The sequence below is a fragment of the Silurus meridionalis genome, chromosome 20 (genome assembly GCF_014805685.1).
Source record: "Silurus meridionalis isolate SWU-2019-XX chromosome 20, ASM1480568v1, whole genome shotgun sequence".
NCBI classification, from domain to species: Eukaryota; Metazoa; Chordata; class Actinopteri; order Siluriformes; family Siluridae; genus Silurus; species Silurus meridionalis.
The window spans coordinates 3,644,474-3,784,932 of NC_060903.1; the positions used below are offsets into that span (position 1 = coordinate 3,644,474).

At 36.8% G+C, this 140,459-nt stretch overlaps 15 protein-coding genes, 1 long non-coding RNA gene and 1 other non-coding gene across 28 annotated transcripts; 4 read left to right on the forward strand and 13 right to left on the reverse strand.

Annotated features, from left to right (window-relative positions):
* Positions 1–340: 340 nt before the first annotated feature.
* LOC124402847 lies at positions 341–958 on the reverse strand. The gene is made up of 3 exons (XR_006928800.1): positions 922–958; positions 724–783; positions 341–615 (listed from the first exon to the last, which is right to left on the reverse strand). It is a non-coding gene; the product is annotated as an uncharacterized LOC124402847 (long non-coding RNA).
* Positions 959–3,066: 2,108 nt separating this feature from the next.
* On the reverse strand, positions 3,067–6,408 carry LOC124403377 (polymeric immunoglobulin receptor-like). Its single transcript, XM_046877096.1, has 3 exons — positions 6,393–6,408; positions 3,508–3,816; positions 3,067–3,410 (listed from the first exon to the last, which is right to left on the reverse strand). The coding sequence occupies exons 1-3, from the start codon at positions 6,406–6,408 to the stop codon at positions 3,067–3,069; spliced, it is 669 nt and encodes a 222-aa protein (XP_046733052.1).
* Positions 6,409–6,709: 301 nt separating this feature from the next.
* Positions 6,710–8,910, reverse strand: LOC124402846 (CMRF35-like molecule 3). The gene is made up of 6 exons (XM_046876153.1): positions 8,776–8,910; positions 8,278–8,610; positions 7,875–8,183; positions 7,755–7,803; positions 6,909–6,931; positions 6,710–6,823 (listed from the first exon to the last, which is right to left on the reverse strand). The coding sequence occupies exons 1-6, from the start codon at positions 8,813–8,815 to the stop codon at positions 6,780–6,782; spliced, it is 798 nt and encodes a 265-aa protein (XP_046732109.1). The 5' UTR covers positions 8,816–8,910; the 3' UTR covers positions 6,710–6,779.
* A 714-nt stretch (positions 8,911–9,624) lies between these two features.
* On the reverse strand, positions 9,625–18,813 carry LOC124402845 (CMRF35-like molecule 3). 4 transcript variants are annotated; one of them, XM_046876150.1, is made up of 8 exons: positions 18,718–18,813; positions 18,320–18,550; positions 13,014–13,346; positions 12,611–12,919; positions 12,491–12,539; positions 11,643–11,665; positions 11,518–11,554; positions 9,625–10,005 (listed from the first exon to the last, which is right to left on the reverse strand). In XM_046876150.1, the coding sequence occupies exons 1-8, from the start codon at positions 18,749–18,751 to the stop codon at positions 9,972–9,974; spliced, it is 1,050 nt and encodes a 349-aa protein (XP_046732106.1). In that variant the 5' UTR covers positions 18,752–18,813; the 3' UTR covers positions 9,625–9,971. The 4 variants fall into 4 exon arrangements, with proteins under 4 accessions (XP_046732106.1, XP_046732105.1, XP_046732108.1 ...); XM_046876149.1 differs by having other exon boundaries at positions 11,518–11,557; XM_046876152.1 differs by lacking the exons at positions 18,320–18,550; positions 18,718–18,813 and adding an exon at positions 13,507–13,742 and having other exon boundaries at positions 11,518–11,557.
* A 627-nt stretch (positions 18,814–19,440) lies between these two features.
* LOC124402844 (polymeric immunoglobulin receptor-like) lies at positions 19,441–25,129 on the reverse strand. Of its 2 annotated transcripts, XM_046876147.1 has the most exons (18): positions 25,089–25,129; positions 24,598–24,924; positions 24,193–24,501; positions 24,068–24,116; positions 23,773–23,795; positions 23,645–23,681; positions 23,399–23,421; positions 23,272–23,311; positions 22,950–22,972; positions 22,825–22,864; positions 21,526–21,623; positions 21,361–21,390; positions 21,199–21,254; positions 21,020–21,100; positions 20,731–20,784; positions 20,489–20,557; positions 20,285–20,344; positions 19,441–20,176 (listed from the first exon to the last, which is right to left on the reverse strand). In XM_046876147.1, exons 1-17 carry the CDS (start codon positions 25,123–25,125, stop codon positions 20,288–20,290), a joined length of 1,353 nt encoding a protein of 450 aa, XP_046732103.1. In that variant the 5' UTR covers positions 25,126–25,129; the 3' UTR covers positions 19,441–20,176; positions 20,285–20,287. The 2 variants fall into 2 exon arrangements, with proteins under 2 accessions (XP_046732103.1, XP_046732104.1); XM_046876148.1 differs by lacking the exon at positions 21,361–21,390.
* A 6,594-nt stretch (positions 25,130–31,723) lies between these two features.
* LOC124403286 (polymeric immunoglobulin receptor-like) lies at positions 31,724–53,827 on the reverse strand. 4 transcript variants are annotated; one of them, XR_006928872.1, is made up of 9 exons: positions 53,739–53,827; positions 53,236–53,565; positions 52,830–53,138; positions 52,437–52,485; positions 52,066–52,088; positions 43,561–43,597; positions 43,291–43,313; positions 41,802–43,213; positions 31,724–31,869 (listed from the first exon to the last, which is right to left on the reverse strand). XR_006928872.1 is itself a non-coding variant. In XM_046876960.1 (9 exons), exons 1-8 carry the CDS (start codon positions 53,773–53,775, stop codon positions 43,170–43,172), a joined length of 852 nt encoding a protein of 283 aa, XP_046732916.1. In that variant the 5' UTR covers positions 53,776–53,827; the 3' UTR covers positions 41,443–41,740; positions 43,145–43,169. The 4 variants fall into 4 exon arrangements, 2 of the variants coding, with proteins under 2 accessions (XP_046732916.1, XP_046732915.1); XM_046876960.1 differs by lacking the exon at positions 31,724–31,869 and adding an exon at positions 41,443–41,740 and having other exon boundaries at positions 43,145–43,213; XM_046876959.1 differs by lacking the exon at positions 31,724–31,869 and having other exon boundaries at positions 41,443–43,213.
* Positions 36,209–41,061, reverse strand: LOC124403378 (polymeric immunoglobulin receptor-like). Its single transcript, XM_046877097.1, has 6 exons — positions 41,047–41,061; positions 40,320–40,671; positions 39,915–40,223; positions 38,984–39,023; positions 36,592–36,649; positions 36,209–36,265 (listed from the first exon to the last, which is right to left on the reverse strand). The coding sequence occupies exons 1-6, from the start codon at positions 41,059–41,061 to the stop codon at positions 36,209–36,211; spliced, it is 831 nt and encodes a 276-aa protein (XP_046733053.1).
* Positions 44,551–45,592, reverse strand: LOC124403287 (polymeric immunoglobulin receptor-like). The gene is made up of 3 exons (XM_046876961.1): positions 45,467–45,592; positions 44,960–45,289; positions 44,551–44,863 (listed from the first exon to the last, which is right to left on the reverse strand). The coding sequence occupies exons 1-3, from the start codon at positions 45,501–45,503 to the stop codon at positions 44,556–44,558; spliced, it is 675 nt and encodes a 224-aa protein (XP_046732917.1). The 5' UTR covers positions 45,504–45,592; the 3' UTR covers positions 44,551–44,555.
* A 2,483-nt stretch (positions 53,828–56,310) lies between the features above and the next one.
* Positions 56,311–57,636, forward strand: LOC124403379 (CMRF35-like molecule 6). Its single transcript, XM_046877098.1, has 4 exons — positions 56,311–56,401; positions 56,945–57,274; positions 57,366–57,506; positions 57,584–57,636. The coding sequence occupies exons 1-4, from the start codon at positions 56,311–56,313 to the stop codon at positions 57,634–57,636; spliced, it is 615 nt and encodes a 204-aa protein (XP_046733054.1).
* A 3,295-nt stretch (positions 57,637–60,931) lies between these two features.
* LOC124403285 (CMRF35-like molecule 1) lies at positions 60,932–65,919 on the reverse strand. The gene is made up of 12 exons (XM_046876958.1): positions 64,343–65,919; positions 63,861–64,190; positions 63,455–63,763; positions 63,329–63,377; positions 63,054–63,076; positions 62,930–62,969; positions 62,614–62,714; positions 62,178–62,233; positions 61,705–61,758; positions 61,270–61,338; positions 61,067–61,126; positions 60,932–60,981 (listed from the first exon to the last, which is right to left on the reverse strand). The coding sequence occupies exons 1-11, from the start codon at positions 64,377–64,379 to the stop codon at positions 61,070–61,072; spliced, it is 1,125 nt and encodes a 374-aa protein (XP_046732914.1). The 5' UTR covers positions 64,380–65,919; the 3' UTR covers positions 60,932–60,981; positions 61,067–61,069.
* A 3,084-nt stretch (positions 65,920–69,003) lies between these two features.
* On the reverse strand, positions 69,004–75,610 carry LOC124403284 (CMRF35-like molecule 1). The gene is given in 13 exon segments (XM_046876956.1): positions 69,004–70,200; positions 70,506–70,559; positions 71,399–71,470; positions 71,604–71,657; positions 72,016–72,062; positions 72,586–72,686; positions 73,244–73,280; positions 73,361–73,383; positions 74,345–74,393; positions 74,471–74,761; positions 74,764–74,778; positions 74,876–75,220; positions 75,376–75,610. Coding segments are annotated over 13 exon segments (1,191 nt in total). The 5' UTR covers positions 75,413–75,610; the 3' UTR covers positions 69,004–70,134.
* Positions 75,611–79,422: 3,812 nt separating this feature from the next.
* pigr (polymeric immunoglobulin receptor) lies at positions 79,423–89,194 on the reverse strand. Of its 4 annotated transcripts, none has more exons than XM_046876456.1 (8): positions 89,042–89,194; positions 86,782–87,111; positions 84,575–84,656; positions 84,185–84,408; positions 82,816–82,876; positions 81,891–81,985; positions 80,906–80,955; positions 79,423–80,453 (listed from the first exon to the last, which is right to left on the reverse strand). In XM_046876456.1, exons 1-8 carry the CDS (start codon positions 89,085–89,087, stop codon positions 80,412–80,414), a joined length of 930 nt encoding a protein of 309 aa, XP_046732412.1. In that variant the 5' UTR covers positions 89,088–89,194; the 3' UTR covers positions 79,423–80,411. The 4 variants fall into 4 exon arrangements, with proteins under 4 accessions (XP_046732412.1, XP_046732413.1, XP_046732409.1 ...); XM_046876457.1 differs by lacking the exon at positions 80,906–80,955 and adding an exon at positions 87,627–87,722 and having other exon boundaries at positions 89,042–89,161; XM_046876454.1 differs by lacking the exon at positions 79,423–80,453 and adding an exon at positions 80,553–80,822.
* On the forward strand, positions 87,212–87,293 carry trnal-uaa. The gene has a single exon. It is a non-coding gene; the product is annotated as a tRNA-Leu (tRNA).
* Positions 89,195–89,759: 565 nt separating the features above from the next.
* On the reverse strand, positions 89,760–92,140 carry LOC124402969 (dolichyl-diphosphooligosaccharide--protein glycosyltransferase subunit dad1-like). Its single transcript, XM_046876458.1, has 3 exons — positions 91,711–92,140; positions 91,376–91,544; positions 89,760–89,939 (listed from the first exon to the last, which is right to left on the reverse strand). Exons 1-2 carry the CDS (start codon positions 91,919–91,921, stop codon positions 91,414–91,416), a joined length of 342 nt encoding a protein of 113 aa, XP_046732414.1. The 5' UTR covers positions 91,922–92,140; the 3' UTR covers positions 89,760–89,939; positions 91,376–91,413.
* Positions 92,141–92,431: 291 nt separating this feature from the next.
* Positions 92,432–99,419, forward strand: abhd4 (abhydrolase domain containing 4, N-acyl phospholipase B). Its single transcript, XM_046876452.1, has 8 exons — positions 92,432–92,630; positions 94,166–94,254; positions 94,393–94,497; positions 94,687–94,975; positions 95,432–95,616; positions 95,714–95,825; positions 97,821–98,007; positions 98,158–99,419. Exons 1-8 carry the CDS (start codon positions 92,608–92,610, stop codon positions 98,245–98,247), a joined length of 1,080 nt encoding a protein of 359 aa, XP_046732408.1. The 5' UTR covers positions 92,432–92,607; the 3' UTR covers positions 98,248–99,419.
* A 1,453-nt stretch (positions 99,420–100,872) lies between these two features.
* tgm1l1 (transglutaminase 1 like 1) lies at positions 100,873–121,080 on the reverse strand. 2 transcript variants are annotated; one of them, XM_046876383.1, is made up of 14 exons: positions 120,925–121,080; positions 112,955–113,241; positions 112,551–112,742; positions 110,051–110,302; positions 108,377–108,495; positions 107,503–107,610; positions 106,719–106,896; positions 105,786–105,924; positions 105,148–105,340; positions 104,756–104,909; positions 103,624–103,908; positions 102,795–102,955; positions 102,540–102,676; positions 100,873–101,581 (listed from the first exon to the last, which is right to left on the reverse strand). In XM_046876383.1, the coding sequence occupies exons 2-14, from the start codon at positions 113,238–113,240 to the stop codon at positions 101,443–101,445; spliced, it is 2,343 nt and encodes a 780-aa protein (XP_046732339.1). In that variant the 5' UTR covers position 113,241; positions 120,925–121,080; the 3' UTR covers positions 100,873–101,442. The 2 variants fall into 2 exon arrangements, with proteins under 2 accessions (XP_046732339.1, XP_046732338.1); XM_046876382.1 differs by lacking the exon at positions 120,925–121,080 and adding an exon at positions 113,353–114,262.
* A 2,844-nt stretch (positions 121,081–123,924) lies between these two features.
* On the forward strand, positions 123,925–130,125 carry LOC124402936 (nucleolar protein 9). Its single transcript, XM_046876384.1, has 12 exons — positions 123,925–124,033; positions 124,951–125,267; positions 125,428–125,664; positions 125,743–125,964; positions 126,232–126,339; positions 126,492–126,633; positions 126,948–127,140; positions 127,233–127,373; positions 127,538–127,657; positions 128,046–128,255; positions 128,341–128,446; positions 129,491–130,125. The coding sequence occupies exons 2-12, from the start codon at positions 125,051–125,053 to the stop codon at positions 129,643–129,645; spliced, it is 1,851 nt and encodes a 616-aa protein (XP_046732340.1). The 5' UTR covers positions 123,925–124,033; positions 124,951–125,050; the 3' UTR covers positions 129,646–130,125.
* The last annotated feature ends 10,334 nt before the right edge of the window (positions 130,126–140,459 follow it).

Genomic DNA, 140,459 nt, shown 5'->3' on the forward strand with positions numbered 1-140,459 from the left:
GGTGGAAACTGGAGAGCAACCCTTGTTTTTTCTCTTGAACCTGCATAATTTTCCATACTTCATCTTTGTCAAAGGATCATACGTGTACCATTTTCCTTTTCTTCTTTTCCCTTCACTTTTTTCTCCCCCTGGATTTTACTACATCTGTGAACACGAGCTATATACTGTTCCCTTTATCTTGGAGTTACATATCTGCATTTTTTCTTGATTTTTTTCTTAATTTTTCATTGCAACAGAATAGACACTGAACTGCACTACGTTTCTGATTATTAATCCAAGTTATTTATATTTAAGGACAATTAATTGGAAGAAACGTTTATTTGGTGTGTCTTTGGGTATTTTAAGTGAAGTTTAATGTCACCATAATGTTTCATTTTGATCTTTTGCCCCTTGTTGAAATTTGTTTTGTAAGGAAAGAATACAGAGGTTATTGAGTTAAATAATTGAAATCTTGTTGTGAACTGTATACTGAGTATGAAAAGGCAAGATAATTAATAGTGGAGAGCTAAAATAAATAAACAAACAAAAAAAAAAACAATAACAACGTAAAGAACCCAGTAGAGATCCCTGAGGCACCACCCACAGTTTCCTTCCAGCCAAACAGTACATCAGTCACTAAAGAGAAAAAATACAGGTGCTGAGTGAAAGGTTTGTAATTTTACTCTACATACTGTATTTGAGTGGGTTAAGATTATATACATATATTATTTGCTTATCACACACCTCTTACTGGCAAACTACACTGCTGTAGATGGTCTCACCTTCAACGACTATTGGAGACACCTAGAACAGGATATGAATAAACACTGATAAGAGTCTTAATATTAAACCAGTTTGGAAACTGTTGATTATGGATTTATACGTTTAGATTTATAGCTGAGATTCTACTGGAATCAAATTCATTTAAGAGAATTTACTCACAGTTTCCTTTTTGGAAACATTTTTTACAGAACTGTAGATCACGTCATCGTTATCTTTCAATGCTGAAGACTGGATTTGAGAAAATACATGATTAAATCTTCAGTAATAATAAATACATGATTATTCATGTTAATTTATTTAATAATAATAATAATAATAATAATAATAATAATAATAATATGAAAAGTAATGTTGAATTGGTTTAGTGGATTGCTGATCACACATCAAACACAATACTAACTGTGTGAACAGTGGTTTCATTGCTCCCCCCTCTGGTCCTGATTTGAGTCTCTGGAAGTTAGAAAGAAGTAAGAAATAAATACATTTAAAGAAGAGTCACGTTTATTACACTGCGTTGGGGGGATATGGTGTTGATTATTCTGTTTGACTCCTGCCTAATTTATCTAATTACCCTTTGATCAGTCCTCTGATTTTGGAAGCACTGTATTGTGTCTGACTCTCTGTCTATTTCAAAATAATATAGTAGAACATCAACCAACATGAAAACAAATGACACACCACCAGAGACACTTACTGAATTTCCTTCTTAGCAGACAGATGATGATGACCAGAATCACGAGGAGCAAAAGAAAGGCCACTAGAGAACAGTAGATCTGGGTCTCCATACTATAGACACACATTTGTTGGCACAAATTGGTTGAATCAATTACATTGCAAAATATTTATTCAATGAATTCATCAAAACTTCATTTATCTGGAACCAAGTCAATCTACTGGCATGTTTCTGAGAGGTTAAGGATCATAAACTGACAGTAACCAGACCTCAGGTTTAACCTGCTGACCCTGAAGCTGTGAGGCTCTAGTGCTACCTGCTAGCGCCACCATGTGGTTAAATGTGCTTAGCAATTGCAAAAAAGTAGAGCCATCATTTTAAACAAAGGGATTCCAGAGTAATTTATAGTTAATGATATATGTGTAACTGTAAAAGCCTCAATTCCTTTAAGGCACTAAAAAAAGAATAAATAAATAAATAAATAAATAAATAAATAAATGAATGAATAAATAAATAAATAAAAGGTATGGAATAAGTTTCATTAAATTCTCTCTTAGGAAAAATACAGGTCAATTGAGGATTTTAAAATTTGGACACTGGGTTCAAAACCTTGTAAATGATCTTCTAATTAGGCTCAAGTTTGACCAGATGATGGCGCTAAAGCTTTGTCAGCACTTGGTCTAAATTTGTTCTGAATGTTTTTTAGACACTCACGTGGTTTTATCACTGTTATCTGTAGTCTCAGATTCTGCTGTAGGTGAGAAATTATTACAATTAGAAATGTGTTAAGAGAAACAGTTACACTAAACTTCTGAGAAATGTAGAAATGATATTACCTGCACTGGGCTTCAAGACAGATCTATTTAAAACATAAAAGTTAAAGTACTGTAAGAAATTATGGCTTGACTACATGAAATATTTGACTTCATATTATACATAAAATTCTGGTCAATCCAATCCCTTATAGATAGAAAATTGAGAGTGCATGTTTTAATGAATCTAAAAGCCTGCATGAGATATGAAAAAGTTTCTACTAGCAAAAAAGTATACTATTTAATGATATGGTATCATTGCTGCTAGATACTGCAGTTTCAGATCCTGATGTATGTGAGAATTTGATATTAAATCAGAAATGTGTTAAGAATAACAGTTTGCATGAATTTTATATATACATACATATGTATATATATACTGGAATTGTGCTTCAGTTCAGATCTGCACAAAACATAAAGGAAAAAGTCAGTAAGTAAAGCCTCATTAGTTACAGTGTTTTCCTTCACACTTACATACGCACATAAGCTGGTAATTACTACAATTACACAATCAGGCAAAAGACCTGGGATTGTAATGTATAGGTGTTCCTAATAAAGTGGTCATTAAGCTTTTATGACATTAGACATTAGTACTAGCAAGATAATATCTCATATACTGTTCAAAAGATTTAGTAACATGGTGTTACACATTGAGCAGACATTCTTCTTTGAATAAGTTAATAAATATAGTAAATCTGTAAATCTGTGTAAATATAATAGATCTTTCCTACTTACGTGTGTGTAGTGACATGCTGAGTGTTTGTAGTTACTGCTGAAGTCACAACTAAGAAAAAAAATTGTGTGAGTTTTATCTCATCATTAGTTAAAGTATGGATCAGTGTTTGTGATGATACCTGGAGGTGGATCACGGACACTGATGTGAACAGGAACCTCCAGATCTCCTGCACTGCACCAGTACCAGCCAACAACAGTCTTCTTCAGTCCACTCATCTGCACACTGAATGAACTTTTCCCATCATCACTGATGATTATTGCTGAATTCTGGGATGTGTCAGTCCTTGTCACTGAGTTGCAGCTTCTGTCTCTGAATCTGCACCACTTCTTCTGTGTTTTCTGATACGCAGCGCTGTAGAGACACTGAACTGTGACGCTGCCTCCTTCATCACCACTCACACTGCTCTCCCTCACAGACAGATCAGGATCTGAACATAAATATATAGTCAGTTATGTATTATTAATATTTATCAACATAAGAACACAATTAAATTTACTAATTTTTTGCAGATTGTAACTTAATACCTGCTTTCACTGTGATAGAAAGTTGTTCTGTGACATCATGTGCAGGTCCTTCTATCTCTACAGCACACCAGTATGATCCAGTGTTTCCTGTCTGGAGATCTTTCATAGTCACAGTAAAGAGACTCTCAGCTGGATTATCAGTTACTGTCACGTTCCCCTGTGTCTCGTTGGCATACGCCTGAATTGTGCAGAAATTGTATGCTGCAGCAGCATCATAGCACCAGTATTTCCTATGATGTAAATATTTCCTATCATAAGGACATGGGATGGTAACAGATGCTCCAGTTTGAAGACTTAACAGTCTGGATGCTGAGTGAGAAATGACAACATCTGCAATTAGAACAGAAAAACACTACTGTTACTCAGTGACAATTACATATTTGATATTACTGATCTTTGTTACATGACTTCAGTACTTTAGTCTTTTATAGTATTAATGGTTTATTCGGTATATTAATGTAACATAGGATTGAAGAGTGCATTAAAAATGTACTTACTTGAAATGAATAGAAAAATAAGGATTAAAACGCAGCTCATGTTAGAATCGTTCTGATGTTGAAAATACTAAAAGGGTCTTTGTTTTTGTGTCCTGCTTCTCTGTGATCTTGTTGGTTTGACTGTAGAAACTCGAGCAGTTCCTCTTCCTGCTGCCCATACTATATGATCTAAAACCACAGCGTGCCTTAAGTTAGTGACTTTTTATGTCTTATTAATTTTAGTAGAATGAAAAACAAAAACTGATTATTTAAAACGACCCAGAGGTTAGAAGGTTTATATTGTAGTGCTTTCGAGTTTTATTTCTATTTTTTTATTCATTTACGTCACTTTAAGGTTTGCATGACACTCAGAGCCGAAAATATCTCATTTACACACACATTTTTACATTGTTTATAAATAACTCTTCTGTCTTCCTAATGTGGTGCAATTTGTGGCTCTGTGAAAGACTGTGTTCGATTTTATTTTTTTTTCTTTTCGCTTTGTGACCTCTAATAACCAGTAGACACTTCGGCCTTCAAATATAACTTTCATGAACTTCCCTTTCTCTACAGCATTCTCTCTAGCACACACATCCTAAAAATTATTATTATTTATACATATAATTATTATATACATATATTTAGGTTTTGACTGTGTTTCTTCCTTATAACATCTCAGGGAGTTTTTCAGTGCCCCGTTCACCACTGGCTTAATAATAAGAGATAAACTTATAGGAATTCATTTATGATGCCAAAATGTGTAGTTGCTTTCTATTTAAATCCATGAAGCTGCTTTGGGACAATGTCTATTGGTAAATGTGCTATAGAAATACAGTTGAACTGAATTTTTTGTAATTCTGTAACATCTTAGAATATCTCATGTAATTATTAAACATGTCAGAAAAACAGAAACATGTTGGAGAACAACACAATCTTTATTACAGTTAATAAAACAATAGTATACACATGTAGCACTCAATGGTTAAAAATCATTTAATAGCCTAAAAAAATGCTCTTTATGCTGTTTAACAGAAAAATCACCACTGACTAAGAATGTACATTATGTGATAGATAGATAGATAGATAGATAGATAGATAGATAGATAGATAGATAGATAGATAGATAGATAGATAGATAGATAGATAGATAGATAGATAGATAGATAGATAGATAGATAGATAGATAGATAGATAGATAGATAGATAAAAATGATCACGTTGAATGTTCCAGCTTCTTAAATCTGCAGTTCCACCAAGATCACATTCTTCAGTCGTGTGCAATGCAGAACTGCACTGAATCTCTTAAACAAAAAAAACACAGCAGGTAACAATCACAATGTATTTTACAGCATATGCTCAAGTGTCTCACTTTTTCACTTACAGATTTTGTGCAGTTCCATAACAATGTTGATGGCTTTGTATACTATACATATTTAAATAAAATAAATATGTGGAATAAACATATGTAAAGGGAACATTGAATTAACATATTATCAGACATAACATTAAAACCACTGACAGGTGAAGTGAATAATATTATCTCTTTACAGTGGCACCTTTCAAGATGGAAGGTATAATATGCAACGAGTGAATCAGTTCTTGAAGTTCTCAACTTTGAGAAAAAGGCCAAATTGTGGGTTCTAGATGACTTGGTCAGATCATCTCCAATACATTATGTGTTACTTGGTGTTCCTGGTACAGTATGTACTAATTAGCTACTGTAGCACAAATTGCTGAAAAAGTTCATGGAAAAAACAGACAGTGTTCAGCCAGAGTTCATAAACTCACTCTTGTCTACTGCCAAAAGCTCATACAGTGGGCACTGAGCAATAGAGCTACACCACTGATCAATCGAAGAAATTGTCCCGGTCTGATGAATCCTGATGTTTATTACATTGTGTGGACAGCGAGATGCATGTGTGCTGCTTGCCTGGGACAGAAAGCAGCCCTGTGTAATGTCTTCTAGATAAACTCTGATATGGATATTATGATGAAATCTACAGTACCACCCACCTAAACACTGTTTAAGAAGAACTACACTCTCTCATGACTATTGTATTTCTTAATTGCAATTGGTTTCTTTCAGCAGGATAACATGTCCTTCACACAGCACAAAATGATCAATAATGGTTCATCAGATGATGATGACAGGAATCACCAGTAGCAGAAGAGAGGCCTCCAGAGAACAGTAGATCTGGGTCTCTATACTATAGACACACATTTTTGGCACAAACTGGCTGAATAAATTACAGTGCATAGGATTTATTCAGTGGATTCATCAAAGATTCATTTATCTGGAACCAATTCAATATATCGCCATGTTCCTGAGAGGTTAAGGATCATGAACAGACAGTAACCATACCTCAGGTTTAACCTGCCGACCCTGAAGCTGTGAGGCTCTAGTGCTACCTGCTAGCGCCACCATGTGGTTTAAAGCACTTAGCAATTGCAATAAAGTAGAGCCATAATTTTAAACAAAGGGATTCCAGAGTAATTTATAGTTGCACATATAATGTGTAACTGTAAGAGTCTCCATTCCTTTAGGGCACTAAAGGAATATAAAATCTAAAAAAAACCAAAAAACAACAACAACAAAAAAACTAAAAAAAAAAAAATGGAATACATTTCATTGAATTCCATCTTATTAATAATACAGGTAACACTGACTTTCAAAATGTTGACACATGGTTCAAAACCTCATAAATGAACTTCTAATTAGGCTCAAGTTTGACCAGATGATGGCGCTAAAGCTTTGTCAGCACTTGGCCTAAATTTGTTCTGAATGTTTTTTGACACTCACGTGGTTTCATCACTGTTAGAATCTGTAGTCTCAGATGCTGCTGTAGGTGAGAAATTATTACAATTAGAAATGTGTTAAGAGAAACAGTTACACTAAACTTCTCAGAAATGTAGAAATGATATTACCTGCACTGGGCTTCAAGACAGATCTATTTAAAACATAAAAGTTAAAGTACTGTAAGAAATTATGGCTTGACTACTTCAAATATTTGACTTCATATTATACATAAGATTTTGGTAAATCCAATCCTTTATAGATAGAAAATTGAGAAAAAGACAGCCTTTAAAAAGCTCAACATCCAGTTCAGTGCTCTGATTCATGAACTGGAGAAGTAACTCAGACACACTTGTTTGTCTCTCAGCATTGTGTGAATGTAAATTACAGATGCATGTAAAAGTGCATGTTTTAATGAATCTACAGGCCTGCATAAGACATGAAAAAGTTTCTACTAGCAAAAAAGTATCCTGTGTAATAACATGGTATCATTGCTGCTAGATACTGCAGTTTCAGATCCTGATGTATGTGAGAATTTGATTTTTAATCAGAAATGTGTTAAAAACAGTTTGCATGAATTTTCCTGAATATATATATCTGATGTTATTGGAATTGTGCTTCAGATCAGATCTGAACAAAACATAAAATAAAATGTAAGTAAGTAAATCCTCATTAGTTACAGTGTTTTCCTTCACACATACACATACATAAACTGGTAATTACTGCAATTACACAATCAGGCAAAAGACCTGGGATTGTAATGTACAGGTGTTCCTAATAAAGTGGTCAGTAAGATTTTATGACAAGAGACATTAGTACTAGCATGATAATATCTCATGTACTGTTTAAAAGATTCAGTAACATGGTGTTACACGTTGAGCAATTAAACATTCTTCTTTGAATAAGTTAATAAATATAGAAAAACTAAATCTGAAGAGAAAAACAGTGTGTAAATAAAATGGATCTTTCCTACTTACGTGTGTGTAGTGACATGCTGAGTGATTGTAGTTACTGCTGAAGTTACAACTAAGAAAAAAAAATAGTGTGATTTTTATCTTATCATTAGTTAAAGTAGGGATCAGTGTTTGTGAGGATACCTGGAGGTGGATCACGGACACTGATGTGAACAGGAACCTCCAGATCTCCTGCACTGCACCAGTACCAGCCACCATCACTCTTCTTCAGTCCACTCATCTGCACACTGAATGAACTTTTCCCATCATCACTGATGTTCACTGCTGAATTCTGGGATGTGTTAGGCCTCGTCACTGAGATGCAGCGTCTGTCTCTGAATCTGCACCACTGCTTCTGTGTTTTCTGATATGCAGCGCTGTAGAGACACTGAACTGTGACGCTGCCTCCTTCATCACCACTCACACTGCTCTCCCTCACAGACAGATCAGGATCTAAACACAAATATATAGTCAGTTATGTATTATTAATATTTAATAGCATTACACTGCAAAATTCAGTGATTATTTGTAGATTGAAACTTAATACCTGCTTTCACTGTGATAGAAAGTTGTTCTGTAACATCTGGCCCGAATATTCCTTCTATCTCTACAGCACACCAGTATGTTCCAGTGTTTCCTGTCTGGAGATCTTTCATAGTCACAGTAAAGAGACTCTCAGCTGGATTATTAGTTACTGTCACTTTCCCCTGTGTATCGTTGGCATACGCCTGAATTGTGCAGTAATTGTATGCTGCAGCAGCATCATAGCACCAGTATTTCTTATGATGTAAATATTTCCTATCATAAGGACATGGGATGGTAACAGATGCTCCAGTTTGAAGACTTAACTTTCTGTCTGCTGACTGAGAAATGACAACATCTGCAATCAGAACAGAAAAACACTACTGTTACTCAGTGACAATTACATATTTGATATTACTGATCTTTGTTACATGACTTCAGTACTTAATCTTTTGTAGTATCAATGGTTTATTCAGTATATTACTGTAACATAGGATAGAAAAGTGCATAAAAATGTACTTACTTGAAATGAATAGAAAAATAAGGATTAAAATGCAGCTCATGTTAGAATTGTTCTGATGTTGAAAATACTAAAAGGGGTCTTTGTTTTTGTGTCCTGCTTCTCTGTGATCTTGTTGGTTTGACTGTAGAAACTCGAGCATTTCCTCTTCCTGCTGCCCGTACTATATGATCTAAAACCACAGTGTGCCTTAAGTTAGTGACTTTTTATATCTTATTAATTTTAGTAGAATGAAAAACAAAAACTGATTATTTAAAACGACCCAGAGGTTAGAAGGTTTACATCGTAGTGCTTTCGAGTTTTATTTCTATTTTTTATTCATTTACGTCACTTTAAGGTTTGCATGACACTCAGAGCCGAAAATATCTCATTTACACACACATTTTTACATTGTTTATAAATAACTCTTCTGTCTTCCTAATGTGGTGCAATTTGTGGCTCTGTGAAAGACTGTGTTCGATTTTATTTTTTTTAATATATAACTTTCATGAACTTCCCTTTCTCTACAGCATTCTCTCTAGCACACACAACATAAAAAGTATTATTATTTATACATATAATTATTATATACATATATTTAGGTTTTGACTGTGTCTCTTCCTTATAACATCTCAGGGAGTTTTTCAGTGCCCCGTTCACCACTGGCTTAATAATAAGAGATAAACTTATAGGAATTCATTTATGATGCCAAAATGTGTAGTTGCTTTCTATTTTATTCTGTGAAGCTGCTTTGGGACAATGTCTATTGTTAAAATGTGCTATAGAAATACATTTGAACTGAACTGATTTAATTCTGTAACATCTTAGAATATCTCATGTAGTTATTAAACATGTCAGAAAAACAGAAACATGTTGAAGAATAACACAATCTTTATTACAGTTAATAAAACAATAGTATACAAATGTAGCACTTAGTGGTTAAAAATCATCTAATAGCCTGAAAATGCTCTTTATGCTGTTTAACAGAAAAATCCACCATTGGCTGAGAACGTAAATTATGTGATTAGATAGATAGATAGATAGATAGATAGATAGATAGATAGATAGATAGATAGATAGATAGATCGATAGATAGATAGATAGATAGATAGATAGATAGATAGATAGATAGATAGATAGATAGATAGATAGATAGATAAAAATGAACACGTTGAATGTTCCAGCTTCTTAAATCTGCAGTTCCACCAAGATCACATTCTTCAGTCGTGTGCAATGCAGAACTGCAATGAATCTCTAAAACATAAAAAAAAAACACAGCAGGTAACAATCACAATGTATTTTACAGCATATGCTCAAGTGTCTCACTTTTTCACTTCCAGATTTTGTGCAGTTTCATAACAATGTTGATGGCTTTGTATACTATACATATTTAAATAAAATAAATATGTGGAATAAACAAAAGGGAACATTGAATTAACATATTATCAGACATAACATTAATACCACTGACAGGTGAAGTGAATAATATTATCTCTTTACATTGGCACCTTTCAAGATGGAAGGTATAATATGCAACGAGTGAATCAGTTCTTGAAGTTCTCAACTTTGAGAAAAAGGCCAAATTGTGGGTTCTAGATGACTTGGTCAGATCATCTCCAATACATTATGTGTTACTTGGTGTTCCTGGTACAGTATGTACTAATTAGCTACTGTAGCACACATTGCTGGAAAAGATCATGCTGGCTATGATGGAAAGAACAGACAGTGTTCAGCCAGAGTTCATAAACTCACACTTGTCTACTGCCAAAAGCTCATACAGTGGGCACTGAGCAGTAGAACTACACCACTGATCAATCGAAGAAATTGTCCCGGTCTGATGAATCCTGATGTTTATTACATTGTGTGGACAGCGAGATGCATGTGTGCTGCTTGCCTGGGAAAGAAAGCAGCCCTGTGTAATGTTCTTCTAGGTCAACTCTGATATGGATATTATGATGAAACCTACAGTACCACCCACCTAAACACTGTTTAAGAAGAACTACACTCTCTCATGACTATTGTATTTCTTAATTGCAATTGGTTTCTTTCAGCAGGATAACATGTCCTTCACACAGCACACAATGATCAATAATGGTTCATCAGATGATGATGACAGGAATCACCAGTAGCAGAAGAGAGGCCTCCAGAGAACAGTAGATCTGGGTCTCTATACTATAGACACACATTTTTGGCACAAACTGGCTGAATAAATTACAGTGCATAGGATTAATTCAGTGGATTCATCAAAGATTCATTTATCTGGAACCAATTCAATATATCGCCATGTTCCTGAGAGGTTAAGGATCATGAACAGACAGTAACCATACCTCAGGTTTAACCTGCCGACCCTGAAGCTGTGAGGCTCTAGTGCTACCTGCTAAGCGCCACCATGTGGTTTAAAGCACTTAGCAATTGCAATAAAGTAGAGCCATAATTTTAAACAAAGGGATTCCAGAGTAATTTATAGTTGCACATATAATGTGTAACTGTAAGAGTCTCCATTCCTTTAGGGCACTAAAGGAATATAAAATCTAAAAAAAACCAAAAAACAACAACAACAAAAAAACTAAAAAAAAAAAAATGGAATACATTTCATTGAATTCCATCTTATTAATAATACAGGTAAAACTGACTTTCAAAATGTGGACACATGGTTCAAAACCTCATAAATGAACTTCTAATTAGGCTCAAGTTTGACCAGATGATGGCGCTAAAGCTTTGTCAGCACTTGGCCTAAATTTGTTCTGAATGTTTTTTGACACTCACGTGGTTTCATCACTGTTAGAATCTGTAGTCTCAGATGCTGCTGTAGGTGAGAAATTATTACAATTAGAAATGTGTTAAGAGAAACAGTTACACTAAACTTCTCAGAAATGTAGAAATGATATTACCTGCACTGGGCTTCAAGACAGATCTATTTAAAACATAAAATTTAATGTACTGTAAGAAATTATGGCTTGACTACTTCAAATATTTGACTTCATATTATACATAAGATTTTGGTAAATCCAATCCTTTATAGATAGAAAATTGAGAAAAAGACAGCCTTTAAAAAGCTCAACATCCAGTTCAGTGCTCTGATTCATGAACTGGAGAAGTAACTCAGACACACTTGTTTGTCTCTCAGCATTGTGTGAATGTGTAAATTACAGATGCATGTAAAAGTGCATGTTTTAATGAATCTACTGGCCTGCATAAGATATGAAAAGGTTTCTACTAGCAAAAAAGTATCCTGTGTAATAACATGGTATCATTGCTGCTAGATACTGCAGTTTCAGATCCTGATGTATGTGAGAATTTGATTTTTAATCAGAAATGTGTTAAAAACAGTTTGCATGAATTTTCCTGAATATATATATCTGATGTTATTGGAATTGTGCTTCAGATCAGATCTGAACAAAACATAAAATAAAATGTAAGTAAGTAAATCCTCATTAGTTACAGTGTTTTCCTTCACACATACACATACATAAACTGGTAATTACTGCAATTACACAATCAGGCAAAAGACCTGGGATTGTAATGTACAGGTGTTCCTAATAAAGTGGTCAGTAAGATTTTATGACAAGAGACATTAGTACTAGCAAGATAATATCTCATGTACTGTTTAAAAGATTCAGTAACATGGTGTTACACGTTGAGCAATTAAACATTCTTCTTTGAATAAGTTAATAAATATAGAAAAACTAAATCTGAAGAGAAAAACAGTGTGTAAATAAAATGGATCTTTCCTACTTACGTGTGTGTAGTGACATGCTGAGTGTTTGTAGTCACTGCTGAAGTCACAACTAAGAAAAAAAAATAGTGTGATTTTTATCTTATCATTAGTTAAAGTAGGGATCAGTGTTTGTGAGGATACCTGGAGGTGGATCACGGACACTGATGTGAACAGGAACCTCCAGATCTCCTGCACTGCACCAGTACCAGCCACCATCACTCTTCTTCAGTCCACTCATCTGCACACTGAATGAACTTTTCCCATCATCACTGATGTTCACTGCTGAATTCTGGGATATGTCAGTCCTCGTCACTGAGTTGCAGCTTCTGTCTCTGAATCTGCACCACTGCTTCTGTGTGTTCTGATACGCAGCGCTGTAGAGACACTGAACTGTGACGCTGCCTCCTTCATCACCACTCACACTGCTCTCCTTCACAGACAGATCAGGAGCTGAACACAAATATATAGTCAATTATGTATTATTAATATTTATCAGCATAACACTGCAAAATTCACGAATTATTTGCAGATTGTAACTTAATACCTGCTTTTACTGTGATAGAAAGTTGTTCTGTAACATCTGGCCCGAATATTCCTTCTATCTCTACAGCACACCAGTATGATCCAGTGTTTCCTGTCTGGAGATCTTTCATAGTCACAGTAAAGAGACTCTCAGATGGATTATCAGTTACTGTCACTTTCCCCTGTGTCTCGTTGGCATACGCCTGAATTGTGCAGTAATTGTATGCTGAATCAGCATCATAGCACCAGTATTTCCTATGATGTAAATATTCCCTATCATAAGGACATGGGATGGTAACAGATGCTCCAGTTTGAAGACTTAACTGTCTGTATGCTGACTGAGAAATGACAACATCTGCAATCAGAACAGAAAAACACTACTGTTACTCAGTAACAATAAAATATTTGATATTACTGATCTTTGACTTCAGTACTTTACTTTTTTGTAGTATCAATGGTTTATTCTGTATATTACTGTAACATAGGATAGAAGAGTGCATTAAAAATGTACTTACTTGGAATGAAAAGAAAAATAAAAACGCAGCTCATGTTTGTTCTCAATTGTTCTAAGGTTGAAAATACTAAAAGGGTTTTTTGTTTTTGTGTCCTGCTTCTCTGTGATCTTGTTATTTTGGCAGTAGAAACTCGAGCAGTTCCTCTTCCTGCTACTCATACTATATGATCTAAAACCACAGTGTGCCTTAAGTTAGTGACTTTTTATTTCTTATTAGTTTGGGTAAAGTGAAAAACAAAAGCTGATGATTGAAAATGACCCAGAGGTTAGAAGGTTTACATCATAGAGCTTTCGAGTTTTATTTGTATTTTTATTCATTCATGTCACTTTTTGATTTGCATGACACTCAGAGCCAAAAATATCTAATTTACTCAGAGATTTTTACATTGTTTATAAATAACTCTCCTGACTTCCTAATGTGACGCAATTTGTGGCTCTGTGAATGACTGTGTTCCACTTTCTTTTCTTTTTTTTTTTTTCATTTATATAAACTCCAATAACCAGCAGACACTTTAGCCTTCAAATATATCTTTCATGAACTTCTCTTTCTCTACAGCATTCACTTTAACACACACATCTTAAAATTACTATTATTTATAAACACATGTAGCACTCAATTGTTAAAAATAGTCTAATGGCCTAAACAAATGCTCTTTATTCTGTGTAACAGAAAAATCACCATTGACTGAGAATGTAAATTATGTGATAGATAGTGGTTTAAGATGTTAGCTTTCTGATTTGAAGGTCATACGCTTAAATCCTAGAAACACAAAGTTGCACATTCCGAGCCCTTAAGCAACCTCAACTGTTCAGTTGTATAAATGAGATAATTGAAAGTTGCTCTGGATAAGGAAGACTGACAAATTCTGTAAGTATTCGTCCTTCACTTACACTGCAGTGCTAAGTGAAGGAGGAGTGCAGGGGTAAGTCTGTGACAGGCAGAGTTTCCAGATGCAGTGATTCTTTATTGCTAGTGATCTCCTTGCATGATTTAATTGAATAAAAATCAAAAACTGTGAGGATCACATCTGGACATTGGTGGCGTCATAGCAAATTCCCTGAGTGATTCAAATATTTTCTAAGCCTCTGAATCTTTCAAAACATCTTTTTACTAAGCATAGTAACAAATTAAAACATATGGTTTTGATTATTTGAGGTTTTGATTATTTGAGGTTTTGATTATTTGAGGTTTTGATTATTTGAGGTTTTGATTATTTGAGGTTTTGATTATTTGAGGTTTTGATTATTTGAGGTTTTGATTATTTGAAAGTGGGTTTTTTGGGTGGAATTTTACATTCAGTGGAGGACATGTCATCCAGAGGGTCACAGACCTGTCTGAGCAAACTTGCGAGCAACCTTCTTTTTGACGGGCGTATAGTAGCATTCGGGTCTTGCATGTAAACCTGGAGATCACAGACACAGAACTATACATTGGCTGAGTTATTGTTAGATGTGGTCCTGTTAGATTTAATACCATATGTGCTCTTTGTAGGTTATTGCTGACTATAGACCTTCTGCTTATGCACAATTTTTCTAGCTTGCCTCTAAATATTTAATAAAAGAAAAAAGCACCAGAGCAGATATAATTTGGCACTGATTTTAACTTCAGTGTGTTTTGGCACTGCCACAAAAATCAGCTGTACCTTTATTGCTTACTTTCTCAGACATCTACCCCATTTGCCCAGCATGTTGTTATAATCTTAAACAATAACATTTATTTATTCAGTTGGACACTTAGCTGTTTGTTTGATGTTTTTGTTTTACTTTCACAATTACATCTAAGATGTTTAGAGGTCTATGTCAATTTTTGCCTGTTTTGGCCATTTCAAACAAGTATTTTTTATTAGTCAATCAGCATATATAAGTTGATGATGCACAAAATCCTGTTGATGAATGACCAGAAATGTGATGACAACAAAATGCCCCATTGATCTTCATTGAAATCTGTGGTCCTGCTGGTGTTTATAAATAACTCTCCTGACTTCCTAATGTGACGCAATTTGTGGCTCTGTGAATGACTGTGTTCCACTTTCTTTTCTTTTGTTTTTTTTCATTTATATAAACTCCAATAACCAGCAGACACTTCGGCCTTCAAATATATCTTTCATGAACTTCTCTTTCTCTACAGCATTCACTTTAACACACACATCTTAAAAATTACTATTATTTATAAACACATGTAGCACTCAATTGTTAAAAATAGTCTAATGGCCTAAACAAATGCTCTTTATGCTGTGTGACAGAAAAATCACCATTGACTGAGAATGTAAATTATGTGATAGACAGTGGTTTAAGATGTTAGCTTTCTGATTAGAAGGTCATACGCTTAAATCCTAGAAACACAAAGTTGCACATTCCGAGCCCTTAAGCAACCTCAACTGTTCAGTTGTATAAATGAGATAATTGAAAGTTGCTCTGGATAAGGAAGACTGCCGAATTCTGTAAGTATTCGTCCTTCACTTACACTGCAGTGCTAAGTGAAGCAGGAGTGCAGGGGGTAAGTCTGTGACAGGCAGAGTTTCCAGATCCATTGTTTGGTCTGTGGATCTTATTGTTAGTTCCTGACTTTTTGTCTATTTAGCTTTTAGATTCAGCCTGCTGATTTTGTTCCTTTTGCCTTTGGGCCTTATCAAAAACTCTGTGTTTAACCTGCATTTGCTTAATTCAGCACTTTACATTACAATTGGATTGTATAATTATTCATGCAGCTATTTAATCAAAAGTAACTCAAGTACTTCCTCTTACTGATAGCATTTCAGTGTTGTTTAAAACCACAGTGTGCAGTGATAAACCAGTATATAAGTGATATACCAGTTAAAGTGATGGAATGTCTGATATGCTGTCACGAGGACAATAAGAGTTTTATTGGGTTTACTTGATTCATTGTGTTGTGGTGTAATTTGTTACAGCTATACATATTTTAACATCTTTTAAATAAAATTTCAAAACTGAATCTTTGGTCTATAATACAATTGAAGTTTGATTTTCTTTACCAAAGTGTCAGGTGTCTTTAAAAGATGTGCTATAAGATGATTAACACATTTCTGTATGTAGCTCTTTCTTTACTGTACTTACAGTCACAAAATGTCTTTTACCCACATCTTGCAATTCTATCACACTGTGGTGCTTAAAGGTTAAGTTTCCTGAATTTTCTGTGTTTACATCCAGTTATTGCTGCACAAGGGGCTCACACCAGATACTGAAAGCAAAGGTTTCAGAAATTTTTGCCCCCTCGGGTATGTAATATTATATATTAATTTTTTTTTACAAAAAATGGCCAAGTATTATTATTTGTGTCTCATTTCTTTGATTTGGCTCACTTTATCTACTCTTAGGATTTGAGTAAAAAAAAAAAAAAAAGCTTTTTGTGTCATAATTAGGCAGAAATACAGAAATTTCTAAACGCTTAACACATTTTCAAGCACCACTTTAGACATTTAGCAGGTCAGGAAAACAGAAAAAAATATAGGAGAATAACATAAGCTTTATTATAGTTAACAACAGTATAGGAATATGTAAAAAAAAATTTAACTTTCTCAATGGTCACTAACTTAATATTCCATAAGAAGTTATATAAGAATCACATTTGTTTAAAAAAAGCAAATTAACATAGATTGGGAGAGATAGAGATGGAAAGAATGTGGTTAATTGACTTGTAAGAGGGCATCAGGATACTGTGCTCTATCAGATATATAAGGAATAATACACATAACAGTGCTGTTTTTAGGAAAAAATAAATAAATACGTTGAATGTGCCTGTTCTTAAATTCTCAGTGCCTCCAAAATCACATCTTTCAGTTGTGTGCAATGCAGAACTGCACATCATTTCTGAAACATAAACACACCAAAAAACAATCAAATTGTAAATTGCATTAGTATGTGAAAAGCATTTATGATGTTATGCAGTTTCCCTATCAGAAAGGGTTCCACATTAATATTTTGTAGGACGTTAAGAACCTTTAATTATGCAGTAAACTTGTTTCTTATGTTATTATATATTACAATGGTCAGAAGATTTACAACATGAGAAATTTAGACTAGCAAGACATCTCATGAACTGATCAAACGATTTAATAACAGAGAGTAGCATTTGGCGCATGTTCTTTGAATAAATGAATAAATATAGAAACTGTAAATCTGCAGAGGAAAACAGCGTGTCTAAATAAAATGGATCTTTCCTTACGTGTGTGTAGTGACATGGTAAGTGTTTGTAGTCACTTCTGTTGTCACAACTAAGAAAAAGAAAAATAATCAGTGTGAGTTTTATCTCATCATTAGTTAAAGTAGGAATCAGTGTTTGTGATGATACCTGGAGGTGGATCACGGACACTGATGTGAACAGGAACCTCCAGATCTCCTGCACTGCACCAGTACCAGCCACCATCACTCTTCTTCAGTCCACTCATCTGCACACTGAATGAACTTTTCCCATCATCACTGATGTGCACTGCTGATTTATGGGATGTGTCAGTCCTCCTCACTGAGTTGCAGCTTCTGTCTCTGAATCTGCACCACTTCTTCTGTGTTGTCTGATACGCAGCGCTGTAGAGACACTGAACTGTGATGCTGCCTCCTTCATCACCACTCACTCTGCTCTCCCTCACAGACAGATCAGGATCTAAACACAAATATATAGTCAATTATGCACTGTATTATTAATCTTTATCAACATAAGAACAAAATTCACGAATTTTTTGCAGATTGTAACTTAATACCTGCTTTCACTGTGATATAAAGTTCTTCTGTAACATCTGGGGTTTTTCCTTCTATCTCTACAGAACACCGGTACCATCCAGTGTTTCCTGTCTGGAGATCTTTCATAGTCACAGTAAAGAGACTCTCAGATGGATTATCAGTTACTGTCACTTTCCCATTCGTCCCATTTGCATACGCCTGAATTATAAAGTAACTAAGTGTTAAATCAGCACGATAACACCAGTATTTCTTATGATGTATATATTTCCTATCATAAGGACACGGGATGGTCACAGATGCTCCAGTTTGAAGATGTAAATGTCTGGATGCTGACTGAGAAATGACAACATCTGCAATCAGAACAGAAAAACACTACTGTTACTCAGTGACAATAAAATATTTGATATTACTGATCTTTGTTACATGACTTTAGTACTTTAGTCTTTTGTAGTATCAATGGTTTATTCTGTATATGAATGTAACATAGGATAGAAGAGTGCATTAAAAATGTACTTACTTGAAATGAAAAGAAAAATGAAAACGCAGCTCATGTTTGTTCTCAATTGTTCTTATGTTGAAATTACTAGGACGGTTTTTTGTTTTTGTTTCCTGCTTCTCTGTGATCTTGTTGGTTTAGCTGAAGAAACTCGAGCAGTTCCTCTTCCTGCTGGCAACACTATATTATCTAAAACCACAGTGTGCCCTAAGTTAGTGACTTTTTTTTGCCCTTAAATTTTAATAGAGTGAAAAACAAAAGCTGATGATTAGAAAAGTAGACCCAGAGGTTAGAAGGTTTACATCGTAGAGCTTTCAAGTTTTATTTCCATTTTTTATTCATGTCACTTTTTGATTTGCATGACACTCAGAGCAAAAAATATCTCATTTGACAATCGACATTTTTACATTGTTCATAAATAACTCTCCTGACTTCTTAATGTGACGCCATTTGTGGCTTTGTGAAAGACTGTGTTCAATTTTTTTTGTTGTTGTTGTTTTTAACTCCAATAACCAGCAGACACTTCGGCCTTCAAATAAAATTTTCATGAACTCGACTTCCCTTTCTCTACAGCATTCTCTCTAGCACACACAACATTGAATTATTATTATTTATTATTTATATATATACATCTTAGAATATCTCATGTAGGTATTAAGCATGTCAGAAAAACAGAAACATGTTGGAGAATACCACAATGTTTATTACAGTTAATAAAACAATAGCATACACATGTAGCACTCAGTGGTTAATTTTTTTAATGGCCTAAAAAATGCTCTTCATGCTGTGTAACAGAAAAATCACCACTGGCTGAGAATGTAAATTATCTGACGGACGAACGGACGGACAGACAGACAGTTAGATAGACAGACAGTTTAGATAGATAGATAGATAGATAGATAGATAGATAGATAGATAGATAGATAGATAGATAGATAGATAGATAGATAGATAGATAGATAGATAGATAGATAGATAGATCGCTCAGTGGTAAGATGTTAGCTTTCTGATTTGAAGGTCATAAGTTAAAATCCTAGAAACACAAAGTTGCACATTCTGAGCCATTAAGCACCCTCAACTGTTCAGTTGTTAAAATGAGATAATTGAAAGTTGCTCTGGATAAGGAAGACTGCCGAATTCTGTAATGTATGTATCTTAATGTTGTGGATCATCCACTAGACACATTAATTCATCAGATTACAGTACATAATTCAACATTGTGCTGTAATCTTTATTTGTTAATAATATTCATTAGACACATTCATTTCAATCCTTGCATTTATACACAAATGTAATTAATATATAGGAACATATATAGTAATATATAGGATGCTAGATTATGGAATTGTTATTAGCAGTGAATTGGTCTTTTCTGAATAACTGAGCGTCATGCGACTATGATGTACGATGAACATGAACCCAGTAGAGATCCCTGAGGCACCACCCACAGTTTCCTTCCAGCCAAACAGTACATCAGTCTCTAAAGAGAATAAATACAGTTGCTGAGTGAAAGGTTTGTAATTTTACTCTACATACAGTATTTGAGTGGGTTAAGATTATATACATATATTATTTATCTATCACACACCTTTTACTGGCAAACTACACTGCTGTAGATGGTCTCACCCTCAACAACATTTGTAGACACCTAAAACAGGATATAAATAAAGAATAATAAGAGTCACAATATTAAACCAGTCCCTGGCAGTGAAGTGTTTATTATAGATTTATACATTTAGATTTATAGCTGAGATTCTACTGGAATCAACTTTATTTAAAAGAATTCACTCACAGTTTTACTTTTGGAAGCAATTTTTACAGAACTGTAGGTCACGTCATCGTTATCTTTTAATGCTGAAGACTGTGGACATAAGAAAATACATTAATAAATCTTCAGTAATAATGAATACATGTTTATTTATATGAATGTATTAAATAATAATAATAATAATAATAATAATAATAATAATAATAATAATAATAACAATCATTTGCAAATCAATGTTGAATTGGACTATTGAATTGCTGTGTTACCTCTGGCTTAGTCACAGTGCTGTATATAATGGGGTCTTCAGCTGTAAATGTTGGCTGTTTCACACACACACACACACACACACACACACACACACACACACACACACACACACACACACACCACATTGTATGATATTAATATTTACGTAATGTGTAACTGTAATCCAAACCTGCGTAGACATAAGAACATTTTTGGGCTCTTTATTACATACACACTGCAGTTAAATAATTACACTGAACATTATAATACACAAACAACCGTGCTGCATGCTTTATAATGAAGCCAAACCTGCTCCAAGCTCTTTTCTTTTGATGTATTTTTTCTTGACTTTTTCTTAACAATTAAACTGTATGTTTCCTCACACTCTGCCTGAAAAAAAAAATCATGACGATGGTAATGATGATGGCGATGGTGATGATGACAGGTCAATAAAAATGCTGAAGACACTAAAATATGTTATTACTTACTGCATGAACAGTGGTGTCACTGATCCTCTCTCTGGTTTTGATTTGATTCTCTGATTCTGGCAGTAGAGAAGAAAGAAAAAAACTTAATACATTTACTCTCGATCTCTTTACTCTTATAATAATAATAATAATAATAATAATAAAAATAATAATAATAATAACCTCTGTGCCACCAGAAGGCACCCTCACCTGCTACACAAAGCACAGGGTAACATACACTGACTGTAAAGTCTAGACATTTGCACACCAACTAACATGATCCTACTGCTGCGAACCCAAAAAAAAAAAAAGAAAAACACAAAAGGATGACAGACCAGAGACACTTACTGCATTTCTTTCTTTTTAGGCAGATGCTGATGACCAGGATCACCAGTAACAATAAAAAGGCCACCAAAGAACCATAGATCAGGGCCTCTACATTCTCACTATAGACACACAATAGTTAGCACAAACTGGCTGAATTAATTGCAGTGCAAAATAATCATTCATTCAATCAATAATTCATTCATCAGCAGCAGCAAAATGATGCTACTGGCATGTCCCAGGTCAGGAAACAGGAAAAGACATCAGGGTCCCTGAAGCTGTGCTACCCTAGCACAGGGGTGGGCACATTGTTTTGGCTCAAGGTTTTATTTAATTTCAATAGGAACAGTGTTGCTGTTGACACTTTTTTTGGCAGCATATCAAAGAATTAGTAAGAGAATTTCTAGAATCAGGTCCTGTGGGCTGAGGAGACTAAGAAAAACATGTTTGGCTCAGATGGTGTGCAGCATGTGTGGTGATGCCCTACTGAGGAGTACCTAGAAAGCTGTGTCTGGCCTACAGTCAAGCATGGTGGTGGTAGCATCATGGTCTGGGGCTGCATGAGTGCTGCTGGTACTGGGGAGCTGCAGTTTATTGAGTGAAAAATGGATTCCAACATGTACTGTGACATTCTGAAGCAGAATATGATGCCCTCTCTTCAGAAACTGGACCGAACAGCAGTTTTTCATAACAATAATGAGCCCAAACACACCACCAAAATATGACAACTGCCTTGCTGAGGATGCTGAAAGTGAGGGTGATGGAGTATGTCTCCAGACCTGAACCCTATTGAGCGTTAAGTGTCTAACATCCAGCAGCTCTGTGATGTCATTATGGAGGAGTGGATCCCAGCAACAACTTGTGTTTCTCTGGTGAAGTCCATGCCCAGGAGAATTAGGGCAGTGCTAGATAACAATGGTGCTCACTCAAAATATTGACATTTTGGACACATTTTTGACATGTTATATATAATTATTAGTAGATGCGCTATAGTTTGATTATTTAGAAAGTGACTGATAATTTGTGACAATATTTTATGTTCATATTGATTTAAACAGTTTCTTAAGCATGTTCTTTTAGCACCACTGCTGCTACGTGAAAATGAGGTACAGGGTAAGTGGAAAAAAGGGAATAAAACTTTTGTCAGTGACTAGAATTTTGGAAGGTACAGGTAAACCTGCCTTTTAAAATGGTAAAAGTTAAAAGTTCCCAAAGTTATAACTATAAATGTACTATACATTAGATTTAAATCTGACTAAATAACAGCTCCAAAGCTTTGGCAGCACTGGTCTACATTTGTTCAGAATGTTTTTGGACACTCACGTAGTTTTATGGCCGTTAGAAACTGCAGTCTGAGTTGCTGCTGTGGGTGAGAAATAGTTAAAATTAGAAATGTGTTTAAAGGAACAGTAACACTCATTTTCACAGAAATGTACAACTTAAATTACCTGTGCTGGACATCGAGACAGATCTGTTTAAAACATAAAAGATAATAAAGTCATTTTGGCCGTGACTAATTGAAATATTTGATTCCATACACACAGTGTACATAAGAGCCAGGTAATTCCAATCCCTTGTGTTTTTCAGTCGACTTTTTTCACGTTACTTTTATCAAATGAGACAGAAGAACTAACAAGATGTTATTTTATGTACTTGTCACTTCATCCTGCACTGATTAGTGAAATTTAGCGCTTGAACTTTTTGCTAAACGATCATGTGTAATGATCACATGATTACTTAAAGCAAAAGATCAAGTGTGTTTACACTCACATGGTTTTATCGCTGTTATGCATTGGCGCGTTAGATGGCACTGTAAGTGAGACATTTTTCAAAAATGAAAACATGTTAAGAATAACATTCCGCACTAACTTTCCTAAATATGTATATCTGATGTTACCTAAATTGTACTTCGAGACAGATCTGTTCAAAACATAAAAATAAATGTCAAAGTAAAGCGTCATTTTCTTAAAACCCATTCAAAAGATCATCGTGATTACAATCCCTTTATTTAGCTGTGTAATTGCAGTAATAAACAGGTGAACAGGTTTTTCTATAAAGTAATATCAATAATAGAAAATAGAAAATCTACACATCATAATCCAAACATGTTCTTCAAGTTCTTCAAAAAGTGTTTTGCACGTACGTGGTTTCATCACTGCTGGAAGCTGCAGTTTGAGATGCTGTGATGGGTGAGAAATGATTTAAAATTAGAAACGTGTTAAGAAAACAGTTAAGAAGAAGCACTAGTAAGACATATTCATCTGATTCTACCTGAGTGTTGCTTTGAGGCAGTTCTGTTCAAAACATGAAAGAAAAAGTGGGTATGTACAGTCTGGAAAATTCACAAGAATTTTCATGATACATAAAGATAATGGATTAAGAAGCAGGTGTACAGGTGTTCCTAATAATTTTGACATAAGAAAAAGAACTAGCAAAATGATATCTCATGTATGGGTCCAAAGATTCAGTAAAACTGTGTTGCACATTGATTACATACATATTGAAACTCTGTAAATCTGCAGAGGAAAACAGCATGTCTAAAAAAAAAAACCTCTTTCCTACTTACGTGTGTGTAGTGACATGGTGAGTGTTTGTAGTCACTCCTGTAGTTACAACTACACACAGAAAAATAATCAGTGTGAGTTTTATCTCATCATTAGTTAAAGTAGGGATCAGTGTTTGTGATGATACCTGGAGGTGGATCATGGACACTGATGTGAACAGGAACCTTCAGATCTCCTGCACTGCACCAGTACCAGCCACCATCACTCTTCTTCAGTCCACTCATCTGCACACTGAATAAACTTTTCCCATCATCACTGATGTTCACTGCTGAATTCTGGGATGTGTCAGGCCTCGTCACTGAGTTGCAGCTTCTGTCTCTGAATCTGCACCACTTCTTCTGTGTGTTCTGATACGCAGCACTGTAGAGACACTGAACTGTGACGCTGCCTCCTTCATCACCACTCACACTGCTCTCCCTCACAGACAGATCAGGAGCTGAACATAAATATATAATCATTTATGTATAATTAAGCTTACCAACATAAGAACACAATTAAATTCACTAATTGTTTGCAGATTGTAACTTAATACCTGCTTTCACTGTGATAGAAAGTTGTTCTATAACATCATGTGTTATTCCTTCTATCTCTACAACACACCAGTATGATCCAGTGTTTCCTGTCTGGAGATCTTTCATAGTCACAGTAAAGAGACTCTCAGCTGGATTATCAGTTACTGTCACTTTCCCCTGTGTATCGTTGGCATACGCCTGAATTGTGCAGTAATTGTATGCTGCAGCAGCATGATAGCACCAGTATTTCTTATGATGTATATATTTCCTATCATAAGGACATGGGATGGTAACAGATGCTCCAGTTTGAAGACTTAACTTTCTGTATGCTGAGTGAGAAATGACATCTGCAATCAGAACAGAAAAACACTAGTATTACTCAGTGACAATAAAATAGTCAATAATATAAGATATTACTGATATGTGATACTTCAGGCTTTTGATGTATTATTGGTTTATTCTGTACATAAATGTAAAATAGGAAAGAAGAGTGCATCTGAAATGTACTTACTTGAAATGAACAGAATAAAAATGAAAACGCAGCTCATGTTAGAATTGTTCTGAGGTTTCTTGCGTCCTGCTACTCTGTGAAATTGTTCATGTGTCTATAAAAGCTCAAGCAGTTCCTCTTCCTGCTACCTACTGTATACTATCAGGGATGGGCAGTGTTTATGACACATGTATTTCAAATATGTATTTAAAATTTAAAATACATACTACATACTTTGTAGCAAAATACTTTAGTGTTTTGTATTTTTGTATGTTTAAAATACTGTAAAAGAGAGAGGCTGAGCGAGAGTGTTGAACGTTAGAGGGGGACGTGACTGGGGGTTCTCTGACACCATGACTGAATTCACACATGCACACACACACATTTCACATACGCATGGATATCACACGTACGTCAAGCAAACGCCATGTGAAACAGTAAAACTCACATATAGTTTTTATATAGTGCATTTCTGGTCACACACGCTAACTATTTATATTTCTATATCTAGAAGTGGCCACTGCTGCTTTCAAACATGGCTACTACGGACTACACTTCCCTTTTTCTACATCTCGCGCTCTCTCTCTCTCTCTCTCTCTCTCTCTCTCTCTCTCTCTCTCTCTCTCTCTCGCTCTCTCTCTCTCTCTCACACACACACACACGTACACACACGTACACACACGTACACACACACAACATAAAATGATTTTCATTTATTAATTTCAATGCTCAATGTTACTAATTTTTAAACAAATGTGAAATTATTTGTTTTTGACCAGATTTGCTCAATTTTTCACATATTAATAATCTCTGTGAGTTCTTTATAACAAAGATGTGGTATAGATCACTAACATGTCATTATGTACTGCTGAAGGAAAACAAACAATCATAATATGGGTATTAATATGATATGAAGTCTCACATTCACTGTAAGGTTTTGTGTAGGAAATGTTATTATTATTATTATTATTATTATTATTATTATTATCATATTATTATTATCATTAATTTATGCAGCATTAAACAATTTAACATTCATTCAACAATTTCTTTTTTTAATTATAAATGTGTCCATAAACTAAAGTTTTTTGGTGACTATTAATTATTAGTGGTGAATTAACAGTGAATACACACCGCTGATGTTTAATGATTATTAAAGGTAAAACTTTTATGAGGAATAAATAAACTGAATGCTATTCAAGTTAGCCATTCATCAGACATGTGAATGTAAGTCCATGAATATACACATATGAGAGAACTATAAAAATACATAGATTTGCTAGGCATTGGAATTGCACTTATTGCTTGCAAACAGCAACAATTAGTTTTTTCTTACATCTATATTCATGTTGTGTAGGTTCCTGGTGAATACAGATGTTGTACTGAAGGGCTGGACTGCTGTATATCATGTGAATGGCCATGATGACATTATGTGTAGATAAAAATGTTTTGCATTAGCTTTAGCAGTTAGCAAGAAACTGGTCTTAATTCATTGACTTAGGGTCACATGCAGACTTTCTGACAAGCAGACCTCAAGTGGTCAGAATTGGAAATGGAAGTAGTTCTCCTCCACTTTGACTCTGAGAACTGTTCACCTTATTTTAGCCTTTATTCCTTCCATCCTTCATTCATTCACTCCCTTTGATATATGCAGACTTATCAGGATTCTCCTTTTTTTTTCTCTTTTTAAGAGAAATTCTTAAAGCTGGACATAAAATGGTGAAGAATCTATAGCGATAGAATCAATCCCAGCCACAAACTGTTTAACCTCCTTTCATCAAGAAAGAGATACAGGAACATAAGCACCACAACCAGCAGGTTCAGAGCCAGCTTTTTTCCAGCCACCATCACCCTACTAAACTCCGTTACTACACCGGCACTACACCTTTAGAACACTGTATAAACACTGTGTATAACCTCTGTACAGCTGTACATACGATGTACACATTGCATATTGTAAATGAATAGACCCCTCAATCTCTACACACTATGCCTTACATACATCTGCACTTATATTTTATTTATGTGTGTGTATCTATATACCTTACATACTGTACATTCTGCCTAATATTTCACATATGCATGTACATATACTTAGTGTACTATTATTTAGCTTTTTGCACGTTTTTTTGACTGCCTAAGCCTTATACGCTTTTACTTGTTGTACCTTTACAACAGTGTCTGCACATTTTTCACTGCCATAGTGTAACGGCTCCTGTAGGTTTTCTTCTGATTAAAAGAATGACGCTTCAACTGATGTCGTAACGTTTAATCTTTTCACATAACGTCATAACACCGTAATAAACTGAAACAAACAAAATAACATATAGATACATACAGTATTTCTGTTTTTACCACTGTTTAACATGTTGTTTCCTACTGAACCAATATCAATACACAAGTATATTATTACAAATTAACAGATGAAATCTAACAATTAAACCACATACCGTGTGCGCTTTCCAATCCGAAATACAGGAGACATCAAAATATATTTATATAGGCATTCACTTTTCACAAACACTTTTTACTATAGGATGCGTGCATTTCTTTGTGGATCGGAAAACTAAAATGGCTAGCTAGATCATGTGACAAATTCAACCAATGATGAATGTAAATCTCCTGAAGGTGTCACTATTACACAGTTTTATAACACAATTTCCAAAAAAAACATTTACATTTACATTTACATTTGCGGCATTTAGCAGACGCCCTTATCCAGAGCGACGTACAAACGTGCTTTAAATCTCTAGTAGTGAATAAATCTACACTGGTATGCAAGAATACAAACTCAATATAAATATAACTCGAATTCTACAAACTTGGAAAGTGCTAATTTAGGTATTTCAGGAAGAGGTAGGTCTTCAGTCGTCGCTTAAAGATAATCAGGGACTCTGCTGTACGGACATCTAGGGGAAGTTCATTCCACCACTTTGGTGCCAGAACAGAGAAGAGCCTTGAATTGTACTTACCTCTCATTCTGAGAGAAGGTGGTACCAGTCGAGCAGTGCTGGAGGATCTCAGACAGCGTGGTGCAGTGCGAGATGTGATGAGGTCACTGAGGTAAGATGGTGCTGGTCCATTTTGGCCTTGTAGGCAAGCATCAGTGTTTTGAATCTGATACGTGCAGCTACTGGAAGCCAGTGAAGGAGCGCAGCAGTGGGGTGGTGTGGGAAAACTTGGGCTGATTGAACACAAGTCGTGCAGCTGCGTTTTGGATCATTTGCAGTGGACGAATAGCGTTCAGGGGAAGACCTGCCAGCAGAGAGTTGCAGTAGTCCAGTCTTGAAATGACAAGAGACTGAACAAGCAACTGGGCAGCCTGTATGGACAGAAATGGTCGAATCCTTCGGATGTTATAGAGAAGAAATCGACAAGAACGAGCAACATTAGCGATATGTGGGAAAAAGACAGTTCATTGTCCATAGTTACCCCAAGGTTACGAGCAGTGGCTGAAGGGAGAGCAGAGAGTCATGAAGTGTTATTTGTAGATCTTGACCTGGAGATGAATCACCTGGGATGACCAGCAGTTCTGTTTTGCTGGGGTTGAGTTTAAGTTGGTGAGCCCTCATCCATAAAGATATGTCTGACAAGCATGCTGAGATCCGAGCGGAAGCTGTGGTATCTGATGGAGGAAAGAAAAGATGAGTTGAGTGTCATCTGCATAGCAGTGATAAGAAAACCCATGTGAGGATATGACTTCACCAATGGAGTGGGTATAGAGGGAGAAAAGGAGGGGACCAAGTACTGAGCCTTGTGGGACACCAGTGGTGAGTCTGCATGGGGCAGATGTGGATCCTCCATGTTACCTGGTATGAGCGACCTTCCAGGTAGGAAGCAAACCATTCCCATGCTGTTCCGCAGATACCAAGGCTCTTGAGGGTTGACAAAAGTGTCTTGTGGTTGACTGTGTCAAATGCTGCTGAAAGGTCCAGAAAGATAAGTACAGATGACAGCTTGGCTGACCGAGCAGCATGTAGTTTCTCAGAAACAGCCAATAGGGCCGTCTCTGTGGAATGTGCCGCTTTGAACCCAGACTGGTTCGGATCGTGGAGGTTGTTCTGTGAGAGATAGACAGACAGTTGGTTAAAAACAGTGCGTTCAGAGATTTAGAAAGAAAGGAAAGGAGTGATACCGGTCTGTAGTTGTTGATGTCTGATGGATCCAGAGCGGTTTCTTCAAGATAGGAATGACCCTTGCTTGCTTGAAGGTAGTTGGTACATAGCCAGATGTTAATGACCCATTGATGATTGTGGAGATGAAGGGCAGGAGATCTTGCGTGATGGTCTGGGCGTAGTTGAAGGGATTGGATCTAGAGGACAGGTGGTGGGATTGCAGGATCGGATGACTTGCAGTATCTCATCTTCTGTTAAGGTTGAGAAGCTTGATAGAGACGTAGTGGATTGTTGGCTGTGTTGTGTAATCATAGTTGGAGAGGAAGTGAAGGTCTGGCAGATTTTCCTAATCTTCTCATCATAGAAGGAGGCAAAGTCATTAGCAGTCAGGAGGATGGAGCAGGTGCAGCAGGGGTTTAGTAGAGAAGAGAAGATGTTGTGAAGCTTACGAGGATCTTGTGCAGAGGCCTCAAGCTTTTCCTTGTAGAAGGCAGTTTTGGCAGAAGTCACCTCCAAAGAAAATTTGGTCAGGAGTTCTCGTCGATTACTGCGCAAAACTTCTGACAGCCACGGTGTGGGACAAGAAGTCTTCTTGGGTCTTGTAGTCAAGGGACAAAGGAGGTCCATGGTTGAGGAAAGAGATGAGAGGAAGGAGTCCGTAGCAACGTCTAAGGGTAGAGAGGAAAAGGAGACGGGTCAGGAAGAGATGAAAGAGTACATGAAGTTACAGAGGAGGGAGATAGAGTGAAGGTTAGGACGGATAAGAGAGACATGTAAATTATTTTTAGGTTGAATAGGAAGAGTGATTAAAAGGAAACCAGGTGATGATCAGAGATTGGAAGTGGAGTGGCAGTCATGTCTGTAGCTGGAGTAGGACGGGTGAAAACCAGGTCCAGGACATTTCCTCCCTTGTGTGTTGGAGGGCAGCTGTTAAATGTCAAGGAGAAGGTATTCAGAAAAGGCAAGAGGCAAGATGACTGAAGTTTGTCGGATGGGAGGTTGAAGTCACCAAGAACTGTCAGCGGGGTGCCGTCAGAGGGGAAAGTACTGAGGAGCGTGTCCATCTCTTCTAGGAAGTCCCCAAGGGGACCAGGAGGCGGTAGATGACAATGATGAAAAGGTTGATTGGAGAGGTAACTGAAACTGCATGAAATTCAAAAGAAGAGATGGTTAAATGAGACAAAGGGAGAGGTGTGAAACACCATCTCCGTGATAAAAGTAGACCTGTACCACCACCTCTACCAGTTTCTCTTGGTGAATGAGAGAAAGCATAGGCAGAAGACAGAGCAGCTGGTGTAGCAGTGTTCTGTGGGGATATCCAGGTCTCTGTAAGTGCCAGAAAGTCGAATGTGTAGTGGGAAGCCAAGCCTGTGATGAAGTCAGCTTTCCTTACAGCAGACTGACAATTCCAGAGCCCACCTACCACCGCTGTTTGAGATTGAGACAACAGGGAAGGGTAGATGAGGTTACTGACGATGTGACATCTGTTCTGTGGATAGGAACGTCTGTGTCTGTAAGAGATGACTACATCTCTTACAGATGAGGTATAATGTACAAAACATTTGTACATTATACCTCATTTGTGAACTAAATATTTTTCCACAATTTAAATTACTGACATACTTTAAAATAATTACAACCTTTTCTAAGACAGCTACACATAGCCTTATAACTATTTACTTGAACTTTTAAACAGTGTCTGGGCATTTTATTTCTTCATATTGATTTACTGTACATGCGTAGCACCCCCTTTGAAAAAAATAACTGAAATCAATCGCTTTCTGTAACCATGAATGAATTTCTTACTTCTCTCTGCTGGAATTTTGGACCACTCTTCTTTTGCAAACTGCTCCGAATCATTTAGATTTGAAGGATGCCTTCTCCCAACCGCTGTTTTGAGATCTCTCCACAGGTGTTCTATTGGATTTAGATCTGAGCTCATTGCTGGCCACTTCAGACCTCTCCAGCGCTAATGTAAAAATATAATAAATAATGTCCCATTCAACTTGGACAATTCTCTCTATTAACCACTAGAGGGCAATTTGCCCTGTTCTTGTCTGCAACACATCATGTGTTTGGGCCCAACAGGAAAATCCTATTCAGGGTATTTTATGTTTATAACAGTTTTAAAACAACCCCCTGATGTGTTTTTAATGCTTTCTTAACTGTACTTATTGCCACAAAATGTCGTTTTACATCTGTTTTCTCACATATATAGACATTTGGTAAGTCAGAGAAGCTGAAACATGTAGGAGACTAACACAAGTTTTATTATAGTTAACAACACAAAATAATATTTATTCAACTTCATTCAACATTAACACATGGTTTAGAAAAGGAACGCTCTTTTGCTTTATGACAGAGAATCACCACTGACAGAGAAAGTAAATTATGTACTAGATAGATACTGTGCTCAATCAGATACAATATACAGGAATAACACGTTTTTTTTATAATTAAGTAAATTAAATGTGTCAGCTTCTTAAATTCTCAGTTCCACCAAGATCACATTCTTCAATGTTCTGCAATGCAAAACTGCTCTGAACCTCTGAAAAATAAAAACACCAGGGATCAGTCACAGTGTAAATTACATTAGCATGTGCTAAAACTTTCATTCACTTCATGACACTATGCAGTTTTCCTATCAGAAAGAGCTCCACATACACGTTGTGTAGGATGTTTAGAACCTTAATTATGCAGTAAACTCTTTACAAACTGTCCACAATTTAATTTATACTTATTTCTTAATGTTACTAAGTTTATGTTAAGAATCTAATGTATTTTTGTCAAGGCTGATATAAAAGCAGACTGTAGCAGATTCAGTGCTGGCAGTGAGGAGGGCAGCAATGTAGCAAGGGTCCTTCATAGGCTACACATGTAAGGTTATGATCATGATTACAAAGAGAAAACATTGCTATCAGTGCTGTGTAAAAAAAAAAAACAACAACTAATATTTACAAGGAAACTCAAAAGACCTCACTTGTGTGAAAGAAAGAAAATTCTCACTTCTGCAGTACATTTCATGTATCATAGACAACAGGAAGCAGTTTGATTTTAATTTAAAGCTTGAAGTAATTATGTTGATGGAATAATTTATTTGTATAGGGTGCAGGTGCTTCACAATGCAAGTTCTAAAAGTACTTTTATGTAATAGAACCAGTGTAAATCACAGTGAACCATGGACTAAAACACCGACACCAGAGTAAATGTAGATTGCTACGTTAAATTTCTGGTGAACATTATTATAAAATAGGAGATTAGTAGTAAATGTCTCTTTCCTGTAGATATGCTACTCGTTAATTTCATGTGTGTTTATATTACCATGTCTGACATGAGAAAGTTTTACTAGCAAGTAATTACATTGTGTGTTAAACTTAAATACCAAAGTGTTTTGAAACATGCTAAATAGATGGTTACACATTCGTGCATGTGCTGAAATCATGCAATCATGGCTCAGGCTGTAACGTGGCTTTTGTGGGCAGCCACATCAGCCTTGGCCACAAATGTTTCTTTTGAGGGCACCCCACATCAGCATTGGACTGTAACGTGGCTTTTGAGGGCCACCCAGGCACATCATCACTGATGCTCCTCAGGCTGTACCTCTTGCAGACTCTCAAAATCAATCTTGCACTGCTTTTAAAAAATCCCCCTGGTTGAAAAGCTCCATCATACTGAGCTGGGGATAGTAAAAACATCCACTGCGGGAAACTGACAGTGTCCAATTTGGAATAAAAATCATCTTGTTCTTACCCACTGCATCCATGCTATTGGTGAAGTAATTTGTCACGTATTTTTGTGTGCTGAAAACATGGAACAATTACGCAAAACAGCTGTGAAACATGCACAAGAGATGTAACATGAGGAGCAGTAAAATAAAATATGTAAATAAAACGTGGAGACAGGATGAGAACAAAAATAATACACACGGACCAGACCAAAATAAAAGCACATGGAACATAAAAACGGAAGTGAGGAAACCTTAGAAATGTGATTGGGACACGCTTTCATCTGTGTCAGAGATCCCATAAGAATTTTCATAATGTGAGCACCACAATTACCATCCTATAAAGTGCTAAGAACACCACCATAGTGGGAGTGTTCAACATGTTTTCAATAGATAAAAATTGTGTTTTTGCACTCACGTGGTTTCATCACTGCTAGAAACTGCAACCCCTGATGCTGCTGTAGGTTAGAAATAATTGAAAATTAGAAACATGTGTGAAAAGCAGCAGCTGCAATTATTTTCATGAATATGTGCATTTGATGCTACCTGAATTGTACATTGAGGCAGATCTGTTTAAAATATAAAGAAAAAAGTCAGAAAGCTTCAATACCAAAAATGTTTGTTTCATATATATATATATATATATATATATATATATATATATATATATATATATATATATATATATATATTTAAGTTCATGTTAATCACTTTCCCCTGGTTGTATAATTTTATGAATAAACATGTGTACAGGTGTTCCTAATAAAGTGGTCAGTCAGCACTGTATTGTATTGTGTAATTGTATTGTCTCATGTACAAATCAAAAGCTTTAATAACAGGGTGATGCACATTGATCGCACATTCTTCTTTGAATACATCAATAAATATAGAAAATCGGTAAACAACATGTTTAAATTAAATAGATCTTACGTGTGTGTAGTGACTTGGTGAGTGATTGTAGTCACTGCTGTAGTCACAACTAAGAGAAAGAAAAATAACCAGTGTTCCAGTTTTATCTCATCATTAGTTAAAGTAGGGATCAGTGTTTGTGATGATACCTGGAGGTGGATCACGGACACTGATGTGAACAGGAACCTCCAGATCTCCTGCACTGCACCAGTACCAGCCACCATCACTCTTCTTCAGTCCACTCATCTGCACACTGAATGACGAAGTATTTCTTATGATGTAAATATTTCCTATCATAAGGACATGGGATGGTAACAGATGCTCCAGTTTGAAGACTTAACCGTCTGTATGCTGACTGAGAAATGACAACATCTGCAATCAGAACAGAAAAACACTACTGTTACTCAGTGACAATAAACTATTTAATAATATTGATATTGAAAGATATTACTGATCCTGATACATTACTTGACATATACTGTAAATGGTTAAATCTCTATATAAATGTAAAATAGAAAATAAGAGTGCATGAGAAATGTACTTACTTGATATGAACAGAATAAAAATAAAAACGCAGCTCATGTTAGAATTATTGTAATGAAAAATCGTGAGGTTGTCTTGCCTTTCTCTTCTGTAGACACTCAAGAAGTTCCTCTTTCTGTTTCCTACCCATACTATATAATCTAAAACCATATCATGCAAAAATAGCGAATTTGTGTTTTATTAATTTCAGTGGAGTAAAAAAAGAGAAGCTGATGAAGGAAGCTGCTTTAACAGGAACAGGCATCAGTCCACGCCTTGACATGTGGTACACAAATTACAGCTTATTTATTTATTTATTTATTTATTCATTCATTTAGTTATTCTATTGCTTTTCTAACCTGAAGTTTGCACCACACTGTCAGAGCTATAAATACATTCATATGGTCACTGCAATTTTATACTATTTACAAATAACTTGACAACTTTTGCTTTGAGAATGTTGATGGAGAAGTATAGAGAAGGACAGAAGAAGCTGCATTGTGTTGTTATAAATCTAGAGAAAGCGTACGACAGGGTGCAGAGAGGAGTTATGGTATTGTATGAGGAAGTCTAGTGTGGCAGAAAAGTATGTGAGGGTGGTGCAGGACCGTGTATGAGGACAGTGTGACAACAGTGAAGTGTGCAATAGGAATGACAGACTGGTTTAAGGTGAAGGTTGAACTGCATCTAGGATCGGCTCTGAGCCCTTTACTGTTTGCAGTGGTGATAGACAGGTTGATGGACGAGGTCAGACAGGAGTCTCCATGGACTATGATGTTTGCGGATTCTATTGTGATTTGTGGTGAGAGTAGGGAACAGGTGGAGAAGAGCCTGGAAAAGTGGAAGTACACGCTGGAGAGAGGGTAATGAAAGTCAGTAGGAGTAAGAGAGAGTTAATGTGTGTGAATGAGAGGAGGGCAGCGGAGTGGTGCGGTTGCAGGGAGAAGAGGTGGAGAAGGTGGAGGAGTTCAGGTACCTGGGGTCAACAGTGCAAAGTAATGGGAGTGTGTTAGAAGTGAAGAAAAGTGTGATAGCAGGAGTGATTTGCGAAAGAAGAAAAAGAAGTCAAAGGAAATATGTAAGATCATAACATACATGTTTATTGTAATCAACAATGTCAGTGACATTTTCCTTCATTCAATGTTAATATATTATTAAGAACATTAAAAGCACAGATGCTGTTTCACTCAGAATCTGCACTGATCTAGAGATTCAGATGTATTAGTCTGAGATAGATAGATAGATAGATAGATAGATAGATAGATAGATAGATAGATAGATAGATAGATAGATAGATAGATAGATAGATAGATAGATAGATAGATAGATAGATGGGTTAGGGTTAGGGTTAGGGATGAATCAACATTGTGCTGTAATCATCATTGACCATAATACAAAATATAAAAAAAACAAACATAATAAAGTAAAAAAAGTTACATAAGAAAAGAATGTGTCCATAAACGTAATATTTCTGGTAATTAGTACTTAAAAACAATAATTTGTAATACACACTGCTAATGCACACACACAAACACAATCACAATACAAAATAATAAACTATTATTATAAGTAAAATATTAAATGGGGGACAAAAAAGGCAGAATTCTTCATTAATATTCATTATACATAATTAATTCCAATCCTTGCATTTATACACAAATGTGATTAATATATAGGAACACAGATAAGCTAGATGGTGGAATTGTTATTACCCACAGCACCACACACAGTTTCTTTCCAGCCAATCAGTACATCAGTCTCTAAAAGGAATAAATACATTAGCTGTGTGAAAGGACTGTAATTTTACTCTTCATTCTGTATTTGAGTGGGTTACAGTTATATACATAAATTATTTATCTATCACACACCTTTTACTGCCAAACTGTGTTGCAGTAGATGTCTTCACCTTCAACAACATCTGGAGACACCTAGAACAGGATATGAATAAAGACTTAATATTAAACATAGTTCCTGGAAGATTAATGAGGAAAGTGTTCATGATAGATTTAGATTTAGAGCTGGAATTCTACTGGAATCAACTTCATTTAAAATAATAATATATAAATTAATATAATTTCATAATTTACTCAAAGGTTTATTTCTGGATGTAGTTTTTACAGAGCTGTAGGTCTGTTCATTGTTATCTTTTAAAGCTAAAGACTGGATGTGAGAAAATGCTTTAGTAAATATTCACTAATAATTAATACATGTTTGTTATTGTTATTATGATTATTATTAATAATAATAATAATAAAATTAATAATAATAATAATAATAATAATAATAATAATAATAATAATAATAATAATTTACTAATTAATGTTCAGTTGGACCATTGAATTGCTGTGTTACCTTTATCTTTTTCACAGTGCTGTATATAACGTGCTCTTCAGCTGAAAAATGGGCTGTTTCACACACACACACACACACACACACACACACACACACACACACACACACACACACACACACACACAAACCACATTACTGTTTAATGTTTACATATTACTATTTATGCAATATGTAACTGTAATCCTAACCTGCGTAACCAAAATAAGATTTTTATTAAATAGAAACTGCAGTTGTAAAAAAATTCAATATTATAATACACAAACAACTGTGCTACTTGCTTTACAATAAGCCAAACCTGCTCCAAGTTCCTTTCATTTGGTGCCTTTTTTCTTGACTTAACAACTGAGCTGTATGTTTCCTCACACACTGCCTGAAAAACAAAATCATGAAGATATGAGATGAGAAATTGTAATGATGATGATGAGGATGCTGATGGTGATGATGACAGGTCATTAAAAATGATAAAAGTTCTTAAAGACACTAAAATAATACGTTAACAGGATTTTGGACTACATCACTGAAGTACTAACTGCATGAACAGGGGTGTCGCTGCTCCTCTCTGTGGTCTGGATTTGATCCTTTGATTCTGGAAATAAGGATAAAAACGTATGTATTTAAAAATGTATGTTAATTACTCCTAGTCAAAATCAGCTTAGATCAGTCAAATCAGTTCATTTACATTATAATAATAATAATAATTAAATAAAACATAATAATAATAATTAGAGTTACTATAATGTTCTCTACAGGCTTCACAAAATACATGGTAACATACACTGACTGTAAACTCTAGACATTAGAACACCAACTAACATGATCCTACTGCTGCAAACGCAACAAAATAAAACACAAAACAAATAAAACCCCAGGAACACGTACTGCATGTTTTTCTTTTTAGGCAGATGCTGATGACCAGGATCACCAGTACCAAAAGAAAGGCCACCAGAGAACCATAGATCAGAGCCTCCACCATCTTACTATAGACAAACAATGATTAGCACACACTGGCTGGGGGGGGCGGGGGGGGTTAAATATATATATAAAGTGGAACCCCGATACTCGCAACCTTGACACTCACAGCCTCGATCGTTCATAACTTTTCATTTGGAACTGGACTAATAATAACTCAGAATAAATCTGATAGCTCGAACGTTTGGAGTAACATTTCAAAACAGAGTTTTAGTAATAAATTACATAAAACATAGCTATTTTATTATTGTATTATTCATTTGAAGTAGAAAATAAAACATTTATGACAAGTAATTCACAATTTTTGTTGAGTTTAAAGTACAGTACATGTACAATTCCCCTTGAAAAATAAACCATCAAAGGGAGAGAGTCAAAACCTCGCGATTTTTTGTTATATATGGTCATAGAAAGTAACCCCCATGAGTATCAAGATCGCACTGTATATATATATATATACATACGTATATATATATATATATATATATATATATATATATATATATATATATAAAAATACATTTAACGTGTCAGTGACTCTTGGGAAATACAGGTAAGCCTTTGCTCTTAATATTTAAGCACACTTTCCCAAAGTTATAACTATGAATGAACTATAAATTTGATTTAACTTTGTCTAAATAACGGCTCTACAGCATTGGCAACACTGCTCTTAATTTTTTCAGAATGTTTTCAGACACTCACGTGTGTTTTTGGCTGCTAGAATCTGCAGTTTTAGTTGCTGCTGTTGATGAGAAATAATTTAAATCAGAAACGTGTTTAGAGGAAGAGTTGCACTGCATTTTCTCAGAAATGTACAATTTATATTACCTGCATTTGGCTTCGAGACAGAACTGTTTAAAACATAAAAGATAAAGTCAGAAAGTCAGAGCTTGACTACTTAAAATATTTGACTTTATACATATATTTAGGATCCTGGTGATTCCGATCTCTTGTCATTTTCTGATTCCCAGTAAATGTGTTCACTTTTTATTAAAGGAGACAAAATAACTAGCAAGATGTTATCTCATGTACATGAACATTCTTATCAGTGCCCTGTTTAGTGAAATGGGGAAATAACTGAGACACAACATTTGTCTCGAGGCCTCAGTGTTTTTCCTTTCATAGGGGTCTCCCTTGGACCCCTAATAATAATGGAGAATAATGCCATCATCCAGCCCATGTGTATGTGTGCATGTGTAAAGTATGGATACATTTCTGAGTGAATATTGTAATGAATTTACAGACCTACAGAAGCTCTTCTGCCAATGTATCATGTGTAATAGTTGCATGTTCACTTACTGTGAAAGATTAGGTGTGTTTACACTCACATGGTTTCATCGCTGCTAAACACCGCAGTGTCAGATGCTGCTAGATGTGAGAACATTTTCAAAAATGAGAAGCGTTTTGAGAACAACAGTTTCCTAAGTATGTACATCTGATTCTACCTGAATTGTGCTTCGAGACAGATCTGTTCAAAACATAAAAGAAAGTAAAGCCTCATTACTTACAGTGTTTTCCTTCATACATATTCATAAGATTATGGTGATTACAATCCCTTTATTTATCTGTGTAATTGCAGTAATAAACAGGTGAACAGGTTTTTCTTATAAAAAAGTGATCTGAATAAATTAATAAATATAGAAAATCTGTAAAACAGCAGAGCATCTCATTGTCTAAAGAGTTCAACATGTTCTTCAATAAGTGTTTTGCACTCACGTGGTTTCATCACTGCTGGAAACTGCAGTTTGAGATGCTGTGATGGGTGAGAAATGATTTAAAATTAGAAACGTGTTAAGAAGAACAGTTAAGAAGAACAGTTAAGAAGAACAGCACTACTAAGACATGTTCATCTGATTCTACCTGAATTGTGCTTCGAGACAGATCTGTTCAACACATGAAAGAAAAGGTCAGAATGTACAGCTGAAACAAATATCTAGTGTGATTTTTATCTGATTATCGGCCTACAGAGAGGTGGTGTTTCATCAACAACCTCACCATCAATGCCATGAAGAATATCTATCTATCTATCTATCTATCTATCTATCTATCTATCTATCTATCTATCTATCTATCTATCTATCTATCTATCTATCTATCTATCTGTCTGTCTGTCTGTCTGTCTGTCGGTCTATCTATCTATCTATCTATCTATCTATCTATCTATCTATCTATCTATCTATCTATCTATCTATCTATCTATCTATCTATCTATCTATCTATCATTAGTTAAAGTAGGGATCAGTGTGTGTGTGATGATACCTGGAGGTGGATCACGGACACTGATGTGAAAAGGAACTTCCAGATCTCCTGCACTGCACCAGTACCAGCCAACAAAAGTCTTCTTCAGTCCATTTATCTGTACATTTAATGAACTTTTCCCATCATCACTGATGATTATTGCTGAATTCTGGGATGTGTCAGGCCTCGTCACTGAGTTGCAGTGTCTGTCTCTGAATCTGCACCACTTCTTCTGTGTTTTCTGATACGCAGCGCTGTAGAGACACTGAACTGTGACGCTGCCTCCTTCATCACCACTCACACTGCTCTCCCTCACAGACAGATCAGGATCTGAACAAAAATTATAGTCAGTTATGTATTATTAATCTTTATCAACATAAGAACACTGCTTAATTCAGTAAGTATTTGCTGATTGTAACTTAATACCTGCTTTCACTGTGATATAAAGGTATTCTGTAACATCATGTGCAGGTCCTTCTATCTCTACAGCACACCAGTATGATCCAGTGTTTCCTGTCTGAAGATCTTTCATAGTCACAGTAAAGAGACTCTCAGCTGGATTATCAGTCACTGTCACTTTCCCCTGTGTATCGTTGGCATACGCCTGAATTGTGCAGGAAGTGTAGAGTGAATTATAATGATAGCACCAGTATTTCTTATGATGTAAATATTTCCTATCATAAGGACATGGGATGGTAACAGATGCTCCAGTTTGTAGACTTAACTGTCTGTCTGCTGACTGAGAAATGACAACATCTGCAATCAGAACAGAAAAACACTACTGTTACTCAGTGACAATTACATATTTAATAATATATCACTGATCCATGATACATTACTTCAGAACTTTATGCGTTTGATATATCAGTAGTTTATTCTGTATATAAATCTACAATAGGATAGAAGAGTGCATGAGAAATGTACTTACCTGAGATGATCAGAATAAAAATGATAAAGCAGTTCATGTTAGAATTGTTCTGAGGTTGAAAAATTTGTAGAAGTTATTTTGCGTCCTGCTTCTCTGTGAACTTGTTACTGTGTCGGTAGAAGCTCAAGCAGTTCCTCTTCCTGCAACCCACACTATATGGTCTAAAACTACTGCGTGATATCAGTTACTGAAATGTGTTTACAGTGTTAATGTAAATGTGTTTACAGTGTCGGAACGCATCATAGAGTTGTCACTCTTCTCGACTTACGACCTGATTGACTTACGACCGTTTTTTTGGTCCCTGTCTACTCCGTAATTTAGGGTCTACCTGTATATACGAATCTAAAAATATAATAAATAATTTCCCATTCAACTTAGACAATATTCTCTATTACCACTAGAGGGCAATGTGCCCTGTTCTTGTCCGCACCACTTGCTGTGTTTGGGCCCAACAAAAAAATCATATTCAGAGTATTTTATGTTTATAAAAGTTTTATAACAGTTCCTTAACTGTACTTATTAGCACAAACTGTTGTTTTACATCTGTTTTCTCACATATATATACATTTGGTAAGTCAGAGAAGCTGAAACATGTAGGAGACTAACAAGTTTTAATATAGTTAACACAAAATAATATTTATTTAACTTCATTCAACATTAACACATGGTTTAGAAAAGGAACGCTCTTCTGTTTTATGACAGAGAATCACCACTGACAGAGAAAATAAATAATGTGCTTGATAGATAGGAATACTGTGCTCTATCAGATACAATATACAGGAATAACACACATTATCATGTTGTTGTTTTTGTTTTGGTTTTTTTTATTAAGAAATTTTAAGGTGTCAGCTTCTTAAATTCTCAGTGCCACCAAGATCACATCCTTCAATGTTCTGCAATGCAAAACTGCTCTGAATTTCTGAAACATAAACACACCAGGGATCAGTCACAGTGTAAATTCCATTAGCATGTGCTAAAACCTTAATTATGCAGTAAACTCTTTACAAACTGTCCACAATTTAATTTATACTTATTTCTTAATGTTACTAAGTTTATGTTAAGAATCTAATGTATTTTTGTCAAGGCTGATATAAAAGCAGACTGTAGCAGATTCAGTGCTGCAGTGAGGAGGGCAGCAATGTAGCAAGAACCATTCATAGGCTACACATGTAAGGTTATGATCATGATTACAAGGTGAAGACATTGCTATCAGTGCTGTGTAAATAGATAAAATAAATAAATACAAAGAAACAGGAAAGACCTCACTTGTCCTGAAAGAAAGAAAATTCTCATTTCTGTAGTACATTTCATGTAGTCCATTCTCTGTAGGTCAAATGATCACACTGGGCGCAAGTGCGGCGACAGGCTCTCAGGGGACATTTTGCTAGAAGGAGGCCATAGCACTGGTCCCTAGCTTGGTTGGTTTGTGGGACGAGGCCTCCTACTCCAGCATGGCAACAACAGACTTTTCATTTGGAACTGGACTAAAAGTAACTCAGGAAATATCTTATAGCTCGAAAGTTCGGAGTTACATGTTTAGTAGTTTTTAGTAATAAATTACATAAAGAAAATGTTGAAACTATTTTATTATTGTATTATTCATTTAAAGTAGTAAATAAAACATTCATGACAAGTAATTCACCATTTTTGTTGAGTTTACAGTACAGTACATGTACAATTCACCTTGAAAAAGTGTCAAGAGTCAAAATTTTTTCTTTTATATGGTCATAGAACATAACCCCCCGAGTATCGAGGTTGCACTGTGTGTATTTTATATATATATATATATATATATATAGGTGAGAAATAATTTAAATTAGAAACGTGTTTAGAGGAAGAGTTGCACTAGTTTTCTCAGAAATGTACAATTTATATTACTTGTATTTGGCTTCGAGACAGAACTGTTTAAAACATCAAAGATAAAGTCAGAAAGTCAGAGCTTGACTACTTGAAATATTTGACTTTATACATATATTTAAGATCCTGGTGAATCTGATCTCTTGTTCACTTTTATCAAAGGAGACAAAATAACCTGCAAGATGTTATCTCATGTACATAAACATTCTTATCAGTGCCCTGTTTAGTGAAATGGGGAAATAACTGAGACACAACATTTGTCTCGAGGCCTCAGTGTTCTTCTTTTTTTTAGCGGTCTTGCTTGGACCCCTAATAATAATGGAGAATAGTGCCATCATCCAGCCCATGTGTATGTGTGCATGTGTAAAGTATGGATACATTTCTGAGTGAATATTGTAATGAATTTACAGACCTACAGAAGCTCTTCTGCCAAAGTATCATGTATAATAGCTGCATGTTCACTTACTGTGAAAGATTAGGTGTGTTTACACTCACATGGTTTCATCGCTGCTAAACACCGCAGTGTCAGATGCTGCTAGATGTGAGAACATTTTTAAAAATGAGAAGCGTTTTGAGAACAACAGTTTCCTAAGTATGTACATCTGATTCTACCTGAATTGTGCTTCGAGACAGATCTGTTCAAAACAAAAAGAAAGTAAAGCCTCATTACTTACAGTGTTTTCCTTCATACATATTCATAAGATTATGGTGATAACAATCCCTTTATTTATCTGTGTAATTGCAGTAATAAACAGGTGAACAGGTTTTTCTTATAAAAAAGTGATCTGAATAAATTAATAAATATAGAAAATCTGTAAAACAGCAGAGCATCTCATTGTCTAAAGAGTTCAACATGTTCTTTAATAAGTGTTTTGCACTCACGTGGTTTCATCACTGCTGGAAACTGCAGTTTGAGATGCTGTGATGGGTGAGAAATGATTTAAAATTAGAAACGTGTTAAGAAGAACAGTTGAGAAGAACAGTTAAGAAGAACAGCACTACTAAGAAATACACATCTGATTCTACCTGAATTGTGCTTCGAGACAGATCTGTTCAACACATGAAAGAAAAGGTCAGAATGTACAGCCTGAACAATTATAATGATTTTCATCATAAATATGCATAAAATCTCAGTGATTACAATCTTCCTGTCCTTCACCTGATTGTATTAAGAAGCAGGTGATTTTGAGGAGGTGTAGGAGGAATAGATGAGAAAGTCTTTTTTAAAGTGAAAAATTAATATTATAATATAATTCCTTGTGTACTGATTCAAAGATTCACTAACAGGGTGTTGCACATTGAGCACACATTCTTCTTTATATAAATGAATAAACATAAAAAATCTGTAAATATGCAGAGGAAAACAGAATGTAAATAAAATGGATACTTACGTGTGTGTAGTGACATGGTGAGTGGTTGTAGACACTACTGTAGTCACAACTAAGAGAAAGAAAAATAACTAGTGTGATTTTTATCTGATTAATCAGCCTACAGAGAGGTGGTGTTTCATCAACAACCTCACCCTCAATGCCATGAAGACTAAAGAGCTCATCTATCTATCTATCTATCTATCTATCTATCTATCTATCTATCTATCTATCTATCTATCTATCTATCTATCTATCTATCTATCCATCCATCCATCCATCCATCCATCCATCCATCCATCCATCCATCCATCCATCCATCCATCCATCCATCCATCCATCCATCTATCTATCTATCTATCTATCTATCTATCTATCTATCTATCTATCTATCTATCTATCTATCTATCTATATATATATATATATATATATATATATATATATATATATATATATATATATATATATATATATATATATATATATATATATCTATCTCAGGGTTAGGGTTAGGGTTGATCATGAACACTGATGTGAACAGGAACCTCCAGCTCTCCTGCACTGCACCAGTACCAGCCACCATCACTCTTCTTCAGTCCTCTCATCTGCACACTGAATAAACTTTTCCCATCATCACTGATGTTCACTGCTAAATTATGGGATGTGTCAGGCCTCGTCACTGAGTTGCAGCTTCTGTCTCTAAATCTGCACCACTGCTTCTGTGTGTTCTGATACGCAGCGCTGTAGAGACACTGAACTGTGACGCTGCCTCCTTCATCACCACTCACACTGCTCTCCCTCACAGACAGATCAGGATCTGAACACAAATATATAGTCAGTTATGTATAATTAATCTTACCAACATAAGAACACAATTAAATTCACTAATTATTTGCTGATTGTAACTTAATACCTGCTTTCACTGTGATATAAAGTTGTTCTGTAACATCATGTGTTATTTCTGCTATCTCTACAGCACACCAGTATGATCCAGTGTTTCCTGTCTGGAGATCTTTTATAGTCACAGTAAAGAGACTCTCAGATGGATTATCAGTTACTGTCACTTTCCCCTGTGTATCGTTGGCATACGCCCGAATTGTGCAGTAATTGTATGCTGAAGCAGCATCATAGCACCAGTATTTCTTATGATGTAAATATTTCCTATCATAAGGACATGGGATGGTAACAGATGCTCCAGTTTGAAGACTTAACTTTCTGTATGCTGACTGAGAAATGACAACATCTGCAATCAGAACAGAAAAACAATACTGTTACTTAATGACAATAAACTATTTAATAATATAAGATATTACTGATCCATGATACATTACTTCAGATCTTCATGCGTTTGATATGTCAGTAGTTTATTCTGTATATAAATCAACAATAGGATAGAAGAGTGCATGAGAAATGTACTTACTTGAAATGAACAGAATAAAAATGATAAAGTAGCTCATGTTAGAATTGTTCTGATGTTAAAGAATTGAGATGGTGTCTTGTGTCCTGCTTCTCTGTGAACTTGTTACTGCGTCTGTAGAAACTCAAGCAGTTCCTCTTCCTGCAACCCACACTATATGGTCTAAAACCACAGTGTGTCTTAAGTTAGTGACTGTTTTTTATATTTCCATTCCAGTAAAAAAAGTGTAAAAGACAAAGAAACAAGTTTTTTAGCTGCTATAACTGGAACAAACGTCATTCAATGTCTTCCAATGCAGACTAATGGTATAGACAGTAGAGTTTTTACTAGTTTTATTCAATTCATTTCACTTTAAATGTTTGCACCACACTGTCAGAGCTAGAAATCCATTTTACCTTTTTTTTTTATTTTTATAAATAACGTCTGACTTCATATCATATATATCAAATCTGTGTATGAGAGCTGTATATAGGAAAAACATCACATGTTGCTGTGTAAAGTCCACCCTGGTGAACCACTCTGTAAAAAACACTGTTAAACTCTAAACACTGAAATATGTCTGTATCTTTTAGACATAAATGAAAGGACTGTTTTTACTTATTTAGATGTGCATTTTAAGCATTAGAAATACTTTCTAATTACTGGTAAAATTTTCTTAATGATTTATATTTTTTTATTTATAAATGGGGAAAAAAATATTGCTTAGTAAATTGTTGCCAACTTATAATTCATCCTAATATATCTCATATAAATGTAGTAGTAGTTCTCTCTGAAAACTGAATGCTGAATCAGCACTTTAGCAGCAGTACGTGCACCAATATTACTTAAGTTACGTATATTTCCTATAATAATGATGGGATGGTGACAGATGTTCCAGTTTAAAGACCTAAATCTCTAAATGCTGACTTAGAAGGGTCTCAAAATGTCAAATAACAAATAAGAGCAGCTCTTAGGTTTCTGCAGAGTTTTAAAAAGTCTAAAAATGTTTAAAATGTTAAAATCTAAAGGACTCAGGTCTTAAAAAATCTTAAATTCGCTGTTCTCGGTCTTAATTCATTTTTAATAGGTTTACATTTTCCAAAGGCAATGTAATAATACCTCTAATACTCATTGAAAGGCTCCTGCGGTACTTTAGAATTTAGCTGTATTGTTTTTTTGCTGTTTCCAAGGTGTATTAGTTTTTTCTGTTTTTTTGTTTTTTTGCTAGCTCAAATATAATTTCATCTACATTGCAACTACAAATGAGACCAACATGTAGCAGCCAATCAGCTTTCTGTTTTAGCACAAATCTCTGTTGGATTGTACCACAGATGTAAAATAGATTTAAATTTAGTTTACAGGAAAGTTCAAGTTTAGCGATATTTTATTTTAGGTCTTGGTAAATGCCAGTTGCTAACACTGTATTTGTATGTTTGTGGTGTGATATAGGTCTAAAATTTAATTCATAATTGTCTTAAAAAGGTTTTAAACTTGACTTGGTGAAACTTGTTGCTTCTCTGTGAAGTTGTTATTGTGTCTGCTGAAGTTGAAGTTTTGTCTTCCTGCCAACCTTACAATGTTTTTATACCACAGTATACAGTAATTTAGTGACAGAAAGTAAATTGATCAAATATCTGAATAAAAAACACCATGACAATAACAATATTTAGTAATTGGCAAGATGTGAAAGTGACTTCCTGTGTAATTTACACCCTAAATTTTACTGCCTTCACTTGTTGTAATGTGGTGTGTTTTTATTATCCTATTCTTTATTATAGCAGCAGATCTCTGTAAAAAATTGTGCTATAAGATGAAATATTTCTGTTTGTAGCCCTTTCTTACCTGTACTCATGGTCACAAAATGTTGTTCACACAGACATCATGCAATTTTGTTACACTTGATAAATCACACACTATTCTCGAGTAAAATATTCGGTTAATAATTATCCATTTAACATCGACAATTCTCCACATTAACCACCAGAGGGCACCATCGCTCATATCTCTGTATTTTGCTCCGTTGTTTTCTGTTATCACTTACTGTGTTTGGGCAATACAAAAAAACAATCATATTCAGGTTACTTTACGTTTTAACAGTTCTGTAAAAGTGCACCTGATTGCTGCACTGATCATCCATTTATCTCATCTTTCTCTAAAAAACAAGGAGGTGGAGCTGGAGGTAGCAGAGCTGAAGATGTTGAGGTTTTCGTTGGGAGTGATGAGGATGGACAGGAATAGAAATGAGTTTATTAGAGGGACAGCACATGTAGGACGTTTTGGAGACAAGTTGAGGGAGGCAAGATTGAGATAGTTTGGGCATGTGCAGAGGAGGGACATGGGGTATATCGGTAGGAGAATGCTGAGGATGGAGCCACCAGGGAGGAGGAAAAGAGGAAGACAAAGGAGGAGGTTTATGGATGTGGAGAGAGAAGACATGCAGGTAGCTGGTTTAAAAGAGGCAGATGTAGAGGACAGGGGGGTATGGAGACGGATGATCCTCTGTGGCGACCCCTAATGGGAGCAGCCGAAACAAGACGAAAAAAGACAAAGAAAAACATGTAGAATTATTACATACATGTTTATTGTAATCAACAATCTCAGTGACATTTTCCTTCATTCAATGTTAATATATTATTAAGAACATTAAAGCAGATGATAGATAGATAGATAGATAGATAGATAGATAGATAGATAGATAGATAGATAGATAGATAGATAGATAGATAGATAGATAGATAGATAGAGGTCATAAGTTAAAATTCCAGAACCAGAAAGTTGCACAATCTGAGCCGTTAAACACCATCAACTGTTCAGTTTAAAAATGCAATAATTAAAAGCTCTGTATAAGGGAGAAATTCTATAAATGTAGCCATAATATCTGTATCTTAATGTTGTGGATCATTCACTACACATTTAGTCGATCAGATTACATAACTAAACATTGTGCTGTAATATTGATTTGTGTATCATTGACCATAATACAAAATACTTTATAATACTTTATAAAAAAACAATAATAAAGTAAAAAAAATGTGTCCATAAATATCCATAAATGTTGTAATACACACTACTAATGCACACAGACAGACACAGTCACAATACAAAATATAAACTATTATTATAAGTAAAATATTAAATTGGGACAAAAAAGGCAGAATTCTTCATTAATATTCATTAGACACATTAATTCCAATCCTTGCATTTATACACAAATGTGAGTAATATATAGGAACACAGATAAGCTAGATGGTGGAATTGTTATTACCCACAGCACCACACACAGTTTCTTTCCAGCCAATCAGTACATAAGTCTCTAAAAGGAATAAATACATTAGCTGTGTGAAAGGACTGTAATTTTACTCTTCATTCTGTATTTGAGTGGGTTACAGTTATATACATATATTATTTATCTATCACACACCTTTTACTGCCAAACTGTGTTGCAGTAGATGTCTTCACCTTCAACAACATCTGGAGACACCTAGAACAGGATATGAATAAAGACTTAATATTAAACATAGTTCCTGGAAGATTAATGAGGAAAGTGTTCATGATAGATTTAGATTTAAAGCTGGAATTCTACTGGAATCAACTTCATTTAAAAAAATTTACTTAAAGGTTTATTTCTGGATGTAGTTTTTACAGAGCTGTACGTCTGGTCATTGTTATGTTTTGATGCTGAAGACTGTGGACATAAGAAAATACATTAATAAATCTTCAGTAATAATGAATACATGTTTATTTATATGAATGTATTAAATAATAATAATAATAACAATCATTTGCAAATCAATGTTGAATTGGACTATTGAATTGCTGTGTTACCTTTATCTTTTTCACAGTGCTGTATATAACGTGCTCTTCAGCTGAAAAAGTGGGCTGTTTCACACACACACACACACACACACACACACACACACACACACACACACACACACACACACACACACAAACCACATTACTGATATTACTGTTTATGCAATATGTAACTGTAATCCTAACCTGCATAACCAAAATAAGATTTTTGGCTTTTTATTAAATAGAAACTGCAGTTGTAAAAAAAAATTCAACATTACAATATTATAATACACAAATAACTGTGCTACCTGCTTTACAATAAGCCAAACCTGCTCCAAGTTCCTTTCATTTGGTGCCTTTTTTCTTGACTTAACAACTGAGCTGTATGTTTCCTCACACACTGCCTGAAAAACAAAATCATGAAGATATGAGATGAGAAATTGTAATAATGATGATGAGGATGCTGATGGTGATGATGACAGGTCATTAAAAATGATTAAAAGTTCTTGAAGACACTGAAATAATACGTTAACAGGATTTTGGACTACATCACTGAAGTACTAACTGCATGAACAGGGGTGTCGCTGCTCCTCTCTCTGGTCTGGATTTGATCCTCTGCTTCTGGAAATAAAGATAATAATGTAGGTTAATCACTCCTAGTCAAAATCAGCTTAGATCAGTCAAATCAGTTCATTTACATAATAATAATAATAATAATAATAATAATAATAATAATAATAATAATAATAATAATAATAATAATAATAATAATAATAATAACCTCTGTGCCACCAGATGGCACCCTCAACCAAAAGTTTAGAGACATTGCATCAGTCGTTACTCTAATGTTCTCTACAGGCTTCACAAAGCACATGATAACATACACTGACTGTAAACTCTAGACATTAGAACATGATCCTACTGCTGCAAATGCAACAAAATAAAAGACAAAACAAATAAAACCCCAGGAACACGTACTGCATTTCTTTCTTATTAGGCAGATGCTGATGACCAGGATCACCAGTACCAAAAAAAAGGCCACCAGAGAACCATAGATCAAGGCCTCCACCATCTTACTATAGACAAACAATGATTAGCACACACTGGCTGAATTTATTACAGTGCAAAATATTCATTCATTCATTCATTCATTCATTTAATCAATAATTCATTCATCAGCAGAAGATAAATGATCCTACTGGCATCAGGTAGCACATTTTTTTGCCTTAAGGGTCACACTGGGCTTTACACTGGGAATTGATGGGGTGGTTAAATATATATACAGTGGAACCTCGATACTCGCAAGCTTGACACTCACAACCTCGATCGTTCATGACTTTTTATTTGGAACTGGACTAATAATAACTTGGGAAAAATCTGATAGCTCGAACGTTTGGAGTAACATTTCAAAACAGAGTTTTAGTAATAAATTACATAAAACATAGCTATTTTATTATTGTATTATTCATTTGAAGTAGTAAATAAAACATTTATGACAAGTAATTCACACATTTTTGTTGAGTTTACAGTACAATACATGTACAATTTAACGTGTCAGTGACTCTTGGGAAATACAGGTAAGCCTGGCTCTTAATATTTAAGCACACTTTCCCAAAGTTATAACTATGAATGAACTATAAATCTGATTTAACTTGGTCTAAATAACGGCTCTACAGCATTGGCAACACTGCTCTTAATATTTTCAGAATGTTTTTAGACACTCACGTGTGTTTTTGGCTGCTAGAATCTGCAGTTTTATTTGCTGCTGTTGATGAGAAATAATCTAAATTAGAAACGTGTTTAGGGGAAGAGTTGCACTAGTTTTCTTAGAAATGTACAATTTATATTACCTGCATTTGGCTTCGAGACAGAACTGTTTAAAACATAAAAGATAAAGTCAGAAAGTCAGAGCTTGACTACTTAAAATATTTGACTTTATACATATATTTAAGATCCTGATGAATCCGATCTCTTGTCATTTTCTGATTCTAAGTAAGTGTTTACTCTTATTAAAGGAGACAAAATAACTAGCAAGATGTTATCTCATGTACATGAACATTCTTATCAGTGCCCTGTTTAGTGAAATGGGGAAATAACTGAGACACAACATTTGTCTCGAGGCCTCAGTGTTCTTCTTTTCTTAGGGGTCTCCCTTGGACCCCTAATAATAATGGAGAATAATGCCATCATCCAGCCCATGTGTATGTGTGCATGTGTAAAGTATGGATACATTTCTGAGTGAATATTGTAATGAATTTACAGACCTACAGAAGCTCTTCTGCCAATGTATCATGTATAATACTTGCATGTTCACTAACTGTGAAAGATTAGGTGTGTTTACACTCACATGGTTTCATCGCTGCTAAACACCGCAGTGTCAGATGCTGCTAGATGTGAGAACATTTTCAAAAATGAGAAACGTTTTGAGAACAACAGTTTGTGCTAAGTTTCCTAAATATGTACATCTGATTCTACCTGAATTGTGCTTCGAGACAGATCTGTTCAAAACATAAAAGAAAGTAAAGCCTCATTACTTACAGTGTTTTCCTTCATACATATTCATAAGATTATGGTGATTACACTCCCTTTATTTATTGGTGTAATTGCAGTAATAAACAGGTGAACAGGTTTTTCTTAAAACAGCAGAGCATCTCATTGTCTAAAGAGTTCAACATGTTCTTCAATAAGTGTTTTGCACTCACGTGGTTTCAACACTGCTGGAAACTGCAGTTTGAGGTGCTGTGATGGGTGAGAAATGATTTAAAATTAGAAACATGTGAAGAATAGTTAAGAAGAACATGAATGACGCAAAGAACTGATTCTACCTGAATTGTGCTTCGAGACAGATCTGTTCAACACATGAAAGAAAAGGTCAGAATGTACAGCCTGAACAGTTACAATGATTTTCATCATAAATATGCATAAGATCTTGGTGATTACAATCTTCCTGTCCTTCACCTGATTGCATTAAGAAGCAGGTTATATTAAGGAGGTGTAGGAGGAATAAATGAGAAAGTAAGCTCTTTTTCCGCCATGTAAAATAAATATTGTAATATAATTCCTTGTGTACTGATTCAAAGATTCAGTAACAGGGTGTTGCACATTGAGCACACATTCTTCTTTATCTAAATTAATAAACATAGAAAATCTGTAAATATGCAGAGGAAAACAGAATGTAAATAAAATGGATACTTACGTGTGTGTAGTGACATGGTGAGTGGTTGTAGACACTACTGTAGTCACAACTAAGAGAAAGAAAAATAACTAGTGTGATTTTTATCTGATTAATCAGCCTACAGAGAGGTGGTGTTTCATCAACAACCTCACCCTCAATGCCATGAAGACTAAACAGCTCATCTATCTATCTATCTATCTATCTATCTATCTATCTATCTATCTATCTATCTATCTATCTATCTATCTATCTATCTATCTATCTATCTATCCATCCATCCATCCATCCATCCATCCATCCATCCATCCATCCATCCATCAATCCATCTCTCTCTCTCTCTCTCTCTCTCTCTCTCTCTCTCTCTCTCTCTCTCTCATCATTAGTTAAAGTAGGGATCAGTGTTTGTGATGATACCTGGAGGTGGATCACGGACACTGATGTGAACAGGAACCTCCAGATCTCCTGCACTGCACCAGTACCAGCCATCATCACTCTTCTTCAGTCCACTCATCTGCACACTGAATGAACTTTTCCCATCATCACTGATGATTATTGCTGAATTCTGGGATGTGTCAGGCCTCGTCACTGAGTTGCAGCTTCTGTCTCTAAATTTGCACCACTTCTTCTGTGTTTTCTGATACGCAGCGCTGTAGAGACACTGAACTGTGATGCTGCCTCCTTCATCACCACTCACTCTGCTCTCCCTCACAGACAGATCAGGAGCTGAACACAAATATATAGTCAGTTATGTATAATTGATCTTTACCAACATAAGAACACAATTAACTTCACTAATTATTTGCAGATTGTAACTTAATACCTGCTTTCACTGTGATATAAAGGTATTCTGTAACATCATACGTCGGTCCTGCTATCTCTACAGCACACCAGTAGCCTCCGGTGTTTCCTGTCTGGAGATCTTTCATAGTCACAGTAAAGAGACTCTCAGATGGATTATCAGTTACTGTCACTTTCCCCTGTGTCTCGTTGGCATACGCCTGAATTTTGCAGGAATTGTATGCTGAAACAGCATGAAAGCACCAGTATTTCTTATGATGTAAATATTTCCTATCATAAGGACATGGGATGGTAACAGATGCTCCAGTTTGAAGACTTAACTTTCTGTATGCTGACTGAGAAATGACAACATCTGCAATCAGAACAGAAAAACACTACTGTTACTCAGTGACAAATATTTAATAATATAAGATATTAATGATCCATGATACATTACTTCAGTACTTCATGTGTTTGATATGTCAGTAGTTTATTCTGTATATAAATCTACAATAGGATAGAAGAGTGCATGAGAAATGTACTTACCTGAGATGATCAGAATAAAAATGATAAAGCAGTTCATGTTAGAATTGTTCTGAGGTTGAAAAAATTGTAGAAGTTTTTTGCGTCCTGCTTCTCTGTGAACTTGTTACTGTGTCGGTAGAAGCTCAAGCAGTTCCTCTTCCTGCAACCCACGCTATATGGTCTAAAACTACTGCGTGATATCAGTTACTGAAATGTGTTTACAGTGTTAATGAAAATGTGTTTACAGTGTCGGAACGCATCATAGAGTTGTCACTCTTCTCGACTTACGACCTGATTACTTATGACCGTTTTTTTGTCTCTATCTACGCTGTAATTTAGGGTCTACCTGTATATACGAATCTAAAAATATAATAAATAATGTCCTATTCAACTTGGACAATATTCTCTATTACCACTAGAGGGCAATGTGCCCTGTTCTTGTCCGCACCACTTGCTGTGTTTGGGCCCAACATGAACATCATATTATGTATGATGAGTATTTTATGTTTATAACAGTTTTATAACAGTTTCTTAACTGTACTTATTGTCACAAAAATGTTGTTTTACATCAGTTTTCTCACATATATAGACATTTGGTAAGTCAGAGAAGCTGAAACATGTAGGAGACTAACACAAGTTTTATTATAGTTAACAACACAAAATAATATTTATTTAACTTCGTTCAACATTAACACATGGTTTAGAAAAGGAACGCTCTTTTGCTTTATGACAGAGAATCACCACTGACAGAGAAAGTAAATGATGTGCTTGATAGATAGGAATACTGTGCTCTATCAGATACAATATACAGGATTATTAACACACATTATCTTTTTTTTGTTTTTTTTTGTTTTTATTGTTTTTTTTATTAAGAAATTTTAATGTGTCAGCTTCTTAAATTTTCAGTACCACCAAGATCACATCCTTCAATGTTCTGCAATGCAAAACAGCTCTAAATTTCTGAAACATAAACACACCAGGGATCAGTCACAGTGTAAATTACATTAGCATGTGCTAAAACTTTCATTCACTTTATGACACTATGCAGTTTTCCTATCAGAAAGAGTTCCACATACACGTTGTGTAGGATATTTGTTACTTGTACTTTTCTGGTGCACATTTAAAAATAAAATAAAATAAATAAATAGAAAAAAAAAAAAATATATATATATATATATATATATATATATATATATATATATATATATATATATATATACATGATTTCAGTATTTAATGTCTCTTTTATGTAAATGTGCTACTCATTGATTTCAGGTGTGTTTATATAAGCATGTCTGACATGAGAAATTAGTAATTACTGTCTGTAATTGTAGTGTTTGGTTAGCATGCTAGCAGATTGTCACGTATTTGTGCGAGAGCTGAAAGCATGCAGTAGCATAAAACACTGGGTTAAGGTTAGGTCATGAGAAATCAACAATACGAGGGCAAATCCATGATCGAGAAACATGAAACCGAAAATAAATCCAAAAAATTGGGAAACCATAAGCAAGGCTCGAGGACAAGAGAAAAACTTTTTGTAATTGTCAGAATCCAGAAATTTTTTTTCTCTGTGATTCATGTTTTTCCCCACCAGATGTCGCCATTTTGGTTCTGTGTCCCTCATTAACTCCCATTGTTTCCACCTGAGTCTTCTCAGCTCTATAAGTTCCCCTTTTTGTGTGACTGTCTCTTGTTTGTTTGATGAAGTTTTGTGGTGTCTGTTGGCCCAAACCCAAACTCAAACCCAAACCCAAACCCCAACCCAAAACACCAACCACAGGTATTTCCTCAAGCTGCCTGGCTTAAGTCTTTGTTTTTGTGAGTTTGTTTTTCCGTAGCCTTTTCTCACAAGACTTTATTTTGCCATTTGTCTAAGAAATTGTTTAAGACATTTTTTTTTTAGTTCGCAAAGAGATTTGGATTTTCTCTTTTGAATTGCGGATATTTTTTTATTTTTTTTTTAGCTCTACATTTTGTTGGAGTTTGTGTGTGTGGGGGTGTGGGTGTGGGGGTGTGTGTGTCCAACCACCCACTTTGGCCAGAATCTTCCCCTTACTGTTTTCTCTCTGTTCTGCAGCATCTTCTGTGTTTACCTGCCCAGTGATGTGTTGCAAGCAGTGTTTATGTTTCAGAAATTCAGAGCAGTTTTGCATTGCAGAACATTGAAGGATGTGATCTTGGTGGCACTGAAAATTTAAGAAGCTGACACATTAAAATTTCTTATTTAAAAACAAAAACAAAAACAACAACATGATAATGTGTGTTAATAATCCTGTATATTGTATCTGATAGAGCACAGTATTCCTATCTATCAAGCACATCATTTACTTTCTCTGTCAGTGGTGATTCTCTGTCATAAAGCAAAAGAGCGTTCCTTTTCTAAACCATGTGTTAATGTTGAATGAAGTTAAATAAATATTATTTTGTGTTGTTAACTATAATAAAACTTGTGTTAGTCTCCTACATGTTTTAGCTTCTCTGACTTACTAAATGTTTATATATGTGAGAAAACTGATGTAAAACAACATTTTGTGACAATAAGTACAGTTAAGAAACTGTTATAAAACTGTTATAAACATAAAATACTCTAAATATGATGTTTATGTTGGGCCCAAACACAGCAAGTGGTGCGGACAAGAAGAGGGCACATTGCCCTCTAGTGGCAATAGAGAATATTGTCCAAGGTGAATGAGACATTATATATTATATTTTTAGATTAGTATATACAGGTAGACCCTAAATTACGGAGTAGATAGGGACCAAAAAAAAAGTCGTAAGTCGATCAGGTCGTAAGTCGAGAAGAGTGACAACTCTATGATGCGTTCCGACACTGTAAACACATTTACATTAACACTGTAAACACATTTCACTAACTGATATCACACAGTAGTTTTAGACCATATAGTGTGGGTTGCAGGAAGAGGAACTGCTTGAGCTTCTACCAACACAGTAACAAGTTCACAGAGAAGCAGGACGCAAAAAAACTTCTACAATTTTTTAACATCAGAACAATTCTAACATGAACTGCTTTATCATTTTTATTCTGTTCATCTCAAGTAAGTACATTTCTCATGCACTTTTCTATCCTATTGTAGATTTATATACAGAATAAACTACTGATATATCAAACGCATATAGTATCATGTATCATGGATCATTAATATCTTATATGATTAAATAGTTTATTGTCATTGAGTAACAGTAGTGTTTTTCTGTTCTGATTGCAGATGTTGTCATTTCTCAGTCAGCATACAGAAAGTTAAGTCTTCAAACTGGAGCATCTGTTACCATCCCATGTCTTTATGATAGGAAATATTTACATCATAAGAAATACTGGTGCTATCATGCTGTTTCATCATACAATTCCTGCAAAATTCAGGCGTATGCCAACGATACACAGGGGAAAGTAACAGTAACTGATAATCCATCTGAGAGTCTCTTTACTGTGACTATGAAAGATCTCCAGACAGGAAACACTGGAGGTTACTGGTGTGTTGAAGAGATAGCAGGACCGACGTATGATGTTTCAGAATACCTTTATATCACAGTGAAAGCAGGTATTAAGTTACAATCTGCAAATAATTAGTAAATTAAACAGTGTTCTTATGTTGGTAAAGATCAATAATACATAACTGACTATATATTCAGCAATAATCATCAGTGATGATGGGAAAAGGTCATTCAGTGTACAGATGAGTGGACTGAAGAAGAGTGATGGTGGCTGGTACTGGTGCAGTGCAGGAGATCTGGAGGTTCCTGTTCACATCAGTGTCCATGATCCACCTCCAGGTATCATCACACACACTGATCCCTACTTTAACTAATGATGAGATAAAACTCACACTATTTTATTTATTTTTCCTTAGTTGTGACTACAGCAGTAACTACAACCACTAATGATGTCACTACGTACACGTAAGCTCTATTTTATACACATGCTGTTTTGCTCTGTAGATTTACAGATTTGTTATATTTATTCATTTATTTAAAGAAGAATGTGTGGTCAATGTGCTTTTGATCAGTACATGAGATATCTTGCTAGTTTTCCTTTCTCATATCATAAGAACTTACTGACCACTTTAATTGGAACTCCCATACACTTGTTTACACAATCAGGTAAACTACAAGGGATTGTAATCAACATAATCTCATGTATATGTTAGAAAAAAAAACATTGTAAACAGTCAAGCATTACTTTCTGACATTTTTTTTTATTATAAACAGATCTGTCTCAAATCACAATTCAGGTAACATTAGATATTTATATCTTACATAATTAGTGCAACTGTTCCTCTTAACACTGTTCTTATTATAACTATTTCTCACTTAAGCAGCATCTGAGACTACAGTTGTTAGCAGTGATGAAACCATGTAAGTGTCTAAAGAACATTCTGATCACATTTAAGCTGTGTGCTGCCAAAGCTTTTCATCATCATCTGATCAGCTTTGGTTTTCAATTTTAAGTTATTTTGGCACTGCATTCCTGTGATTGCTTAGGCCTCAATTGATTGACTGTGGTTGATTTTTCTTTTCTTCTGCTTTGCTGAGTTGTATGCATTTCAGCGCTTGTGTTTTCTTGTTGTCAGTTTTCATGGTTGTCTTACATTGGAAGATTTTACATACTTCTGGTCTGAGGACCCAACAAAAGCATGCCATTTGGATGATTTATCTACTGATGAGGAATGAAATATTGATTAAATGAATGAATGAATTAATATTATGCACTGTAACAGATTAAGCCAGTGTGTGCTAACGCATGTGTGTCTATAGTGAGAAGGGCCACTGGTACCTGATTGCCTTTCTTGTGCTACTGGTGATGCTGGTCGTCATCATCGGCTGCCTGTTAAAAAAGAATAGACGTAAGTATCCCTCGTGTGTTTTGATTTTTTTTGCGTTTGCAGCAGCAGGATCATTTTAGTTGGTGTCCTACTATATTATTTGATATGGATAGGACAAAGGGTCAAACACAATACAGTGTTTACAAAATCATAAAACAGATCTAAAGTGTTTGAGATAAATCAGGCAGGGGTCAAACATGATAAACACTATATCCAAATTCAAAAAGAAAACAGGAAAACAGACAGAAATCTCAAGTGTCACAATTGTCATGGCTAGACTCTCAGTGTATGTGACCAAGTGCTTAATGTAGCCTGTAGAGAGAACATGAGAGTAACAACAAGAAAAAATATCTAGAGTTTAGGTAACGTGGTTATCTGTTCTTTTCTACTTTCTAACATTCAGAAGCTGAGAATCAGATCAGGACCAGAGGGGAGAGCAGTAACACCACTGTTCCCACAGTTAGAACTGAATTCAATGTGTGGCGTAATGCAACACATCACCACATTCAGAATTGTTGTTAAAGAAAAAGGCGTGTTTGCACTACTGTGGTTTTATCACTGCTAGACTCTACAGCCTCTGTTGTGGCTGAGAAATTATTTATAATTAGAAACATGTGAAGAACCGCAGCTTCACTCATGTGAATATGTACATCTGATACTACCAGGATTATGTTTCACAGCAGATCTGTTTAAAACATAACAGAAAAAGGCAGAAAGTTAGAAGCTTGAATACTTCAATATTAATTTTTTTAATCTCATATTTTTGAAAAAAAAAGTTTCTTATGAAAATATAAGAAAAAATTAGTGTTTTTCATCTCTCTTTGTTAAAATAGGAATCAGTGTGATACATGGAGGTGGATCACAGACACTGAAGTGTAAATGCAGCTCGTGTTGGAATTGTTTGTAGATTTTCTCGCATTCTGCTTTTCTGTGAACTTGTTACTGTGTCAAAACCCAAGCAGTTGCTCTTCCTGTTACCTTTACCACCTTTAGATGTTCTAGTTTACTTCATTCCAATCGCTGTAAGACTCCAGTTCCCAGTTTTGATTTGAAATAGTGTAAGAGACCCAAATATTCTTATACTTTACAGGTTCTGAGAGACCAAAAGATCAATTCAGTGTATCCTGATTGGTCTCTCTTTTTGCTAACAAGACCAATCAGTTTTTTTCTATGCGACAGGCTTTAGAGTACCAAGACACAAAGAAAATACAAAACGCATTTGACCTCAGACCACACTACAGTTTATCTCTGCTTGTAACATGGGATTTTCATCCTAAATGATGAGGGTAAACTCCCTATAGGCATGCTAAAACCTTAAAACATTTATATAATATAGTTTATAAATTGTTTATTATAAGTAAAACATTAAAGAGGGACAAAACAATATGTATTAAAATATTCATTAGACATTTCAATTTCAATCCTTGCATTTACACACAGAGGTGATTAATATATAAATATACATGATACACTATATTGCCAAAAGTCTGTGGACACTCAGTCATACGTGTGGTATGTGCTTTTTAAACATCACATTCCACATTTAGTCCCAATTTACTCTTATTTCCTCCACTCTTCTGGGAAGATGTTCCAGTAGATTTTGGAGTCCGCTTGTGGAGGTTTGTGCTCATTCAGGCACGAGGGTGTTAGTAAAGTCAGGTACTGATGTAGGGTGAGGAGGCCTGGGGTACAGTCAGTGTTCACTTTTATACAAAGGATTATCAGTAGGGTTGAGGTCAGAGCTCTAAAACAGGCTGCTCAAAATCTTCCACTCCAACCTATGTAAAGCATGTCTTCATGGAGCTGGCTTTGTACACAGAGGCATTGTGAAGCAGGAACAGGTTTCAGTCTCCTAGTTTAAATAAAGGGTAAATTTAATGGTACTACATCCAAAGACGACATATATACGATTATGTTCCTCAAACTTTGTTGTAACTGTTTGATCAAGAACCACATATGGCTGGAAAAGTCAGATGTCCCAATGCTTTTGTCCATATAGTGTGTTAGATGCTGGAATTCTTATTAGCAGTTAACTGGCCTTTCTTAATAATTGAGGGTCATGTGACTGGTGTATGATGAACATACACCCAGTAGAGATCCCTGAGGCATCACACACAGTTTCCTTCCAACAGAGTACATCAGTTTCTAAAGGGAATAAATAATTGCTGTGTGAAAGGTTTTTAATATCACCCTACATATTGTAATTGAGTGGATGTCCCTGGTGGTCTAGTGGTTAGAACGCGGCACTCTCAACGCTGCGGCCCGGGTTCGATCCCCGGTCAGGAAACCAACCCCAGTCATTAGGGTTGCACAAGCCTTAGTGCCGGTCCCAAGCCCGGATAAATGGGGAGGGTTGCATTAGGAAGGGCATCCGGCGTAAAAACATGTGCCAAATCAAAGATGCGGATGGTCCACTGTGGTGACCCCTAATGGGAGAAGCCAAAAGAAAGTTTTAGTTTATTGTAATTGAGTGGATTATGGTTATATATATATATATATTATTTATCACACCTTTTACTGGAAAACTATGCTGCTGTAGATGGTTTCACCTTCAACAACATTTGGAGACACCTAGAACAGGATGTAAATAAAGACTAATAAGAGTCTCAATATGTAACCAGTTCCTTGCAGATTATTGAGGAAAGTGTTTATTATGGATTTATACATAGCTGAGATTTTACTGGAAATAACTTTATTTAAAGAAGTTTACTTACAGTTTTATTCTTGGAAGCAATTTTTACAGAGCTGTAGGTCACGTCATCGTTATCTTTTAATGCTGAAGACTGTGGATGTGAGAAAATGCTTTATTAAATCTACAGTAACAATTAATACATGTTTATTAAAAATATTAATTTGAGAACAATAATAATAATAATTTGGTAATTTATGTCAAATTAGAACATTGGTGTTAGGCGAGTGACTGAGGCGGAAGCCGAAAACAAGGAAGCTTTAATAAAGAACTTGCAGCAAATCACATAGACACCAACGAAAACAATAACGGACGCAGAAGTGGGGTGAGAGAGGTGGTTATATGGGCATGATAAACGAGAGGCAGGTGTTCGGAATCAGTAGGAGGCGATGAGCTCCGAGCGGGCGGGGCACGCGCAGGAGAAGAAGCAGGTACCCTGACAAATGGATTGCTGCGTTACCTTTTGATTAGTCACAGTGCTGTATATAATGGTGTCTTCAGCTCTAAAAGTGGGCTGTTTCGCGTGCACACACACACACACACACACACACACACACACAAACACACGCCTCTATATGAGATAACTATTTATGCCATAAATTGATGTGATGCAACCTGTGTATCAAAGGGAGATATTTTTGGCTCTTATTAAATATAAAATTCAGTTTAAAAGAAAATAGTGTAATTGTACTACACAAACTATTTAACAATAAAGTCAAAACTGTTCCAGGTTCCTTTGCTCTTATTTCTTCTTTTTTGTTTTTACATCTGAGCTGTATATTCTTTCAACTCTCTGAAAATAATTTTATTTCATGATGATGAGTGACAACGACGATCATGATAATAATGATAGATCATTAAAACGCTAAAAGGGAATTAAAGGGTGATGTGATTTAGAATTGCATTACGCCACACATTGAATTCAGTACTGACTGTGGGAACAGTGGGGTTACTGCTCTCCCCTCTGGTCCTGATCTGATTCTCAGCTTCTGAAAGTTAGAAAGTAGAAAAGAACAGATAACCACGTTACCTAAACTCTAGATATTTTTTCTTGTTGTTACTCTCATGTTCTCTCTACAGGCTACATTAAGCACTTGGTCACTTACACTGAGAGTCTAGCCATGACAATTGTGACACTTGAGATTTCTGTCTGTTTTCCTGTTTTCTTTTTGAATTTGGATATAGTTTATCATGTTTGACCTCTGCCTGATTTATCTCAAACACTTTAGATCTGTTTTATGATTTTGGAAACACTGCATTGTGTTTGACCCTTTGTCCTATCCATATCAAATAATATAGTAGGACACCAACTAACATGATCCTGCTGCTGCAAACGCAAAAAAAATCAAAACACACGAGGGATACTTACGTCTATTCTTTTTTAATAGGCCGCCGATGATGATGATGACGATGATGACCAGCATCACCAGTAGCACAAGAAAGGCAATCAGGTACCAGTGGACCTTCTCACTATAGACACACATGCGTTAGCACACACTGGCTTAATCTATTACAGTGCATAATATTAATTCATTCATTCATTTAGTCATCAATTGAGGCCTAAGCAATCACAGGAATCAGTGCCAAAATAACTTAAAATTGAAAACCAAAGCTGATCAGATGATGGTGAAAAGCTTTGGCAGCACACGGCCTAAATGTGATCAGAATGTTCTTTAGACACTTACATGGTTTCATCACTGCTAACAACTGTAGTCTCAGATGCTGCTTAAGTGAGAAATAGTTATAATTAGAACAGTGTTAAGAGGAACAGTTGCATTAATTATGTAAGATACAAATATCTAATGTTACCTGAATTGTGATTTGAGACAGAGCTGTTTATAATAAAAAAAAAGTCAGAAAGTAATGCTTGACTGTTTAAAATGGTTTTTTTTTTACATATACATGAGATCATGTTGATTACAATCCCTTGTATTTTACCTGATGTGATATGAGAAAGGAGAACTAGCAAGATAATATCTAATGTACTGATCAATAGCACATTGACCACACATTCTTCTTTAAATAAATGAATGAATATAGCAAATCTGCAGAGGAAAACAGCATGTGTATAAAATAGAGCTTACGTGTACGTAGTGACATCATTAGTGGTTGTAGTCACTGCTGTAGTCACAACTAAGGAAAAATAAATAAAATAGTGTGATTTTCATCTCATCATTAGTTAAAGTAGGGATCAGTGTTTGTGATGATACCTGGAGGTGGATCACGGACACTGATGTGAACAGGAACCTCCAGATCTCCTGCACTGCACCAGTACCAGCCACCATCACTCTTCTTCAGTCCACTCATCTGTACAATTAATGAACTTTTCCCATCATCACTGATGTGCACTGCTGATTTCTGGGATGTGTCAGTCCTCGTCACTGAGTTGCAGCGTCTGTCTCTGAATTTGCACCACTGCTTCTCTGTTGTCTGATACGCAGCGCTGTAGAGACACTGAACTGTGACGCTGCCTCCTTCATCACCACTCACACTGCTCTCCCTCACAGACAGATCAGGATCTGAACATAAATATATAGTCTGTTATGTCTAATTAATCTTTATCAACATTAGAACACTGCTAAAATCACAAATTATTTGTAGATTGTAACTTAATACCTGCTTTCACTGTGATATAAAGGTATTCTGTAACATCATATGTTATTCCTTCTATCTCTACAGCACACCAGTATGATCCAGTGTTTCCTGTCTGGAGATCTTTCATAGTCACAGTAAAGAGACTCTCAACTGGATTATCAGTTACTGTCACTTTCCCCTGTGTATCGTTGGCATACGCCTGAATTGTGCATGAAGTGTAGAGTGAATAATAATTATAGCACCAGTATTTCTTATGATGTATATATTTCCTATCATAAAGACATGGGATGGTAACAGATGCTCCAGTTTGAAGACTTAACTGTCTGTATGCTGACTGAGAAATGACAACATCTGCAATCAGAACAGAAAAACACTACTATTACTCAATGACATAAAAAATTTGATAAGATATTATTAGATACGTTGCTTTAGTCATTTAATATTTTGATGTAAAAATTGTTTATTTTGTATATAAAATTTAAGTGCATAAAAAATGTACTTACTTGAAATGAACAGAATAAAAATGAAAAAGCAGTTCATGTTAGAATTGGTCTGTTGTAAAAGAAATTGAGGTTTTCGTGCGTCCTGCTTCTCTGTGAACCCGTTCCTGTGTCTGTAGAAGCTCAAGCAGTTCCTCTTCCTGCTACCTATACTCTATGTTCTAAAACCACAGTGTGGTAGAGGTTAAACTTTTTATATCTGATAAATTTCAATAGAGTAAAAAGATAAGCTGATAAAAGGTTTTACATCTGCTATATTACAAGCAGACATACTTTTTGCCTTGCATAGTCACATAGTATACACAGTACATCTTTCTTTTATTAATTCGTCATTTTAAGATTTTCACCATGCTAAGAGAGACATAAATGATTTCATTTGTTCACTGCCATCTGACTTCCTATGTAATGTGGCCTTATATATTCAGACCCCTTTCACTTTTTCTCAATTTTATGTTGCAGCCTGATAATACAATCGTTCAAATTGATTTTCTAATCTACACTTAGTACCCCATAATGACAACGTGAAAACAAATATATAAAAACTCCACTGCCATCTCTCCTAAACATCTCCTATCCACTTCCTGCTTCACCATCTCAACATCATCCAACCTTCTCTCTCTCATTTTACTCATTCATCAGCTGCACAAAATGCTCCCTCCATCTTCTCAACACACTCTCAACACATTCTTAACACACTCGCCTCACTAGGCAAATCTATTTACAGTGCTATATCTACAAAAAGAGAAAAGAATAGCTGGTGTCACTAAATTGATGCAAGATCTGTAACACATTCACCTCATCCCTTACATAGACAATTAGTAACAGCAGTAGTAGTAATAATAATAGTAATATTTGTCAGGTCACTGCCTAATCTGAACTCAAATTTCCAATGGATGGTGCAGCTTTTAAACATGGCCACCACAATCTTACACACGATTATTTGTATTTGTTAATTTTAATGCTCAATGTTATTCACTGTCTCTGTTGTTACCAAATCTGTGCTACCAGAGGAAACCCTTATATAGAGTCATTACTTGTTCCTCTCTCTGAGAACTGAATGCTGAATTATCACAACAGCAGCAGTACCCCAGCTCTTATGTTGTGAAAATCTCCTATAATAATGACAAGCCATGATGACAGATGTTTCACTTTGAAGTCTTAAATGTATTTTCTTATGTTGCTGCTAACCTTACAATGTTGTCCTGTGTGCAGTGAACTGTGGAAATGTCCAAAAGTGTCTTCCTTTCTAATTTACTGTCCATCCTGTCGTAATTTATTCTTTTCTTTTCAGAATGTTAATCACACTACTGTGCAAACGTTTTAGACATAAGTTAGAATGCTTCCAAAAATATATATTGTATTTTTTTTTTTAATCCATTTACAAAATGCAAATTAAGCAAACAAAAGAAAAATCTACATCAAATCAATATTTGTTGTGACTATCCTTGATATGTCCATTAGTGCCATCAGCAAAGAACTGGCAGAAACCAGTGGGACTCAAGTACAGCCATTTACTGCTGAAGAAGTCTGAACAGAACGTCTCTAGGTTACGACCGTAACCCTAGTTCCCCGAGGGAACTCGAGCTGCGTCGAAACGCTATGGAAACGCCCCTGCATGACCGCGCTCTGAACCACGTGTGTAATCTGACCAATAGGCGTTTGGAACGTGACGTCATCAGGGGGCGACGTCGCGTAAACAGGAAGCTACAAATGGCTGCGAGATGGACCAGACGCTAGCTCCTGCAAGAGAAGGTAAGCGCCGCAGGGATGCAGGAAGTGTGGCACGGAGACGCAGTGTCTCGTTCCCTCGGGGAACTAGGGTTACGGTCATAACCTAGAGACGTTCCCCTTCAGGAACTCGAGCTGCGTCGAAACGCTATGGGAACGAGTGTCCAATCACGCCACACTGACCAGACCCTGCCTAGAGAGTGAGGGCCTCGGCACCAGCATGCAAAACAGAGGAGCCCGGGGTGGCCAGGTCACGGGACAGGAATGTCCGGTCTTTCCAGACATCCAAGGCTCGAAGGGCACGCCGCGAGACCTTGATAGTGCGATGCGGGTTTCCCCTGAGGGAGAACCCCCTGCCCCGGAGCCACCACTGGAGGGGCCTCATGTGCAGGAGCCCGAGCGGAACTATGCTGGATGCTGCCGCCATGAGCCCTAGCAGCCTCTGGAACTGCCGTACAGTGAGTGGCTGGCCTTCCCGCACCCTCCTGACGGCCGTAAGGATGACTTTGACCCGAGCAGGCGACAACTGTGCCTGCATCCTGGCCGCGTCCCATACCACGCCCAAAAAGGTGGTTCTCTGTGCAGGAGAAAGCACGCTCTTTCTGGCGTTTAGCCGAAACCCAAGCACCTTCATGCAGGAGAGGACGACATCTCGATGCCGAATCGCCTGGTGCTCTGAGGGAGCCATGATCAACCAATCGTCGATGTAATTCACAATGCGGATGCCCTGAAGCCGCAGCGGGGCCAGTGCAGCATCGACGCACAACGTGAAGGTGCGGGGTGAGAATGCCAGACCGAACGGGAGGACCCGATATTGGTATGCTACGCCCCCGAAAGCAAACCTCAGGAACCTCCTGTGTGCAGGAAGGATGGAGATGTGAAAGTATGCGTCCTTCAGATCTATAGTGACGAACCAGTCCCCGGACCTGATATGTGTCACGACCCCCTTGAGGGTGAGCATCCTGAACCTGAGTCTCCTGAGAGAGCGGTTCAAGGAGCGAAGATCCAGAATGGGACGCAACCCCCCATCCTTCTTCGGAACAACGAAGTACGGGCTGTAGAAGCCTGACTCGAACCGAGGGGGGAACCACCTCGATGGCCCCTTTCCCCAGGAGCGTGCGTACTTCCTGTTCCAGGACCAGAGCCTGCTCGGGACCCACCAGGGTGGGACACACCCCGTTGAAACGGGGAGGAAAGGACGCGAACTGCAGTGCGTAACCCCCTTCTATGGTCCGCAGGACCCACCGGGAGACTCCTGGCAGCACCTCCCAAGCTGCCAGAAAGTTCCTCAGGGGAACCAGCCCCTCGGGACTGGCCTCTGACCCACTCAGAGCAGCTGGGCGGGGCCCTGCAGCTGAAGACACCTCGAAGAGGCGGCGGGGCTCCCCCATCCGTACCGAGACTTTGGGCAGAAGTGGAGGGAGACACCCGCTGGAGGGCACATCCTGTGGCAGAGTCCACGGCCCGCCACCGACCAGCCCCACGTGACCGGCGAGGGAGGTACTGCTGAAACGCCGCCGACTGCTTCTTAGACTCCTGAAACCTGTTCACGACCGCCGTCACTGCGTCACCAAACAGACCAGGAGGAGCCATCGGTGCGTTCAAGAGCACAGCTCGATCCTTGTCCGGGAGGTCGGACAGGGTGAGCCACAGATGCCGCTCTGTGGCTACCAGGGCCGCCATGGACCGACCAACGGCCCGCGCCGTGTGCTTCGTGGCCCGAAGGGTTAGGTCGGCAGCGCGACATAACTCCTTAATGTCGGTGGCCCCGGAGCTAAGTCCTCATCTGTCACGCAGCAGGTCAGCCTGGTATGCCTGCAACACACCCATGGTGTGGAGACATCCCGCAGCCTGACCCGCTGCCGTAAGCCTTCCCCACTAAAGCCGATGTAGCACGTGGCGGTTTAGTAGGGAACACCGAGCCTTTAGCGACGATGCTACGCTAGAGAGAGGTAGCTAGCTAGCGTCTCTTCGACACGCGGCATCGCCCCATCGCCGCATGCCTTAGCCCCAACCACATTCGCATAAATCGAGGAGTGGTGCGGCAAAGCACGCGCTGAGTATGGGGTTTCCCAAGAACTGGACACCTCGGCGTGCAGATCAGGAAAAAAACGGCAGGCCCCGGCGCCGAGGAAGCGACACAGGACGCAGAAAACGCCATCCAGCTTACTGGGTGCGCGCTGTCTCTGCTGCTCCACCGGCCAAGCTAGATCCAGCTTAGCAACGGCTCGTGTCACCACCTCGAGAAACTCCTCGTACAGCACAGGCTGAGAGGGCTCCACGGGCTCGCTAGCATCCATCAGCTCACCCTCCTCGGAGAGAGAGACATGTAATGCCGCGCTGCTCGTACCGGGAGAAGAAGCAGCCATCGGGCCTGCTTCCCCAATAGAGCCGAAGCTCAATTCAGCCGACGAAGCTGAAGCGGACTCATCCGACTCCAACTCGGCCGCTAAATCGGCCTGCGAGCCCCACGAGCGCCGGCGCCGCTTTGCCTCGGTACTGGAGCCGCGAGGGAGAGAGCTCCTCTCAAAGAGCGATCTCCGGGAGCGAGCGGCGACAGCCATGCGGCTACAATGAGAGCAATCGACTCCCTCGAGAGCCGATTGTGCATGCTCCACTCCTAGGCAAACAACGCACCGATCATGCGAATCCTTACCGGTAATAAAACGCGGACACGGATGCACGCACTTACGGAAACCCTGTCTGCCAGCCATCACTCGACCAGAAAAACACAGCGAAACAGCGCTTACCTGAACGAGCAGAAAGCTAGCGTCTGGTCCATCTCGCAGCCATTTGTAGCTTCCTGTTTACGCGACGTCGCCCGCTGATGACGCCACGCCCAAACGCCTATTGGTCAGATTACACGTGGTTCAGAGCGCGGTCACGCAGGGGCGTTCCCATAGCGTTTCGACGCAGCTCGAGTTCCTGAAGGGGAACTGGTCTTCATGGTAAAACTTCAGCCAAAAATGCTATACCTCTAAAATGGGAACAAATCTAGAAAACATAGGAACTGGACTGGGGTGCAGAAAAATGGCAGCATGTTTTCTGGACTGACGAGTCAAAATATGACAGTTTTTCTGTATTAGGAGGCAGTTTGTTTGCTGAATGGCTAGAGAGCAGTACTGCAGGCAACAGTGAAGCATGGTGGAGGTTCCTTACAAGTTTGGTGCTGCATTTCTGCAAATGGAGTTGGAGATTTGGTCAGGATTAATGGTGTCCTCAATGCTAAGGAATACAGGGAGCTATTATTCATCATGCAGAACCATTAAGGAGGCGCCTGGTTAGCCCCAAATTTATTATGCAGCAGGACAACAACCCTGAACATATAGTACAGCCAATGTCATTAAGAACTCTCTCCAGCATAGAGAAGAGCAAGGGGTCATGGAGGTGATGGTTTGGCTGCAACAGAACCCTGAACTCAACATAAGTCTGTCTGGGATTAAGTGAAGACATGGAAGGGTCTGAGGCAGCCTCAGACATCCACAGAAGATCTGTGGTTAGTTCTCCAAGAGGAACAACCTACCTGCTGAGTTCCTTCAAAAACTGTGTGTAAGAGTACATAGATGAATTGATGCTGCTTTGGATTTCTCTTGCTTGTTTACTTTGCATTTTGTTAACTGATAAAAAAAATATTAGCACTTCTATTTTTGAGAGCATTCTTACATTACAGCATGTTTTCCACACCTGCCTAAAACCTGTGTACATGTTAACACATATATGTGTATTTAACAAGTCAGCAAAAGTTTTGCATTCACTGTAATATTTTGTAAATGGTCCAGATCAGAAAATGTTATTATATATGCAACATTTATTAACATTTTAACATCCAGTTATTCTTCCACTGTCACAATAATAGGTAACAAATTATTATAATAAGTACAATGTTGGAGAGGAGAAACAGAATTTCCCAGCTATTCTTTAGACATGTAAATGCTAGTTCTTGCATTTTATCACAAATGTTAATAATAAATAATAATACATAGATATGCTGGATGCTGGAATGACACTTTTCTTTCAATTATATTCAGTATGTTTTTCCGGTTCCTGTTGTACACCGATGCAGATATTTAAGGGCTGATTTGGCAAACGACTCTGCTGTAGATGGTCTCACCTTCAACAACATTTGGAGACACCTAGAACAGGATATGAATAAAGACTAATAAAAGTCTCAATATTAAACCAGTTCCTGGTAGATTAGGGAGAAACGTGTTTATTATGGATTTATACATTTAGATTTATAGCTGGGATTCCCCTGAAATCAACTTCATTTTAAGGGATTTACTTATTGTCTTTCAACACTGAAGACTGTGAATGTAAGAAAATGCTTTATAAAATCATTACTAATAAGTAATTCATGTTTATTAATATTAATCTATATAATATAAATAATAATAATTGGAAATGAATGTTAAACTGGAGCTGTGGATTGCTGTCCTACCTTTGAATTAGTCACAGTGCTGTATATAATGCGGTCTCCAGCTGTAGAGGTGTGCTGTTTTTTATGCACACACACACACACACACACACATTTGTAAATGCAAACTTAAATGAAACTGTTATTTTAATCTGCATATGCAAAAAGAGATATTTTGGTTCCTTATTAAACACTAACTACAGGTTTTAGAAAAATTCTTAAATGTCCCCATAAAGTCAAATCTGTGAGCTATTCATTTGGTACAAAAACAAAAACAAATATCACATAAACATACATAAAAACAACTCTATTCCACAAAAAAAAAAATGTACCTCATGTAAACAGTTTTTAGTTGTTCCTCTGAAATATACTGAATACTAAAATAGCATTTTAGCACCAGTACATCTGTACTTATGTGATATATTTCCTATAATAATGACTTTCCATGGTGACAGATGCTGCAATTTAAACACTTAAATGTATTTTCTTATGTTGCTGCTAACCTTACAATGTCACACACACACACACACACACACACACACACACACACACACACACACACACACATGCTTGTGAATGCAAACTTAAATGTAACTGTTATTTTAATCTGCATACCCAGAAGTCTTAAATGTCCCCATAAAGTCAAAACTGTGAGCTTTTCCTATTCATTGTTGTACATAAAAAATAAATAAAATGTGAATGCCTCCTCCACTGACACATAGACATACACAATAACAACTCTATTTAACAACATTTGGAGACACCTAGAACAGCATATGAATGAAGACTAATAAAAGTCTCAATATTAAACCAGTTCCTTATATATTAGGGAGAAACGTGATTATTATGGATTTATACATTTAGATTTATAGCTGGGATTCCACTGAAATCAACTTCATTTTAAGGGATTTACTCACAGTTTTATTCTTGGAAGCAATATTTATCGAGCTGTAGGTCACGTCCTCCTTCTCGTCTTTCAACACTGAAGACTGTGAATGTAAGAAAATGCTTTATAAAATCATTACTAATAAGTAATTCATGTTTATTAATATTAATCTATATAATATAAATAATAATAATTGGAAATGAATGTTAAACTGGAGCTGTGGATTGCTGTCCTACCTTTGGATTAGTCACAGTGCTGTATATAATGCGGTCTCCAGCTGTAGAGGTGTGCTGTTTTTTATGCATACACACAAACACACACACACACACACACACACACACACACACACACACACACATGCATGCTTGTAAATGCAAACTTAAATGTAAATGTCCCCATAAAGTCAAAACTGTGAGCTTTTCCTATTCATTGTTGTACATAAAAAATAAATACCATGTGAATGCCTCCTTCACTGACACATAAACATACACAATAACAACTCTATTCCACAAAAATATGATGATGATGATGATGATGATGATGATGATGAGAGGCCATTAAAACACTAAAATTCTCTAAAGATGTTAAAATAGTAGGCTAGCTTGTTTTTTGGATTGCATTAGGCCACACATTTAATGCAATACTAACCTTCTGAACAATGGAATCACCCTCTTTATTCCTGATTTGACTCTTTGCTTCAGGAAAAAAGAATTAGAATTAAAAAAGAATCAATTAAAAAATTACAAATATTTTAAATTTAAAATAAAATGATGATGATGATGATGATGATGATGATAATAATAATAATAATAATAATAATAATAATAATAATAATAATAATAATAATAATAATAATAATAATGTAACCCACCCTTGTTCTCTCTACAGGCCATATGAAGCACATGGTCACACACTAACTGTGAAGCCTTGACAGCTCATGGGACTTTTGAGTCTTTACAATGTATTGTGTTTTCCCCATCATATTTTCTCAGTTTTTCTATTTTCTATTTGGCTTCTGATTTTACATAGTGTTGATGGGCATGTTTGACTCCTGCCTGATGTGTCTCAATTATCTTTGGATCTGCCCTCTGATTTTGAAAACACCGTACTGTGTCTGACTCTGTGTCCTGTACATTTCACATAATATAATATGACATCAACTAACATGATCCTGCTGCAAAAAAAAGACAAAATCATTGACACACCAGGGACACTTACTGCTTTTTTTTCTTAGCAGGCAGATGATGACGATGATCAGGATCACCAGTAGCAAAAGAAAGGCCACCAGAGAACAGTAGATCAGGGTCTTATTGTTCTCGCTATAGACACACAATAGTTAGCACAAACTGGCTAAATCAAATACATAACAAAATATTCATTCATTCATTTGATCAATAATTTATGTGGCGACAATTCATCCTACTGCCATGCTTCTGAGAGGTCACAGAAAATGAACAGACAGTAACCAGGCCTCAGGTTCAAATCATGTACTCTGAAGTTGTGAGGTAACTGTGTGCTACCTGCAAGCACCACCTTATTGTACCACCACCTTATTGCTTAATGCACCTTATTGTAATCAGAAGTATATTTTATTCTTCTTAGGAGCATAAATACTTTTTTAGTAAGTTAACTGCTTTAAAGTGAAATCTAATTCAGTGGGAAAACACAGATCAACAAAAACGTGAACACAAGAAAACACAAGAGCTGAGATGAATGCAATAAACAGCAGGAAGGAAATAAAAAAAATACAAAGAGGAATTATCCTAAGGAATTTATCCTAATTAAAGTTACAAGCAGGATTTTGGGGGCCAAGCATCAGTCAAAGCTTTGGCTGCACATGGCACACAATTATTTTAAATATTGTATAGACACTCACGTGGTTACACCATTAGAAGCTGTAATCTCAGATGCTGCTGTAGGTGAGAAATAAATAAAATTAGAAACGTGTTAAGAGGTTGAGCTAATTTTCTGCAAAATCTACAGCGGATTTTACCTGAAGTGTTCTGTGAGACGAATCTGTTCAAAAGTAAAAGAAAAACTCTGAAAGCAAGGCTTGGCTATTTGAAATAATATACTTCATACATACCTATAAGTTATTAACTACAGGTAATCTGTAAACTGTACTTGTAGTACCATGGAGTGGTGGAAGAATGGCATGTTATTGTAACCCTTAACCTATAGGGGGCACTGTTACAAAAAAAATGTAATGCGCTGACTAATATTTATAGATTAAAATTTATAGTAGGGTAAAAAAGGTTTTTGACAAAATCCAAGATGGTCACAGGGTGCATTAAAGAAAGAATGTCCTAGCCACTTGTGTGTTTGGCCACTTAATTATAAACAAGCATGAACTCTTGTTCTTGACTATGAGTTAAGGAGCTCGATCATCATTAAAACCCAATTTACAGGTTAGCACAAGGATGCAGTACAATTATTTAGGCACAATTCTGTAGGGGTATAATTTACAGCTAAAGGTGAATTTTATTGCTCAATGCAGAGGTGAGGAATTGCCTAACATGAAGCAAGTATTCACAGTGATGTTTGCAGTGCAGAGTAACTGAATAGAAGAAAAAGAAGGAGTGAGAGAGACAGAGAGAGAGAGAGAGAAAGAGAGAGAAAATGAGAGAGAGAGACAGAGAGAAAGAGAGAGAGAAAGAGAGATGCATGAGAGAGAATGATGCATGTTTGTGCCATGCCTCTAATCATGATGCGGTTGATGTTAACTTTTCATGATTTTCCTTATATTAATATTTTATTCTCTATTATTTCTATTTATATCTACTATTAATATTTTTTTAAGGTTTATTATTATTTAGTAATAGTTTCAGGCTTGTGTTAAGTTTAGTATTGTAACAAAATAAAAATATATATATTTAAATATAGCACACATTCTTCTTTCAATAAGTTAATAAATATAGAAACTTTGTATATCTGCATAGAAAAACAACATGTCTAAATAAAATGAATCTTTCCTTACGTGTGTGTAGTGACATGGTGAGTGTTTGTAGTCACTGCTGTAGTCACAACTAATAAAAATAAAAATAATCAGTGTGAGTTTTATCTCATCATTAGTTAAAGTAGGGATCAGTGTTTGTGATGATACCTGGAGGTGGACCACGGACACTGATGTGAACAGGAACCTCCAGATCTCCTGCACTGCACCAGTACCAGCCACCATCACTCTTCTTCAGTCTACTCATCTGCACACTGAATGAACTTTTCCCATCATCACTGATGTTCACTGCTGAATTCTGGGATGTGTCAGTCCTCCACACTGAGTTGCAGCTTCTGTCTCTGAATCTGCACCACTTCTTCTGTGTGTTCTGATACGCAGCGCTGTAGAGACACTGAACTGTGACGCTGCCTCCTTCATCACCACTCACACTGCTCTCCTCACAGACAGATCAGGAGCTGAACATAAATATATAATCATTTATGTATAATTAATATTTATCAACATAAGAACACAATTAAATTCACTAATTACTTGCTGATTGTAACTTAATACCTGCTTTCACTGTGATAGAAAGTTGTTCTGTAACATCTTGTGAGAATATTCCTGCTATCTCTTCAACACACCAGTATGATCCAGTGTTTCCTGTCTGGAGATCTTTCATAGTCACAGTAAAGAGACTCTCAGATGGATTATCAGTTACTGTCACTTTCCCCTGTGTATCGTTGGCATACGCCTGAATTGTGCAGTAATTGTATGCTGCAGCAGCATCATAGCACCAGTATTTCTTATGATGTAAATATTTCCTATCATAAGGACATGGGATGGTAACAGATGCTCCAGTTTGAAGACTTAACTGTCTGGATGCTGACTGAGAAATGACAACATCTGCAATCAGAACTGAAAAACACCATTAGTCCTCAGTGACAATAACATTTTTGATATCACTGATCTTTGAAACATTACTTTAGTATGTTATGCTTTTGATGTATCGAAGCTTTATTCTGTATATAAATGTAAAATAGGATAGAAGAATGCATGAAAAATGTACTTACTTAAAATGATCAGAATAAAAATAAAAATGCTGCTCATGTTAGAATTGTTCTGATGTTGAAAATGTTGAGTTTTTTTGTGTCCTGTTCCTCTGTCTGTAGAAGCTCAAGTAGCAACCTATACTATATGCTCTAAAACCATAGTGTGTCTGAAGTTAGTGATATGTTCGTCTTATTTATTTCAGTAGAGTGAAAAGGAGAAGCTGATAAAGGAACAGGTTTTTTAGCTGCTATAATAGGAACAGGCATCAGATCATACCTTGCAGTGCAGACACATGGTATACACAGTATAGTTTTTCTAACTGTTTCATTTGTGTTACTCTAAACTGAGGTTTAGACTGTCAGAGCTATAAATAAGCTCATATGTTGACTACCATTTTACATTGTTTACAATTAACTTGTCTAACTTCCAATCTATTGTGACATAATATCTCAGGAATTACATGTGGATATAAAAAGAACATATGTTGCTGTGTAAAGCCCAAAAATGTAAAATGCTCACCTATCTCCACTTCAATCAATCAATCAATCAAATTCTATTTATAAAGCGCATTACAACCACCAAAAGAAGCACAAGGCGCTTTCCAGTAAAGCAAAAAATAGACAATAAAAAAAAATTATAATAAATAGTAAAAAGTAAAAAAATGTAAAATAAATAAATAATTAAATAAAATAAAAATAAAAACACAATGTACATAAAATAGCAGTTGAATCAGGGCTACGTGTTAAAAGCTTGTCTGAATTAAAAGCTTGACTGATTAATATTAGTGCTGATATTTCTGTGTCTTTAGCTAGTAATGGGGTAAAATAATAGCTGGTGGCAGTAATCAGTCACAAGGTATATTACAGCATGTCTGAGTTGTAATTGCATGACAGGATTCAAAGAATTTCTTTATCAGAAACTGTTCCAGACAAGTCTTTTGTATGAGGTTAAGAAACCTTACTTATAATATAAACTCTTAAAATATTCTTGAAAACCCAGTACCATTTTTTTCTGCTTTTATTCATTACATTCTAAGATCATCTAATCATTTTTCATTTGGTTAAGTAGGGATCAGTGTTTGTGATAATACCTGAAGGTGGATTATGGAAGTTGATGTGAACAGGAACCTCCAGGGCTCCTGCACTGCACCAGTAGCAGCCAGCATCATTCTTCTTCAGTCCACTCATCTGTACACTGAATTAACTTTTACCATCATACTGATGTTCACAGCTGGATTCTGGGATGTCATTTATTTCTGATTCTAACTCACATATTTTGAATGTCCTATACCCCCTGTGTAGTTGTCTTATCAGTAGAAGTTTTTCCTAACACTGTGTGTGTATGTTTAACTTTCTTAAATAAGTTTCTTATAAATTAAGAGTTTCTTAAATAGGGAGGAAACCAGAGAACCCAGAGTAATCCCACAAAAACACAATAAGAACCTAAGCAGCGCCCCACACGGGCAGTAACCTGAGGTAAGAAATGTGATGTCAATTGTTCTCTCCTCACCATTATTGAAATAGGAACTTAAAATTCAAATTGTATCACTTTAGTAATTGAATGCAGAAGTTGTCTTTAAAAAGACATCTGTTTTCTTAAAAAGTAAAATGTCACCTCACTACATTACTTTCATTATAACTGACAACCCAATGACATAAAAAAGACTTTATATCCAGTGTTATTGTTGGGGGAAATTAATATCCCTGTTCCAATGTGATACAGAATCTCCACTTATTCACACATGCCAACATGATGCTTTAAACGTTTACAGAAGTGGCATATTACACTCTTTGTATTATACACCTGAGGTGATACCTTACAGTGATAATGTCACACGATTATATTGTAATATTACAGTAATACATACAGTCTCTTAAACCTTTTTTTCATTCCACAATGACTGACAGAGGAGAAACAATTAGTTTAGTTACAAGCTTACAAGGACATTTACAATACAGACTTTTCAGGAAAGCTGGACACTGTAAGAAAAGCAGTTCCAAACAGCTGTTACTTTTATGTTTTCTTTGATGTAAAATTTACACAGAAACACAAAATTTCACTTAAATTTAAATCCCCAGGAAAACCTAAATGCTCAGAAAATGTCTACAAAAAAGCATTGAAAACAAAGTGTTCATTATTGGCATTGATATTCGCTGTATGAGACACCTGTCTGTCAGTATACTGCATATTACTATAACATTGATGTTTTCTATAGCCGTGGCTATATAATGATACTATTAAGAGGTGAACTGATTAATATAAGACACCACTAAAGGCCTAGGTGTGAAATCCACAGCCTGTCACTGTTTATTAATAGCAGATAAATGAAAATACTCCCCTACCCCTTGGTGTAATTGGTTCCGTAGAATCCGTTGCACTTCCTGAAAATGTTTCTCAGTACCAGAGAGAAGTGTCTGTGTGTGCTTGGGTACAGCTTTACAAAGTTATATATATTTATACAGGTGTTTCTCAATGAATTAGAATATCTTTGAAAAATTTATTTATTTCATTCATTCAATTCAATAAGAGAATCTTATATATTATATAGATTCATTACAAACACAGATTGATATATTTCAAGTGTTTAGTTCTTTCAATTTTGATGATTATGGCTTACAGCTAATGAAAACCCAAATCTCAGAAAATTTGAATATTGTGAAAAGGTTCAAAAGTGGAGACTCTAATCAGCTAATTAACTAAAAAAAACAGCAAATGTTTCCTGAGCCTTTAAATGGTGTCTCAGTCTGGTAAAGTAGGTAAGAAAATCATGGGGAAGACTGCTGACTTGACAGCTGTCCAGAAGACGATCATTGACACCCTGCACATGGAGGGTAATAGACAAGGTCATTGTTAAAGAAGCTAACTGTTCACAGAATGCTGTATCTAAGCACATTAATGGAAAGTTGAATGGAAAGAAAAAGATGTGGTACAAAAAAGTGAAACGCTGCTGGAGTCAGTGTTTCAAGAGCCTCCACACACAGATGTATTCAGGACATGGGCTACAACTGTTGCATTCCTTATGTCAAGCCACTCCTGAACCAACGTCAGAGGCATCTCACCTGGGCTAAGGGCAAAAAGGACTGAACTCTTGCTCCAGGGGCCAAAGTCGTTTTTTGAAAGTAAATTTTGCATCAGGACTTGGTACCTGCTCACACTGCCAAAAGTACTGACAACTGGTTTAAAGACAATTGTATCTCTGTGCTTTATTGAGCGGCAAACTCGCCAAACCCAAACCGTGTGGAGAATCTATGTGGTATTGTTAAGAGGAAGATGGTAGACACCAGACCCAAAAAAGCAGAAGAGCTGAGGTCCACATTTAGAGCAACCTGGGCTTCCATAACACATCAGCAGTGCCACAGAGTGATTGCCTCTATGCCACACTGCATTGCTGCAGTAATTCATGCAAAGGGAGTTCCAACCAAGTATTGAGTGCTCTACATGTTCATAATTTCCAGTAAATGAACTGTGTCAAATCTTTTTTTAATTGGTCTTAATATTCAAATTTTCTGAGATACTGAATATGGGGTTTTCATTAACTGTAAGCTATAATCATTCAAATTAAAAGAAATAAACACTTATATGAAGTTTACTTCAGTAAAAAGAATCATTTTCCTTTACTTAATCAATGCTGCCATATAGGCTTTAGTCTAGGCCCAGAAAATTCAAAAACTTTACACTAAACTTAACTTCAGAACTTGTGAGATCAAAAGAAAAAACAAACAAATCACATGCCATAGATTCAAAAACACGAGAGCAAAGCTTGTGTCAACCAGGAACCGTGTCATGCCTCAAGAGAGGGGATATGACATTAAAATTTGTTAAATTTGGCTTGAAATCCCCATAATCTAACATTTTTATCTTCGAAAATGTAAATCATCGTCTACATATAAGCTTATTGTTAACTAAATTATTCTGTTCTGGTGTAATTGACAAACCCCTTCCTATCATTTGTGTTTGATGACTGTGTTGATTTTGGCTTCACTGCGTGCAATATTGCCAAACCCAGAGGGCTGAGGACTGTTTTCAAAAACAGTCACCCAAGGGTAGAAAAAAAAAACGAACAATACTTTTGATTAACATGCTTTATTAAAAATATTTCCAGAGCAAACACTGAATAAGTATTACAATGATTATCAGAGCCATTAAATAAAAACAATTTTTTGTTGCAGATGCTGATTAAATATGTGTGGATCTGTGGATATAGTGACATTTTCTGCGAGTATTAAAAATCTTTACTTACTTACTTTTTGGAAGGAGTTTCTCTGTCAGCACTTTAATTATTCAGAGGTAAAGCAGGGAATTTAAAGTTGAGTATGAAAAACTTTATGATAGAGAGCTTATTAGTTTTTTGATACCATTAAACTGTTTTTCTTAACTTTTTTTAGAAAAGATTTTTAGATTTTTTTTTATCTTACTAATATAATGAGAGTGCAAAGAAAGGTGAGAAAAGACTGTTTACTGCTGCTAAAGCATATAACATAACGTTTTGTGCACATTTATCAGAAATTCAACTAAAATGGACAAATACATTTTAAATATATTTTAAAATATTAACATTGGCTGATATATGTGATGTAAGATAATAAAATAATTTGTTTGTGAGGTCACAGTAGGGACGCTTCATAATCCAAACCCAACTATTAATTATTTTCTTATAAGATTATAGCATTAAGAGAAATCATAGAGATTATTCTATGGCTTATGCTGGATTTCATACCAATGTTGTCACGGAGAGCTAAAGTTGCTAGCTTATTAGTTTATACAAATTTTCATCAAATTACATTTGTTTGTTTTTTTTAAATGCGAGATAAAGAGACATGTTTTCAATTTTTGGATAAACAGACATCAGGCAGTCTTGTTAACAAAGTCATACAAAAGAATTTGGTTAAGATATGAAACATCATAACAACAAATTTGAATTTGAACAGCATCAAGTTTAACTATCAATATTGCTCAATGATTCTGTTGAACTAAAGCCTCTTCAGGTTGTCTCTTTCCTTCTTGTCATTCATAGGTTTCTTCCTCAGCATGTCACCGAATACAGTGTTCAGGAAGATTACAGAAGAGCTTTCCAGCGTCCACCTTTCCTTAGACATACCTGGAAACAGACAGTCAGCAAACCTTAGTGCTTCCAAAACTTCTAAAATGGCTAAAAATGCCAAAAGTATGTGGACACCCGATCATTACACCAATCCACACTAGTTCAACAGAGGATATGGAGTCATTCTAATTTGCTACCCCCAGGTATAGTTTCCAATAGATTTTAAAGTGTAACTTTGAGTTCATTCATCAACAAGAACATTTAAGACAAAGGACATTGATGTCAGGAGAGAAGGTCTACCTCACAGCGGACGTTCCAGTTCAGCCCAAAGGTGTTCAGTGGGGTTGAGGTCAGGGCTCTGTGCAGGACAGTCAGTTTCTATTTCTGCAACCTTCCCAAATGTCCCAATGAAGGGAAATCTTTATGCTACATCATACAAAGATAAATTCAGGTGTCCACAAACCTTTAGCTTCATACTCTATAAAAATGTGCTAGAATTTGGAACACACCGTGAATTTGGTTTCAGTTTCATCCAGCTCCCTATGATTTGGTATCTTCTCTGTGACAAGAAGAATATAAAACCAGATTATGTCATTGTCAAAAGATATTCATTTTTCAATTCTGTTTGCTACAGAATGTCACATGATTGAATGTGTTATAAAAACCAATCAGTGCACTTAATTTTCCCAAATTTATTTCCCTAGAAAAGTGTTTTACTCCTTTATAATCAGAGGAAATTGTCAGCAATTAAAATTTTTAATTAGCTTGGTATTAGATTTTTCATGTATAAGTACTTAAATGTTGTGGAATGGACAAAATCAAGTTAGCTCCTAATTAAGAATCAAGTTAGCTCTTATGTTATAGCAGCTATAAAGGTCAATCCATGTATACCTGCAGCTCTGACAGTATTTATAGCTACAGGTCAAATCACATAATGAAAAACCCAACAATGGAAATGACTAAATAAACGAAACCTACAGTCATTACTCAGGTTTATGTTAATTTCTCTACGCTCAACAATCTGGTCTTATGAAAATTTCTATATGAGGAACATATAAAATGATGATTTTTTATTTGTGTGGCACGATTCTTGGTAATTAAAAATTTTAAGAGAATGACTATTTATAGCTGCTGTAATATAAGTGATACAGAAACAAGTTGGTGAAGTTTCAGTAATATGAACAAAAATGTCAACTGCAAACGAGGAAAACATTCTGTTTATTAAGTAATAAAGGTTAGTGGTTATTAAGAAAGATACTGTGAGTGTGTGTGTGTGTGTGTGTGTGTGTGTGTGTGTGTGTGTGTGTGTGTGTTAGAACTGGTATTAGTTTATGTACTAAAGTCTTAAGTCACTAAAGTCTATGTGACAGGAAGAAAGCCTCGGCAATGTTGTTACAAAATTAATCTAAAAACATCATAAGTGATGAATAATGTGTGTTCTTCTAAGAACTAGTGAAGAAGACTTCTCTGAAACTGACATTTTCAGGAACTTACTCATTTGTTTCCATATCCTCCTTGTTACCAAGATTGCAGTCAGCAGGAAGAGCAGAACTCCACAGGCTATCAGAACAGGCTGCCAAATGTTGTGACTAAAACAACAGAACAGATGTAAATATGAAGACTTACAGTAAATAAAGCCTTCACTGGGAACTTTATTGGGTCTGTTCAAGTTTAGAAATTCACAACCGATTAACTGATCTACCATAAAATGATTAAAAGCTATTTATTTGTGTTTCATAATAGAGTAGATTAAAATAAATCAGGTGCTGCCTTATAGGAGAACACAGCCAGGTGAAAAAATGTGGTCTGACAAAGTGATTTAATATGCTTTTTGAACGCTTTTAATTTTTTTTTTTGTTTTCGATTTATTAAAATGGAAGCCCGAAAAAACTATGATGGGCAATTTTGTGTAACTGGGTGAAGTGTGATAAGGAACATTGTGTACTATTTGTATATGCAGGCTTTTATGGTAACTATCACTACCACAACAAAAACTGAAGCCACATCATTCAAGTCTGAAAATTGAGAGGAGAAACAAGATCAGTAATATGAAACCTAGAAAAGGGAGTTGGACTTCCAGAACAACATTTCAAATATTAGAAAGTTCAGAGCAACCATATAACTGTGACTCATTGTTTAGCTACATGTTGACTGGATCGTGTTGAATGTAGTTACTTTTAAGTGCATTTTGAGCAATATACACAAATAAAAATGCATACAGATACATGTCGTCATGTCTGAAAAAAATATGTTTTATCAGTTATTTGTATTTGAAATAAAATGCATAAGCACTAAAGAATACAAATCAACAGCCTCTGCCCAATCAGATTCAAGAACTCAATAGCACTTTGGTATAAAATAATAAAGCAATTGTATGTTGTGCTATATGAAAAAAGTGTCAGATGGCTGGACTACTCACCTGTCAGAGTCCTGATATTTGACTTCAGACAGATGCTGTGGTGGTTTTTCTTTCATGGCAGCTGTAGGGAAAAAGATGACAGAAAACTATGGTAAAAAATTAAGTTGTAGTAATAATAATAATATCAAAATATGGTTCGTGTATTTATTATCAAATAATTTACACTTTATAATACTATTATTAGTTGTAGTAGTAATATTGTTTTATTAGTCTTTTTGTGATTAGTTTTATAACTGTTTCTTTATCCTAAAAAGTGTTTTTGTTTTTTATTTTTGTCCTTTCTCCATCCCTGATTCACATATTTGTTAATCTATTGTGTTTACCTTTTCTGTGTCGCAGATCAATTTGTGTATGTATCCTCTTTTGCTGCAATCTTTCAAATCTTTTTAGAGGTTTTAAGCATTTGTGAGAATTTTAAGTCCTAGGCAATCATTTCTGGATGTTTGGGAAGTAATAGAGCAGTAGGGGGAAGTGGGAGCTCAGTGTTTAAGGCTCTGTGTTACTGGTTAAAAGGTTGGAGGTTCAAGTCCCAGTATTGCCAAGCTGCCACTCTTGGGCACTTAACCCTCTGTGCTCCTGTATCATGTACTCTACTGCCAGCAGCCATATCACCCTGTAGCCCAAGACAGCTTGCCCACTGAAGCTATGCAGGGTTGAGTCTGGCCAGTACTTGGATGGGAGACCACCTGGGAAAAACCAGGTTGCTGCTGGTAGAGGTGTTAGTGAGACCAGCAGGGGGTGCTCACCCTGTGGTCTGTGTGGGTCCTAACACCCCAGTATAGTGACGGGGACACTATACTGTAAAAAATAAATAAATTTAAAAAGCACCGTCCTTCGGATGAGACGTTAAACCGAGGTCCTGACCCTCTGTGGTCATTAAAAAATCCCAGGATGTCTTTCGAAAACGAGTAGGGGTGTGCCCCGGCATCCTGGCCAAACTTGCCCGCTGGCCTACTAATCATCCCCTCATATTAATTGGCTATATCATCTCCTCTCCACTAATATGCTGGTGTGTGGTGGGCGTTCTGGCGCAATATGGCTGCCGTCGCATCATCCAGGTGGATGCTGCACATTGGTGGTGGTTGAGGAGAATCCCCCCTTTCATATGTAAAGCGCTTTGAGTGCTGCAGAAAAGCGCTATATAAATGTAACGAATTATTACTGTATCGTGTCTGACCCCAGCTACCTAACATTGATGGGATATGTGAAAAAATAATTTCACAGTGCTCTAATGTAAATGTAAAATGCCCCATTACATTTTTAGTCAAAACAGGTAATTTTTTAGATATTTCTCTGGATATATATATAATCATTTAGTCTAATTGATATAGATCATGAACATATATGATGGGCATGGGTGATTACTTACTTGTAATTGTTCTTGGTGTGACCGACACAGAAACAGACACTTGATGCTCGCCGGCTCCGCAAAAATACCATCCTGCATCCCGCATCTCCAGCTGGCTCATCGTCACTGTAACTGTGTCTTTCCTGTCATCACTGATGAGCAGAGTTTTACTGCTGAACGTCCCATTGTTTGTAACCTTGCAGGAGCGTGAATGGCCGCTCCGGCACCACCTCTTCTCATGCTCTCTGATGAAAATCAACAGGAACACTTTCAGAAATGAAATTTGTTGCACCATTTACCAGTTGCTGTTGTAGTAATTGGAAAAGATCAACACTAGGGACTGAAACCATGAGGCATAATACGTCTGAAACAGCTGCAGTTTCAAATGAATACATGTTTGTAAGTCAGTACCTGTGTTTCTTGCTGTAAAGGCATTGCACACTGACACTGCCACCCTCCTCAGCACTTACTTCATTGCTTTCTACGGACATCCCTTAAATACAAGAATGAGGGATTAAATGTAAACAGTTTGAGCCTCTGAGTTAAAAAAGCACATAATAATTGTATCTATTATTTGTAGAAATCAAAATACTTTATTTTTTATGCAACTTGTTAGCTGATTATATTATTTACATTTTTAATTCAGGAATATAACATAATTAGGTGTACTGTTATAGAAATATAACCAGCAACTTTTTAAAATATTACAATTTCCACAATATCTTCTAATAGCAGCATATCAGAAATTTGCCAGTATCATTCCATTTTACACCACAGCAAAGAGAAATAGAGAAATGCCAATATTTATTCAAACATATAATAAAAAAACTTTATCAATAGTCAAGTTTATTTCTATAGCGCTTTTCACACCAGACATTGTCTCAAAGCAGCTTTACAGAATTTAAGAGTTAAGGTGAACGATGTGTATTTATCCCTGATGAGCAGCCATGGTGACTGTGGCATAGAAAAACTCCCTTAGATATAATTAAGAAGAAACCTTGAGAGGAACCAGACTCAAAAGAGGAACCCATCCTCATTTGGGTGACATCAAGAGTGTGATTATAGTCTTTAAAACAATACAGAACACTGGAGAGTGAGAACTAACATGAGCACTGGAATGTAGGATTATGAGTAATGTTCTTTCTACAGTCTTATACAGTCATTTGAGGTTATGGAACCAGGAGCTACTGAGCAACTCATAAAATAGCTGAACATTTGAGATCATCATAGATCCAACACCAGCTTCTCCATGCCAGAGCCTTTAAACATTCAAAGAGGTCCAAAATCCAAACTCTACATGAAGTGAAATCCAAATGGTGCTGGTACATCTCTAGATGGTTTGAGATGTTTGTGGGGTCGGCATCTACTTGTTTAAAGGCCTATAATCTAAATGAGGTGGGATGTGACCAATAGTTACATACCATGTACAGTGTAACCCGGTTATGTCGATGTCTTAGGGGGTCGCCAGAAAGCATCGAGGTAACCGATGATGGAGATAAACGAAAATCTAAATGGCGGCAATATATTAACGTGCTTGAAATTTCTTTATGTACATGATGTGCGTTAATAAATGAGAATGTGCATGCACGTGTTTTTGAAGGGGTTTTTTACACAACAGCATTGCCGCGATTTGTTTGATGAAGGCATGCTATAAAAATACATACAGTACATGTTTATCTGTCAGGAATCCACCTGCCACGCCCCCTTCGGCCCCCTTCGGCGGGCAGGTGCTTTCTCGGCCGCTTTCTCTGAAGCTCCTGGCTTCAATCGCGCACATATGGTGCTCGTTTATCATCATCACCAGCTCCTATTTAAACTTACACACTCTCACTGTCCGTTATTGTTGGTATATGTTGGTTCACGGCGGTTGTTGTTATCGCTCATGCGTATCCCGGTACGTGTCTTCCCACCGGCACTCTCTCAACGGCTGCGCTTTTCTTCCCAAAGCCGCGCCGCGCCGCACCCCTACTAACACTACGAACACTAGCACTAACTAACAGCAGAGATTCACCAGTATACAATACAACATTAGCATCTGTAAGCCTTGATTTTTCCGACACTTCCGCGAGTTCTTCTGCGGCTGCACCGAGATAACCGATTTTAAATGTCAAATTTTTCCCCCCTTGTGATCGAGATATTAGGGTTCGCCGACATTAAAAAAGTCGACATAACCGATAAAAAATGCTTAGAAAAAGCGAGAATTTGGCAGTTCCACTTCAAAAACGTCGACTTAATAGGGTTGTCGAGGTAACCGAGGGCGAGATAACCGGGTTCCACTGTATATAAAATTATTCCGCTATATTGCATGTAATAATAGTAATTCAAATGAGATGATTTGAAGTCGATCAAGTTGAACTTTACATTAGTATTCTTATGCATAAATTTACATACATGAGTAGAATATATATATATATATATATATATATATATATATATATTCTTTTTTCTTTCAGAAGACACAGGATGACAATTTCCTGCGCAAATGCTCGTACACACCAATTACAAATAAACATGATTGTATCCCTGATAAATGCTTTGAAAATAAAATGCCAGAAATAATTTTTGAAACATAACTTAAAACCAGGAAGATGACGATGAAATCAGACTCCCCCACTTACCCTGTATTACACCAATATAATGTGACTTGGTGCTGTCCTTGGTCCATATCCCTCCTATTTCCACCCCGCACCAATACCAGGCCGAGTCCTGCTCCTTCAAGTCGCGCATGGTCACTGTGAACACGTACTGCGTCGGGTCATCAGCAATGGTTATTCTGTCAGATTGTGGCTGGTCTGTGCGTGCCAAACTGGTGCAAAAGTCCTTCATGGAACCCTGGCACCAGTATTTCACATTCAGAGTGTACTCAGGGCTGTAATGGCAGGGGATAGTGATTGACTGACCCTCTAACACTGTCTGTTCTTGCCCTGTGGTCACAGTGCCCAGGACACCTACAGCCAAAAATAACAAGTCAAAGTACATTTTAATCCCAAAACAAAATTATTAGAAATACTGACTCAATTTGAGTAAAGATCAACCAGAAAAAAGACCACCAGGATGGCCGAGTGGTTAAGGCATTGGACTTAAGATCCAATGGACAAATGCCTCGTGGGTTCAAACCCCACTCCTGGTAAAAGCTTTAGCTTAATTATGATTTAGCATAGAAAAAAATATTGTTACTACTGGGTTCAGGGATCGGATCACTGTGACAGTAACCAGGAGTCACATGTTTTTTGTGAAATTGTGGTTTTTCTTTATTTTTTATTATTATTTTCAACATTGAACATTAATACTGATGACATCCAAACTATGAAGGAACACATTTGCAATTATGAAGTAAACAAATGTGTTACAAAACCCATAATATGTTTTATATTTTAGATTGTTCAAAGTAGCTACTGTTATCTTTGTGATGAAAACTTAGCAAACTCATAACATTCTCTCATTAGATTCACAAGGTAGTCACCTGGAATGGATTTCAAGTCACAGGGATCCTTTCTCAAAAGTTAATTCGTGACATTTTTGCCTTTTTAATGTGCTTTAAACCATCAGTTGTCTTGTGCTGAGAAAAGGGAGCATACAGAGTCAATAGGCCTATGTGCTGAAACAAATACTGTACAAATCCATATTATGGTAATAAACACTCAGTGCTGAACATTCAGTGATGGAGTGCTAAATCAGATGACATGGTTTCCAAAATTACCTAAATAAATCCATTTGAGATGGATTGGGTTGAGTTGGACTGGAGAGTGAAGGACAAACAACCAACAAGCACTTAACACCTCTGGGAACTCCTCAAAATTGTTATAAAGCCATTCTACTTCGAGTACTTATAAAATTATAAAATATATTCTGGTTATTTAACACATTTTTGTTTACTGCATAGTTCCATGTGTGTTTTTTCATATTTTAGATGATTTTGCTATTAATGTACAATGTTGAAAAATAATACAAATTAAAAAAACAACCCACTGAAGGAGTCTGTCCAAACTTTTGGCTGGTATTGTGTACATATACAGTACATATAACACGAGTTTGCAACATAAATTATAAAGTAATGGCACTTTGGTAAAATAATTAATACCAACACCATTAACGATAAATGTTTTTTCTTTTTTCAGAGGCTGAAAAATTAGAAAGTTCTTTCATTTCCCATTAAAATGAAACTTAACTATAAAAATAAATTCACTGAAATCACCCTAAACCTTCTGCTTCCTGCATGACCTCTTTCCTTTTTTATTAAACGCATAAGCATGAGATCTTGCATTAAGTTTGTAAAATAGACTGTTAGTTCTGACCGGACTCGGTTCTTCCTCAACTCAACTTTTTATCTGTTGTTTTACTTTTTTTGAATTCTGAAAATCAGGTGAAAGTTCAGGGGTAACAGACATTAGCATAAAAAAGCAAATAGATTTGATATTCATATACATGGTTTCTTTGAACAAGATATACTAAATATTTTTTATTAATATATTTATACATGCTAAGATGACAGTTTTAGGAGTGTATTAACTTTTTTAAATAATTTTTATCATCCACACTTTTATTTTTAACAATACAATTATTTATTATTATAGATGATCATCATTGTTAAAAATGATTTAAAAAAGTTAATACACTCCTAAAACTGTCATCTTAGCATGTGCAAATATTTTAATACAAAATATTTAATCATACAAAAACAGTTATTTATCTGTGTAGCAAATGCATTTCAAAACAAAGAAAAATGGTTAGTTTGCAGATGGACTGAAGGATTCTTGGGGGAAAAGACTCTGGGGGATCATTGTTTTCTCTTCTGTGCTTCTTTTTTCCATAAGCATGCACCAAATCAGCTGCCCAACATCTGCTGCTCACCAGAATTTAAAAAAGCTAAAATCTCACCTGGAAGTTGAGGAAGGAGAACAACGAGAAAAAGGAGCTGTGTCATCCTGGAGAGAGTTCATGCAGTGTGTGTGTGTGTGTGTGTGTGTGTGTGTATATGAGGCCTCCTCTCCCATGGGCAGCTGCTGTGAGAAACGCTCAGTTTCGCTTCTGGCTAAATCCAGTGGCAGGCGTGTGGAACTCTTTAACTGTTTGTGTTCCAGGTTACAATCGAATATTCTTTGAAAGCATTTTCTGTGGCCTTCTAAGTAATTTATACTGTATATTATATACAACCAGGTTCATCAATATTTGGACATGGACAAGGTTGATGTATATCTCAAATCTGATTCAAGTACATACACATACGTGTGCGTGTGTGCATACATATATATATATATATATATATACACACACACATTATATATATACATACATACATACATACACACATATACAAAAATATATATACGAAAATTATAAATGCGACACTTTTGTTTTTGCCCCTATTTTTCATGAGCTGAACTCAAAGGTCTAAGACTTTTTCTATGTACACAAATGTCTAAATCTGTGTTAGTTCTCTTTTGCCAGGATAATCCATCCACCTAACAGGCGTGGCTTATCAAGATGCTGATTAGAGAGCATGATTATTGCCTTAGGCTGACCACAAGCTGCTATTTACAAAAATGACAGTAATGAATTCTACAAAGCTACACTACAACAAAACAAAGATAATATGTAGATTTTATAAAATTTTATTCCTTGTTTTGCCAATATAACAGCTTTTCAAAAGGTAAAAAACTTCATTCCTGAGATGCACAAGCATAAGGCAGTAAAAACAACAATATTAAACATATTCAAGTGTGCATTTTCATAGCAAGTGCTGTAGTCCATAGAAAAGAATTGGTCACCTCCACACCTGGAACAGAGAAACAGATACAGTTACTAGATTACTAAACATATTTAGATGTTCAAATGTTGCTTCTCCTTGAGAAGAAGTGGCACCTTTCAAGGATGTATGTGTGTGTGTGTGTGTGTGTGTGTGTGTGTATGTGTGTGTGTGTGTGTGTGTTAGTCTGCCATGAGTCTGGCTTTATTCTTTTATCTCATGAGATATGAGCAACAGAGCAATCGTTTGTTAACAAGCTTCACAGTCTTGAACTCACTTTTCTTGAGAAGAGACAAGTGAGAAAATAACTATTATTGAAAGCAGTAAAGAAGACTGGGATGGTCATGAACAACATGACAAACCAAAAAAAAATCTATGCATTTTTTTTTTATAACTCCTGCATGCTTCTAGATATATTCATGCAAAGAACCCTTTATAGCAAATACCCCGTGGCATTTAGAGGTAAAATCAAGTAACGCAGGAGTGTGATTTCGCCATGTACTAAGTGCCAGTACTTTTCAGGTGAGATTTATATACAAATCACTAAAAAAATTTCAACATTTATTTATAAATAGTAGCCTTGGGGTTTTAATCTCCAGACAAGCAGAATTCTATCTGTTTCAGTTCATCTTAACCCTCACTGCACAACCAAACATCCAGGGGTAGAGCCAGATCTGATTTAAATCTTTTTATGAGCATATCCTAATCATTAACCCACACAACACTACAACACGAATCAGAATGAACTACAAGTTTCTCCACCCTCTGGACAACCCCACCCAGTTAGAAGAAGATGGATCAGTTCTGACTCCACCCACCTAATCTTTTAGCTAGAGTCCACCCAAATAGGCAACAGCTGGATTGGGTCTGACTCCACCCACATGACATTTGGCTCAACAATGTACAAGTAGAAAGAACTGGATCAGGTCTGACTCCACCCCCTAAATTTTCAGCTCAGCTCTGGCCAAGTAGGAGAAGCTTGATCATGTATAACTCCTTAACTGGCTAAACTCAACCCAGTTAAGAGGAACTGAATGAGGTCAGAAGTAATGTATCAAGTCCAACTCCAAACCCTGGACTTTTGGCTCAATTCCACCAGGGTGGGATGAAATAAATCGGGTCTGACTACAACCATGTGGCTTGTGGCTCAACACCACCCAGGTAGTAGGAACTGAGTGATGTGGGAAGATGTGGATGAAGTCCGACTCGTCTTTCCTGTGCTTTTTTTTTTTTCTACAGTTAAGCCTACATACTTTAACCTCACATCAGGTGTGGCTTCTGCTTGGCTGGAATTTAAACCTGCAGAGCTGGATTAGATACCCACAAGCAAATGAATGGATCGTGCACACACTCCTTTAATACAGCCAGTTTGTGTATAGCAGCAATGTTCACTTATATATTAAGAGATGTTCAATTAAACAGCAACCCGGCATGTGTGAGTGCAACAATGATCCCAGAATATTTACCTGCCAGAAGAAGCACCAGCTGAAATGCTGAGCTTCATTCATCCAATATAATTAACCACCACGAGATGGAGGATGGTGTGTGCAAACAGGAAGTCAGCAAAAGCTCTTTCTGGTGACACATAAACGAAGTGTCCTTTGTTTTGTGGATTGACCTGGATGCGCAGGCACACTATATAGAAAAGGGGGAGAGAATGCAATGTAAAATATCAACAATAAACCAGTACTTGATGAGGTATGGGTTTGTTATTTCTAACTGAGCTCATAATTGATATCATAAATCAGAGTAAAAGAATTAGAACACATATTAGATGTCTGCTATAGACCAGGAAGCTCACCTGCAAGAATAAACGACCCAACACAGGAAATGAAGCCGGCCAAAAAGCTGTTAAACGGGAAAGTCCCTACCAGCGTGCAATACAGGAACTGAAAAGCTCCTGTCAATAACATGTACAGCAAATACGCATCTATTACTTTGAGTTTCAGAGAAGTGCTACTTGAGTATTCCGTCAAAAACCGCGACAGAACCGAAAACACCGAAACAGCCATGGCTCCTGCGTCTAAAGCGCCGCTTCGCACCTTCAACAGGTAGGAGGCAGGTAAATAAGTGGCTGTGTCCCAAATAAAACCGTCCTCCCTAATCTCGCGCACTACCTAGCAAGTAACATTTAGGCCACTCCCTATAAACACCAAGAAACACTCAACGTGCACTATCTGATTAAACCATTTAGGACCCAGCCAAGAAATTGCGTGCTAGAGTGAGTGATCAACACGTAGTAGGTGTTACTTTAAAAGTGTCCTCTACTACGGAAACATGTATCAGACCGATAGTTCCGCGTAATATGTTGATTTTTTTAAATAAAAATGATGCGTATTATTCTTCTAACTCTGACAAAATAATTATTTTAGCTAGCTATTATTTTTAGACACATAATTAATTTATGTTACTCTGCGTTAAAAAAAAAAAACAGCACCAAGAGCACAGGGCTGCTGTGTGTATTGGGACGAGGAGTCAGCTGACCGGTAAACGAGCAGATTACGTAACAGGAGTGTGTGTGTGTGTGTGTGTGTGTGTGTGTGTGTGTGTGTGTGTGTGTGTGTGTGTGTGGAGGAACTTAGGTGACGCGGTAACCTTTTGTTCCTCTGATACACAGCTAGAAATATTATAAAACATATAAACTGACAAAGGTTTATTATTTCCGGAATGTTGAACAGTTCCTCCTCTGAGAGCCAGGATGCAAGACGAGAATGAATTAGAGTAAGTAAATACCATATTCCTGTATCTCAGGTAGGAAGTTTGTTTGTTGTTGTTGTTGTTGTGTTGTTTTTGACGATGATGACGTATCAATTCTTCTTAAAACCGAGAGGCTACAAACTGTTTTCTATAATAAAATAGCATGAATAATGACTATTCTTGTACTTTATTATGCACCATTAGTGCTGAGTCATACTTTACTTAAATCATGTCCAGCAATAGGCTGGATAGAATATCATTTTATTTAGCATTTAATAGTTTAATGATAATGACAAACATTTATTATTATTCATTGTTATGAATATTGACTATTCTTCTACTTTAGTTGGCAACTGCTGCATACTATACACATTTATTTTATGCTCATACTATACAGTAATCCCTTTCGCTGTCTCACTGCAACAGGTTTTTACATGGAACATGTCGAATTTTGTTTTGCGGATTTTTCGCTGATAATAAGCATGTTCTAGCCTAAAGAATGAAGCTTTCAGAAGAGCTGTAATGCTCTTATTGGGTATACAGTACATTCATCATCATTAGTACTGCACACTTAATTCATCATCATCTTCATCATTCAAGTCAAGAGTCAAGACAAGAAGCTTTTATGGTCATTTCAACCATATATATCTGACGCAGTTCACAGAGCAATGAAACAGCGTTCATCTAGAACCCTGGTGCTACATTTAACAACATAAAGCTACATAACAGAAAACACAGGGCTGAGGACTAGTAGTGTCCTCGCCACATAAAGTGCACAAGACAGTGTAGGGCAACACAAGACAGTGTAGGGCAACACAAGACAGTGTAGGGCAACACACTAGGGCAACACAAGACTGCGTAGGGCAACACAAGACTGCGTAGGGCAACACAAGACTGCGTAGGGCAACACAAGACATTGTAGGGCAACACAAGACAGCGTAGGGACGGTTTATAAAGCCATAAGATATACAGGTATTCTGTATATTAGGTTGCCACTTTGAGGGATTACTGTACTTATTACTATACTTATACCATGCTCATAATATACTTGTACTCTACTAATACTATACATCAATGTTATTCTCATGTTATGCTCATACTATATTTGTACAGAACTATAAGTCATACCAGTACTTTCATCACTGTTTTTAAACAAGATAATGCTTTCTCTATAAACGTAAATCCAGCAACAGATACGAATGAGCTACGCCAATGATGTGACTATAATAATCCAAATAAACGATGCATTTCCAGTATATTCACTTCATTTTGAGAAAAACACACATAACAGTCAAATGTATATAACAAATATCTGGATAAGGCTCTGGGTTACTGATCCGTAGTTCGGGAGTGGAAGCTGATATATCTGATACAAACTACAAGATTTGCTGTAGATGAATTTATGTATAAATGTATTTGGTAGAACCAGATTATGTAATGTGTATGTGTGTGTGCGTGTGCGCGTGTGTATATAAAGGTGTGAAACTTTGCTTTGTTTGCCTCCCTGATTCATTACCTTTATATTGCATTCACTTTTCATTTGTTCTTCCTTTCTTTAGGCAAAACTCAGGGAACTGGTCCTGGTGGCCATCTTGGCAGCCGACATCTATGTCCTTGCTGAAGAGTGCAGAAGCTAAAATTCTTTCCTGTATGTGGCAGAAAAAGATTTTACCTAGCTGTAGTGATTAATGATTTTGTATAGCTCTTAAATAAAATAGTTATGTTGTCTCTGCATTGGTAGAGATCATGCTTGTTTATCCTTTCTCTCCTTGTTGTGTTTATTAAGGTGTTAAGAATGAATTGTGGTCACGATTTGTCACATTGCCGAATCAGAACAGAATATGGACTCTGATAGTGAGCAACAAAAAAGCACGCAAACCTTCAGACCAAGGTAGCGTGTTTTCTATGTAATATAACAAGTTTGGTGTTTCAATCTAGACTCCTACAAAAACCATGGACTTTATTACAGCTTTATTATTTGTTAACATACTGATCGGTCTCATGGATTACTGAAATGTTTTAAACGTCTAAGTGTAATAAACTCCGTCTATAATTTTTGTGATTGTGTTTGTTTTCTTAGCTTCTCAGATCCCCCTCGTGATGGTTCACGGCTTTGGAGGTGGCGTCGGCCTCTGGATCCGAAACCTGGACGCATTATGTCGCTCGCGGCCCGTCTACGCCTTCGACCTGCTCGGTTTCGGGCGCAGCTCCCGGCCCACCTTTCCCGACGACGCTACGTTAGCCGAGGAGCAGTTTGTCGACTCTATAGAACAGTGGAGGGAGAGCCTAGGGTTGGAGCGCATGATCTTATTGGGCCACAGCCTAGGAGGTTACCTAGCAACGTCATATTCCATTCAGTATCCTGAGAGGTACTAATGATTAATTGATAATTGATCATTTTTTCTTTGGAGATTCTTAAGTGCTGTTTTTTGCATAATCTTTAGAATGACTAAATTGAAATGAGTCACCTTTAACATAACGGCTCAACGTCAGCAATATGAGCAACCTGTAATCAGATCAACACATGATTATTGCTTTCATCATGTAGATGTAGAAATTGTCCTCTGTCACATTACTAATACATTTAAACATCTTAATTTAACGATTTCCGATATATTTTTTATTCCATCTACCAGATGCAAAATATTTCAGAATATCTAGGTTTTTTAAGCGGCTTCGTGCTGAGCAACAGATGCAGATGCACAACAAATTGTGTGTAAGCTGGTTAATCAATTTGCAGAAAATAAAAAGAAAGCTAAAAAAAAAAAAAAACCTGAAAAACATAAAAAAAAAAGAATAACGTATATCGTTGCCTTGTTCCTTAGAGTCAGCCACCTGATTTTAGTGGATCCCTGGGGTTTCCCAGAGAAACCACCGCCTCAGCAAGACGGCTCATCGGGTCCGGTTTCAGAGATCAAGAGACCAGGACCACCTCGCTGGGTGAAAGCAGTGGCATCTGTCTTGAGTTTTTTTAACCCTCTGGCCATCATCAGATTTGCAGGACCTTTGGGTGAGATGCAGTCAGGGGGTTGCAAACTCAACCTCACTATTTTCTTACTGGTGTAAATGGATCAAACGTTTATTATTTAATGACTTTTTCTGTTCAGGTCCAGGACTGGTGACCAGATTCCGACCTGATTTCAGGAGGAAGTTTGAGGATCTTTTTGATGATAACACTGTTACTGAGTATCTGTATCACTGTAATGCACAAACTCCCAGGTAACAACAATTCTGTTTATTTGTTTTTTTTACTGTAGTTTGCTCAGAATCCACTAAAGGCCAGTATGTCTATGTAACACTGGATGAGTCAGATGAGATTTTTCAAATCCAGTAGCTGTAAAGTATGGAATGTAAAAATTAAAGAATATTCCGGACAATATTCGATATTCAAACGGAATGCAAAACTGTTAAAGGGTTTGGAATTTGCCATAGGGAATTGCCATTCCATTTGAATTTTGGCAGGCTACAAAACGCGACGCAACGCAGAGAAAGTGAAAACGCAAACATGGTCATTGATATTGCTATTTAAATATGACCTGGTCATAACTCATAAGACACAGGAAATTCAGTTGCAAATGAACTTTGCTTTCCATTTAAAATTCGGCAGTCACTATGCGTGCGCAAAAACGCAAACGGTAATGCGGAATTTGCAATTCTGTTTGGATTGTCAATTTATATGAACACCTATGGAACATATCCACATTACCACATATGGAAAACGCAATTGCAAAATACAATTTGCAATTCCTTTTGAATATTGTCCAGACTATCCTTCCATAGTAAAACAATCCTTTCTGTGAATCCGGTGGTAGGACACTTCATTGAGTGTATTTAATAAAAAAAAAAATTTAATCTTATAAATAAAAAAATCCAGTTATCCAGTCTGATGAAACCGCCTAGTGTGCAGGATGTTTCTCAGTGTTAAATCTATAGACATACAAGAGCATAAATACCTTTTAAGTGAAGCAGATTATTCTAGTCAGAACAATTGAATACTTGACTGTGATTGGACAGGAGGTGTTTATTACTTTTTCTCTAACAGAATGTATGACCATTGTGGCACCTGCAAGACAAAGCATAGGTTTATGTTAAAGTGCTGGATTTAATGTCATTGTTTTTATAGTAACAGCTCGTTTATTGAGAGTTTTATGTCAGATGTTCTACATCATTTTCTCAATCATCTGTAGCAAACTGCACAAGCTCAAATATATTTTTAATGGATTTAATAGCTGTTTTTCCATTCCACAATGGCAGAGAGAGAGGGGAAAATTTTTATTTGGTTACAGATTCAATTAAAGGACATTTACAGGACTGACTTTTTAAGATAACCTTGATGTCATAAGGAAATTTAGAATTTGCACAAAAACACACAATTTGCATTCATTTCAAATCCCCAGGAAAATCGTATCGCATGAAGAAAATGCTGGGGTCATTTTATGAGGTTAATATTTGTGCTAAAAGATGATGGCACACGGTGCAGCTGTGGCTACAGTGAAACGAGACTTGTTGAATTGGGTTTCTAGCTTATGCAAGAGCTCTGTTATATTGCGTTTCTGTATAATATTGGTGGTTTCTATAGCCTCGTTGTCATAACGATGGTATTGACGGAAAAGGTTTAGAAATTCATCAGCAGCTCGTGTTTGGGACAGCCGTGTGTGTGCAGTCAGGAATGAGCTGCTTAGGTGCTGAAAATGCGATTCCGCAAGTCTCAGCCTCATAGGACAAAAGAAAAGCAGTTTTTCGAACCAACGCATATTTGCACCTACAGAAGGCACTTGTACACAATACATGTGCATGTTGGTGATATGACATGACAAATCATGTTTTGACCAATATATGATTTTTTCATTAAAATATGATGTAATTTTTTAGGTTGGACACCATTTAAGGCCTAGGTGTAAAATGCACCGTCCGCCTGTAAGTTTCAGGGTAACGACACATGACAACACGCTGGTGATTATTCTGATATTGTCATTTTACCGAAGTAATCCGTTCAAGTCTAGTGGCAGGTTAGGAATTTGTTGTTTATTGTGGTTTTGCAGGCAAATTGCATACAATACTGTTCTTTCTGGTAAAATCAATCAGATTATTATTAATCATGTAAACATTGAATGACTGTTTAACTGTCACTGCTTCATACACACTGTTCAGAGTGTTTATTTACATAGTCACCAACTGAATGTCTGAATGTCTTGCACTCTTCCTCTCTCTCAGTGGTGAGGTGGGATTCAGAGCCATGTGCGGGTCTCTTGGCTGGGCAAAGAGGCCAATGATCCAACGAGTGAACCTGCTGCCATCCTCAATGCCCGTCACCATGGTGTATGGCGCATACTCCTGGGTGGACAGTTCCACCGGCAACTACGTCGCCCAGATCAGAGGCCAAAGCGTCACACAGGTGGTGGTGAGTATCAGCTGAAATTAAGAGTTACTAAGAAATTAAGAAATGAAGAGTTACTTCTGAAAAATAAACTTTTTTAGCGACTTATTAATAGATTAGAGATTTATATTCAGATTCTTAAAAATCCCTGATTTATTTGTGCTTCTTTCACAGTTAATTGATGATGCCTCTCATCACGTGTACGCAGACCAACCTGAGCAGTTCAACCAAGTCGTGGAGAACATCTGCAGCACTGCTGTGTAAATGTTACCACAATGTAATGAATGGAAAGTTTGTGTGTGTGTGTGTGTGTGTGTGTGTGTGTGTGTGTGTGTGTGTGTGTGTGTGTGTGTGTTCAGATGAGGTTCTATAATCTTCAGACTTTATAAGCTTCATGTTCAGGAGGCCTTGATGTCTACTTACAGAATACTTTTTTACATCTTCTTTCTCTCTCTCTCTCTCTCTCTCTCTCTCTCTCTCTCTCTCTCTCTCTCTCTCTCTCTCTCTCTCTCTCTCTCTCTCTCTCTCCTCTCCTCTCCCTCTCCGTTCAGTTGACCGCACAACGTTTCTGTAGACTGATGGTTATGAAGGTTCAATTAGTGCTGCTTTGTCCTAATTAATTTTTAACAGCGTTTATCTTGCCATTGCAAATCTGGATGTTGGCAAACACGTTAACAACGATGCAAACATCCCACACCGGAATGCAACCGCATAAAGTAACATACTTGCGTATACTTGTTTTATGAATTTTTTCAATTATTACTGACACATTCATTCTTTCTGCTAAATTCAATGGTTTGCCAATCAGAAACCCAGCAGCTGCATGTAGTAGGTGTTCGGTTTTTAGCCCCGCCCATTACTCTTTTGAGCTCCCCAATTAGCTTGTTGCAAAATGTTGCAGTACTAAAAAGTGTGGGTTCAACTTTTATGAGTAGCCATGTGTTCCGATACAACAGTGGATAAAATTCATTCTAGCTACACAATCCCTGATTTTGGATCTGAATAGTTCCATCTTGTATTACATTACAATCCCAGGTGCAATTTTACTACCCTGATTTGTGATTCAACTAACCGGATACTAAAAGTAGTTCTAACTCTATTATACTGATTGTGCCATGTTTACATTCTTCTCATTTATAGCATTCATGTATTATTACTCAATAATACATTTCAATTTTTTTTTTGTTCAAGTTCTGCTAAGGTTGCAGGTCATAAAATGTTAGACAATGAAATATTGATTGTATTTTATAACATTGGAATTTGGGAATAATTGTATGCTTTCTGCTGTCTGGTTTGTGTTTTAGTTGTAGTACCCTGATTCACCAGAAGATGTCTACAAGTAGTTTAATGCCATTTGTATTTAAAAGCACTATTTTCTTGCCACTGTATTTATGTATTATGAAAAAAAATCCATAATTTGTCTCTGGTCAATCTAATAAGGCTTTTTATTTATTAGGATGCCTAGATTTATCCCATCTATCAGCTGGGGTTGTTTTGTTTCCATCATCTGCTGTGTGTTTTGCCAAAGCAGAGCTCTACAAGCTCATTAATGAAGCTTCCTATTATATGCTTCTGGATTATAGTTTTTAGTTTTGTAGTTCATCAGGCATTGAGAAAAACAGGGAAGATTTCAGTGGAGGGCCATGCATTTGGTACCTGGGCCTTCAGTGTGGACTTACCCGACTTAATCCACCTCTTAATACCACCACTATCACGTCGCAGTTATAGAAAACCTCAATACTATACAAAAACGCAATATAACAATGCGTGGCATTACAGAGAAAGAGACATTTTACACATGGAGGGTGAATACCATTTTACTAAAGCAAACTCCAAACCTCTACATTACAACTGTGCACCTACATCATCTGGAGCAGTTCAGAATCATTATTTGTCTAATAACATGACAAAAACCTAAAAAGGTAAATAAAATACAACCTAGTCACCAGAGATGCAGCCTCATAATTTGCAGCGCTCCTCAGAGGCTGTAATCCAATGGTACCGCTCATATTTACTGGTCTGAAAGTGGTGAACAAACCCTTTCTCAGGCTGGGGCTAGCTAGCTTTGTGGTTGGCCGACCTCCTCACGATATCTAGTTATTCTTGAAAATGGATTTTTATGTATGTCTGAGACCAAATCAATTTCTCTATCTCCATAGGCATAAAAAGTCTAACTCGGATGTATTAATGTGTGCAGAGCTACACACGTGTTTTGCCAGTCGAACTTGGCTGTAACATTTTCCTTCTGACCAATCAATCAGAGGAGGGAAAAATGCTGCATGTGAGATCTGATTGGTTAAAGAAACAAACCCATTACTTATAGAGACTTAGGTAAAAAGGCCAGCAGTATAGACTTTGAAGGCCCTGGGCAGATTAGATTGACGTGGCAGCACATAGACGCTGAAATCTGATTGGACAAAAAATAGGTCAGTGCTTCTGATAGCGTTTAGGCCAGCAGAGAAGGCTTTGCTGGCCCTGACCGCCCAACACTGGAAGATTTAATATGGAAAAGCCACGGCACCAAGTCGTTACTGATTCCTTTTGTAACAGAAAAGTTTTATTCCACTTATAACAAAGCCAGTGACAACATTCCAACCTCTAGTTTTCTCTTTTAAGACAAAAGCACAGCCTGACAGTTAAAATGTAGAGAAGCCAGAAAACGCAAACTCTTTAATCCTGATGAAATTCCATGTTGGAAAATTTACATCATTTGAGACACCTTTTATAAGCATTAAATAAACGCTTCATAATGTCATCAATAATTCTTTCTTTGTCTAATAATCTTTTCTTAAATTGATTTATAATCGGGCTTCTTAAACCTGCTTTCTATGCCGTGACGGATCATGAATGGACACTTTCTGACCAATCGGAATCAAGAACTCAACAACATTGTAGTATAAGTCAATTTATTAACAATAAAATAGAACATTCGTTTGAAAAAAAAAGTGCATGTAGATAAATTGTTATATTAGAGTTATGCTAATTGGTTAAATCTATAGTAAAAAGTTGAAAAAATATATGCAAATGTATTCATTAGACGAGTCTTCATTAATATTGATTACATTAATCCCAGATTTCTGTTCTATTTCCGTAAACAATGCACTTAAATAATGTTAGAGATAGAACTTTTATATATAAATATCTAATGACAGTGTCTATGCTACAGTATAAACCCATAATCATTTAACTCTGTAATTATTTCATTGTCTTTAAGGTTAAAAAAAAAATACCAAGTTCTTCATAGATATAGGAGATCAGAGTATTAATCTAAAATGAATGGTCAGAAGCAGCAACGCCTCATTACTACTCTAAAACGACTTAGTAACTGATAGTAAAAAAATTATAAACATATCTGATCAAGTATTAGGCTCAAATTTGTTTTGTTTTTTTACAAGTAGTACGAATGGACGTATATGTTAAGTGTTAAAACTAAAGTGTACAATAAAGACGATGCATTCACTAGTTGACGATGATGTCGGCGACGCCATGCACCTGTGAGAGCTGTTTACAGTCCAGAGAAGCCACCAGCTTCCTCGTCCCAGCCAAAGTGGGGATGAAGTTCTCCGTCACTGTCACTGTGGCATGTTTACTCACATCGCTGTGGAGATCATATATAATATAAGCTCATGATCAATACAACTGATATTTTTTTATTATAAACACTGGGGCGATAGTAATAATTATCCATTTACATTCATATCAAAAACACAATTTAAACATCTTAGGTTTGTAAAAATCCATACGGTGTACACTATAATGAAAAATGATTGGGACTCCTGATCTTTTAAGTCAAGTCTTTGGAAGCAGTAGAATAAAATTACCCCTTCACTTGAACTAGTTGTTCCAGCATGACAGTGCCCCTGTTTACAAAGCCAGGTCTATGAAGATATGCTTTACATGGGTTAAATATGCTTTATAGACACTATATTTCCAAAAGTATTGGGACACCTGACCTTTCCTGCTATATGTGTTTTTTTTCCAAACTGTTACCACAAAACTGGAGGCATTCAATTGTACCGGACATCTGTAGATGGGCTATAATAAAATTTTGCATTCGCTTGAACTTGGAAACCCGAACCTGTTCCGGCATTGCAATGCCCCTGTACACAAAGTGAGCTTGAAGATCTGGTTTACATGCTTTGGAGAGAAAGATCTTGAGTGGCCTGCTATAGAGCTCTGATCTCATCCCTACTGAACTCCTTTGGGATGAATGTGAACACTGACTGCACCCCAGGTCTGCTCACCTCACCTACATTACTACCTGCCTTTCGTAACACCCTTGTGGCTGATGATCACAAATATCCATAAACACACTCCGAAATCTAGTGGAGCATCTTCCCAGAAGAGTGGATGAAATTATAAGAGCAAAAGGGGACTAAATGTGTTTAAATTGCACATACCAATCTTGTGTAAGGTGTATAAAAACATTTCTCCCCAGAGTGTATACTGTAATATAGAACCCTAAACTCTAAACCTATTTCAATTGCACTGGTGGAGCTTTGTGTCACCAAATGCAAATAATTAAGGACATTTCCTCCAGCATCTTTGTTTCTTACCCCACTTTGATGGGATGGAGGTTCCTAAGTCCAAGACCTTCCACTCGCAGTACTACATTACGCAGTGTGCACGGTAACGGGTTGGTGAATGTCAGCTTGGCCGAGGCCTCTTTCCCTACATGGGTCTCTCCGAGAGGCTGCAAAAACACAAACAAGCCCAAAATACAAATGAATATTGTAATGATTTTCTTTACATTAAGTAAAACTATTTTAACTTTACACTTTAATCAGGCGGTATTAGGCTCTGTTTCTTACCTCAATGTGGATGTCTGGAGTGCGAAGCCTGAAGCTGGTCTGAGAAGCCAGCACCTGCTTGGTTTCATTAACTCGACCAGATAGAGTGAGCATCAGCGCCGCCTGGTCCACCAACTGGTCCTGATAAAGATTGTAGGGCAGCACCCAGTCTACCACTTTTTCTGATGGAAAAATTAACAACAAACTCAACAAATGTAATCGTTCATAGGGCTATAATTGATTTTCTATAACAACAGACTTGACGGCTTTAATTCAAACCACAGGTGTTGTTGTTTTACATTATTGTTTCTGTAGTAACAGCTAAATCCCAGCTAACAAAGAAAAACGTCTAATCATGATGTTTATAGAAGAGTCTCAAGTGTAGTCATTTTCTACCATGGGAAAAGTCTCCAGGACAGAGGAGTTTTCCCAGTTTTAATTTGTCTTTACGAGAAAAAAAAAGAGAGTAATGGAGCAACTGTTTACACAGGAGTTGACAAAACAAACTCTAAGTAAAAACAGGAAATAGTTTGCTTTGTAGCCATTCTTGAACATTAATTGGAACTATAAAAAGATATAAAAGTGTGTCATAGATCATTGAATGATCGTCTTGAATTTTCTGGCATTTTCTGCTGTGGTATAAGTGAAATAAAGCGCACCAGGTGATGCTGTTTCTTGGAAAATAATCAACTGCAATTTAATATTGTGCCAAAACACTTATCTGTCACATTCCTCTGTCCAGGACCTACTCGAAGTGACTACGTCTTTAAAGTTAATAAAGTAATACTGTCTTTAAATAGATCTCTAGTCGTTTATTCGCAAGCTTGTGCATGTTTTCTCTTCAGCTCACCTTCATTGGGACTGAGTTGCACAGGAATCTTCTCACTTTTCACTGTGCTCTTCAATACGCCCGTGTAGTACATCACGGCTACCTGGCTGTGCAGTGTGGTCCTGCGTGGATGTTCGCTCTGGTTCTTCAAAACGATCTTAAGGTGGGCGTCAAAACCCATGCGTGGCCCCTCACCTTCCACATGGACCTCCATACACACGTCATTGGCTGCTGCTACCGCGTAAATGTCTGGCTTGGTGCCATAGCGGCAGGCCGTCTCTACAGCGATGCGCTCTTCTTCAGAGCCTGGAAAAGGAGATGGGAAATTACGATTAATACTGATTTGTGATCGTGTCAGTTTAATCTTCTTCAGTATCCTCTTCGCTCTTTGCCACAACATCGGCAATGAGCTTACGTTTTTTAAACCTTGGCCCTACTCGTATTCCAACCCTTTTGCTTGGATCAGGTAGTTTTAAGTTTTAATGACAAGTGCTGTTGAAACAAGATAATCAGTGTTATTCACTTCACATTTACCAAAACCGGAATTTCGGATCCATATCAAAATATCAGATTTAGCTCTCTATGGCTGTTCCAGCATGGGTTCATTCCAGTTAATCCCCTTCTGATTCATAAAATCTGAGGAGATCACCTGAATCATGATGTTGAATAATAAATCTATTTCTAAATAATGAGTAGTATAGTGGACTGTTTTGTTGCGGTTTAGGCAGGTGAAGAATGGAAATGGAGCTGCAGGCGAAAGCTAGGTGAAAAGTTATGAACTGTGAACGTGATGGTGCATGTGAGGAATCGTGTTGCTTTAACAAATCCACCCCATCAACATAAACACACAACAACATCGCAAAGGTTTTCTGCTGTTCTGCCCCGAATCAGACTATAGAGACTGATGCATCTTCCTGACTTATTCATGTCTCCAGGCGTATTCTTATTCATGTCTCTGACTCTCATTTATTAATCTCCATATGCAATAACATTAGTAGGACATTTTCTGTACTCACTGTTTCTCTTGTTAAGAGTTTCTCAACCAACTAATGGCCTGGAAACAGGTTTGGTAAATTAAGAAAGCTTACTAGCATTAAACTGATAGATGGATGTTATTTAGAGTGGACACAATGTATTGTCTGTGTGTTCTGACCTTCAGGATGCTTGTACAGGTGTGTGATGTCACTGCGATTGTCAGAGCCCACAGCCTTGGTGCTAATGCAGTGTCCCACAGCATTCTTCTCTATGTGAATCTGAGAGAAAGTATTATCCACATTCCTCTGCCAGTAGATCTTATCGCTGTTCACCTGAAATAACAGGGTGCATGTTAATGTGTGTGATATGATGTGATTAAACTGGCCTTGACCTTTTAAAAAAAAGCCATTTGTCTACATGTCTGATCATGTTCTACATTATATCTGCATGAACAGTCTATTCACATGACACCAATTAAGTTTCTTGGTGTTGGTATTGATAATATGAAGAATCTGGATGCACAACTACAACATCCATGACACCATTGGTTATTTTCCTTCTTAAACTCACCTCAGCAAAGACAAAAGGCGTGTCGTGCCTCAGGTAGACCTGGCCTGTGCGAATGGCCGCGATGGAGGCGGGGCCACATCGGAACGTCCCCTGACTGGTTTCCTGTGGGGTCGAGTCTACAGCCTGCCAACCGCCCATACCGGGTGGCAAATCAAGACGAGCCATCCAGCAGTCGTTCCACACGTGAAAGTTCCTGAAAAGGGGAAAGAAAATTAAGGGAAAGTGTTTATCAAGGAATCTTAAGCTTTTATGCAAAACCTTTATGATATGGATCATAGCAGATAAATCTAAAGCCAGAGTGAGACTCCAAGGATTGTATTATAATGCTAGCAATATAACAAATTTCATTACAATTGTAAAACTGTAATTATTTTGGATAATATGCAATTATTACTGTACATCATATCATGTCAATAATAGTGTTAAGATTATAAAATGAGTGAGTGCCTTTATCTATACTATATTTATCTACAAATCTATACTGATTTATACGGATTCTTGATTTTGTAAAATTTCTTTATTTTCTTTAAGACGGTGTCAACAAATTAACATAATGTAATATGTACAATGAGCTGAAATCCAGCTGAAATACACTGAGTGTTCTGGTCATTTGTATCTGTGTGAATAGTCACACTCACCACACAGAATCTCGGTTGAGTTTGTTAATTGGCTCCATATTCTCGTCAAAAAACACATCAGTGGTCAGGGAGACATCGGTGTCATGGGCAGACTGGAAATTTGTTACGCTTCGAGTTGGGATACCGAGACACCTCAGAACTGAAATAGAGACATCCTGAGTTAATTTATGTGACAGGCCACAGCTTGTTGAATATTACTAGAATTATAGCAAATTTATGGGGTTTCTGCCTACCTTGTGAAAGTTAGATGTCACAAAACAATGTGTAAATGTTATATTTACTTTGTAATCTAAACATATTTATTTTCAGGTAAGGAGCCTATTTTACCACAGCGGTAAAAATAGACCGATGCTGTTTCGTAGTTAACGTCACACTATCTGGGCAAATAAAATGCCATACCAAATCTGACACAGTCTAATATATAGTACTATATATAGTACCTATCTAACATATAATCGTCTAACAGACTGTAATCAAATACCAGCATAAAAAATGTCTATAATTCTCTATAATTAAATTTTCAAATGCATGTTTCTACCTTTATTTCAATTTGGGGGATTACGGTCAGGATACATTCAAAAGAGTAACAAAGTTAAGGAAATCTTGTCACTTTCAGAACTAGAAATAACACAAACTGTCATAATTTCACCATCTCAATGGGTTTTTATAACACGTGTTAATCAGGTAATGAAATATTTCGGATGTTGTTGGGTTAATCAGGCTTTAGCTGGCGTGAGAAAAACAAGGACACACGCCTATGTAACTCATGAGTCAGGGCCACATTGGGAAGGACTGCCAAGAATGCGGTCAGGGTATTTTTGGGACAGACTGACAGCAGGGTCCTGGATTCAGGGAAATGATTCTATTAGCCAGTGGCAACTATGAATATCCTAACACAGCAGTGTTGAAACCCCTGCATATCCACGCACATACCTGTGGTGGTGACCCCGGAGAAGACCCAGCATTGGCCGTATTTGACAGGAGTTCCTTCATCCTTGTGATACTTCTTGAGAATGTCCACGCTGCCACTCCATGCTGTAGGAGGTGTCCCACCCTCATAATTCCCGGACCAGTTTCCTTCCAGAACACCACAGTCATCTGGGGCATTGATCTGGAGTGCAAGGGATGAAAATAGCATCTCCAAGCCAGGAGTGTTGCATGCGAAAGGGTTTATGGGATACACTAAAAATAAAACTGTTATCCCATGTGGAAGATTGCTGTCAAAGACTGTTTTGATTTTTGGGTTTAGGATATGAAAAAATAGGTTGTACATGAATGATATATTTCATGCGTTGCAAATATTGTTTTTAATTAATGTCTAGTATTTACTCAGCAGTCAGTTATTTCCGAAGGTTTGTGTGTCAACAATATATGAAGAGAAGTCTGCAATAATGTTTTATTGTTCATTTTAAAATGTACAAAGACATCAGATAGGGATTCATTTTTGCCATCTACATCAGTTTATTTGCTGCAACAAATGTCTTAAAGGGGATTATTTTGGATCGTACAGCTTCACTGGCATGAAGAATGAAACCAGGGCTGATTTCTTTCTAGCCCCGAAGGTAGATTTAATACAATTTAGAAAATCGACTAAGAACTGTAAATAAACTAAAATGCAAACAAAATATAAAAAACCCTACATAAGAACACTTTCCAGAACCACACATTTCATAAACCTAGTACATTATTTAAAAAATGTTGCTTCAATTTCACTCACCATAGCGGATATGACTCGCACCACGTTCACTGGATCTCCACGACCTGATGAAGGAGCATCACTTTTCTCCAGCACATACAAACAGGCCTCCAGAACCCCTTCTTGAAACTGAGAAAAACAAAGACACACAAGATTGGTACAAAACCTAGAAATATAAAAATGCTGCTCAGTATTAAAAGACACTACATGTGTAGTAGACTCTATTCTTGTATACAAAATTCTCACTAAGAAGTTATATCACCATGAGCCTTAAGATAATTGTTTAAACTAATAAAATGAGTGAACTGATTTGCTTCACTATACTTAGTTGTTTTATTGTTTACATCTTACTCCCCCTCTCATTTAATAAGAAATGGCTTTAATAGTCCATGAAACTGTATACATGTATATATTTTAGGTCTTTATTATCCTCCAATGAAAGGGATGGTGGGTTTATAATCAAACACAATGTGTACCCCAATGCTAGCATACATGCAGTCATCCTTGATTAGCCCTGTAGCTCCACTACAAAAGTGAGCTAGGCTAGAATTTCTGAGAGGATTTTTTGCTTATTTTTGTAATCTTCATAAAGTCCATAGGGAAACATTAGTTTAGTTAGTATGAGAGTGTTAAATAAAAATTTGAAAGTTATATTTGAACCATTGTCACTGTTAGAACAAGCTAGTTAGCTAAGATGGGCTAATCTGAACTGTTAAATAAGTTATGGAAAATAGCTCGAATTTCTGAGAGGATTTTCACTTTTACTCATAGAAGTTTTTCTGCCAACTTTAGCTAGCTAGTTATGTAGTTACGATGAAAATGGAAAATGGAAGTCTAAGAGTTAATGGCCTTCATGAAGCCAAAAGTTCTATGAGCTTTTCTCTCCTCATTGCACCTGTCCAAAGTTCCACGTGCGAGCGCCGATCTGCATCTCAGTGCCGTAGTAAATTTTCCCAGTGTCATTCAAGACGTACTCCTTTTTCTCTGCATCGTCATCCATATACACCGTGTCCCCTGAAAGACAAAAAGCACACAGAGGAAGAGATAGAACTGTAGATTTTTTGAAGAATACACAATGTCTGGCTAATTTCACTGAGATTGCAGTGAGAAACCCTTTCATTGTATGACATTATCAAAGTGAGGTTGGATGCTGTGCTTTCCGGTGTTTCTGTTCCACACACAGAGACCACATTGAGCAGAACATGGGCTGCTTTCTTTTTTATTAACATGTGGGCATGATTTTCAGAGGAATGTAAAAGGAGGGCAGTGGAGGAATAGTTGAAGGACAGATCAAGATTTGAGATGAGTAAGCATGTACAGGTCTATAGACAAGCTGGAAAAAAAGTGCTAGAAGGAAAGGAATATGGAAAAGAAAGAGAGGGAATAAGCTGTATTCAGAGAAGGTTGTGAAGGAGACACAAACAAGGACATGAAATAGATAGGAGAGGAGTTGAAGAAAAACTTTGGAGAGTGAAGATTTGAGCTGGCCTTGGCCTGGCATGCCTTCGCTTTAGAGGAAAAGCAAAACAAATAAAAAGCACATGCGATTCCTTAAAGGCAAAAAAACCTGGCTGGCAATCAAACACACCAGGCAAGTACAAAGCTTCTGACATGTGATATGTGTCTGTAGCATTCTCAGTTTAAAATCACATGGTCATTAACGCTAATGTTACAAATGCCCAGGAAATATATTGTCGTTTCTATAGCACCAGATCACTCCTCGTGTACAATTTAAGTATTATAAACCAATTCAGGAACTTATTAAATGGCAAAAATTTGGTTTGGACATGAAGAACGTTTTGGAGACAAGTTGAGGGAGGCGCGATTGAGATGGTTTGGACATGTGCAGAGGAGGGACATGGGGTATATCGGTAAAGGAATGCTGAGGTTGGAACCAGCAGAAAGAAGGAAAAGAGGAAGACCAAGGAGGAGGTTAATGGATGTGGTGAGGGAAGACATGCAGGTAGTTGGTTTGAAAGAGGCAGATGTAAAGAACAGAGTAGTATGGAGACGGATGATCCACTGTGGCGATGACTAATGAGAGAAGCCGAAAGAAGAAGAAGAAGAAGAAGAAGAAGAAGAAGAAGAAGATTTGTTTTCCATTGAAAAAACAGTGATCTAAAATCTCTGCTTGAGGCTTAGACCTTTATAATGATGTATAGTTATTCATGGTTACTCTTGTCCTTTTTTATTTAATCTATTGCTAAACATTAACACCTGAGAACAATGGGATATCGGTCAAGTATTATAAACCAATTTATTCAGTAGAGTATTATAAACCAATTCAGGACCAATAAATGACTACAATAAAATGTAATTATTGATTTGCTTGCTGTATGAAAACATTATTCAGCTTTTAATTGTCGGAGTCAATATTCTCAGTGCTTTCTAACAGCCAGTGGGGTTTTTCACCATGGGAAAGTCTTCTTTCATATATCTTTGTTCTTACACCATTTGAACACTTTTCAATTTACACATTTTATTTATTCTTGCACTTAGTCACATGAGTAACCAGGTGAACTATTTCTGTAAGGAAAATATAGTTAGTTTTTTTCTTTGCATTTCTTACCTTCACACCAGGGGTTGAAGAGAATGTAGATGTCTTTCTCAGAGTCATGCGTTTTAACCGATTCGCTTCCTGTACTCTGGGTCTTGACTGTAATCTCATATTTTCCAATGACAGCATTAGGGGGCGAGTTGATCAAGAGCTTGATACGATTGGCATTCTGCTCCACAATTTTCGCTTCCCAGCACCGGTCCTGCAGCTCTTCGACGACCGGAATGATGATGTGCGTGCCCTTAGACACCAGTGGCAGCAGGCCTTTAAAGGAAAAATAGTGTGTTGAAGTTGGTAGACATGTTTTTTTGAAACTTTAATCTCTTAAATTTTGCAGTTACAGAGTGTTATTGAGCCTACAGTTCAATTAACCTTGAAGTGAGCGGTTTATTTATTTTAACACAAATATATCACCTTTTCTTTTATGAGCCTGGTGTAAAGATAAGTCCGCTTGCAAGTTTGATTCATTTCTCAAGCTCACATGGACATGCGAGCCGGTGTTTAAAAGTATGTGTGAGATAGTAGCAAAAAAATTCACACAATTGCAGTGAGGTGTTATCATGAGTTCTGCACCCTTCCTGTCCCACCCTCATGGAAAGAAACATTATTCTTAGGTTTCAACATTCATTAAATCAGCAACCTCAAAATAAATATTAACTTCCTTTCATTTAAAACAGAGCTTTTTATTACTTGTACTTATCATATTGTAGGCCTATGTGTAAATTTCAAGGGAATTTAGTTGTAACCTCTTATTTCATTACAAGCTGAGTACGCCAGAAGTTTGAGAGAAATCCAGTTTGGTCATTCATTGTGTAATGTAAATCAAACCAAATGGGAAATGACACAATGTAATGAAATGTAGCCCAATATATTGACTGCACATATAAGAATTTTACAGAACAATATCTTTCTTTATCTTTTGTTGGATTTTCTTTTAGTCTGCCTTATAATAAAGTGTATCAGCTTATCATTCATAAAACATCCGAGTTTATCAGGTAATAGGATGACAGCTTATTCAAAGCATGATCTTATCAGGTCCTTATCAGTGATTGAATACCAGGAGGTGTCTACCATTGATTCGCTTTTACTTCAAAGCAGGGGTTCCCAACTACTGGATTGTGGCTCATCTAGTACCAAGCTGCACAGAAGAAACCTTTTTTATTTACATATTGACTTTTGCTGTCTGCAGGGTGTTTTTTTTTTTTTAAAGATTTCCATTTCTATTTTTACCTAAACCAATTTCCCACAGTTTTTTCAGTCACAGTTTTCTTTTCCCTATGTATCAATAAATTGAGCTTTTACTGATTCTGCATAATGATGAGCTCAGTTACATTTTCATTGTATAGGTAATAATTAATATTAAAATTAATATAACAAAATGATAAATACATCATATTAGTGTATTATAAAAGTTATTTGATAATTTAATGATCCCCAATCCCCACACCGCCCCTCTGTTCCATGGAAAAATTGTCTTCCATGAAACTGATCCATGGTGCAAAATAGGTTGGGGACCACTGCTTTAAGAAATTAGACTTGATGTTGTGAATTAAAATCTCAGCACAACCAAGTTGCCACTGTTGGGACCTTGAACAAGGTCCGTAACCCATCTGACAGCTCAGCTGCAATAATGAGATCAACTGTAAGTTGCTCTGAATAAGTGTTTTTGCCTCATGCTGCAAATGTAAATGGCCCAAATGAACAATTAAATATAATGACTCTTCAATATTGGCATTTTGCTCAAATCAGAAGCCAAGTCAAAGTTTTGGACATAGTTGTGGACAAAGTTGACTATATATTTCTGCTAAAGTAAAGTTAAAAAGAGCTCCTTTCACTATTGTACTTTGTAGACAAAAAAAATATGAAAATTATGTTTTGATCATTTATACAATTCATGTTTCACTACAGGGTTTCCTATTGTTACAGACACACATTAAAAACTCTCACCAGAATGATGGTGTGATGCTTGTGCTCTTGAAAAAGGTTAAACCTACAGAATTTATGAATTCACTTTAAAGTATAGATGAACAGATATTTTTTCTTAAATGTCTTAAACTATACAGTTATTACACATTAATATTTGTAAAGTAAAGGGAAGTAAAAGTCTCTCAAAATGAAACTACTCTGAAAAAGTGCTGATTCCTAAAAAAAAGGGTCCTTAATTTAAGTAACTAAGATAAATGCTTCCTTGTTTTTCACTACTGTGGTTTTGTTTACTTTTTCTGTGAGTTAGCTAAAAGTTTACTAGATTGAAGTTTCTTCTTATCATTTTGTGATCAGCTTCAGCTTATTTTGTGACATCCCAAACTCCACTCACATCTAACATGTTTAAATCTATGTACGGTTTTATGATTGTTTTAGCAGGAACCCTTGAAAAATAATTCCAAACACATACTCGCACCCAGTAACTTCTTTTGACCTTTGGTCACCACTCCCGGAATGAAGTCAGCCATTCAGTATGTGGGTGTTACGGCATTATCTGTTGTGAAAGCATTTAACACCTCACACTGACCGGTCTTGAGCTCCAGATGCAGCTTGTCCATGTTGATGTTGAAAGGACGGGAGAGGTCGAGCATAATCTGAAAGTTCTGGCCTCGGCGAATGATGAGCTCATCGCTATGGTACTGCTCGGTGTGGTGCTCCTTACGATTCGGGCCAGTCTTTGAGCTGAGCAGGTCCATGGAGCGTACGACCAGAGAGAAGTCTGTGAGAATATACAAGAGTCTGGTAAAATGGTACTAGAAAGTAAAAGCTCTCATGCTGAGCTTGTCTAAGCAGTGAGATTCTTCACAAGTTTATGTCTTTAAATGTCAAATCCATAAAACTGATAATCTCTAATGAAATAATTATTGGTTGCAGACTATGGAACTATTGTGTTAGCAGTGATTAGCAAAAGATCTGAATTAGCCGTCTTACCCTCCAGCTCATTGTCTTCTGTGTGAGGTTGAAGCTCGGGGCAGGGTATTGGTTTCTCTTCATCCTTGACCACAGTGTCTGCTTCATTTGTTAAATAATAGGAGCTGCTTTGCCGGCGACAGCAACAGGGGCAAGCTTTCCGTAACCAACGACGACATCCTCCTTCCTGCTTTGTTTCCTTAGAAACCACCTCCGTTTCTGGGATTGCTTGTCCGTTGCTTTCGGCAGCGGAGTGAAAGCGGCCAACGGTTGACCCATCTCTGACTGACATCCTGGTTCCTGACATTCTGAAACAGAATTGAGACAATTTTTTGGTGTTTTTCAAGGATTGGTGTGTATAGCGTTTTGAAATCTGGCTTTGGAAAATTTATTAATATTAATATTACAAACTTGCTCACTGAAAAGAAACAAAGGGACTCCATAGTTGCTCATTCATTCATTCATCTTCAATCACCACTTTATGGTCAGCACTGAGGTGGATCTGAAGCCAATCCTGCAAATACTGACTAAAAACCTAAAATACTGTACATCCTGGGCCATTTCAAGGCATCATATGAACTACTATTCACAAATGAGGGGCAAATTAGAAACTGGGATGTTTTAGCAGATGGGAGAAAACCAGAGAACCTGGAGGAAACCCATGACTTAGAAAGAAACTTTACACTAAGCTTGATAATAATGTATAGACTTATTTTTAAAACAGAAAACCCCTAATGCAAACAGACCTTAATGAATCTGAATGTATTTGTGTGAGAAGGCAAAACAAAACCATTAGTTCCTCGGCTCCACCGAGTCACAATGCTCGCTGTTGTTCCTTCACAATTATTATCATAATCGCCCTTTCTACGAGACCTATAAACCTGATTTCATGCGTCACATTCCATTAACACGGTGCTTTTTCTACCGAATTTGCAAGCACAACCTCAAATAGCCTCAAATTGCTGCTCGGTTTATCTCCAAACCATCAGCAGATATCTGATTCACCTCACACAGAGGTGTATTACAGTGAAAGTACAAGCCTGCCTTGCAGCCCTTATGATGTTTTCATGGCCTTGGAAGAGCTCACACTATCAGAATGGGGTTAGCTGTGAGTTAATACAAACCATATGTGTGACTCCCAGCTCTCACCGAATATCCTTCCCTTCATCTGTACAGCTTTATCGCTGTTCTTGTGCTTTTTTTTTTCTGCCACAATCTGTACGCTGCATAGTGTTCCTTACAATAGCCCTCCCAAAACACAGAGTACTTTCGAGCGCAAATTATCTATAAAATTCCAAATACACTTTTGCCATACACACAGACACACAGACACACACACACACACACACACACACACACACACACACACACACACACACACACTTGCCGCAAATGAATGCTTCAGTAGTGTTTATACATGTTCAGATATCATCACCATTCATTATGTAAACTTCATGTATGGCACATATCCACATTTCCATTCTTATGATTTCACATTCTTAGGGTGTGTGTGTGTGTGTGTGTGTGTGTGGTATCCATGTGTTATGTGGATTGTGGAATGCAGTGTTGAATGCCTTTGACTCCCTACACTGCCCCTCCTATGACCATGACCGCACTTACCCAGATGCACTGAATTATGGGAGAAAAGGGGAGAGCGAGGATGTGTGAGAACAAGGGTTTTTTTGGATTTCTATGCACTTTTTGTTTAACAGATTTCTTGGACCATGTCCTAAGTGCAATTAACAAATACCATTCGCAGCAGCGTAAGAGCAGTATTCCCCTCAGACTCCTTTCTTCTGAACCCTGCATGTGATCGGAGATTCGCCCGTTAGTCACATGCCCTCTAGAGCACCTATGCGCTGCTGTGAGAAATGAATTCAAGTCGGCATTAAACCCTTCACATTTCACTAATTCTGATCAGAACAAAAAAAATCTTGTTCACCAATCTGTTAGATTTGAAAAAATCTCAATACTGTAACACAACGTGTTACAATGACATCATCGTAACTTCAAAATATCGTTGAGATAAAGAAAGTCGAGACTACCCAGAAATCTTAAACAATGGTGATCATTATAAGGTAGTATACTGTAATTTGTGAATCATTTAACAAGTTACAGTTCATAATTTAGCAAAAACAGGGCAATTTACATACCGAAATGTATAAACTTTACAGTATGTATGTTGCAACGGGCATGTGTACAAGCGTTGGTGTGCTAATAGAGTGAAGAGATGTTCTGCTTGAAAAAAGAGAGAGACAAGTGCTAAGACTGGGCTTTGAAACACCAAAAACACCGAAAAAATTATGAGCTCTACCAAAGAGACAATTGAACTCTGTCAACCGCTAGTAAGCATAAAGCATCTCACCATGTGGGATATATACATACACATATATATATATATATATATATATATATATATATATATATATATATATATAGAGAGAGAGAGAGAGAGAGAGAGAGAGAGAGAGAGAGAGATAGATAGATAGATAGATAGATAGATAGATAGATAGATAGATAGATAGATAGATAGATAGATAGATAGCGTAAAACTGTTGTTTTAATTCTATAAAAAAAAAATATCCATCCCACACTTTGTACTATTTGATGTTTTAGGAAATTAATCTAAAAATACTCTGTATTGAACTGTATAGAATAAAAAAGTACGTAGTTTAAAAATGTGTTAGCGTTTAGCAGTGTTAGGCTTTTTAATAACAGTGACAAAACCCTGGCATCCCCCTTTAAGGGTTATTCAAGTTAAGCTGGCTAGCAGGTGTCAGCAATGTTTAGCTCCTGCAGTGTTAATCCCATTTTAGCTTATTTAATGTTATTTAACATTAAATAACAACTTCACATTGTTTTTTTAACCTCTGGGCTCAAATGTTTTGAGATTAGTGAACATGTCAAGCATATTACAGTGTGTAAACAGTATTACAAACTGAACTTCGTTTAGGGTTTTCTGGTACTTCATATGTTTTGTCTAATCCTTGGTGTATCACAAAAGTTAATACTGTATTTTATCAATGTTATTATCTCTTTAACTATATATGCTGGCTACTCCTACCATAGCCTCTCAGTGGAATGCTAGCTTATTTGGTATTTTCCCTGCTAATAAATTTTACTACAGGTTTTTAAGATATTGCAGTAGGGTTTATTGTAGAGTTGTATAACATATTTAGAGACAAATTACTAAATGTTAATGGGTACCTCAGTTGTTTTAATTAATGGAGTTATAATATCAAGCTAGCTAGCTTTGTAGCTATGTAATATAAAATTTTATCAACTATTAGTTGGGTTTAGCTACTGACCCAAAAACTCAGCCGCTTATTTCATTGTACTGTTGGTGGTATAGTGGAGCTGCCTTCCAAGCAGTTGACCTGGGCTTGATTCCCAGCCAATGTAATGAGGTAAACTCAAAGGTCAAGTCTCTGTGAGGCTGGGGGTTCAAGCCCCAGTATCTCAAAGCTAGCACACTTGGCCCCTTGAGCAAGGTCCTTCACCCTCAGTGCTTTAATGTCAAGTAAAAAGCCCCTCCTTCAATACTACTATCTATATTATTGGTTTCAGCAACCAGATATACATACTTTACATTATGTTTGGGTTTATATATGCGATAGATGGCTTGATGATATCATATGAGCTGTAGTGTATTTGATCAAGAGGGAATTCGTCAATCTTGTACATGCCTATTCTGTATTCAGTCTGAGCATGTGGGAAAACCACGGCTAAAAAAGTGCAGTGTCCAAATTGTCCCTCTGAGACAATGCTATAAATCTGAGGCATTCATCATGTTGTGACTGTGACAAAGAAGCTAAACTGAATACAGAGAGGAGAAAATGTGGGTATGGGAGAAAGTGAAAGGGAGGCTCCACAGAAACCTTTCTAACAGTTCTTTGAACCGAACCAAGTCTATCAATCCCGGTAAAAAAAAGAAAAAAGTTCTAAACTGCTTCGTCTGTTTGCACTCCAAGTCCCTTTCACTCTATTTGTTCTTTTCTGTAGCCCGCATGGGATAAAAACTTACAAGCCATTAATGGCACAAACAATATCCATGAGCTCTGTGATCCATAATCCAGTGGCATTAGGGGTTAATATCTGTCCCTGGTTCATGGCTGATCATCTGTCACAGATCTAAAAGAGGGCCGGCTGTTGGCCTGAAGCCAGTCGAAAAGCTTTGGTGCAGCTGCTGGAGCGCGAGACGATGGCCCCGGACAACCACAAAAAGACCGAACTTTCTAGTGTTTCAGTTGTTGAAATAAAACCCAGAATGGCATGTTAAAAAGACATGCTGTAATAGCGATACACACTTGTGTCCTTTTTTTAATTTATTCTAAATTCATGTTGTGTATATTGTTATATATATGGTATTAGATATTAAACATCCATAGCATGTTGTATTTTTTTCATGAGCATGTGCAGGTAGTTACATGACATTTCAGGCAACGAGTTCAGCACCTATAAAGTGTTGAACTTCCACAATGTCTTATTATGACCACTTCCAGATCTGACACTTTAACGTTAATGTTATGACGTAACACATGACGTGAAGAAATTTCGCCACTACAGGCCTTTCTTGCAATTTGGTTGTGATTCATTTAATGAATCAGGCTATGATGCCTGTCTTGGAAAATTCACAGAAGAAAGATGTCCTCACTAAGACATCATAGAGTTAGAGTGTATGCTTGTGGAAAAAAAATCATATAACGTGCTTGGGTAGGTACATTAAAAGAGAGGCCACCTTTCCCCCAAAAACAACTGTAATCTACAATTAATTAAATCTTAAAAAAAGAGTTAATCTTTACGATATTCAATAGTAAGCCAAAATTAAACCATTTAAGATGCCTTACAGTTAACACACAGCATGCTATTAACTTTTTTCATCTGCTTCCCCTTTTCCCCACATTGTATTACATATTTGTAATTTAGCAGTAAACATGCCTCTTTGTGCCACACTGTCCAGCTGCCAGGCAAGCTTTCCTTAAGCAGTTTCATAGTGAGATCTACTAGGCTGTAGTACACCAAATATCACCTTACACCAAACTATTCATAAGAAATGGAACAAATAAATACCAGCTACCTGTAGCAGATGTTTGTTTCCACAATCTGAACACTGCCATAATCACCCCCCATTAGTCTCTTCTATTCCCAGAAAACATGGCCCACTAATATATACTGATTTTTTTTAATGGTGCTTCATGTATCTGTATATAATGTACATTTAAACATTTATTACACAGAAAAGCAAAAAAAGGACAATGCTTTGCAAAAATCCCACCAAATAGTTTTTCCCAATGTTAAAGATTTGGTTATAGCTTTTCATCTGAATAATGTGTAAAAGGCCTTAAAAGGAAATCATGGCCAAGTAAAAAATGTCTTTAACCCTAATGTCAAAAAAATAGCACTAGCAGTAGCAGAGCAACTACTGGTTTAATTCTACATGTATCTTTAATGTATAATCTTATTTTTTTAATGCACTCAATATAAATCTCAAAATTGTTATTTAGCCTGTGGTCTCTAATCCAAAAAAGAGCACAACAGCGTTTTAATTTTCTATCTTATCTTCGGACATTACTAAACTTTTTTAGAAAGCTTCACATGTGAGATTTATGCACACAACCATCTGGCTATAAAGACAGATCTATAATCACTAAGCTGCTAAACATCGTGCTTCAAGCAGTCAGCTCTTTTACTCTATAAATCCTATTTTATTTGTTAAGGTACTTTCCTTCTCTTTATCACCTCCTCATCCAGCCTTCTTTGCTTCTCTAGCCTTTGTTTTTCTGTCTCCTCTCCCATCCTTTGCCTGTTGCTTTTGGCCAGCTGAGCCTTACTTCTCTTATTGGAATGCAAAAAGGGCAAGGGCTTGGTGTAAAGATCGGTCTAACTTACTCCAGTCATGAAACCCGCTAATAAAAATACTTCCTCTCTCAAACTCCCCACCCTCAGTCTTCGTATAGCCATGCATACTGACGTATAGACAGACATATGAGGAACGTATATATCTCAACTTCAGGTTTGACTACGGCAGTACTGAACACTGGAAATAAAAATCTTAGAGAACAGTTACACAATTCCAGCAGCTAGTTGTTGCATGCACATGTGTGGGAACTGTGTGAAGCAAAGACAGATGCTGTCTATGTAAATAAAAAAAGTCTGGTGTGATCAGAAAACCTTCGTTGTCAGACAGGAACGGCAATGTCAATCAAACTACTACTATACAGCATTTCTGTTGCATTCTTCAAGAAATTCTTCAAGCTCAGAGGTGCATGGGTGACACTGGGGTCATTCTTATTATCTGTAGATGACCCAAAAATGTTAGCGATGTGAGCTATGCAAACCTATTTCTGAATTTCTCCTTGACATATCTTTTGAAATAAGGTTCCAGACAGACATGTAGAGAACATTTTTTTTTTATATTTACACATATCTGTAATCCCCTAAGCATTTAGATGTGTGGCCTGAAAGGTGGCAACACATTATGAGCTAATTTGATTGTTTACTGTGCTCTGTTAAATGGTTTCTTAATCAGTGCATCAACTTAATGAATTACAAAGTGAGACACAAATGTTTATCTTCTTTGCAATACAGATAAAGGACCTTAAACTAGTTCTGACCTACTACAATAACTGTTTTAGATGCCTGATAATTTCACATATTTCTTCTATAAGATATGCTAACACAGTGTTCATATATGTTCAGACGATCACTAATTAATACAGTAAATATATAAGCACTACTCAACATTTCAAAAAAGATGGAATATACCACTCCTTGGTGCTAAAGTAGTAACAAGTATCTTTTACCTTGAAATGTACATGCACATTATTACACCATGAAATCTTTACCATAAAAGGCATGTTCATATTGCAATTCATTTACAAAGATACGCTTAAAAAAAAACACATTTACATCAGAAAGCTACATTGAAACATGCAAATGTTCGAGGGTGTTACGATCCAACAGTTTCCCACAAAAGTCATGAATTTTAAGAAAAGTACTCATAACTTGTATATGAAAAATAATCCATATTTTCATATTTTATTGCAAAATGTGTAGCATCATAGCAAATTCAGTGTTTTTTTATGCCTTGATTGTAGTGTACTTTCTTACTATGTATTATATAGAAGACTGCGAAGCTACAAATGATTGATCTCTGAGTTAACTTCTGATCTACCTAAATTATTTATAATGTCATAAATAAGCGCTGAGAGACCTCCTGTTGAGTAACCACAAGGTTTTGAGTTCAAATACCAGAATCTCCTGCATCCAATATTCAGTTAGGTATGAAGTGGATTCTGCTTCATTTGTAGATCACTGTATAAAAACTCTATAAAAAAGTCACGTAGGTGTTCCTGCTATTCAGCTGGACACAAATAAAGACTGTTTCTAAATAATCTTCATATCATATAATGTATATCATAAAAAATTGAATAAAGAAGTAAACGCCTCACATTGCACTAATTAATAGCCTAATTCTGATCCGTACTTGCCATACGTTGCTATATAACAAATCCATCTAAAGATCATAAGCAGGTCTTGAAGGTTCCTGTAGTGAAAAGGTTTTGGCACCCCATGCAGTAGAAGATTTCTATTCAACATTCCACACAAGGTGTTCATGACTGTCCAGCTGAAGAGCAGCAATGCATTTTAGATCTGACTTAATATATTCAAAGGTTCAGATTGTTCAGATTTCATTGCAGAACAATTCTGGAAATGTCTCTAGTCGTTTTTGATGATCACATAAAACTCTAGAAAGTACATACACAGATGAGGCAAAAGCTTTACAATGACAAGCTTTCAAAAGAGTGAAAGTTAAAGAAGCTTGTATATATAAAAAAGCTTTGTAGGGCTTCAAAGAATAAAAGATGGGTGCTGTGTTAAAGTATTTCGAGACAATATTTACTTGTTCTTGTATAAAGTTTTGGATACTTAAAATTAATGAAATAAAAGAAAACTACACAGCGCACATAGAAGAAAACAGAAAGTGTTACCCGCAATGCGTGTTTCTCCTCCTCGCCTTTCTAATAGTTTCAAAAAGTTAAAGGGGTCTCTAATGTACTTTAAACCCACCCACACACATGCACACACTCACTCTTACACACATACACACACGCCCACTTGTAACTACAAACTTCTGCATGATCGGATATGACGCTTGGAGCCCACGATAGCGAGGCGGAGGCTGCGGGTGGGCGTGTGTGCGTGTGTGTGCGCGCGCTTGTGGGATGGATGTGCCAATGTTACTGGATAAAAAATAATAATATAAATAATACTGATTTTATTCTGTTTAATAACACTAACTTGTTAGATTTTATACCCTGAATAAAGAATTTACACATTTTACTAAGGATTTGCCTTTTATGCTTTCAGTAGCTACTGCATGTTGACAATATTTGTGATTTTAAATTTTTTTTTTATCAATCCAAATAAATGCAATCCACTTGCACTTTCCCAAAGTTTTAAATATTTGTTTCCATATATTCCGAACAAAACGACTGCATGCAATGGATGAATTAACCCTAACCCTAACCCATTCGCTATTCGATTTGGCCTTGTGATGTGCCATTTTAAGTCATTTCCATTGTTTTTAATTGGTTCTAATGCTTAACAAATATTCCTCCAAATATTTATATTTTAAATATGATATTTAAATGTATTTCCTCCAAAAATGAATTTTTTTTTCACTGGACGTCGACAATCATATTTAAGGATTTTCATCGGCTAGTCATTTCACATTAATCTAATTAATTAAAAACTTTATTTGAATCGATTCAAGTGTTTAAATGAACCCCATCTGCTTGTGGTGAGAAGCTGTGCTAGCTCGATGGCTGGGGACACTTTTATCAGAAGGTTTTGAGTTCCTATCCCATTTCTGTCACTGCCCTTAAGCAAGGCTCTCGAATTAACAACTTTAAGATCATTTGCTGCGGATAAGGTAATCTACAGTACCATATGCTGTAAACTGGTAAAAGAAAACTTCTTCATGTTTGAGTAATAGTACTGAATGTGGTCGATAGATATTTTAAAAAATTTTACTTCAGTGTTAATTTATTGTAGTAGCGTTCAGTTTTAAGATGGTATCTGTCATAAGTGAAATGTATAGTACATATATGAAGTGGAAAGTTTTTTGGTAAATGAACCACTCACTGGTATTTCCACATTCTAGCTGCTGGTCAACCCTGAAAGTAGGCAATATGTCAGCTTTATTGCACAAGAACAGGCATTTCTGGCTACTTCGGGGTCAAGAGATGACATCTGCCATTTGCTGCTCTTTTCACATCCTGTCACTTGCAAAAAAGAAATTATAACTGCCGGCATAGCTGACCACAGATCCGCTCACATCAATGTGCCTATATTATCCAGAAAAAGGTAACGATAAAGATGTCTGTCTTTGTACATAAAAAAACCAGGAAACAGAAATAGGCTAAACAAGGTCAATATTTGGTGTGACAAACTTTGCTTCTTTGTTTAAAAAAATAGTCTTCATTACTAATAGGCATCATATAGAACCCACCACAGTTACTCTGGAGATGAACTTTCATTAGGTTGCTTCACAAGTCCTAGGTACACTGTAATGACATTGCTACAACATAATATTAAGAAAGTAAATAAACTCAAACTATTACTCAAACTTGGTTTTATTAAGTAGATTCCACAAGCAAAAATAAGAAAGACAGTCTAAAGAATTCACATTTTGCTTGTAATAATCCAGGGAGGAACAGGATGCCCTAATAACACAGGAAGCGAGAAGAGGAAATGAATATAAAGGCCACTTGGAGGATAACGGAAGTTATAATGAAATAGAAGTGATTTAGTAAATTTATATGCGCGATGCAGCTCAATAATAGTCATAAGAATAAATAAAATGTCTTACCATTTAAAAAAAAGTATGACTTGCCTAGACATCAGTATAAGGCTATAAGGTTAAGGTGAAGCTTCCTTATGACTAATGACTGTCACACCCTACACATGATTACAAATAAATAAGCTGCATGGCTGTTAAAAGAGGAGAAAGTGTACTTGAAAGTATGAAGATTGGAATTGGGATTTTCTGATGTCCGAAAAAATATATTTTAAACTGGCTGGTGGAGGAAATGGCTTCTCAAGCTGTTGGTAGGAGATAAGTTTACCCAGTGACCCAGTGACCTGGTGAAGAAAATATTTTGGCAGACATTATGCAGACCTCTAGATTCACCCTACCTTGATGAAATCACAGACACTCGGGGCTGCTGGGAAATTTTTTGAGTATATATAGATATTTATTGTCCTGCTGTGAAGCTGTGAGCCACAAATTTATGAATAGCTGTGGAGACATGGGTCAAGGTGCTCAAACAAGAGACTATTTTGGCTGCAAATAAAAGCTGGTAGAATAGAACGATTTAAGGAATTCTTCTTGAATAATGACCAGTGTCAAACGTTTATTGAACGCCGGATCTATCAGCTTGATCAGCTCTGCCTGTGTCTTTTGCAAGATGATACCTGGTCAGACAAATCCATGCTGGATTTTCTAGTTCCCTACTGGCAAAAAGGTGTGTGTTAAGATAAGGCAAGGTGGGTGGGTTAAAGAGGAAGGAAGTAGATGCCTCCTTTTAGTTCCCTGATATGACAAATATTCTTCCTAGGACAGGAGGAATGAAGAAAGTATAATGGCTTCCTCCAGTGGTTGTACTCTAGATATGCACTTTTGGTCCTGTTGTAGCAACAAAATACAGTCTAGGTCTTGGGTTTGGACTGTATTGGGATGTGATAATTATGTTAATGACGCATACACACTCATTTTGTTGGAATGCTGTAAATAATACCATTTTATTAAATTGACGATATACATTTGTATGAGGGTAATGTTAGGGTTAAAAAATTGGTTTTATTCCATTAAAACTTTGAGTTTGAAGTTTTTTAATAAAGAAAGAAAGTAAATTCTAAGTTGTATGCATTTACTGATAGTCACATTTGCAAACTGAATAATTGTTCGATAAAACATTTCACATTAGTCCTGAAATGACGTTTAGCCTCGGCGACGCCTACTACGTCATCACAATGCGACAACGCTTTCTTCCCTGACCATGTGAAAGAAGCGTTGCAGGGATGTAAAACATTCAGGTGAGCATTGTGTGTTGACTGTAATAGCTTTTTTTATTTTGTATAAAACACACCTTATTTCATGCTAATGAAGATTACGAATACTAAAGTTTTATGTTGTTATGATTACAGACAAATGTTTGACAATTAAAGCTTCGCCTATACGTCTGTTTAATGTATGAGTTTTATAAGTTACACACATATTATGGAAACAAATCATAACTATTATAAGATTCATAAGTCATTGACACATTGGGTGATAATTAGTCTCATCAAAAATAATAAAGTTTGGATCTTTTCATGAATTATAACACGGTTTTTTCCCAAAACAAAGTAATGTTTAAGTCCCAACAACAGGTTATTGAATTTGTAATGTGTTAAAGGAAGACTTTCCCCTTAATATATATTAAATGGTTTTATACTGACGTATTTGTGATGTCCCCAGTGACACTGGTCATAATTTGTTGAGTGATCTTGAATATTTATCATAGGTTTTAGATGGTAGAGGTCACAGGATCGCACTGTTCTTGCTGACAGAATTAAGGGGCAGTCACAGAACACGTCTCGATCCATTGACTTCCATTTATACATGGTACAAATGCGAAAAACGGAAAAGTTTGGTGATCTCTGGCCTGTGAATCCGCATCATGAAACTCCATCAGAAACCTCCACACTTACACTGGTGGATGAAATAAAGAACAGGGTGGTATGGAGATGGTTGATTCGCTGTAGCAGCCGAAAGAAGTCGCTGTCGTCGTCATTTTAGAAGGTTTTAACCACACCATGATGTCAACTGAAAATTTTTATCACGAAATAAAGTTCTTACACACCTAAACATTATAAACACTTATAATGTACATTTGTCATTAAAAGGGAATTAATATAATAGTGTAATTTTTAATCACTCGATTAATATTGGTTGTGCGTTTATCTTTCAGATGCTGAAAACTAAAGGAAAGTTAAAGGGAATTTGTCTAAATTCAACCCAGAACCTGAGCGTGTTTTTTTTGCTTGCTGTGATATACCGATAAGAGAGAGATGGTGGAGAAGAAGGGAGCAAAGAGTCAGAAGAAGCCTGGAGAGCAAGGGCAGAAAAGGATGACAAAGAAGCCTGATCAGGGTAGAAAAGAAGGAGGAAACAGCAGCCATGTCGGAGAAGGAGGAAAAAAGAAGCGTCTGGATGCTATGAGTGTGGGTTATTTTCGTCGTGTGCATGAGAGACTGAGCGAAGGATTCACGGACGATGAGGAGCGAGGTAAGAGGGGGAAAAAATAGGGGCCAGTGTCATGATCATCCATTTTTGCTTTCAATATTTGATTTCAGATTCAGCTTTAAGATTTCCAAAATCATTCAAACTATTTTATCATTAGATTTTTTTTTTTTTATTGGTAATAAAAGCCTTTTTTTTCTTACAGCTCTCTTTGTGGAAAATGTTCTCTCTGAGGTAAAAGGACAAGCTAGCCTTGTCACCACAGATATGACAGGCAGTCTGGCTCTCCAGAAGCTTCTGTCATCGGCCAGCCCCAAACAGGTGGCCGAGGTTCTGTCAGAACTGGGTGGAGAAACAGGGTCAGAGTTAAAAACTGTGTCATGTGACAGATGTGGGGGTCATGTGATCGAAAGTGGTATCAAGCAGATGGTGAAGTGGACAGGTAAGGAGAACACGATCTGATTAATCACTGTTTTATGTTTGTCAAGATCAGACTTATGGACATTGTCCTTCCCTGTAGAGGACGGCCACTCCGAAGAGAAGAGCGCAGCTGGAAATGAAAAAGAAGAACCAGAGACCGAAAACGATGGGATGCTTGCGGATCAGGTGCTAAATCTGTGTCGAGTGGTGAGAGAGAATATTGCCGAGTTCATCAAAGACCCTCACGGATCTCATGTGCTTCGGACGCTTATATACGTGCTAGCAGGATGTTCGGCTCAAGAGCAGTCTGATACACGTCCAGGTGCGAGAGTCTCATTATATCTGAGACCACAATAAAAATATTTTATTATTATTATTATTATTATTATTATTATTATTATTATTACTGTGAAAAAACTGCTAAATTGGGAACATTGGAGATTCTGTGTGATTTCTAGGCTACTATTTAAAATAAAGCAGATTTGTGATATTGACTGCAGACCACCTTTAATGTCAGATTTTTCCAGGGTTGGGGTAAAAAATGTAAAAAAAAAAAATAATAATAATAATAATTTTTTTTTCCTACTAGCGAAAAAGCAGAAGAAAGCAGAACCTGAGCTGATAGACTTTGAAGCCCCAACATCATTCTGGTGGGACCTCAAGTACCTTTCAGAGTCTCTGATGGAAAATGTAAATGGTAAGTGCCATAGAGATTTAAAAAAAAAAAAGCATTCTGTACATGTAAGCAAAACATGGTGTTCTTAAAAAGGTCCCTTTAATTTGCTTGACAGAATTAAGATTAGATCTCATGCTCACACCCTTTATTTCCCTTTGTATTTTCTTTCACAGTTTGTGCCACCAATCCGACTGCCAGTGCTGTGCTCCAGACCCTACTGACCGTCTGCCACAGGAAGAGACCCATTTTATGCAAAAAAATAAACAAGGGCATCATGGAATACCTAACATCTCTGAGCTCAGCTCCGGGAGTCAGGTGAGGAGATGTCTGGACAGAGAAAACATGGGCGGATTGCTAAAATAGTGGTGCAAATGAATAGAAAGAAAATATCACTTGGATAGATAGGATTAATAGATGGATTGATGTGAGACATGAATAGTTGCTAGGGATGGAAGGATTGATGGATTTTAGGGTACATTTCAGATCTATCGATGCCATTTCTGTCTACATTGGATGGATGATATATAGGTTCATGGAATGAGAGATGAATGTCAAGATGAAATACATGGATAGATTAATGATTGAGGAGGATGCACACACACTCTCTCTTTCTCTCGTTCTCTTTTTAGCCCCCTCTTGGTGTTCCTAAAGGACCAGTCATGCAGTCGACTCATCCAGACAGTGTTTCAGTTCTCCCATAAACCTTTGCTTCGAGACATCTACAAGAACCACCTGAAGAACCAGCTTGTGCCTCTGGCGCTCCACCCATTTGCAAACTACACCATTCAGTCCTTCATAGCAGCTTCAGTCAATTTTAAAGTGGTGTGTAGTTTTAGCTTTCGGCTCCAAGCCCATCAGCATAATAAACGAGCGTTAGGTTTTCAAATGCTCATCCCTGTCTGTTTCTCTTTAAGTTTTTAAAGGTGTTTGACGAGTTGACGCCTGGGTTTGAGGCGATCCTGGCAGCAGGGCACATGGGGGTTATAGTGCAGCTGGTGGAGAGTTGTGTACACAGAGAGGAGAGGCAGGCTGTCATGCTGCAACATCTTCTAGAGGTAAAACACACCTAGCAATGCAGAAGCTATTATTCCATACTTACTGTTTTCATACAAACTTTTATTGGGCATATGTGTGTGTATATATGTGTGTGTCCGAGGTGTTTTGTCAGTTTAAACACCTGCTTTCCCGCATTAACGGCATTAACTGGATTTCCTCACAGGCTTTTCACTGCAGCGAGCCCTCGACTCGCCACCTGTGCTGTCTCCCTCTCTTCCTGTCTTTACTGACGTATGAGGTGTACTACAACACCGAGGCAGCAGATGGCGACGCTGTTCCTCAGGTATCTCACACACCTCGAGATCCTATTGTACCGTGAGCAATAAGGGGAAATGTTTCACAGATCCACAGCACATAAATTACTTTTAATGGATTAAACCTGAATTATTGAATTATAAAAAAGAATTGATGTAAAGGAATAAAGCACTCCATCAACAAGAGTGAGGTTCATTTAAGATTTTCCTGTAATAGCAATTTTTTCGAATTATATCATTTGTAGAACAGCTTTACACTCGTTATCATCACTATCCATTTCACCGGAGCCGTTGCTGTTTTTTGTTAAAGAAGCATGTTGCTGGAACAGTGTGTGTTTGCAGACACGCACCTGTTTTTTAGCAGCCGGCCTTGAGATTAGGACCGTGTAATATGGACAGTGTTTCTTCTCTCCGCAGCGCCCCCTATCGATCTGCTACCACGGCTCGCGCCTGGTCCAAGCGTTGGCCCGCTTTAAAGACCGCTCCATCCTGATGAACAGCCTGCACAGCCTGAGCACGGCCGAGCTGCTGAGCCTGGGCACGGAGCAGACGGGCAGCCATGCCCTCCAGGCCCTCATCACGCTCTCCAGCGACAAAGGCAAAGGGAAGATCCTGAGGAAGCTCGAGGTGAGACAGCAACAAAACAGGGACTTGCATTGTTGTGCTGCCACTGATTTTAAACCTGTCTCTCATTTTTGTCACACTTACACAGGGACTCTATACTCAGCTGGCCTGCTCTAGATACGGCAGTCGATTGTTGGAGGCTGTGTGGAGCAGCGCCACCCTCAGTCAGAGGCAGAGCATTGCAGAGCAGTTGGGTGAGCTACGCCAATATCACCTATGAGCTTAGCTACTTAAACATGTCCAGGTCACTAGAGCTTCAAAAGAGTATTTATTTATTTTTTTTTAGTTGAGCAGTTATCTTTCTTTATATATTTTTTTAAATATAATCCACGAAAAGAAGTCAATATTTTCTTAATTTTTTTGGTAATTTTTTTTTTTTTTTTTTTTTTTTTTTTTTTTTTTTTTTTTTTTACAAACAGGGAAAGTCTTTTGTGGCTTTCTGTCTCTCTCTCACCAGATCATACAATATGCAAATTTCTACACGTACCCATGCTCTTTTTGCTGGGAAACTGGTGGCCTGTCTGTACATATTGGAACATGATTGGCTGTTCTCTTTCACGCATTCAACACAAATTCCAGTTTTCCAATGAAAGAGAGATAACGGAATGTGACAAAACCTCTCCATGAGACCTTTTTTTTTTTTCTTCACAGTATCATGTATCAATTGCCAGCATCGGAATCCTGCCAAAAGCATGTCATGTTTTAAAAAAGTTTTATTTGATGTTGCAGTGCTCAGATACAGACAATATTCTTTTGTTTTTACTTCCAAAAAGAAAAGAGTCTGCACTTAGAAGAAAAAAAATATAGAGAATGGTAAAGGAAAAAAAGAGTTTGTAGACTAGTGGATGTTCTACAAATGTAACTATAAATGGTTAAAAAGCCTCACATCATTCAGGCTTTGATTGTAAATAAATAAACACTTAAAAATCATTAAATTCTTATTTATGAATGAATAAAAATGTCTTATTGTTGGCAAATTGCCATGGTATAAGCCAAGGAAAAGAATAGCAGTATTTGATTATATCATCGTCTTCGAGGTGGTAAAAAGAAATTATGCGGGGCACATAACACCATCACTCCATCATTGATTCTTTTCCAATTACAGCATGCTTCCAGGTGTTTTATTCTGCACTCGACTCTTCTGAGCGCTAATCCGAGCTTTACAAAGAAAAAGCAGCATAATTCTGCAATAGTTAAAACATTAAACTCTAATAATCCATGTTGATGTTTCCTTTCAGTCCCCAGCGAGTCTCAGCTGCGATCGGATCAGTTTGCTCGCCACGTCTGGTCGAAATTCGGCCTCACGCACTTCCAGAGGCGACGCGGTGCCTGGATCGAGCTTCAGACAGGAGAATCGAAGAAGAGAAAGATGTTCAGTGACATTCTGGAGTAACTGCTTTGAACTGGTCCATTTTTTTTTTTTTTTTTTGCAGGGCTTAAACGAGTGTTAACTCACCTCCTGTGGACTGAAATCCTACACCATTAAAGCAGCTCCTACAGAGTTACAGTTAATCCTTTGGTATTTGATTTGGTCAGAAGTTAACGCTCGAGCTTTTTCTGTGTAGGTGACGTGTAAAAATAAAAACGGTGCGCTTTTCAGTTCTCTGCGCTAATGCGTCAAGATACAGGAAGAATTTTCAAGATAACGTGATTATAAAAAGATAATGTTTATAAAAATTCTTTGCTTTCATAGTGATCTATTTCAGTGATGGAAAAATTTGTTTAATGAGCAACTTTGGCCTTATTGATGGACTGAACTGGTGCATTCAGGCCTAATTTACGATGAAGTTTCATTTATTGCAAACAACTCTTGTATGTAAATACTTCACTTTGTGAAATTTGTACTTCCAAATCATAAAGCATCAGAAATGGATATAGTATTGATGTATTTTTTATTATTATTATTATTGTTGTTTGTTTTGTTGTGGTGGTGTTTTCCTCACACCTGTAAGAAGTGTTTATGGTGCTGATGGTGGAGGCGTCGTGAGTGATTAATAGCTCACAACCATTAAACCAGTGAAGGAAGGAGAGCGAAAGCGAGCTGAGTGCAGCTGTGACTTCTCCTTTGCTCTCTTGTTCTCTCTATCAGAGTGGGAGAAAAGGGAGACGAGTGCGAGCCTGATCACAGGGGCGATGTGACATTCAGCTGCAAGAATCCCCTGACCGAGTCAACACCGCCAGCCTGATAGAACGCTTCACATGAGGGCCTGGGAACGTCAAACAACTCTCACTAACGGCCATTAACGTCAGCCGGTGCGCAAATGAGTTAAATTAAAAGTCCGCTGTGGTTTTGTCTAGAGCACTTTCCATCACTCATCTGCAGAGGTGTTGGAGATTCCGTGTGGTCTGTTACAGAACAATACGCGTTTTATGTAGAGGTGTGAAACTGAGATTAGTTATCGTGGATAGAAGTTCACTCATAATGTGTTACAAATCAGTTTTAAAAGTGACTTTTTGATTCGTTTGCTGGGATTTTTAAGTTGACCACAAAAAGATGTGGAGTTAGGTCATTATTTTTATGGTATGGATAAATGTTTATCAGTACTTGCCTTAATAATACAGGATGCTATAATATATCGAGAAGAAATTACTTCAAAACAGATTGTTCATCCAAAGCTTGATAACACATACAGTATTCTGACAGTCAACATTTTGGCAACCTGCGTTAACTGGCACCACCAAACTAAAAAAAAACAAAACAAAAACGGTCCAAATACACACACAGTATGAGACTTTTTTTGGCTGGTTTTGGAACAATCCAAATCCAGCCAGATCAATTTATCCCTGTTAGTAACTGTTAATACTAGTTCAATATTTACCTCACCTCTATTATATTACTCATTTAGAGTTTAATTATAAACTGAGAGTGGACAATTAATAAATAAGGGAGCTGTGATAAAACTTTTGTTAAATTTTTTTTGTCCTCTTTTAGTTTCCAGCATTGGGTAAACAGTTATATAATTAAAATCATTTAAAGTTTTCTAAAAATCTATATTTATATATTATTTATTTTTTAACAGCTATGAATGTATTAAGCCTCAATGTGTTTCTAACCAGACCATGTTTACTGAAACTACTGAGCCAGAATTAAGGCCCATCTCAGTTGATCTTAAATCTTCGAGAAAGTGGAATGTGATGCTCAATAACAATTAATTGTGATTGTTTAGGCCGTATTGTAATTCAGTGAAAATATGTAGTTCTTTCATCTGTAATGCATAAGATCATATTTAATAATGCTATTGATGGACAGCCGATGCAAACAACACGTAAGATCTTTGAGTATCTTTTTCCCGGTTCTCATTTCTGACTTTTCTGTTCCTTTCACGGATAAACTCATTACGAGGTTGTACATGTCAAACTTCAGGGATGCTTTCTTCTGTGAGCCGGTGACAGTCATCAGGCTTGATTCTCCCGCAGGACCCTAAACGTTGGGGATTTCCTGGGGGGTTCTGAGCCTCTGTAACCTCCCCCCTCATTAGTGATCTGCTGATGGATAGCGCAACTAATTGTGGACCTGCGGATCAGCTCTGGAACTGCCCATCTGCTCAGTTCTGCAGCTGTGGACGCTTATCTGTTAGGAGGTCCTTCAGTGGAGTTATTCCAGCTGGGTAGCTCTCTCTCTCACTCTCTCTCTCTCACACACACACACACATACACATACATTCACACAGCGGAACTAGCTGATTGTGCATTGTTCTGGTCTATGGCCTTGTTGCTTGTAACATATAATGTATTGAATAACTGCTTTCGGTTCCGTGTCTGCTCTCTACAGTGTGATGCACTGAGTATTGTTGATGTTTATAAACCAGTTGTATTCGTCCTAATGCTATATTCAGCTCTGATGGCTTCGTGATGGGCTTCAAGCAACTGTAGTTCTAACATTGTTGACAATCCACAAGTAAAAAGGAAGAACTTGTATTTAAACGCTTTTCTTTCCAATTCCACAAAAACACTTTGTATCTGAAGTAACAGTTTAGTGATTTCATTGCAATTCATTTCATGTGCAGGGATTTAGGTATACATTCGTTTTTTTTTATTCGCATTTATACACAATAGGAAACGTGTAGTGATTCGGATAATACGCATTATCAGACGCACAAACCATCTTGCTCCAATAATTGACAATTAAATCTATTGTTTCAATAAGCGTATGATTCATTTGAGTGCTTCCTTTTTGAGATGTTTTGTATTTGCTGTAAGAATGTACATGATTGTACTGCATGTCTTATTATACATTGTGTGACTGATGTTCCTGCTGTTTTCAGGTCAACCTACAACTAGTTTCAACTGACTCTTTTCTCCCATTAGCATTATTCTGAGAGATTGCTGCACCTGAAATATATATATATATAGTTTTATGAAATTTCAAACTGCAATATATTGAACCGGTTGTACAGAATAAAGGATGTGTATGGTCAATGGATCTGTAGCTTTTTCCATTGATGTGCCTTTCATTCATGAGGTAAACGTCAACTGGATGCTGAATGAAATATTTACAACTAAAGACTTTTATTATTGTCCCTGGTGCACAAGAATTAGTTGTAGTAGAGCTTTATTTTATATTTATTTCAGAATTAATTTCTAGAACCTGACACGTTTATACATATTTAATATAAATATTATATATATATATATATATGTATATATAGTTTTATATATTTATACATACGTTTCTTTATTTTCAGATCTTTGTAGAACACTATTGTCCCAACCACAGAGCCCCCAACCTTCTTCTCCCCCCACTCCATTAATGTTACCATCATGGAGACAACATTTTCTAGTTGTTTATTGTGGCAACGAGGGAAAAAAGTCTCTGCTCCAACAAGAACCTTTCCTCATACCCTTATTTTTAAGAGAGTAGCCTGAGTTATCTGCATTTTTACACCTGACACAGAGGTGCTATGATGACGATGATAATGATGATGATGATGATGATGATGCTAGATTAGACTCGAAAGTGTGCTGTGAGCTTGCAGTGATCTTAAGAATATATTTGTGTATTACTGCATTTCTGGGAAATCTTTGCAGTGATCTTCAACATTCACACTAGAACGGAGCAGTAAATTAGTCACAGGCGACTTATAAGATCGAATCTTCAGATTAGATTAGATTAGATTAGAGCTCTGTTCTTTACAGGTCCTCACACACAGTGAAAGATGGAATTAATAGCACTGGAGGAGTGTTGTGTCATTGTAGCCCTCTCTTCTTTCCTCTAAAATATCATTATTATATGACATCTAGTTTCTGTGTTTGTTTATTAAGACCAATCCATTTATAAACTGTGCCTTTCTGCGCACACACACACACACACACACACACACACACACACACACACACAACTGCTCACACACACTCCTTGCAGTGTCAGATTTCAGCGAGTCATACAGTTTGACCGGCTGTTTTAACTTTTCGGTTCTAATTAGGAGCAGAACTAAGAGATGCTTAAATGGATCCTTCATCACCAATTAGCTCAAGCTATTTTTTAATGCTGCTGTCCAGTAATTAGCTTAGCTGTGAAGAGAGAGGTGTGTGTGTGTGTGTGTGTGTGTGTGTGTGTGTGTGTGGGATTGAATTCAGCTATCTGTCTCTGTGTGAGGTGTTTTTCCACTCCAGACAGCGGAGAAGGACTCAATAGGAGATGGGTTAAAATCAGTTGTCCAAACGCCCACATGCACGGTGAAGGCCGAGATAGGAGGCAGAAAAACAAACAGAACAAATACGTTCTGTATGCAACGTTTATTAGAAAGGTGCCTTCGACAGGACGAGTTGAGAGAAGGACAAGATCGGGCTTTTGGAGAAATTTAGTGCTGAAATTGTGTGGTTTAATGTTGTTCTATCCTTGTTCTGATGTGAAACAGATGTTCAAGAACATGTGGCGTTTAGTTATGGATTTTTCCACTGATACAAAGTAGGGAAAAGGGTTTGTTGTTATTTTTATTATTATAATTATGATTATTATTATTATTGGTGGTAGTGGTGGTAGTGTGTTGTTGGTTGTGTTGTTATTTAGTAATTGTTTTAAATCGAAAACATTTTGATTACAGTTTGAGCTTAACAATTGAGTGTCAGACTTGTAAGTGATATGATAATATAATATTCTTCAAATATTAAATAAATAACACATTATGCTTTTCTGAGGTATCGTGAACATTGTGGATATCATAATTTTCTTTTTTATAAATGATCTTTTTTTAAAAACTTTTTTACTGATTAATTTTTTTTGTTTTTCAGCGTTAAAAAAAAAAATATATATATATATATATATATCGTAATATACAAAATTCAAATATTTGTTTAAATAAATGATCATTAAACACTACTTATTACGTTATTACGTTGAAGGCTGCCTATTAGGAATGCACATAGGAAATAAACTTGTTCCTAGTAGTACATTATGAACACCTACTACTATATATACTACTTTTTAAAGGACGGAAGTGCTTCAAGTGTAAAAAAAAATCCTGTGAAACTGCTGGTGCTGATGGAATCTGAGGCCCATGTTGCCAAATACAACAGTCCATCCATTAGGACATGAGCATGCAGCCTGTATCTGTTTCCTGTAAGAGCTGCACTAAGAGCTGCTCAGGGTTTTATTTGAAGGCCGAAAAGAGCCAAAAATTGCCTAAAAAGATGTGTACTGAGGGTCGGCCGTGTGAGGGGTTTTTGGCACTCGCTTACAATAGAAGGATATGGCTATTATTCCATTGATGGAGGCATGAATAGAACAGAGGCCCAGGCTTCCACATCTCGTTGGATGGACCCGATGACTGATGGATGAAGGTGTGGATGTAGTTTGTCTTGGATCTTTTTTTTTTTTTCTCCACGTCAGCATATGTTCATGTGGTGTCAAAAAGAGATGTTGGATTTGACAGATGGATTAGATGTTCTGTAAATACTTTAGGATAAAAATTTTAAAAAGTCGTGAGTGTGCCTATATGGCATTGTCTATCATCAGTTATAAAACGAAAACAGCTCAGCGTTTGGCGTTTTTAAAAGAACGGACCTCGGTTCCTGATAAACATCGCCATCATTTCACACAGTTTTGCCCCATATGGTGGTTAGCAGGGGCCTACCTAGTGCTGATTTTCCCTCACTTTCACCAAATCAAAACATAAGGATTGTCTTTCATCTCAGGAATTGCTCATGAGCTGACCTCATCGGCCACAAGAGGAGAGAAAGGGTGTTCAGCGGGCAGTACAGGGCAGGCGTGGATTTTATCATGAGCCTTCACATTGTCTGACTGGAGAAGGTGGGGGGGGTGGAAATTTGATTAGCAACCTTGGTAACACAACGGCGAGGTCACAATAGTCCTCATAGCTAGATATGATAGGCAGAAGTACACACTAGATAAATGGAGGCCATTATTCACCCGTCTTGAGTTGAGTGCCTCATATTTCCTATTTACTGATCAGGCTCATTGCATGCATTTGCTTTGGATTTGTCCACTGTGACTGGCAATGGTTAATCGTTTCAGACTGCGATACTGTTCAGGAAAGCAGGGTGACTCATTAATAGAATTTAAAAGCATTATGGGAGCTGGGCTTAATGCGATAAAGACCTGAAATAAGATGAAACGGTCCTGTAGGCCGTCAATGTGTTGACATCTGTGATGAATCTTTTGATGTCATAAACGTGATGGTGACCATAGTTGAAGTGTGCTGTTGAGGGGGAAAACAAAACAGTGTATGGATCATTTGGTCCTCTCTGTGCTCCAGCTTGAGTCTATTATTGATGTCATCTTGATCCAATTTGATGAATTTTAGGGGTTCGCCCAAAGAGAGGGGCCGTCCGGAGCAAACCCAGGTCACGTTTCTCCAGATTTCACCTCGTTTCTCGTGCTGATGCTCTCCTCGTCTCTCTTTTTGCGCACACACACACACCCGCGCATGCACACATATGCAGACCACTAATATCTAGTAATATTTAAGAGAGATTTATGGTTATTGCCTTTGCTTTTGTGTGAATCTCCAAGATTCCATCATACTCATTTAGTCAAACCTATCTCTTTCAAGTTGACCTCGAGCCAACTGTTCTTACTTGAATGACTGCAAAACCTTGCAGAAATCTCATTCAAGACTAAACAAGAAACAGGTTGTTCTAGAACACGCTTTGCTTAAATCAAGTGCTGAGGTAGAGATTAATCCAGCAGCGTGCCAAAGGTCACTCGTGCTAATATGCCTCGAGAGATCCTGTATGCAGAAGAAGACGAACGCACCAGAGGCTTTTGTCAGGCTGGATTGTGTTGCGTAATAAATCGGTTACCAATTTGTTTTCTAAATTAAAACCCATTTTGCTTCCACCCTCTGTCAACCTAAGACCCTGTCTCATTTCTTTTAAATCTAATTTTCTTCTCCTTGGCCCGTATCCGCAGCCGAAGCGCCTGGCTTTGATCCGCCCATGCCTCTGTGAGGTAACGGCGCAAGCGGTGCCATGTTGCATTCAGCAATGACAAGAATCATAGCCGTGGAAGCGCGAGGTTGTGGCCCGGCCTGGCGTCCAGTGGCCTCGGGCAGCTTCGGGACCGACTCACACTCACGCTTTATTGAGTCTGGCAGGTCTGAACTTTGCGCCCCTCACATGAGCTCGCTGAGGTGACGAGGTGAAAGGTAGAATATAGACGTAAAAGGTGTATTTTTTCCCTGAAAGGGGGCTTTGTGACCAAAAAAAATCTGAAGGATGGATACATTTTCTGTTTTCATAAATAAATACGAATATTAAATTTCCAATATCAAATAACAATCTTCTGTACTTTTACTCGTACTGCATTTATATAGTTAAAAATGATGCGTAAACTTGTTCCACATGATTTAATTTGTCATCATGTCATGATTTTAACTAAAAAAGCAACACATCAAGAGGATATACAAGAGTCAGTAGCACCCAAACACACCTTGAGAGGCACAGAGCAGGATATGAATGTTGTTACAACCATTTCCACATTGGAAATACAATAGCTGTCATCAACCATGCCATTATGTCCAATAAGAGACTCATTTGGCAATGAGCCAGCTTTAAGAAAGGAAGTTACCATGTAAAAGGATCTGAAATTCTGAAGCTTAAATCAAGGTACTAGTGGGTATAAAGGGAAAAGAAAAATTTTCACAAATGACAATTTTGGGAATATTTAATCAGACGTTTTTTTTTTTTTTTTTTAAGACCACTAGGTACAGCTTTACGTTTCAATCGACTACTACACACAAACTTAAACTTAATTAAGGTAGGAAGCAAAAATATTAGAGGTAATATATATACTGTATTTTTTTTTTATAAAAAATTTAAACATCTAAAAAATCTTATGGAAATACGGATTTTCTATGTAAATTAGGCGAAAGTAGACACTTTCAGACTTAGCATTTAAACTTAGCATTCAGGCATCTGTCATGCTACATTAAGTGAAAAGAAATACAGTGATAAGACATGAAGACAAAAACAAAAGTACGATCTGTATCAAGATACGCAGGTTTACATTTTCTACTTAAATATTTAGAATTCCTGCATATACTTGACAAGATAATGTTAGCATAACACTGCTAGCTAGAACATTATTTAAATAGTGATGCTACATTCACACAAGTGGCCAGTCAATGGACTATGAAGTCACCAGAAGGGTGATTGGTTCTACAACTCGATGCCATGGTAATTTTTTATCATTCGGTGGCACAACTAGAATTGCAATATTAGCAACAAATCAGGAGATGGATCGATGAATTCTACTATCTTCACTCCCATTTGTGGTTGTTGCAGCACCAAGTCACCTTATATTCGCATGAACTCTTTTCACTATTGTCTTGTCCATAGACACGCCCATAACTAGTTTCTGTACTAAGTCACTAAGCATCAACTGTTTAATACTATTGGATAAAAGTATTTATTTGTGTAGAACGTTAAAAATGTGCTTGATCACTTTGAAAACGTCCTAAGAAATCTATAAACATGGATTTATAAACACGTATTTTAAATATGATTTTTTTTTTTCAATCTTAAAACCGTAATCTGTATTTTTTGCATTATTTTCACTTAAAACAAACAAAACAATTTCAATATATAAATGTACTCAATAAACCCAATACAAAAATATATCATTTAATGTGATGTGTATAGAATTGACATATACACAGTTTATATCCAAATGCTTTTGTCAGCATCCAAGCTCGATACAGTACACATAGTCCCGTGCAGAGATCTACATTTAGAAAAAGATTTTTCATAGTTATTGTATAACAATATTCATGCCAAATGGTTGGTTGAGTTAGTTTCATGTAATTTGGAAACATTTGGGATACTCTGAATAAATCATGGCAGTGAGAGCAGACACCAGCATGAACTCTGTAATGAAGATTTTGTTTACAGCACAGTTGCATTCCCACTGAAACACAGAGATAGAAATGCGACTCCGTGGAGTGGACTTGTGGTTTTTGGCCACTCTTATGAACGGTTTCATCTCGGAAACCTCAACTAAAAGTTGTGTAAGATTTTCAGAATATCTGGTTTCTTTGATTACCGCAACCCCAAACCCCATTCTATCCCATCTCTTGGAGCAGCTTGAACCTTACTACAGCTCTATACAAATAGCTTAAAGCTAAGAGAATTAGCCACTAAACCCTAATGCATTTTGGGTATTATCAGCTCCAAAGGAAAAAAAAAAGGATTAAGAATGGCAAATGCAATTTCTTTAATCCTTCTGTCACCTTTGTAACTCATCCTTATCCTAAAACCTGTATTTTAATCCTAACTCTATTTTGCGTTACTTGTCAGTGGAAAGATTGCAAACTTGTTAACATTTTAAACCTGAATACCTGACAAGAAAATCTGAGTGAAAAGGTTCCACGGTACCCTTAAGGGGTATTTTGTTTGCCCCACTGAACCCTTGTTTGAACCCTTTAATGTTCTTTAACAAAACAAACAAAAAAAATAATAATTTTTTTTATAATACAGAATGCTAGAGCCATTACCTTACAAATGATGAGGCAACCATTGAGCGTTTCTCAATTTTATGTAAATTAGTTATGTGACACATCCAGACGAATGGCATTTCTTGAAAAATTTCTTGGTGTGGTCCAAAATTTTTCAGTCACAGTTTAGTTCTTATAAACAATTATTTCCTCTTTACTGTTTGATGTGCAAAAAATGAAAGAAAAACTTTTAGCATCTTATACTGTTTTTAAAATTCTCATGACTTGTGTATAGAGAAATGATTAGGCGAAATAAAGCTTGAAAATAGTTAGCAGAGGTGCACATACTGTATCTAGTACAGTTAGCTTGCTTTGCTAATTTGCAAATGAAGTTTGTAGTAAGTTTAGCATGTAACAAAAATGATTTTTATACTGATCAGTACATTATTTAATTTATGTTAAAGTAGATAGATGCTCCTAAAGTTTTGGATCTGGAAGAAATAGTATGCAACTAAAGTGTTAAAAGTAGCAACAACTGCATTTGTTCCACACCCACGAGAGACCTACTTCAAACAACAACAGTGAATTGTCTCCTGCTAATGTAAGCCATGCAAAGAAGCATTGGAGCAAATATTTTTTCTTGTCCATACAAACTCAACCACAAATCCTTCCTCTACACCGCAATCATCTGTAAAGTCCACTTCAGCTTGAGTTATACCCAAATCTAGGCCAGCGAAACTGACAGCAGTGACAAAGCCGTCATCTCACACCCGCTGCCCTGTTGCCCTCAGAGCGTCAAATTCCTTCCTCTGGCTCTTAACACCTGCTCCTGACACCCATCTGAAGGACAAGAGGGGGGCAGACATGATGAGAAAGAGAAGCTGTTTTGGCTCAAGGTGTCCTATAGTCAGCATTCGCCGCTGGGTGGGCATTTGAGAGGCAGCTGTTAGGCTGGGTTCTCATACAATGCTAAAGACCTGAGGTTCTAGATTGAGACTGTAGTACTTTGACTTGATCTGCTTAAACCCTGTTATGAAAACACCAAGCTGTAGATCACTTACGCTAAGCAAATATTGTTGCCTTCCTCAGTATGTGATGTAAACCATGCTGTAAGTCATGCAAGACAATATGTGTGTGTATGTAAATCTGTATTCGAATATAAACCTGAAGTGGGTGGGGCCTAGTCAGGAAGAGTTCTTTTTAAATTTTTTGCTACCACTATGGCCCTAAACACACTGTAAAACACCTGGCAACACACCCAGAGATAGAAATGGCAACACCATGACGACATTGCTTGAGTTCATAACTCTCTTTA

What these genes read in the sequence shown, in the direction of transcription:
- LOC124403378 (XM_046877097.1), bottom strand. An exon ending in TTATATCACAGTGAAAGCAG is followed by an intron (nt 40,224 to 40,319) that starts GTATTAAGTTAC and finishes ATTTTTGTTCAG; the next exon opens with ATCCTGATCTGTCTGTGAGG. An exon ending in TATTATTATTATTATTAATT is followed by an intron (nt 36,266 to 36,591) that starts TTATTATTATTA and finishes ATCCTGTTCTAG; the next exon opens with GTGTCTCCAGATGTTGTTGA.
- abhd4 (XM_046876452.1), top strand. Translation starts at nt 92,608, where the DNA reads ATGCAAGACGAGAATGAATTAGA. An exon ending in AGAAGCTAAAATTCTTTCCT is followed by an intron (nt 94,255 to 94,392) that starts GTATGTGGCAGA and finishes GTGTTTATTAAG; the next exon opens with GTGTTAAGAATGAATTGTGG. An exon ending in CAGATTTGCAGGACCTTTGG is followed by an intron (nt 95,617 to 95,713) that starts GTGAGATGCAGT and finishes TTTTCTGTTCAG; the next exon opens with GTCCAGGACTGGTGACCAGA.
- LOC124402844 (XM_046876147.1), bottom strand. Translation starts at nt 25,125, where the DNA reads ATGAGCTGCGTTTTCATTTTTATTCTGTTCATTTCAA. An exon ending in TCCAGCAGTGATGAAACCAC is followed by an intron (nt 23,422 to 23,644) that starts GTACGTGCAAAA and finishes TGTTTTGAACAG; the next exon opens with ATCTGTCTCGAAGTACAATT. An exon ending in CATAACAGCGATAAAACCAT is followed by an intron (nt 22,973 to 23,271) that starts GTGAGTGTAAAC and finishes TGTTTTAAACAG; the next exon opens with ATCTGTCTCGATGTCCAGCA.
- LOC124402846 (XM_046876153.1), bottom strand. Translation starts at nt 8,815, where the DNA reads ATGAGCTGCATTTTAATCCTTATTTTTCTATTCATTTCAA. An exon ending in TTCTATCACAGTGAAAGCAG is followed by an intron (nt 8,184 to 8,277) that starts GTATTAAGTTTC and finishes ATTTGTGTTTAG; the next exon opens with ATCCTGATCTGTCTGTGAGG. An exon ending in TGTCTTGAAGCCCAGTGCAG is followed by an intron (nt 6,824 to 6,908) that starts GTAATATCATTT and finishes TCTCACCTACAG; the next exon opens with CAGCATCTGAGACTACAGAT.
- LOC124402969 (XM_046876458.1), bottom strand. Translation starts at nt 91,921, where the DNA reads ATGGCTGTTTCGGTGTTTTCGGTTCTGTCGCGGTTTTTGACGGAATAC. An exon ending in TGGGTCGTTTATTCTTGCAG is followed by an intron (nt 91,545 to 91,710) that starts GTGAGCTTCCTG and finishes TTTTCTATATAG; the next exon opens with TGTGCCTGCGCATCCAGGTC.
- pigr (XM_046876453.1), bottom strand. Translation starts at nt 89,087, where the DNA reads ATGACACAGCTCCTTTTTCTCGTTGTTCTCCTTCCTCAACTTCCAG. An exon ending in TTATATTGGTGTAATACAGG is followed by an intron (nt 84,657 to 86,781) that starts GTAAGTGGGGGA and finishes CTTGTATTTAAG; the next exon opens with GGATGTCCGTAGAAAGCAAT. An exon ending in GAGGATATGGAAACAAATGA is followed by an intron (nt 80,454 to 81,890) that starts GTAAGTTCCTGA and finishes GTCTGTTTCCAG; the next exon opens with GTATGTCTAAGGAAAGGTGG.
- LOC124403286 (XM_046876960.1), bottom strand. Translation starts at nt 53,775, where the DNA reads ATGAACTGCTTTATCATTTTTATTCTGATCATCTCAG. An exon ending in TCCAGCAGTGATGAAACCAC is followed by an intron (nt 43,314 to 43,560) that starts GTGAGTGCAAAA and finishes TGTTTTGAACAG; the next exon opens with ATCTGTCTCGAAGCACAATT. An exon ending in TGTCTCGAAGCACAATTCAG is followed by an intron (nt 43,214 to 43,290) that starts GTAGAATCAGAT and finishes TCTCACATCTAG; the next exon opens with CAGCATCTGACACTGCGGTG.
- LOC124403379 (XM_046877098.1), top strand. Translation starts at nt 56,311, where the DNA reads ATGATGTTTATGTTGGGCCCAAACACAGCAAGTGGTGCGGACAAGAAG. An exon ending in TTATATCACAGTGAAAGCAG is followed by an intron (nt 57,275 to 57,365) that starts GTATTAAGTTAC and finishes CTATATATTCAG; the next exon opens with CAATAATCATCAGTGATGAT. An exon ending in TGTCCATGATCCACCTCCAG is followed by an intron (nt 57,507 to 57,583) that starts GTATCATCACAC and finishes ATTTTTCCTTAG; the next exon opens with TTGTGACTACAGCAGTAACT.
- LOC124403285 (XM_046876958.1), bottom strand. Translation starts at nt 64,379, where the DNA reads ATGAACTGCTTTTTCATTTTTATTCTGTTCATTTCAA. An exon ending in TTATATCACAGTGAAAGCAG is followed by an intron (nt 63,764 to 63,860) that starts GTATTAAGTTAC and finishes ATTTATGTTCAG; the next exon opens with ATCCTGATCTGTCTGTGAGG. An exon ending in GCACTGTGACTAATCAAAAG is followed by an intron (nt 61,339 to 61,704) that starts GTAACGCAGCAA and finishes TCACATCCACAG; the next exon opens with TCTTCAGCATTAAAAGATAA.
- LOC124402845 (XM_046876149.1), bottom strand. Translation starts at nt 18,751, where the DNA reads ATGAGCTGCGTTTTCATTTTTCTTTTCATTTCAA. An exon ending in TGTCTTGAAGCCCAGTGCAG is followed by an intron (nt 11,558 to 11,642) that starts GTAATATCATTT and finishes TCTCACCTACAG; the next exon opens with CAGCATCTGAGACTACAGAT. An exon ending in TCTAACAGTGATGAAACCAC is followed by an intron (nt 10,006 to 11,517) that starts GTGAGTGTCAAA and finishes TTTATGTTTTAG; the next exon opens with AGATTCATTGCAGTTCTGCA.
- LOC124403287 (XM_046876961.1), bottom strand. Translation starts at nt 45,503, where the DNA reads ATGAGCTACTTTATCATTTTTATTCTGTTCATTTCAA. An exon ending in TTTTATTCTGTTCATTTCAA is followed by an intron (nt 45,290 to 45,466) that starts GTAAGTACATTT and finishes TTCTGATTGCAG; the next exon opens with ATGTTGTCATTTCTCAGTCA. An exon ending in TTATATCACAGTGAAAGCAG is followed by an intron (nt 44,864 to 44,959) that starts GTATTAAGTTAC and finishes ATTTGTGTTCAG; the next exon opens with ATCCTGATCTGTCTGTGAGG.
- LOC124403377 (XM_046877096.1), bottom strand. An exon ending in TTCTATCACAGTGAAAGCAG is followed by an intron (nt 3,411 to 3,507) that starts GTATTAAGTTAC and finishes ATTTATGTTCAG; the next exon opens with ATCCTGATCTGTCTGTGAGG.
- tgm1l1 (XM_046876382.1), bottom strand. Translation starts at nt 113,390, where the DNA reads ATGAATGAGCAACTATGGAGTCCCTTTGTTTCTTTTCA. An exon ending in CTTCAACCCCTGGTGTGAAG is followed by an intron (nt 108,496 to 110,050) that starts GTAAGAAATGCA and finishes TTTGTCTTTCAG; the next exon opens with GGGACACGGTGTATATGGAT. An exon ending in GCAACTCAGTCCCAATGAAG is followed by an intron (nt 102,956 to 103,623) that starts GTGAGCTGAAGA and finishes TTTTTCCATCAG; the next exon opens with AAAAAGTGGTAGACTGGGTG.
- LOC124402936 (XM_046876384.1), top strand. Translation starts at nt 125,051, where the DNA reads ATGGTGGAGAAGAAGGGAGCAAAGAGTCAGAAGAAGCCTGGAGAGCAA. An exon ending in CTTCAGTCAATTTTAAAGTG is followed by an intron (nt 127,141 to 127,232) that starts GTGTGTAGTTTT and finishes TTTCTCTTTAAG; the next exon opens with TTTTTAAAGGTGTTTGACGA. An exon ending in GAGCATTGCAGAGCAGTTGG is followed by an intron (nt 128,447 to 129,490) that starts GTGAGCTACGCC and finishes GTTTCCTTTCAG; the next exon opens with TCCCCAGCGAGTCTCAGCTG.